We start from the raw sequence: 115562 nt of genomic DNA on the forward strand, positions 1-115562 counted from the left end.
CCAGCTCTGCCTCCCAAAGTGCTGGGATTTCAGGCATTAGCCACCATGCCCGGCCTACTCAGCATCACTTCGGCCACATCCTATTGGTCACAGCAAGTCACAAGGCCAACTCAGATTCAAGGGGAGGTGAAATAGATTCCACCTTGTGGTAGCGGAAGCAACAAAGTTACATTGCAAAACAGCATGGACACAGGGAACTTGATTCTGTTTGGGGCTATTATTGTTACAATTCTCCATGGGGACCCTTTGCAAAGCCCATATGTATCAGTCCCCATACTGAGTCAGCATGCCCCACACGTTCTCCCAGAGACTAGTGGAATTTGCCCTGCCCTTATTCTCTCTCTCTTTTTTTTTTTCTTGCTCTGTTGCCCAGGCTGGGGTGCAGGGATGCAGTCTCGGCTCCCTGCAACCTCCACCTCCCTGGTTCAAGCGATTCTTCTGCCTCAGCCTCCCAAGTAGCTGGGACTACAGGTGTGCACCACCATGCCCGGCTAATTTTTGTGTTTTGTTTTTTTTTTTTTTTCTGGAGACGGAGTCTCGCTCTGTCGCCCAGGCTGGAGTGCAATGGCTGGATCTCGGCTCACTGCAAGCTCCGTCTCCCGGGTTCACGCCATTCTCCTGCCTCAGCCTCCCGAGTAGCTGGGACTACAGGCGCCCGCCACCTCGCCCGGCTAGTTTTTTGTATTTTTTAGTAGAGACGGGGTTTCACTGTGTTAGCCAGGATGGTCTCGATCTCCTGACCTCGTGATCCGCCCGTCTCGGCCTCCCAAAGTGCTGGGATTACAGGCTTGAGCCACCGCGCCCGGCCATTTTTGTGTTTTTAGTAGGGATGAGGTTTCACCATATTGGCCAGGCTGGTCTCGAACTCCTGACCTCCTGATCCACCCGCCTCAGCCTCCCAAAGTGCTACGATTACAGGCGTGAGCCACCGCGCCCAGCCAGACTTTGCCCTTATTCTTGGCAATGATCCAGTGTCTCCCAATTTGCATCTAAGCCCATTCTCAGCCAGTCCAGCTCCAGAGCCCTGCCCACTGGCTGTGGCTCTGGTTGGGGGCTCTGTTTATACCCTCTGGCCTTGCTGATGTACCTGGGGATTTGAATTTGCATCACCTTGCTAGCCCTCCCACTCCTGACTAGCCCCTACTCTGTTTCCTGGAACTCAGCCCAGCCCAGCTCTCTCAGCTGCCTTCTGGCAGGGCCAGACCTGCTCTTCCCAAGAAGTTCATACACCACCAGTGGATTCTCTTGACCAATTTCCCAGGAAAACTGCTTAATACATCTAAAAGGGCAAAATAGTTCTTTCCACTTTGATTCACCTCAACCTAATAAGTTCCAATAATTCAGGCCTTTGAGAAATTCCACAATTTATGCTCCAAATTTCAGTCATATTTTTGTGTGTGTCTTACACATGTTCTTTAGAACTCATGAGTTATTGCTAATATAAATCTGTGTGGTTATTATTGATAAGAGCTATAAAGGAAGAGGTAATACCAAGATGGCAGCATCTCACAGCACAGTTTATTGGGAGGACTGCCGAAAAGTTAACATGAATCACGTTTTCCTAATTGAATTGCATTTTCTGATGTAGCAGCAGGGCTTGCTGCCTAAGGACCTTCAGAGGGCTGTAAAGCCAAGCATCATCGAAGTGTTTGGTAATGAAGGTTTCAATTTTTACAGACCAACTCTTTTGTAAGGGGCACTTTTTGGTAAATTTATTAATTCGCTAATTATTGAAATGATTCTAGCATTGTAAGTTGTATTGTTAAGTACACAATTGACTAGTTACATATCTTTTGTGTAAAAAGGTGAGAAAATTAATATAGTATAATATGATATGATATAATATAATATATAAAGTGTGTGAGGCCGGGCGCAGTGGCTCAAGCCTGTAATCCCAGCACTTTGGGAGGCCGAGACGGGCGGATCACGAGGTCAGGATATCGAGACCATCCTGGCTAACATGGTGAAACCCCGTCTCTACTAAAAAATACAAAAAAACTAGCCGGGCGAGGTGGCGGGCACCTATAGTCCCGGCTACTTGGGAGGCTGAGGCAGGAGAATGGCGTAAACCCGGGAGACGGAGCTTGCAGTGAGCTGAGATCCGTCCACTGCACTCCAGCCTGGGTGACAGAGCGAGACTCTGTCTCAAAAATAAAATAAAATAAAATAAAATAATAATAAAGTATGTGTATCTCCTTTCTTTGGAGGTGTCTGCAAGAAACCAGTAACATGTTCTCATGGAAGAAAAAATGAGGCTGGACGCAGTGGCTCATGCCTGTGATCTCAACACTTTGGGAGGCTGAGTTGGGCAGATGGGTTGAGCCCAGGAGTTTGAGACAAGCCTGGACAACATGGTGAGACTCTGTATCTACAAAAAATACAAACAATTCGCCAGGTAAGGCTGAGCTGTAGTCTCAGCTACTCAGGAGGTTGAGGTGGGAGGATCACTTAAGCCTGGGAAGTTAAGGCTATAGTGAGCCGTGATTGTGCCACTGCATTCCAGTTTGGGTGACACAGCAAGACTCTGTCTCTCCCCAACCACTCCAAAAAATGGGTGTCTGGCAGCAGGATGGGAGGGAGATTTTCTAGTTTACCTTTTGTACTTTTCGAATTGTACCATGTGAATGTATTGCCTATCCAAAATTAAATCGCTGCTGTGGGAGTGGGTACTGACTGGGAGGGGGCACAAGGGAGCCGTCCGGGGCCCTGCACATCTTCTGAGCCTTTGTCCTGGATCTTGATGGTTACGTGGGTGAACACATGTGAAAAGTCATCAATCCATACACTTCAGTTCTGTGCACTTTATTTTAAATTATGCTTCACAAAAAGTGATGTATTTTAATGAAATGATAAAATACAGCCAGCCCTCCATATCTGTGGGTTCCATATCCATGGATTTAACCAACCACGAATCAAAAATATTTTTTAAAATGGATGTTTGCATCTGTACTGAATACATACAGACTTTAAAAAGAATCATTATTCTCCCAGCCTGAGGAACATGATGAAACCCCATATCTACCAAAAATACAAAAAATTAGCCGAGTGTGGTGGCAGTGTCTGTAGTCCCAGCTATTCAGGAGACTGAGGTGGGAGGATTGCTTGAGCCTGGGAGATGGAGACTGCAGTAAGCCGAGATCATGCCATTGCACTCCAACCTGGGTGAGGGTGTGAGACCCTGTCTCAAAAAAAAAAAAAAAAAAAATTCTCTAAACAATATAACCTAACAACTATTTACATACAAACACACACACACACACACACACACACATATATATACACACTTTTTTTTTTTTGAAACAGAGTCTCACTCTTTGTCACCCTGGCTGGAGTGCAATGGTGTGATCTCGGCTCACTGCAACCTCTGCCTCCCAGGTTCAAGTGATTCTCCTGCCTCAGCCTCTTGAGTAGCTGTGATTACATGTGCCTGCCACCACACTCGGCTAATTTTTTTTTTTTTTTTTAAATGGAGTCTTGCTCTGTCACCCAGCCTGGAGTGCAGTGGCGTGATCTCAGCTCACTGCAACCTCCCCCTCTTGGGTTCAACCATCCTTCTGCCTCAGCTTCCCCAGTAGCTGGGATTACAGGAGGGCACCACCACACTGAGCTTATTTTTATATTTTTGGTAGAGATGGGGTTTCGCTATATTGGCCAGGCTGGTCTCGAACTCCTGACCTTAAGTGGTCCACCCACCTCGGCCTCCCAAAATGCTGGGATTACAGGCGTGAGCCACCATGCCCAGCCTATTTGCATATTTTTTACAGTATATTAGACATTATAAGTAATCTAGAGATGATTTAAAGCAGCAGTCCCCAAACTTTTTGACACCAGGGACTGGTTTTGTGGAAGACAATTTTTCCATGGACGGGGGCATAAAACTGTTCCACCTCAGATCATCAGGCGTTATAGTCTCAAAAAGAGTGCACAGCCGAGATCCCTCGAATGCTCAGTTTGCAGTAGGGTTTGCGCTCCTCTGAGAATCTAATGCCCCTACTGATCTGACAGGAGGGGGAGCTCATGCGGTCATGCTAGCTTGCCAGATGCTTGCCTCCTGCTATGTGGCTCCATTCCTAACAGGTACAGGCTGGTACCGGTCCACGATCTGGGATTTGGGGACCCTCCCGATTTAAAGTATATGGAAGGATAGGCATAGGTTACATGCAAATACGATACCGTTTTATATCAGGGACTTGAGCACCCGAAGATTTTGGTATCCGCGGTGGGGAGTGGGGGTCCCAGAACCAATCTCCCATGGATAGCAAGGGATTATTGTATATTACAAATAATTTTGTTTATTTATTTATTTATTTATGTGCCATGGTGGTTTGCTGCACCTATCACCCAGTCATCTAGGTTTTAAGCCCTGTATGCATTAGCTATTTGTCCTAATGCTCTCCCTTTCCTTACCTCCACCCCCCCAAAATAATTTTAAAAATAAAGTCAGACCAGTATATATTGCCTTGCTCCACAAAAATAAATGTGTTTCTAAAAAGTTTACTCAAGCCCGTTTCTAGAAAGCGAAGCATAACTTCCAACTGGCTTCCATTGTAATGTCTAAGATGTATTCATGTACTGACTTCATTCAAGGAGTGCCAGTACTGGTGTTGGTCTGAGCACTAGGAGCCTGCTGGAGTGAACCCACCCACTCTCTGAGTCTGGGTTTGGTGATGGAAAGGGAAAAGGAGAGGTGAATTGAGTCTCCTTGAAAGACTTGAGAAATTAGAGCCCAGCACCAGGCGCAGTGGCTCATGCTTGTAATCCCAGCACTTTGGGAGGCCAAGGCGGGAGGATCACCTGAGTTCAGGAGTTCGAGACCAGCCTGGCCAACATGGTGAGACCCTGTCTCTACAAAAATACAAACATTAGCTGGGCATGGTGGCATGTGCCTGTAATCCCAGCTACTTGGGAGGCTGAGGCGAAGAATCACTTGAACCCAGGAGGTGGAGGTTGCAGTGAGCCAAGATTGTGCCATTGCACTCCAGCCGGGGTGACAGCAAAACTCCATCTCAAAAAAAAAAAAAAAAAAAAAAAAGAGAAATTAGAGCCCAGCAGAGAACACAGGAAGAGAAGTCAGCACTGCCTGATCGCTTCCACATCTGGGAGCTTGCTGGGCACTGTGCATGCTGGTACAACAGAAGTGACAAAGAATTCTTCTGAGAGGCAAGAGAGGAATTCAAAATTGGAAAACAGAACCATATACTAATAATCCACTCATTTGCTGAGCACTTTACCATTTTCTTTTCCTTTTCTTTCTTTCTTTTTTTTTTTAAATTTTTAAGACGGAGTCTTGCTCTGTCGCCCAGGCTGGAGTGCAGTGGCATGATCTTGGCTCACTGCAACCTCTGCCTCCCCAGTTCAAGTGATTCTCCTGCCTCAGACTCCTAAATAGCTAGGATTACAGGCATGCACCAGCACACCTGGCTAATTTTTGTATTTTTTAGTAGAGACAAGGTTTCGCCATGTTGGCCAGGCTGGTCTCAAATTTCTGGCCTCAAGTGATCTGCCCACCTCAGCCTCCCAAAGTGCTGGGATTACAGGTGTGAGCCACCGTGTCCAGCCCACTTTACTATTTGCTATATCCTTTTACACCTGTTACATAATTTGACTTTGAGATCACCCTATGAATGGATGAGGTGCATGTTCATCATCCCACCTTGTGAATGAGGAAGGAAGCTGAGACCTAGAGAGCAAAGTCACAGGAGGTGACAGAGCCGGTATTCAAACCCATGTTTTACAATTCTAAGTCTGATGTGCTCATTGCTGCTTTCCAGAGAGGTCTCAGATCATCTACACTGAGTTCTGGCTTCCCTATTTACCAGCTGTGTGATTTTAGGCAAGTTGCTGAACCTCTCTGTGCCTCCCTGTTCTCATTCTGTACAATGGAGCTGGTATAAGGATTACATGAGCCAATAAAAAGAAAGCACATGGTAAATGTTCATCAAAAATTAGCTTTTGTTTTTATTCCTAGAAAAAAAGAAAGTGAGACATGATGAGAATGGCAAAGATAAGAAATCTGAGAATCATAGAAGAGGGTGAGAAGAACAGTTCTAGCATGTCAGTGCTCAGTTCCCCCAGGCGTAAGAGTAGGAATAGGGTGACCAGGCAGAGGCCAGGGCAGGCCAGCAGTACCAATAGGAAGATGCCCTCATTCCCACCTTGGCCTTCAACCTGAAGAAGCTTATTGTTTCCCTAGGCCCAAATCTAGCTGGCAGCCAGCCCAGGACAAAGATTGAGGACAGGAGTGGGGAAAAGAGATGGATAAGGCATCTTGGCCACCCTCGAGGGGCTCATGGTCTGGTTGTACGATCAAGACAAGGCTATGTGAGCAAAGATGGCTTCTCTCAGTCTCGCCTGAATGCCAGGTTCCCTGTCCAGTGAGGTGCTGGTAAAAATGGAACAACTAACTCTTTGTTGGGGGATGAGAGGTCAGAGGGGCTGATATGCCGATTTTCATGTTTGCCAATTTCCATGGTGTAAATACTCTTATTGTGGCCATCTTCAAAAAGAAACAGGTCCTGGCATCAAGCCATGAGGGCGGGACAGGCAGTAAGGTGAGGACAAAAGTGTGGGGTCACGGTGAGAAGTTGGAGACCCGCATCCTGGTCCCTAAGAGAGTACACAGAGATGCTACATGCCTTGGACACATCATTTTACCTCTTTGACCTCCAGTCACCTCAAGGAAGAAAATGAAAACATACCGTGTTGGAGGGTGGACAGAGCTGGTGTGAATCCAGGCCAGAGGGTATTTTTCAAGCACTTGCTATGTGCTAAGCCCTGGGATACAGAGATGAATAACAGACGGTAGTGCTGGGGAAGTGGGAAGATGTGAAAGTCCCATGACCTCATCGACACAGTGGTGGCAATGATTAGTAAGTACGAGGTGATGGGCTTGTCGTGTCTGAGTCACACAATTCATTCTGTCAGTCCCCAGATCTTTTGTTTTGTTTTGTTTGAGACAGAGTCTCACTCTGTCACTGAGGCTGGAGTGCAGTGGTGCCATCTTGGCTCACTGCAACCTCTGCCTCCCAGGTTCAAGGGATTCTCCTGCCTCAGCCTCCCAAGTAGCTGGTACTACAGGCATGCACCACCATGCCCGGCTAATTTTTATATTTTTTGGTAGTGACAGGGTTTCACCATGTTGCCCAGGATGGTCTCAAACTCCTTACCTCATGTGATCCTCCCGTCTTGGCCTCCCAAAATGCTGGGATTACAGATGTGAGCCTGTATGTATTTCTTTATATCAGAAACTTTTAAAAGGTCATGAGCCCTATACACTCACCAGAATGTCTAAAATTATTAATTAAAAAAAAACAAACTTCAAACCTGACTACACCAAATGCATGAGCAGGGGGAACTGTCAAACATTGCTGGTAGGAATGCAAAATGGTACAACTGATAATGGAAAAGAGCATGGTAGTTTCTGATAAAGTTAGACACTTACTCAGTGACCCAATATTAGGTATTTACCTGACAGAAAAGAAAATGTGTGCTCACACAAACACTGAACATGAATGTTTATAGTTCATAGAAGTATTATTCATAATTGTCCCAAACTGGAAATAACCCAAGTGTACTTCACCTGGTAAAGAGATGAACAACTGTGATATGCCCATGCAATGGAATACTACTCAGCAATGAAAAAGGAATGAACTACTGACACGGGGAACAAAGTGAATGAATCTCAAATATATAATGCTGAGTAAAGGAAGCCAGGCTCAAAAAGCTGTGGTTCCATTTAAAGGACATTTGGAAAAGGCAAAATTATCAGTCAGAAACAGATCAATGGTTACCAGAGGCAAGGAGTAGGGGTGTGTGTTGACTACAAAGGGTGGCATGGGGACACTTACAGGGGGATTGTGGTGGTGGCTGTATGACTGTACTCTTCTGCCAAAACTTAGAAAATATACCAACAAGGGTGGATTTTACAGTCTGTAAATTACACCTCAGTAAACCTAACAATGACAACACAAAGGTTGTGTGCCCCGCTTCCCTCTTCTGACAGCTACCTCATTTTGTTCCACGGTGAAGCCACTCCCTATACTCCCACTCAGACTAACCCCCTGGAAAAGCTTAGGTACCAGTGCCGCAGTTTGACTCTGCTGTCACTGAGCCAGCTGCCTTCAGCATCATTGGCGAGTTTTAAAATGCTGATGCAGGGGCCGGGCGCGGTGGCTCACGCCTGTAATCCCAGCACTTTGGGAGGCCAAGGCGGGCGGATCACGAAGTCAGGGATTGACACCATCCTGGCTAACACGGTGAAACCCTATCTCTACTAAAAATACAAAAAATTAACTGGGCGTGGTGGCGGGCGCCCGTAGTCCCAGCTATTCAGGAGGCTGAGGCAGGAGAATGGTGTGAATCCGGGAGGCGGAGCTTGCAGTGAGCTGAGGTCGCGCCACTGCACTCCAGCCTGGGCGACAGAGCGAGACTCCGTCTCAAAAAAAAAAAAAAAAAAGAAGAAGAAGATCCAAAACTTCAGTCAATTCAGTGCTTTCTAACAAATGGATACCAGGCCGAGCGCAGTGGCTCACGCCTGTAATCCCAGCATTTTGGGAGGCCGAGGCGGGCGGATCACGACGAGGTCAGGAGACGGAGACCATCCTGGCTAACACGGTGAAACCCTGTCTGTACTAAAAATACAAAAAAATTAGCCGGGCGTGGTGGGCGCCTGAAGTCCCAGCTACTCAGGAGGCTGAGGCAGGAGAATGGCGTGAACCGAGGAGGCGGAGCTTGCAGTGAGCCGAGATGGCGCCACCGCACTCCAGCCTGGGCGACAGAGCGAGACTCCTTCTCAAAAAAAAAAAAGAAAGAAAAAAAAGAAAAAAAAATGCTGATGCAGGCTGTGCGCAGTGGCTCATGCCTGTAATCCCAGCACTTTGGGAGGCCGAGGCGGGTGGATCACCTGAGGTCAGGAATTTGAGACCAGCCTGGCCAACATGGTGAAATCCCGTCTCTACTAAAAATACAAAAATTAGCCAGCCATGGTAGTGCACGCCTGTAATCCCAGTTACTTGAACCTAGGAGGCAGAGGTTGCAGTGAGCCGAGATGGAGCCAGCCTGGGCGACAGAGCAAGAGACTCCATCTCAAAAAATAAAAATGAAAATAAAAAAGAAAATAAATAAAATGCTGACGCTGTCCGGGAGCGGTGGCTCATGTCTATAATCCCAATATTTAGGAGGCCATGGCAGGAGGATGCTTGAGCCCAGGAGCTTGAGGTCAGTCTGGGCAACATAGTGAGACCCCATCTCTACAAAAATTTCAAAAATTAGCTGGGCGTGGTGGCGTGTGCCTGTGGTTCCAGACATTCAGGAGGCTGAGGAAGGAGGATGGCTTAAATCCAGGAGGTCAAGGTTCTGGTGGGCTCTGATCACACCACTGCACTCCAGCCTGGGTGACAGAGCAAAACCCTGTCTCAAATAAACAAACACTCTACAAGAGGGAAGTGGCCTCAGGTTGGAGGCAGGCAAGCTGTTGAGCCTGTGATGGGACAAAAACCTGTGACTCATCCATGCTTCCTCCTTTCAGGGCAGAGCCCAGAAATGGCTGGACCTGCTGAGAGCAGCTGAGGGTGTTCTGGCCACTGCTGGGGCCACTCCATGTGACCTGCTGACCACTGCCACCCCCTGGTGGTCTCTTATGAAAAAGCATCCTCACCCACCAGCGAGGTGGGGATGAGGGAACAGGGATGCTCCTCCCATCCCCCTTCCTCCCACCATTCACCTTTCCCTCTTGTCTTCCCAGCTTTCTTCACTCTCTTTCCCTCTCCTTTCCTTCTCACTCTCCTCCCCTCTCTGCTTGTCTTATTGTTCTGCTACATAATGGAAAGAGCTTTGACCTTAGTTCACTGGGTTAAAACCTGGCTCTCGCATCTATGAGTTACATGACCAATTGAACCAATTACTAAACGTCTCTGAGTCGGTGTTCTCATCTGGAAATGGGGATAACTATGGATGGTAAAATGACATAATCCACATAAAACACGTTGCACAGAGCCTGGCCAATAGATGTTTATTATTTTTATTATTATTACTACTATCATGACTGGCACTTGATAGGGGCTCAACCATCGGTTGTGGTAGTTTGCTTTCTTTATTCTTCATCCCAGGTAACCCAGGCTGTATATTAGACTCCAGTGTGTACTCTTAAAAAGTACACATGCGTCTGCACACGTATGTTTATTGCGGCACTATTCACAATAGCAAAGACTTGGAATCAACCCAAATGTCCATCAGTGACAGACTGGATTAAGAAAATGTGGCACATACACACCATGGAATACTATGCAGCAGTAAAAAAGGATGAGTTTGTGTCCTTTGTAGGGACATGGATGCAGCTGGAAACCATCATTCTCAGCAAACTATCGCAAGAACAGAAAACCAAACACCGCATGTTCTCACTCATAGGTGGGAACTGAACAATGAGATCACCTGGACTCGGGAAGGGGAACATCACACACCGGGGCCTATCATGGGGAGCAGGGAGTGGGGAGGGATTGCATTGGGAGTTATACCTGATGTAAATGACGAGTTGATGGGTGCTGGCGAGTTGATGGGTGCAGCACACCAACATGGCACAAGTATACATATGTAACAAACCTGCACGTTATGCACATGTACCCTAGAACTTAAAGTATAATAAAAAAAAAAAGTACGCATGCGTCAGGTACAGTGGCTCACACCTGTAATCCCAACACTTTGGGAAGTGGAGGTGGGAGCATCACTTGAGGCCAGGAGTTTGAGACCAGCCTGGGTAACATGGTGAAATCCCATCTCTACAAAAAATAAAAAAATTAGCTAGGCACAGTGGCACACACCTATAGTCCCAGCTACGTGGGAGGCTGAGGTGGGAGGATCGCCTGAGCCTGGGAGATGGAGACTGTAGTGAGCCATGTTTGTGCACTCCAGCCTAGGCAACAGAGTAAGACTCTATCTCAAAAAAAAAAAAAAAAAAAAAAAAAAAAGACCCCGTGCCTCCCCCATCGCAGACCAATTAACTGGTTGGTGGTGCTTCAGTACAGGCATTGTTTTCTACATTTTAAAATTAATTTACTATGTGTTTTTCACCAGTACTCTTTAAAAGCTCCCCGGGAGACACAAATGAGCAGCCCCGGTTGAAAACCACACTCTGGTACCACCAGTCCGGGGTTACCTGGGGCTTTCCCAGTTTCAGCACTGGAAGTCCCATGGCCCAGGAGCCCCCTCCCCGCAAGGCAAACTGAGACACTTGGTTGTCCCCTTTCTAGAAAGGAATGGACCCATATTTTCTGCCTCCCAGATCGGGACACATGGCCTGAGCGCAGATGGCTGAATCAATTCTGTGAAAGCACCCCTTGGGGCAGTGGGTCCTGAGGCCACAGGGTCAGTCTGTGGCAGGAGCTGGGTTCAGGGTGGGGAGAGGTGGGCAGGAGAGTGGCTGGCAGTGGCTCAGTCGGACAGGTCCCCATCGTTGGGCCAGCTGGGACTCCATCCACTGGCCGCCCGCTCCATGGCCTTCACCCAGCGGCCCTTCAGCTCCTCCGTCTCGGCCTTGAAAGTGTAGAGTTGGCCTGACTGCTGTAGCTGGAAGACCCGAGGGTCCCCCTGGGGCCCAACGGTCACCTGGTAGCCCAGCAGGGGGATGGAGGTGTGAGCCCTCATGTCCTGGGGGGAGGAGAGAGCAGTGGGCCACTATCCTCTCTCAGTCCTACTGCCCCAGATAGCCATTGTGAAGGTAACAGCCACTCACGCACAGCTCACACCTCAAACCCCCATGGGTTGGGGGTGGGCTGGTGAAGGCCATTGAGGAAGAGGAGAGAAGAAATGGCTGCCTCTGAGGGCAAAGCAGTGGTGACCTAGAGTCAGGGCCCAATTCTGAAACTTACTAACCTTGAGACTCCAGGATACCACATCCTCATTGGGCCTCAGTTTCCCTATCTGACATATGGAGCTAGCAATATTCACCGCTGACCCCCACCATACACATGCTGTGGGAAGGCCAGGGCCTGGTGGGGGATGGGTAGGTGGTGGCCTTACCTGAGGGGCAGCGTAGACATAGAGCACAAGGGGGTCATCTCGAGGGATCACACACCAGCCCCGGGGGCCACTCTTGCCCCACTTGTCCCCGATGAGCTGCAGGAAGCTGCACATCAGGCTCTGGTCAGGCGTGGCTGAGGACCCTTTCTAAAACCAGAAGGAGGGACTGTCAGGGAACAGAGCAGCCGCAAGTGCCAGATGTTGGTCTGGGGGCTTGACAATTACTATCTCCAATCCTTACAGCAGTACTGAATGGAGAGGTCCTTGGTCCTTGAGACTCAGAAAGTCCCATCAAGTGCCTGTGGTCACACAGCTAGCTGGCCAGTGGCAGAGCTGCGGCCAAACGCCAGCCTGCCTGAACCTGTCGTGTGTGTGCCCACAAGGGGCAGGTGCCGGGAGGGTGCCTGGAGCTGCTCCAGGAAACAGAATTGGGCCTCGAGAAGGGGCTGAGCATCTCCAGCAGCAGGCTGTGTTGCCTATCGGTCAGGGGGGTCCTGGGCCTGGAAGAATGAGGAGGATTGGAAAGGGGGCAGATGCTCATGGAAAGAGGCCAACTTTTTTTTTTTGAGATGGAGTTCCGCTCTTGTTGCTCAGGCTGGAGTGCAATCGTGCAATCTCGACTCATTGCAACCTCCACCTCCCGGGTTCAAGAGATTCTCCTGCCTCAGCCTCCTGAGTAGCTGGGATTACATGCATGCACCACCATGCCCGGATGATTTTTTTTTTTTTTTTTTTTTGTATTTTTAGTAGAGACGGGGCTTCACCATGTTGGCCAGGCTGGTCTTGAACTCCCGATCTCAGGTGATCCATCCACCTTGGCCTCCCAAAGTGCTGGGATTACAGGTATGAGCCATCCCACCTGGCCAAAAGAGGCCAACTTGAACCTGGGAGTGAATCTCAGCTGGCACAGGCTGGACCTTCTCCCACCTCCCAGGGACAGTAGGATATCAACCTGGCCTTCATGAGGGAGGGGCAGTGGATGGTGGTACCGATGCTGGGCTGGGTGACATTGTATATGTTGTGCTTAGCTGAGCACAGTTGTACCCCCACAAGGGAGCACCTGTGGGGGCAAGTGTGGCTCAGTGAGGCCCCCAGGGCAACAGAAAGAACATCTGTGGCTGAGATCAGAGAGCTGGCTCCTAACTTGCTGTGTGATCTTGGGCAAGTCACTTCTCCAGCCCTGGGTCTCCATGGGATAAGACTGACTGGCTCCTGGAGTCCCTTCCAGTTAGAATGGAGTCTCCAATCTGTCTGACCTGGAGCCTCAGTGTTCCCATCTGTAAAATGGAATTAGTGACCAGCTCTTGTCACCCTGGGACTGTTGGGGCAGGACGTGGGGATGTGAACAGGAGCTGTCCAGAGGGGGCGTACTATTGGATGAGGACATAGAGGAAGCGCAGAAGAATGTGGATGACAGCCTGCAGCCAAAGGGTACCTCCATTTGGTGACAGGCTCCGCACTGCCTGGGCTGTGGGGAGAGACCCGGGTCTGTGGGCAGAGAGAGGAGGAGGGATTGGAGGGAGGGTGTGACCACAGCTGGCTTATTCCTCAGCACTGGACAGTGTCAGCCCAGGGTGGTTACTGGGCACACATTCCCTGAAAAGAGGACGGATGGTGAGCATGGGGACAGTGGCCCTCACCTCCAGGATGCCCCGCCTCTTGTCCTCCTTGGCCTCAGGGAGCACGTTTCCAGTGAGGAACGTGTAGCAGTGGAGGCAGACTCGGTTTTGCCTATTGTCGTTATATTTCAGCTCGGCCCGGTAGTCGGAGCACCTGGCACACACCACCTGAGGAGGACACACACACGGGGGCGTGGGGCTGAGACCAGGCACCGGAGGGCTGGGCTCCTGCCTTGGCGGGCAGGTGGGGGCATGAGAGCAACCAGGAACTGGGGGAGGAAAAGAAAGCTTCGAGAGTGGAATGGAGGCAGAGCGGGAATGGTGCCCGATGCTGGTGAGGCCCAACTGCCTGGAGGCTGCAGTGCATGGGGGAGCTCAGACTCGGGGCTCTTAGGCTGAGAGTTCAAGACCCGGCCTCCATCACAAGGGCCATAACTTCTCTCTCCTCCAGGTTCCCTCCGAGTGAGGGTAACCGTGAACCCAAGGGCTTGCCCCAGACAGACCTCTGCATCTGATTCACTTTTCCAAGTGCTGTCCTCTCTGCCATCTCACCTGACTCTCCCAAAGACCCCCCCAGGTAAGCAGGGCCCAGCTTTTGTCCTCTCCTGACCCTGAGAGCCACACTGTTAACTGGCAGACAGGCCCTCCACAAACAGGGTGTGTCTTTCAAGACCCACAGTTTAGCTTTAAGACTCAGGTGGACTTTGTATTCTGCGCCATCATGGAGTCAAGTGTATGTTCATCTAAAAATGATAGGCTGGTTGTTTTTACATGGGTACTCTGTGGAGCGGGGCCCACCCTCAGTTCACCACGAAGACATCCCCCCAAGGCTGACATGGATCATGTTGGGAGACCAGGTAAAAGGGGCCTGGGAAGACTCAGAGAGGAACTCTGGGTGCCTCAAGGCATGACTGCAAGGAAGACTTGGCACCACGGGGAGCCCAGATGTGGGCTTGGAGATGGAGCGCAGGAGAAAGGGGCAGAGCGGGGAGTGTTGTTCGTCAGGCAGCCCCAGCCCTCAGGGAGCTCCTCTGTGTGCCTAGCACAGAGCATGGCCTGGCAGGGATGTGGAGAAGAAGGCCTGGCCCTGCCCCACCCTGACAAGGATTCCCGTCTGGCAGGCAGGGGAGACAGAAACTGGCACCCGAACCACCGAAAGGATGACTCACTGGCTCAGCAGGCACGAAGGTCTGCACAGGCACGAGAAACCCACGGTCAGGGCACAGCCCCACACGGGGCTTTGGTTACCTTAGGAGCATTTTATTTTTTTATTGAGAGATTTCAATGTTTAAATATAATTAGTAAATTGTTTTCCTCTAACAACTTTTAATTTTGAAAAACTTCAAACCGACAAATTGAACAAATAATACAATGATACCACCCACTGAATTCACTAATTATTAACATTTGTGCCACATTTGCTCTCTGTCTGTCTCTATGTGTGTGTATTTTATTTTTTTCTGATCCGTTTGAGGATAAATGACAGTCATCATGACACCTCACCCTTATATATGTAGCTGGTGTCTCCTAAGAACAAGCCATTCTTCTACCTATCACAGTGTCATGGTCACACTCAGGAAATTTCACATTGATACAGTATTATTATTTTTATTTTTTTGAGATGGAGTTTTGCTCTTGTTGCCCAGGCTGGAGTACAGTGGCGCGATCTGGGTTCACTGCAACCTCCACCTCCTGGGTTCAAGCGATTCTCCTGCCTCAACCTCCCGAGTTGCTGGGATTACAAGTGTACACCACCACACCCGGCTAATTTTTGTATTTTTAGTAGAGATGGGGCTGTTGGCCAGGCTGTTCTTGAACTCCTGGCCTCAGGTGATCCGCTCACCTTGGTCTCCCAAAGTGCTGGGATTACCGGTGTGAGCCACTGCACCCAGCTGATATAATATTATTATCTAGATATGTTACAAAATCAAATATCTCCCAATGGTCCCAAGAGCGACCTTGATGGCTTTATTTTACCCCAGAAAGAATCCAAGCAAGGATCATACATTTAGTTTAGTTGTGAGAATATTTTCTATCTTAAGCTGGAAGGCAGCTACATGGGTGTTGTTATTCTTTGTGCCTCTTTGTAGTTCACTATTTTAAGTAATTTTTAAAGAACTACTTTCAGTCACACGTGTGAATCAGTTCAACTCTTATTTACAGATGTGAATCACCAGGAACAGTAGCCAATCCCCACATCCTTTCTATTTGGCTTCGGGATGTTAACTCATCACTGACATCTGAATGCAGGTGTGTTCCCAGTCCTAGAAATGGACTGTGTCCTGATTGCAGTTTAACACGTTTTGGGGACACCTCCCTGACTGGCCCCAACCTGTCCAGCTAGACTCCTCCTGTCCTCTAGAGGTCATCAAAGACTGAGGTTGCAAAGGGCTTCTCTGTTTGCAGAGTAAACAGAGGGGGTTGTGATGTCAACAGAGTACAGCTCAAGTACAGCAGATGCTTAAAAAGCAAAGCGAGATCTGCCTCTGATAACGGGGCCTGGGTTGATAAGAGGAGGAACTGGAGGGACACAGTTCCTTCCTCAAGAAGCTGGTAGCTCACCTGCACTGGATGCCCTACCTGAGCTATGGAGGAGGGGGAAAGAGAAAGAGGAGAGAGAAGGGAGAGAATGTTTTTTGGTTGAATCCTCACTGCCACACTGGAGGTGGGTTTCATGATCCCCATGGTGGAGGTAAGGAAACTGAGGCCTGAACCAGTAGGCAGAGTTGGCAACAGAATCCATCAGGTGCCAGGGTGCTGAGGGCTTGCAGAGAAGAGAGGACAGTTAGCCAAAGCAGGTAGAGAAGAGAGGATGACAGGGGTGTGTGGGTGCACAGTGGGCATGGGCCTGGGGTGGTGGTGGGGCAAGGCCTGAGGGGGTACGGGGCTGGATGACCCACCACTGGAACTGGAGACCATTTCCTAGCTCTGGGTCTCAGGGTGATGGAAAATGATGATAAGAAGGCAGATAAATTCATAGGATCAGCTTCAGAGGTGCCTTGAACAAGTAATTAAATCCTCAATGGGTCTCATTTTCCCATTTATAAAACGGGAGCATAGCAGCCCCCTGAGGTGTGCTGTGAGGGCCAGATGAGCTAGTGCCCAACGCCACTGGGCTGCACTGGTTGAAGCCAGCAGATTTGGCCAGGATGGGGACAGCAGGGCCTGAGCTGGGAGGGTAGAGGCCCAGGTGGGGCAGGTAGAGGCCTAAATGGGATAGGTGGAGGCCTGGGTGACACAGGTAAAAGCCTAAGTGGGACAGGTGGAGGCCTGGGTGACACAGGTGGAGGCCTAGGTGGGACAGGTGGAGGCCTAGGTGGGGCAGGTGGAGGCCTGGGTGACACAGGTAGAGGTCTAGGTGGGACAGGTAGAGGCCTAGGTGGGACAGGTAGAGGCCTAGGTAGGGCAGGTGGAGGCCTAGGTGGGGCAGGTGGAGGCTGAGGTGGGGCAGGTGGAGGCTGAGGTGGGGCAGGTGGAGGCCTAGGTGGGACAGGTGGAGGCCTAGGTGGGACAGGTGGAAGCTGAGGTGGGACAGGTGGAGGCCTAGGTGGGACAGGTGGAGGCCTGGGTGGGGCAGGTGGAGGCTCAGGTGGGAAAGGTGGAGGCCTGGGTGGGACAGGTGGAGGCCAAGGTGGGGCAGGTGGAGGCCTGGGTGACACAGGTGGAGTCCTGGGTGGTGCAGGTGGAGGCTGAGGTGGGACAGGTGGAGGCCAAGGTGGGGCAGGTGGAGTCCTAGGTGGGACAGGTGAGGCCTAAGTGGATCAAGGGGAGGCCTAGGTAGGAAAGATGGAGGCCTGGGTGGGGCAGGTGGAGGCAGGAGTGCTGGCAGGAGTACTCACATAGCCGCAGGCCCGGCAGTGGTGGCGACGGCGCGTCAGAGCGTTGAAGGGCTCCTGGCAGCGCATGCACATGGTCACCATTTTGTCCCGGACCCACTGTGGTGCTCGGAGGCCCAGCTCCTCAGACTGCAGCTGTGGGTTAAGGGGAGTTGGGCAGGAATGGGCCTTTGGTGACCCTCTTCTGCCCATCCTCCGAGGACCGGAGGCCTTGTGTCCACCTGCTGTGGCAGGGATTCTGTGTGTTGGGCTTCCCTGGGGCTTTCACAGGAGGCTGACTGACCTGATCAAGGCCTTATGATAGATTAGTTACCATTATTCCCATTGTATAAGTGAGGAAACTGAGACCCAGAGAGGTCAAATGACTCAGCAGTCACCCAGCAAGCCAGAGTTGAGCTCAAATCTGAACTCAAACCACAGATATCCTCCCCAGCCCCTACCCCACTCACCTTCCATCTTCCCTGAGACTTTACATTTGTCAGATACCTTCAAACCCAAAACCCTGCTGCCCCCTGCGGCTACAGAGACATGAAACCCTTCCCCATGACAGCTGTACAGAGAGGCTCCCAAAGGAAGCGTTGCTAACGGGGAATGCTCAGGCACTGAGTCGGGGGATGCGCTGTGAGGGCTTCCCCTGGTCCCTTCAGTCTCTCCTGGCAGGTGACACTCCCTGTCCCTCCAAGCTGGTACAAGTAGAACAGAGAGGGAACAAGCTCTGTTTGGGTTGGTGGCTCCAGCAACGGATGAAAAAGCTTTCATTTACCTCCTGCTCCTGGGTGTCTCCCTCAGGCCCCTGGGCCGCCGCCTTGAAGGTTTCATTCCGCTTCTCAATTTGGTCAACAGCTGCTTGGAAGGCCTGGGGTGCAGGGAGAGGGAGGGTTGGGGCTTGAGTTGTGGGAGGGAGGGGTTGCTCCTCGGTCCATCCAGCCACACATGCAACAGACAGGGCTGAAAGCCCACTGGGTGCCAGACGCTGGATTCTACACACACACAGGCCACCTTATCAGAGGAGAAACTACCAACCCCAGGTTACAAATGTACAAACTGAGGCTCAGAGAGGGTAAGTGACTGGCCCTGGACTGCCCAGCTGGGCAATGAGAAGCAGCAAGATAGGAACCCAGATCTGTCTCCAAACTACCACAGAGCAGCTCCTTAGGAAGAGCAGGGAGCAGCTGGGCACACGCAGGTGTGGGAGCGTGCACACGCAGGTGTGGGAGCGTGCACACACACACGCACACACACACAAACACAGACACACAAACATATACACACAAAGACACATACACACATGCACGTACACACACATACACACAAACACATGCACACACATGCATGCACAGAAACACACATATACATAAACACACACATACACACATGCATGCACACACACAAACACACACAGACATGCACACACGGATGCACAAACATGCATACACACATGCACACACACACATGCATACACACACCACTCCCTGCCCCTCAGCCCGAATAGGTTAGGGAGAATCCCAGGAGCTTCATCAAGATAACCCATTACTGCGAAAGAAAAAAAAAAAAAAAGAGAAAGGAAAAAGACTCCCGGAAGGCCTGGAGCGTTCCCATACCTGCATCCAGGAAATCTTTTCCTCCTGGGACCTGCTCGGAAAGTGAACACAGGTGTTGAGGAGATCAGCCCCTCCCAGTTTTCCCGCCTGGCCCTGGGCTGCCACCCAGCTGCTTTACCGGGCTTGCAGCTCCAGAGTGCGCTGCTTCCCAGACACCAGGAAGGAGTGGGGGAACTCAGCGTCCATCAGCTCCCGCACCTGCCAAGAGGAGGGAGGCAACCAGCTCAGACTCGCCATCCCCCGGGTCCCAGGCGCAGCACTGGAGAGGGGAGGGAGGTGGATTGTGTCCAAGGGACAATTCATATTCGAGAGACAGGGATGCAGAGCTTGTTCGCCACCTCCCTAATCCTGTTGAGCCAAGCAAATGCTCCTACAACTGGGCCTCCCTCCAAGCAAATGGACCTATGGCTCCTGGAATTTTAGCAGCAGCTAAGTTGACCCAGTGTGAGGTGGAGATGACAATTTCTGACAATAGATTCAACAAAAAAGGGGCAAAAGAAGGATTCCACCCCAGGTTTTCAGCCCCCAAAGGTAAGATGGAAGAACATCTATTTCCATCCTACCCCCAGAGTCCTGTAAGCGCACTTCCTCCAGACAGCATGGAGAGAGATTTGCAAAGAGAACCGAAGACACAGGCCGAGAGCACAAGAGCCTCTGTGCGGGGGAACTTCGTTGCCATTCAATTCCTCGAACACTTGAACTCCTCTGCTGCCTCCCATGCGGTGGCCAGGTCTTTGCACACTTCCAGGGCGGCTCACCATAACCCAGACAGCACTGAGTACAAGCACATCCTTCCCCAGCTTAGTCCTAGTCTGCAGCCTCACTCCCCAGTCTTTGCCTTAGAGGGGGCTGATGTGATTTGGATTCGATGCCCTTGGCACTGGGGAGGTGGTCATGTGGAAAGAGGTATTTGGGAAAGAGCCAAATACCTCTTTGTGTGCAAGGGATGAGGGGCTGGATCTGGCCAAAATGGGACAGACCTGTGGCTCACAGGCCAGTTAGGAAGCGACATCATAGACGGCCCCGGCCTGCCCAGGCGCACTGGAGAGACAAAAGAGGTTTCTAATTGAGTCAGGGAGAGGGGAAAGGGAAAAGAAGGGAGAAATCCCAGGTTTGCAGTCCAGAAATAGGAAGAAATATCATGCTTTTGACAGAAAAAAGGGAACTGGGAGCTCCTGACCTGAGGGTCTAGGCTGCCCCAGGGATGTTCATACAGAGGCTTCCAGCTCCCCAGCAGGTTTCGAGAGGAGTTTCCCAAGCTCTGCTAAGCTGAGCCTCAACCACTCTCCCCAGGGCTGGGTCAATTCAATCCCCTGCTAGTCCATACTGTACCTTTGTAATAATTAGAAAAGGACAGCCTTCCTCAAAACACTTTACTGACATCTGTTGGCAAACTGGCATAATACCTAGATATTGTTGGAACAAGACATTTGACTGCCATCTGCCGGACAATTCTCACCATAAATATACCATCTATGATATTGTATCAAAATCTGCTAATCTGCAGTTGGCTGCAGAAGACAACCTCTTAGATGAGGTATCCTTGTGCAGTGTACAACCTGCACAACTGTACATGGAGCCTCTGGATATGTGTGCCCACACCCCTTCCTTCTTCCCAGGCTGGTCCTGTGTGGGATGGCAAAACTGCTAAGACCAAGTCAGACCTTGGGGAGAATCAGCTGCTGTGAACTAGGCCTCCCTGACACCTAGGAAGGAGGAGGCCAGGGAGTCATGGGCCAATAGGAACCATCATGATGGTCAAAGGCGAGATTTGCCTCCAAATCTTAGACTCAGAAAATAGTTCCTGCACAGAAGTAGGGTGAGTGGACAGCTCTGCGCTTGCCAAGCCCATGCCATCCAGGAGAGGGTGCTCTGCGGCTGCTGGAGTATCAGACATGCTAGCCAAGACTAGCAGACTCCAGAAACCCAGCACACACAGGGCCGGTGAGCTCTCAACACACACCCAAAGCATCTGATGCTCTCAGGCTCGGCTCTCTCTGTTTTCTCTCTATGACTCTGTTTTGGTTTCTATATTTCTTAGCCTTCCTATCTGTCGATCTCTATTTTTCTATGCCTGGGCCTCTGACAGTCCTTTGGCAGGGCCACCTGTCTCCATTTCTCTGTCTGTAGCTCTCCATAAACCTGCCTTTCTCAGCCTCATTCACCAAGGACTCCAGACATACAAGCCTGCACACGCCCTGGTCTATGGGACATTCTGGTCCCTTTAGGATGGAAAGCTAGATGCCAGGGCCAGGGCTGCACTGGTAAAAGACTTCAGTCAGCTCAGGTGTAGGGGTGAGCTGTGAACCCATGTTCCCTCATCAGCCTTCATCATTCCCAGGCTGCACGCCACCCCCAGGCCCTGGATTGCTCCAAATGCCAAGCAACCCCAGTCAGGAGCAGGGAACGGGCTCTTTTGCTGGGGTCTCTGGAGGCCCCAGGGGCTCTAGAGGGTAGAGCATTCTGGTTCAACTCCTGCCTGCAGCTCCCTTCTGGGGCTGAAGCAGGTAGGGGTGATGGTGGATGAGAGAGTGCCAAAATGGGCCACACCAGACCTCTGCTTCTTCCAGCCCCAGCCCTCAGGACACACCAGGACTCAGGAGCCAGCAGAGACGGGTGGTTAGGAAGCTTCTCTGACCATGTCCTCCATGATGCCAGAAATCCCATCAGAGGCTTTAACCCTCTGGATTGAAGCCTTAATAGGCGACAGCAGAGCGTGGTGATTAGATGCAGAAGCGCCAGCCTTTGTTACACCTGCATCTAAATCCTGGCTTGGTCACTCAAACTAGCATTTGCGATATGACCTTGAAGCAAGTTACTTAAGTTAGAAAGGTTTTCTAGGGCCTTGGTTTTCTCATGTTTAAAAATGGGATTAACTACAGATACACTCACACACAGGCAGGCTGTACCAGGCTATTCACTGCAGCCTCATTTGCAGCTGCTGACAACTGAAAACAATCTAAGTGTCTCTCAGCAGAAGACTGAAGAAATTCCGGTGCATCCGCACAGTGGGACGCAATGCAGCTGGGCAGAAGGATGAGGAAGCTCTCAAGTACAGGGACACCTCAGTCTCCAGCATTTGCAGTTAGTTAAAACAAGCAAAGTGCAGAAAAATGTGTAGAGTATACCACTGCTTCTGGTATAAATGAGGAAACAAGCCTATTATATATTATTTGTTTGCTAGGCGAAGGCCACCTCTGGAGGGCCTCACAAGAAGCAAGGGTTGCCTTCAGGAAGGGGACCTAAGGATAGAGTGGGAGGAGACTTTCTTTTTTTTTTTTTTTTTTTTTGAGACGGAGTCTCGCTCTGTCACCCAGGCTGGAGTGCAGTGGCACGATATCGGCTCACTGCAAGCTCCACCTCCCGGGTTCACGCCATTCTCCCACCTCAGCCTCTGAGTAGCTGGGACTACAGGCGCCCGCCACCACGCCCGGCTAGTTTTTTGTATTTTTAGTAGAGACGGGGTTTCATCATGTTAGCCAGGATGGTCTCGATCTCCTGACCTCGTGATCCACCCACCTCGGCCTCCCAAAGTGCTGGGATTATAGGCTTGAGCCACCGCGCCCGGCCGAGACTTTCATTGTATATATTTTTTATATTATTTGACTTTAGAATGTGTATAATCTGTATTTTTTAAGTAGTAAAATTAAAATATTTTTAAAAGATAAAAAACAGGCTGGGTGTGGTGACTCACACCTGTAATCCCAGCACTTTGGCTAAGGCAGGTGGATCACTTGAGGTCAGGAATTTGAGACCAGCCTGGGCAATGTGGTGAAACCCCATCTCTCCTACCAAAAATACCAAAATTGGCCGGGCATGGTGGCTTGCACCTGTAGTCCCAGCTACTTGGGAGGCTGAGGCAGGAGAATCACTTGAACCCAGGAGGCGGAGGTCGCAGTGAGCCCAGATTGTGCCATTGCACTCCAGCCTGGGCAATAGAGTGAGACTCCATCTAAAAAAAAAAAAAAATCCAAAAGATTCTAACAGCCCCTGCATCATGAGGCTGCTAGGAGGATCTGGTGGTCCCCCATGGGGACACCCAGTCAATGGGCTCCATGACGAACTACTGGCCCTGCTCATTTGCCATTATCTCTGGATGAAGTAGATGGGGACACACATAAGCCAGCCGCTGAGCTGACACTGGAGACCTTTCCTACTGAAAACGTGGTCTGTGCTCCTACAGTATCAGCGTACACTGCCCAGGACAAGTCTCATTTCACTTAATTCCCACAATCCTGCAGGTGGGGTCAGTTGTCTGTCCATCTTAACTGGGAGCTGGTTAGAAATGCAGGATCTCAGGCCCCCCACCACCTAGACCTCCTGACTCAGAACCTGCATTTTCACAAGATGCCCAGAGCATTCTCACATACATGAAAGTTTTCGAAGCAGTGGTATAAACAGTAGGGAAAGCAGAGAAAGGCCCAGCTGGCTCATGCAGTGCCCCAAAGGGAGGGCCAGGCCTGTGGGAAGCTGGGAAGGACGGCGCAGGAGGGCTAGGAGCCCAGAGGGGAGAGCTCTAGCCCCACACTCTTCCATCTCCACATTTGTCCAGGCCCTGCAGGGGTTCGGTTCTCTGATTGAGAACCTGGTTGGCCCCTCCTATTACTCCCTGTACTCAGTCCCACCTTTGAGGTGGAGCCTCTTACCTTCATCCCGGCCACGTCGATGCGGGTCCTCACCTGGAACTGGGCACCCACCTGGATCACCCTGGGCACGCAGTAGAGCAGCATGTTGTTGAACTGCAGGAGACACAGGTGTGAGTGGCCCGTGGCAGGGGCAGGGAGGACGGCTAGGTAGGGTCTCTCTGAGGGTGGGCTGAGCACCACTGGACCCCCTCCCCTTTGACCACACTCTGGCCAGCTCACAGGACGTCACAGGTGATGATGCGGGTGATGAGGAAGGGGCTGTCAAGCTCCCAGTTCCCCTAGGATGGTTACTGGAGGGTCACCCTACAAGGGACCCTAGCAGACCTTCAGAAACCTACAAGGCCTTTCTCAACAGGGGCTCAGGCTGGTAGGGGTTTACAAGAGGTTTTAGCTCCATTCCCCAGACCTCCAGGCAGGACCACCTTTCCAGATCTCAGGAGATCCCCCCAGCTTCTTCCATGCAAACCCAGGGCAGTTCTTCCTAGTAGCTAACCTTACTCCCTCCTGCTGTACACTCTCTAGAGCACAGATTAATACCACAGGCTTTGGAGCCAGACCAGGTTCAAACTCTGACTCTGTTGCTTCCTAGGACATGTCTGGGAAACCTGTAGGTTGGAAATCTCTGAGGCTTGGAGGCAGCAGGTGACCTGTCCAAAGTCATCTGGGTGCCAAAGCAAAAAAGGACAGAGAAGCGGTGTCTTCCCTGTCCCCCTGCAGTGCCAGGTAGAGGCCAGGCAGCATGACTCAGGCCAGAGTGGCTCCACTTCCCTCCCTGGTGTGGAGAGGAGCTCCCAGCACCCTCCTACCAAGAAAAGGTAGCGCTCCATGGGATCGTTGCGGCGGAAGGAGATCTTGAAGACCGGGCCCTCACGGAGCAGGGTGTTAGAAGGGTCTACTATGTCGTCCTCGAGGCCCAGGCGCTGGTACACCTCCCACAGGTCCTGCAGCCGCTCCTGGGGGGTTGGGGTGCATCCTCAGTCAAGTCTGGGCAGGGCTCACCTGCTTCTGGAAGGCTTGCCTTGTGGGGACGGGGATTGGGGTGTGAGAGCAAGGGCAGCAGTGGGATAGGTGTCATGGGTGGGACCAGGCTGAGACTTGCAGGGAGGGGGACAGGGCTCCAGGGGAGGGCGGGCTGCTCACCATCTCAGTGATGGCTGCATTGGAGTGCTGGGCAGCTGAGAAGATCATGTCCAGGGCTTCTGAAAGGGGCATGGCCAGAGTTTATTCCCTGAAAATCGGGGCTGGTGGCTGGGGCAGGAGGTCCTTGAAGTTCCACAAAGGGCCCTCAGGACCTGCCATGACAGCCCCCAGGAGCAGCCCTGCCTGTGCAGCCCAGCCATGGGGTGTCTGAATGGTGGCAGCCCCCCAGGACTGAGAGACTAGAAGCCACTGAACGTTAGTCATTAGGTGTTTGGCTTTGGTGACTCTCACTGCTCCCCAAAACAAGCCAGACCTAGAGGGTATAATGGAAGGAATATGGGCTTTGGCATCATATAGGCATGGGTTCAAATTCCAGTTCTGCTACTTTCTGGCTGTGTGACCTTGAGCAAGTCACTAAACCTCTCTGGGTCTTAGTGTCCTCATCTGTGAAAAATGGCTAATGCTATGGATAATGTGTATGAAGTGCCAGCACTTGATGTTGATGACTGATGGTTGTCGTAACTATTTTAGCAGGAGCTCAATAAGTATATGGGAATGACTTAGGCCTCCCCAGCCCTCTGGAACCCCTGGGGGTGTCCTCACTCTGAGCATCGGCCCGGTCTGGGGCCTGGGCTGGCAGCTTCTGGACGTACTCCTTGAGCAGCAGCTCGTAGCGTGGAATTCTCTGCACTGGTTCCAGCATGTGGTGCTGCAGGGTCAGGCTGCCCGAAGCCTCACCGCTCTTGGGGAGGGATGTGGGGAACAACAGGGAGAGGGTGAGAGAAGGGAGGTGGGTCAGGCTGCCCCTGAGGGCCAGACAAGTGGGCAGGGACCTGTGGAAGCACCTGAGCCTGGGAGAGGCCCTAAATCACTCAAGGCAACCTGAGCCACTGCACGCTGGGAGTGGCAATGCTGACTCCAGCCCTCCTGCAGCCTCACCTGGATGCGAGTGAGAACCTCCTGGAAGAGTGGAGACTTCTCGGTCCAGGTGGCCAGCAGCTCAGCCGCTCGCTCAAAGTTCTTGACATACTCACCGTACATCTTCAGGAAGGGGGCCAGCTTCTGTATCACGTCGCCGATGCGGGGGTTGGCTGTCCTGCAGGAGGGGCACAGGGATTGCCCTCAGGCTAGAGACCTCCTCTCGACTCTAGGTAGGGCCAGGCGAGGCCAGGTTCCCTGAATCCCCCAAAGCAAGCTTTTCATGGCAATTCTGGGTGTGGGCGGGGCACAGGGGTGTCATCCTCACAAGCATGTGCCCCTCTACTCCTTAGACTATAAGCCTCCTGAGGCCAAAGGCTGTTCTGGTCCCAGGTTGGCCTCATCCACAAGGCCCAGCACAGTGTTGGGCCCACAGCAGGTGTTCAGTAATTGCTCAATGCTTCCTTATGTAACAATAACAAGGGCCACCTGCCAAGCACTACCCAGAACATGCTGCATATCTCATTCCATGTAATTCTCAAAACCCTGCAGGTGGGGACGGCCACTAGCCCATCTTAGAAGTGAGGAAGTGGAGGCTCAGAGGCGCAAGAACTTCTCCAGGATTGGCCGGCCACAGTGGCTTACACCTGTACTCCCAGCACTCTGGGAGACCTGAGGCAGGCAGATAGCTTGAGCCCAGGAGTTCAAGACCAGCCTGGGCAGCGTGGTGAAATCTCATTCCTTGCCCCCGACGCTAAAAAAAAAATATATATATATATATAATATATGTATTAAAAATAATATATATATAAAATATACAAAAAACATAAAATAAAATAAAATATATAAATGTAAAATGTTTTTATAAAACATTTATTTTATAAAAATAAATATAAAAAAATATAAAAATATATTGAAATATATAAAATATAAATATATATCAAAATATCAAAATATATAAATATATAATACATAAAAAATAAATATATAAAAATGTATTATATACAAATATATACATATAAAATATATAATATATAAATACATTAAATATATAAAAATATATAAATATGTATATATGTAAACATGTGTATTTAATATATAAATATATAAATATGTATATATTTACATATACATGTGTAAATATAAATAAGTAAATATGTATATTTATATGTTTATATATAAGTATATATAAATACGCATATATAAAAAGATATATAATATATTATATATTAAGTATATATTATATTATATATTTATACATATAAATATATTATATATAACATATAATATACTATATGTATATAATATACTATATGTTATATATAATATAAATATATAATATATATTTATACATATTATAGATGTATATATAAAATATATATTATATATTAAATATATTTATATGTATAAATATATAAATATGTATTATATATTAAATATATTTATACATATAAATATATAAATATGTATTATATATTAAATATATTTATACGTATAAATATATAAATATGTATTATATATTAAATATATTTATACATATAAATATATAAATATGTATTTTATATTAAATATATTTATACATATAAATATATATTTTATACAACATTATATAATATATTTATATATTAAATATATTGTATGTAGTATATAATGTATATATTTATTTACTTATATATAAATAAGTAGATATACATATTTATATATACATGTTTATATATTTATATATATAATGCATTTATATAATGTATATTATATATAATATATATTTTATATATAATATATTATATATAATGTATTATATATAATACATGTATTATATATATATTATACACACACACACACACACACACACACACACACAGAGAACTTTTCCAGGATCATCCCATGGCAGGACTTGCTAGAGCAGAGCAGCAAGGAGCCATGGCCTGGGAGTGAGGCTTCCTGAGCCTGATTCCTGAGATGCACAAATCATGCTAGCTGTGTTCCCGGGCAAGTCACTTAACCTCTTTGTACCCTAATTTTCTCATTGAAAAAAATTGGAATGATGACAGGCGATCTTATAGGGTTTTTCTTTTCTTTTCTCTTTTCATGTCTTTTTCTTTTCTTTTTTTGTTTTTTAAAGACAGGTCTCATTCTGTCTCACAGGCTGGAGTACAGTGACGCGATTTTGGCTCACTGCAACCTCTGCCTCCTGGGTTCAAGTGATTCTCCTGCCTCAGCCTCCCCAGCAGCTAGGATTACAGGCACATGCCAAAGTGCCCGGCTAATTTTTTTGTATTTTTAGTAGAGACAGGGTTTCACCATGTTGACCAGACTAGTCTCGAACTCCTGACCTCAAGTGATCCACTCACCTCGGCCACCCAAAGTGCTGGGATTACAGGCGTGAGCCACCACGCCCGGCCTTTTCTTTTCTTTCTTTTCTTTTTCTTTTTCTTTTTTTTTTTTTTTTTTAAGACGGAGTCTTGCTCTGTCGCCCAGCCTGGAGTGCAGTGGCCGGTTCTCAGCTCACTGCAAGCTCTGCCTCCCGGGTTCACGCCATTCTCCTGCCTCAGCCTCCCGAGTAGCTGGGACTACAGGCACCCGCCACCTTGCCCGGCTAGTTTTTTGTATTTTTAGTAGAGACTGGGTTTCACCGTGTTAGCCAGGATGGTCTCGATCTCCTGACCTCGTGATCTGCCCGTCTCGGCCTCCCAAAGTGCTGGGATTACAGGCCTGAGCCACCGTGCCCGGCCTTCTTTTTTTTTTTTGAAACGGAGTCTCGCTCTGTCGCCCAGGCTGGAGTGCAGTGGTGCGATCTCGACTCACTGCAAGCTCCGCCTCCTGGGTTCACGCCATTCTCCTGCCTCAGCCTCCTGAGGAGCTGGGACTACAGGCGCCCGCCACCTCGCCCAGCTAGTTTTTTTTGTATTTTTTTTTTTTTAGTAGAGACGGGGGGGTTTCACCATGTTAGCCAGGATGGTCTCGATCTCCTGACCTCGTGATCCACCCGCCTCAGTCTCCCGAGCTGGGATTACAGGCTTGAGCCACCGCGCCCGGCCTTCTTTCTTTTCTTTTCTTTTCTTTTTTTTTTGAGTCAGGGTCTCTCTTTGTCACCCAGACTGGAGTGCAGTGGGACGATCATGGCTCACTGCAGCCTCGACTTTCTGGGCTCTAGCAATCCTCCAACCTCAGCCTCCTGAGCAGCTGGGACTACAGGTGTCTGCTACCACGCCTGGTTAAGTTTTGTATTTTTGGTAGAGATGGGGTTTTACCATGTTGCCCAGACTGGTCTCAAACTCTTGAGCCCAAGTGATCCACCCTCCTTGGCCTCCCAAAGTGTTGGGATTACAGGCGTGAGCCACTAAACCCGGCTATTCTTTTCTTAAAAAAAAAGAAAAAAAAGAGTTTATTATAAATGTTTTAAGCAATCAATATATCACTAGGTTTAACCATTACTAACATTCTTCTTTGCCAAAGATCTTAAAGGACATCCTAGACTCCGTGGCAAACTATATAATGCAAGTAACTTCACTGCTAAATGCTTTAGTAGCCGTCTCTGAAAACAAGACGGTTTCTTGCACAACCATGATGCCATCATCACACAGCAGGCTGATATGAAGATTGAGTGAGTTAATAGGTGGAAAGCCCAAGGTCAGGCCTGTAGGAAGCCCTCAGTTAGCACTGGCTATTTTCACTGTTCCCAAAGTCACTTGGTCACTTGACTTGGCCAGGTCCTGATCCACCCCTTTCCCCAGGAAGCAGTCTGTACACATACAGCCTCTCAGGGCGCGTTCACCCAAGCCCCTCACTGTGCAGACAGACCAAGCCCCGCGGAGGAGACTGTCACGGCCACACAACAAGGGCCTGGCCCTAGGAGCTGAACCCAGTGCCCTGGGGGCTCTCCCCACCTCCACCTGGCCAGGGCTTGGTCTGAGACCTCAGGGGCTCCCAGAGGACCTCACCAGTCATCCAGGCGCCGCTGCAGCTCTGGGAGGAAGAACTGAGAATGGAACTGATAGATGGAGGAGATGTTGGAGAAGATGACCCTGACCACGTCCTCGGGGAAGGCCTTGCTCCTGCGGGCCGCCCTCAGCAGCTCCTGGAAAAACACCTGTAGCCGCCACCACTGGTCACTCACTGCAGTGACAGGGAGCCACCCACACACCAGCTTGGGGGAACTAGGGTCCCACCCAGCCTACTGCATGCTTCCACCTTCCTGATCTCCTGGCATCCTCACAGCAACCGCAGGAAGAGAAGGCAGGGGAGGCTGTGTTCTGGCCACTTTACAGAGGGGCAAGGCAAAGCCTAGAGATGCAGGGACTTGGCCAAAGACTGGAAGCTGATGAATGCCATAAACAGGCCCAACCTGGGTCTATGGAGGTCTTGGACTTCATCAGAATAGAGCTCCCTGAGACGATGAATAACCCTCTAGCCTTAGGGGTCCTTAAAAACTATGAAAGGTAAGGTCGTTGTGAAGTTGTGGGCATTGAGATGACAGATGAGGATACTGTGCAGGCCTGCAAGGGCCAGATGGTGTGTTCTCTGCTATACAGGGGCCAGCCTGGGCACCACGGGCAGAATAGGGAGTGCTGTTAACAAGACCTCCTGATTCTACCCCAACCCCAGTCGTTGAGGTTAAAGGGCTAAGGCTTCCTGGAAGCCTTAGCCAGGGGTCCTGACTCAGCTCTGGTGAGTGGGGTGGGAAGGCTGAGAAGGGGTCGGGTGAGGAGACCCAGGGCTGGGGCTCTGGAGGGGGGTGTCCTGGCCACTGGCCTGGTCTAGCAGGTGGAGGCGTGCCACGTAGGCCTGCTCTGTCTCCAGCAGCTCCTGGACGATCTTCTTCTCTGGCTCCTGCGGATGATTGGAGGGGAGAAAAGAAGAAAAAGGGGAAAGACAGCTTTGGTCTCCTCTGATGGGGACCTCAGTTCAGTCTCCAAAGTTGCTGCAGTGAAGCACACCTCCCGGGATTCATGCCCTCCCGCAGCGCATCTGGGCCGGCCCTGGGATGGCTTTCACAGAGAATGCAGCTGAGTAAGGCTGTGCCAGTTCTCAGCCTTAGCCTTAAGAGGCCCGGAAGCTTCCACCTGTGCTGTCTTAGGAGCTGTGAACACTACATCAAGGGGTCTGGCACCTCTGATAGGGAGACCTCATGGACAGGCCACGTGGAGAGGAGAGGCCTGGAGAATATACGGAGAAAGAGCCCAGCCCTGCCAGCATCCCAGCTGAGCCCAGTCTTCTGGCTGTCCCTGCCCAGATGCCAGACTTGCGAGCTGAGCTGTCTTGGGCATTCGAGCCTCAGCCGCCCTCTGACTGCAGCTACTTGAGAGACCCTGTTAGGAACTAAACTGTGTCCCCCAACCAAATCCCTGTGTTGAAGCCCTAACCCCCAATGTAAGTGTATTTGGAGATGAGGCCTTGAATGAGGTAATTGAGGTTAAATGGGATGATAAGAGTAGGGAACTAAACTGGTAGGATTAATGTCAGAAGAGGAAGGCACACCAGGGATGACAAAGAAATGGCCATGTAAAGACACACTGAAAAAGTGGCAGTCTTCAAGCCAAGAACAGAGACCTGCCCAGAAATCAAACCTGCTAGCACCTTGAACTTGGCCTTCCAGCCTCTAGAACTGTGAGAAAATAAATGTCTGGTGTTGAAGTCTGGGGTATTTTGTTACGGCAGCCCAAGCAGAATCATACAGACCCCCAAGTGAGGCCAGTAGAGAAACCTCCCGGCAGCATCCCAGGCAACTCACAAAATGTGAGAAATAATAAACAGTTACACTCAGCCCCTACATTTTTTCTGTTTTTTTTGTTTTGTTTTGTTTTGTTTTTTTTTTTTTTTTTTTTTTGAGACAGAATCTTGCTCTGTCACCCAGGCTGGAGTGTAGTGGCATGATCTCAGCTCACTGCAACCTCCACCTCCTGGATTCAAGTGATTCTCCTGTCTCAGCCTCCTGAGTAGCTGGGATTACAGGTGCCCGCCATCATGCCCAACTAATTTTTGTATTTTTAGTAGAGACAGGGTTTCCCTGTATTGGCCAGGCTGGTCTTGAACTACTGACCTCAGGTGATCCACCCACCTCGGCCTTCCAAAGTGCTGGCATTACAGGCATGAGCTACTGTGCCCGGCCAGCTGCTACATTTTTGAGAGGTTTGTTCAGCAGTGATTGAAAACCAGGACACATCACTACAACCACCATCCCCATTTTACAAATGAGGAAACGGGCACAAAGAGACTCAAGTGACTTGACCCAGGACACACAGTTAGTAAGCAGAAGTGCTGGGATGTGACTCCAGGGAATTTGGGTGCACAGTATTTGCATGTCAACCCTTGAACTCTACAGATGAGAAAACTGCAAGCCACAGAAGAAATCAGACCGGGCTTTAGTCTAAGGGCAGGACAATTCACACTCAGACCTCTATTTCTAGGTTGAGATTGTTGTCTCCTCCAGTGGGTAAACTGAGGTCCCACCTGAGAAGAGTATCAGGTTCACAAGCTGGAGACTGTTCCAAGCTGTGTGGCCTTGAATAAGTTCCTTAAAACTGTCTGTGTTTCAACTTCCTTGTCCAAAAACCTCCTACACGAGGGACTCGCGAAGTGATCCAGCACAGTCCGTAGCAGGCAGTCAGTGAATCAAAGACCATTAAGCATGGGGAAATCTAGCTCCCAGCTGACCTCTGGTCACACAAGATCCCCACCTGGGGAACAGCTGGCTCTGGCTAGGGAAGAATGTGTGGAGGAGAGGTCAGGGAGAGCTCCCCACCACAGCACCCCACACCTCTACCTCAGCCCTCAGGCACCTGCATCCCCGATCCTGAGAGGGTCACAGGCTGGCAAGATTTCCTCCAGGCTCCACTGGACAGCTTGTTCTTCAGGGAGCTCAGGTACCTCCCGCTGACTGTCCTGGGCTCAGACCCCATGGCCTCCCCAACATTCAGCTTCTCCCACGGTCCTGGGGACCTGGGAGGCCTGCACTCAGGGTGGTGATGCGCGTCCTCTAGCCTGTGGCCTCTGGGTGCTGCTTCTGGAGTCCTGAGGAGAAGAGACAGACCTGAGGGTTTCCTCCCTGGAGAACAGGGAAAACATGAGCAAGTCCCTGGTGTGGATGTGGTTGCCTGGTGCAAATCTCCAGTGCAGGGAACCCTGGGTGCCTGGCTTTCTTTGGAAACATGCTAAGTAAGACTTTCACTTCTCTCCCAACACATTCTTGGGAGGAACTCAGTGTTCAAAATGAGTCAGGGTGGACTGTATTTTATTTTCTGGGGAACTACATACTTCCTTGTTTAAAATGAAACCACAGTGTCCAGGAATCCTTTCTGTATATAGGGGTTTTTAAGCGGTACCCCCTGGATCATCCTCACTTTTGGACCTCACCTCTGTTTTCAGTTTCCACATCGGTAACCTATACATCAAGGGAAGGTGGGAGCCACAGAACAATCTAAAGTGAGAGAAGGCCTGCAAAAGCTGGGGCTTTTCAATGGGATCAACACTCTCCACATGTACAGAAGCAGGAAGACCCAGCCCAGCAGCAGATTCTCTGTTCTCCCAGGGATGGGCCTTCATAGGGCACCTTTATTGCCCTGTGTACTGGGTTCTGCAAGCCAGTCAAATTCTTTAGGTAACAGAGCCCACCCTTGCTGAATATACCCAGCGTTGCCCTCAGTGTGGAAAGGCTCATGATGACAGCACAGGGCGGGCATCCTTATGAGAAAGACAGGCCAGGAAATGGAAGGCCAAACAAATGCGAAATCTCCAAAACTCCACGAGAAAGGTTTTCATTACCCATGTTTTGCAGTCAAGGAAACTGAGGTCTTGACAGGATAAGTAACATGCGGCTCGGAAGTGGCAGAGGTGGGATTCAAATCAGGCAACTGCTTCCTGAGCCTTCACCCTAACCTGCCCCTCCCCATTTGAGTAAAGGAGAAACAGGTCCGCAGAGTCAAAGTAACTTGCCCCAACTGACACATTTGGGTTTGTGGCAGTGAGAGCATTGGGACCTAGTGCTGTGTGGCTACTCCAAGGCTCTACCACCCCTCCCTGGCACCCCAGTCCCTGGTTCCTCAGCCTATGGGTCTGCAGCTCATGGGCGTTGCTGGTTCTCAGGCTTTCTGTTCTACATGTGGTTTCAGGTTCTGCATTTCTGTTCTAGTGCCCCTGGCCAGCTTCTGTTTCCTCTTAGACCCCTCAGTTTCAGATCAGCTGAGGTGCTGGAGACCTCATAAAGAAGCCCAGGCCAAGGCAGTTGGCATGGGTCCCCTCACTCAGTAAGGAGTGGCTCTCACCCTCTGGGACCTAACTCCCGTCTAAGGGCTGCCTGCTCCTGCAGGGGTGTCGCCTGGGCAGAGCAGAGCATGCTGAGGGGCTCCACCCAAGTGTGCCTAGTCCACATCAAGCATGTTGAGTGAGGTGGTGCCATCCACTCACACCCAAGGGGGTGGTGGGCAAGGTGGCTCCCAAGAGCTGTCCTTGGTGCTGAACAGGACGAGCTTGGCAAAGACCCCGGGAAAAGCAGGGGAGAATCACCCACCTCAGGAAGTTGAAGACTTCTAGGTCTACATCTATGCCACCTCCACCCTGAAGCCTACAGGAAACATTGCCTGCTATGAGTGCCCTCAGTACAGCATCCGGGTCATTCCTAGGACATCTATTGTCTTGCATCGATTGACCTTGCATCATGGTTATTGGATGAGTTCAGCATCCAAATATACAGAAACGCTTCTTCATCCTCTACAGTTCCTGTAGGATGCTGTCCTGTGCCTCCCATGTCCCTCCTTCAGGAGTGAGGGCTCCCCACACCATCCCCACCAGCTGCTGGTAGTACTGGGGGCTGACGGGTAATTTATTGGCTGAGTCCCTCTCTGGTAATCACTCTCTGGAAGAAAGAGCTGCCTCACCCAGAGTCTCTTGTCCAGTTCACATGGAGATACAAATATGCAGCCCTCTGCCTCAGTTGGAACAACCAAGAGGCGTCCCAGCTCCAGAGCTCCCTGGGACAGGCTGAGGCCTCTGTGGCAGGTGCACTGCAGTTCAGAATCTCCCCCTGCCCAGCCCTGCTTCCCTCACACCCACAGCTGTTGTTCCCAAAGCTCTCCCTGATAAACCACCTGTGGCAAACCTCCGTCTGAGTCTATATCCAGAAAACCCTACCTGGGATAGCCCCTAACACAGTCCTGAGCTTAAGAAATGCCTGCAGAATGGATCGATGCCGCGTATAACATAAAACACACACACACACACGCGCACACACACAAACACACATGCTCCCAGGGCTACCAATGACTCCACACATTTGGCCCAGCCTTTTCCCTCCAGACAGACAGCCCAGCATTGCCCCAGATACTTAACTTAAAGCACTTGGCATCCTCACCTCTCTGTGTCTCCATTTCCTCATCTACAAGATGGGAACAGACATAGAATCTACCCCTGTTAGGCTCAATGATTAAATTAAATGAGTAGGGACATGAGCCTAGAGTAGGGAGTACCCTATCAGTAGGCTGCCCATACATTCTGGTTTGCCTCATATGGTCCCAGCTTTGCCTGTAATGCCTCCCCTGCAACCACCACATTTTATTGGCATTTACTTTCAGTTTCAATTGTGTGCTGAGTGACAAATTATATGGCTATCCTAATCATAGGGAGTGAATGCTTGGTGAATAGCCACTTTTTCTGCGAGGTGCTGGCAGGCATTGGGTGAGGTCCTGTGCCCACACACAGGCTTTGATCTGCCCGTGCTTGCTCGTAACCACGCCTGTCTGGACTCTCCCAACACATACTGGCACTCTCACACCTGCCTGGCTCCTGGTGTCCCACCAACACTCTCCCATGCTCCAAGGAATCTGTGACCGAGGAACGTGGGGCTGCCCCAGCAGGAGGAGGGTCCAGGGCACGGCCCAGGGAGAGAGCTGCCAGAAAGGTTGGAGGGTGGCTGCCAGCCCACCATGGTGACCCTCCCAGCCCAGCCGCCCATACCTGCTATTCTCAAACACAGTGACCAGGTTGGACACAGACGCCAGCTTCTCCTCACTTGCCTCCTTCATCCTGCCGGTTTCCGGGGTGGATCTCAGCTACCCTTGAAGCAGAGAGAGAGGCCTCCAGCTAGCACATGCAGCCACCTTGGCCTGGGACAGATAGGCTAAATCACCTGTGAATCTGTTCTCATCTTTCTTGAGGCTCAGCAGGTCTGCTCTTGGCTTCAGAGTGAAGAAAGAGGAAGTGGTCCCAGAGCCACAGCCCTGCAGGGGAAAGGCCAGCGCTCCTGCAGTGGGAGGAGCCTACTCGGGCCCCACCTCTCCCTCATGGGGGCTGACCTTTCACGCCTGTAGACCCCAGTTCCAGAAGCCACCTAAGAGGTGGCAACAGGGCCCAGAGGTAGTTTCTGGAGCCCAGTCTGGGCTGGTGCAGTGGCTCGCACCTGTAATTCCAGTGCTTTGGAAGGCCGAAGCAGGAGAATTGCTTGAGCCTAGGAGTTCAAGACCAACCTGGGCAACATAGTGAGACACCGTCTCTAAAAAAAAAAAAAAAAGTCCACCTGGAGCCAGACCCTTGGCTGGTTTCTTGGCCTAGTGGTTCCAGCCAACCACACTTTCTCCCTCGGGGGTCCAGTGGCTTTTACTTGATCTCTTTCTCAACACCTTTTCTGCATCTGCGTCTTTTTTATTCTTTAGAGACGAAGTGCAGTGGTGGGATCTCAGCTCACTGCAGCTTTTGCCTCCCAGGTTCAAGCTATTCTCCTGCCTCAACCTCCCAAGTAGCTGGGATCATAGGCGCCCACCACCATGTCTGGCTAATTTTTTGTATTTTTAGTAGAGATGGGGTTTCACCATGTTGGTCAGGCTGGTCTTGAACTCCTGACCTCAGGTGATCCTTCTGCCTCGGCCTCCCAAAGTGCTGGGATTACAGACGTGAGCCACCGTGCCTGGCCAGGAAACAGCTTCTTTTATTTAAAATAATCGCAAACCTGGTAAGGGTGGCAGGGAGTACTGTGATGTTCCCACCTCCCCACCGGGGTTCTCTCGTTTTAGTTGTTGCTGTCATCACCTCGTTACCCCAAGGGAGGGCGGTTTCCTCCCTGAAACTCAGAGGATAATAACAGCTAACATACACTCTTTTTTGTGCTTTATGAGTATTTTCTTATTTAATCCTATAATGACCTCATGAGGTAGGTACTACTCCTATCCCTGTAGCAGGACGAGCCGTAGACAAAACTCCTCAGACACCGGATTAAAGAAGGAAGTGATTTATTCGGCCGGGAGCATCGGCAGATTCGCATCTTATGAGTCGAGTTCCCTGGAAAAGAAATTCTTGGCCTTTTTAAAGGCTTACAACTTTAAGGGGTCCACGTGAAAGGGTCGTGATAAATCGAGCAAGCATGGGAAACGTGACTAGGGGCTACATGCATCAGCTAACAGAACAAAAAGTTTTACAATGCTTTTTTCATACAGTGTCTGGAATTTACAGATAACACAAGTAGTTTAGGTCAGGGGTTGATGTTATTATTATTACTTTTTTTTAACTCCTAGGGCTGGGTGGTGGTGCTAAGGTTGTCTGGCTATTTATCTTACTTTTGTTTTTTTCCAACTTTTTGCTTTCTCTCTCCTCCTGTCTTGTGAACTAGGCAAGGTGGGGGAAGGAGGGCAGCAGTAGTAGTAATGGTCTCCTTTCTTATCCCCACTTTACATAGGAAGAAACAGAATCAGAGAGGTTAAGTAACTTGTCCAAGGTCACCCAGGAAGAACAGAGAAGCTGGATTTCCAAAGCAAAGGTGGGTGTCCTACAGTTCCAGCAAAGGTTCACCGGAAGCCTGGATGACCATGTTCTTGCTGCTCCATCCCCAGGCCTCCCTGCTCCTAGGACATTGGGTTGTCTTTGCCTGAGGCCTCCTGTACCACCTGGTCTCCCGGCCTTTGCAGAACAAATGGCCGCTGCCTCTGTTCCCCTCCTTCAAGCCCCACAGTCCATTCAGGGCCCTCCCACTGGGCTCTGGTCCAGCCAGGGCTCTCCATTGAGCCTGGTATTTGTCCTGAAATGCAGGGCCTGAGCCTCGGTGTTCTTGGTACGTGAAGCTCTGGCACAGCTTCGCGCTCCAGCAACTGTGAACCCCTGGGGCTTCACATGCCCAACAGCTGCCCTCACCCCGAGCTTTGCCTGAGTGGTTTCTCTCACCAGATGCCGGGCTCCTGCCCCAAACCCTAAGTCTCACTAATCCTCTGTTTTTATTTTTTACTTTTTATTATGGAGAATTTAGAACATATGCAAAACTAGACAGAATTGTATAATGCATCCCATGAACCCCTAATCCAGACCATACAAACCTCAACTCACAGCCAGTCCCCTGTCCCTGCTGCAGTCACATCAACTCTGCCTTCTCATGTCATTGTGAAGAAAATCCCAGATGTCAGATGACATTACCCATAAACATTTTAGTGTGTTTCTAAAAGATAAGAACTCTTTTTTTTTTTTTTTTGAAACTGAGTCTTGCTCTGTTGCCAGGCTGGAGTGCAGCGGCGCGATCTTGGCTCACCGCAACCTTCACCCCCCTGGGTTCAAGCGATTCTCCTGCCTCAGCCTCCTGAGTAGCTGGGACTACAGGCGTGAGCCACTACACCCAGCTAATTTTTGTATTTTTAGTAGAGAAGGAGTTTCACTGTGTTGGCCAGGCTGGTCTCGAACTCCCAACCTCAGGTGATCCACCCACCTTGGCCTCCCAAAGTAGTGGGATTACAGGCGTGAGCCACCGCGCCCAGCCAAGAACCCTTTAAATAACTAAATATACACACACACAAATGTATATGCATATATACACCTGTATAATAGTAATATTGTTTTATACAGACATACATGTTTTACATGATATAGCCATGTGTATATACATATGAAATAATATTACCATTATCATACCCCAAGAAATATTTAGCAGTAATTCCTCAATATAATTAAATATCCAGGAAACATTCCAAGTGCCAATTCCTCATAAATGTTAAATTAAAAAAAAAAAAAATCAGAATCCAAATAAGGTCCACACATTCCCTGAGCTGTTACATGGATGAATTCACTTTTCATCCACAGGTTTCCCTGGTTCTCTCTGTTTTCCCACACAGTATAGTGGAGGGGACACTGGGTTGTTTGTCCTATAGATCCCACAGCCAGGACTTTGCCCACTGCAGCGCCATAGCCTGGATTTCCTGTCGATGGTAGTTAGGTCTAGAGGCTCGGTCAGAATCACCCTTAAATGCCACTTCCCTGGCTGGGGGTGCCTCCCTCCCTGGTGTTCCTCTCCCGGGTTTCCTCCTCTGCCTCCCACCAGTCTGTCTGCTCACTGCCTGGCTTGCTCCCTCCAAGCAGGCATACCTTAGCATGTGCACTTCCTGGTGGGTCCCCAACCCCAGCGCCCTTCCTGCATACAGGGGCGCCTCAGAAGGCATGTGGAATGGACAGACATCACCCCCCAAGCCTCAGAGGATTGTCTTACCCCTCAGCTGCCAGTGCTTTGAGCCTGAACAATGGGCCCTGCCCCTCCCATGGGGGCTGGAGGGTGGGTAGGTGGGTCTTCAAGAGGCCTCCAATACCCCAACCCTGAAGATGGCACAGGCACCATCAGAGCTGCTTCCATCCAGGAGAAAGAGGCCAAGATGTCTACACCCCCAAAACAACCTTCCCTCATCATCCAGGGCTCTGCCTCCCCTGTCCCCTGCCACTCTGACTTGGGCCCCTTACAGTCTGCCAGCCTTTCTGCCTGTGCCTGCAGGCATCACCTGAAGCTCAGCTGCGGCCTTCTGGTCTCCTCATTCACACACACCTCCCATCCAATTCAGAATTTACCCTGGAGGTCCCACTGGTACCTTTTCCTGCCCTTCTACCCAGCAGATATGCCCAACACCTTCAGGATATCACCAGGTAGATGCCTACCTTTGCTTCCAACTCAACACACAACTCTCTAAAGCCGGCACCATTATTGCACTGAAGTCATCCCAAACTCACTGGGCAGCCATCAAGATCCTACTGGTTGACACTCTCAGCTACTTCTTTCCTACACACACCCAATCTGGGTTGGGATCCAGACCTGCCAGGTACTGTGACTGAACTAAGCTGAGCCACAGCCCCAGAATCCCCTTCCCTGCATGGTGTGGACTACTGTTAGCCATGGATGCAAGAGGGGATATAGCAGCCCTGTTCGGTTCCTGAGTTGGTGCAGGGCTCCAGCCCTGTTGCAGCTCACGCATGTTGATGTGGGTCTGTTTCTTCTCCACTGATCTTCTTCCTTTTCAGCTGTCCAGCTCCTGGGCCAGGTGCATGCTTAGCTACAGGACAAAGATAACCTGTGTCATCAAAGTTGATGGCTTGCAGGTGGCCGCCTGTCCATCCTCCACAGTCCCAGCTCTTCCTCACTAGTTTACTTCCTCTTTGCTCCCCCTGCCTCACTGCCAGCTTCTCCTCCCCACTGCCTGCCCTGCTTACTTTAGACTCAGAAGCATTAACTCTTTAAGCAGCTCCCACACTGTATAAGGTCAAATTCTGTATCCTGTATTGGATCCCTGCAGTTCTGGCTTGGGTATCCCTCCATCACACTCTTTCCCTTCCACCTTTCCCCATCTGAGCTGCAGGGAACTGAGCTCTTCCATCTTCTGTATTGTGTCACTCCCGGTCCTTCTGCTTCTCTGTAACACCTGGGACCAGTAACAGAACGTCCCTTTCCTCTTCTGCCACATGGGATTAATTATACTGCCAACCTCCTGTGGCTGTTATGAAGATTAAATGGGATAATAATATGTAGAAGAGCTTAGAGTAAGGCCTGGTACTGAGTAGGCACTCGGTGACTGTTGGCTACAAGCATTCTTACTCTTACTCTTGAGAGAAGCCTTTGCTATAGCTCCGCTCTGCCTTGACCAATCAGTTCCCTTTGCCTGCAGCACTGGTCCTCAACCTTTTTGGCAGGAGGGACTGGTTTCTGGGGTTGCGGGGGCGGTGGGGGGGAGACGGTTTTGGGATGAAATTGTTCCACTCAGATAATCAGGAATTAGTTAGATTCTCATAAAGATGGAGCAACCTAGATCCCTCACATGCACAGTTCACAACAGGATTCGGGCTCTTATGAGAATCTAATGCCACTGCTGATGGGACATGAGGCAGAGCTTAGGCAGTAATGCTCACCTGCCACTCACCTCCTGCAGTACGGCCCAGTTCCTAACAGGCTACGGGGCCCCTGGCTAGAATGTCTTCAGTCTGTCAACAGCCTGTTCACTTCCTCCAGGGAGCCTTCCTTGATACCTACTGCTGGAATTTCCTTTTCCTCCTCAGAGACTTCGTGTTCGTCTCTTTAATTTTGTCTTTTCTGCCCTATTCATTAAGTCGCGCATTCAGTAGATAACTGTTTCTTGAGCACCTACTATGTGTCAATACTATAGTAGAGGTTGTAGATTAAACACATTCCCTGGCCCTTTAGCTCAAACTCTAATAAGGAAGATGGGCCTGTTAACCACTAAAATAGGATGTGATGAAAGCTTTGAACAAGGGAGTTATGAACATTCAAAGAAGGGTCATCAGAAGGCTTTGTGGCAGAGGTGACCTTGAATGATGAAAGATGAAGGATGGGCTGTGTGCGGTGGCTTACACCTGTAATCTCAGCACTTTGGGAGGCTGAGGCGGGCGGATCACGAGGTTAGGAGTTTGAGACCAGCCAGGCCAATATGGTGAAACCCCATCTCTATTAAAAAAAAAAAAGAAAGAAAAAGCCAGGCATGGTGGCAGGTGCCTGTAGTCCCAACTACTCAGGAGGCTGAGGCAGGAGAATTGCTTGAACCTGTGAAGCGGAGGTTGCAGTAAGCCGAGATCGCGCCACTGCACTCCAGCCTGGGTGACAGAGTCTCAAAAAAAAAAAAAAAAAAAAAAAAGATGAAGGATGAAGAATGAGTTAACTCTGTGTGGACAAGACAGGAAGGGGCATTCAAAGCAGAAGGAACAGCGTGTGCAAAGGGATATAGGCTTGAGAGACCATGGCTAGACTGGGAAGAACACAGGGCCTCACACACATGGGTGTCCAGGGCCTGGGAAATGGTGGAACCTGTGGCTGAAGGGGTCCTGGAAGCCGGGCCTACTAGGCTTTGTCTGCCAAACGGAGGTGCTTATAAGGTTAGGGGGTGAGTATAGCGTTTTCAGCAGAGTAGCCCCTGATCCAGTCTACAGACCTCCCTCTGGGCAGGGGCAACGTCTCCATTTCAGGGATCTTGGGGTCTTTGGCATGAATAAACTTCTTGCTTTTTTCTCTTCTTCTCTGCTGCTTTCAAGCCCAAGGGAAGATGGAAGAGCTCAGTTCCCTATAGCTCAGATGGGGGCAGGTGGCAGGGAGGGTGAGGGAGGGATGCCCAAGCAGAACGGCAGGGCTGGGCGGGGCCACAGCTGGCAGAGCTCTACCCTGGGGCGCAGAGTGGCTTTGTGTGCAGATTGGAGGCGCCCAAACGACTTCTTGGGGCAACTTTGGGAAAGCAGAAGGGGCATTTGGAGGCTACCAGGGAGGAAGTGTCACAACTTAGGATCAGGAAGCTATGAGTATATACGTGTGTATTTGTGGGGTGTGTGACACATGTGTGTATCTGGTGTGTGTGTAGGTTGTGTGTGTGCATGTGCATGTATGTATGTGTGCATTGTGTATATGAACGGTGTGTGTGTAGCAAATCTCCAGGGGTTCACAAGGTGTAGCCTTTTCAGGAGACAGTGAGGACTTCCCAGAGGAGCATTTATCCTCAGGCTGACAAGGCCTGGGAGGGGACAGGCTGGCGTGTTCCCAGGCTCCCCCTTGCCCACCATCCCACCTCCAGCCTCGGTCAAGCACAGAGCACCTGCCGAGGGCTTAATGGCCCGTGACAGACAGGCCTGTGAGCTGGATGATGTGGCTCCAGGGACCTGTGCCAGAGGCTGCTGCAGCCCTTGCCACCCCTCCCAGTCTCCGCCTCACCTCCTCCTCCTGCCCACTCCCGCCCCTGCTTTTGGGAGGCCCTGGTGAGGGCGCTGTCTGGGTAGTCACATGGTGGGCGGAGGCCACACCGCCAATAGGAGGGATGGACACCAAGGGCCTCTGATGCCTGGCTTGGAGGGAGGCAGGTGAACAAAGCTGGGCTCCCTTGGAGACTCGTCTCATCTGTCCCCTCCCCCAAGCAGCCAGAATTGTTCCACTCTGTCCCTCTGCCGGAAATTCCACCCTTTGACGAGGCTTTCTTCTGGGAGGGTGCTGGCCCCTTCTGTGGAAAGCCGGCCGGCCTTCCTGCTTTCACTTTTTCCAGGAACCTCGCTATATTTTGCCTGCTATATGCCCCTGACCCTCTGTGGCCTGGGTGCTCCTAAATGTTATTGTCAACCTGAGGAGTGGAATTATTCCGAGTTGGTTCAGTCCTGTGAGGAATACAGGGAGGCAAAACCCGCCTCTGTCAATACAGGCTCCTTGCGGCTCACTGCCCAGGAGGATCTGCTCTGAGAGCACAGCCCAGATAGCAAAGGGGTGTCAGGCCTGACGTGGGTGGCAGATGGGTGTCAGGCCTGACGTGGGTGGCCAGAGGATGTCAGTGACGAACATAAACAGCTCTTTCTTCTTCAGCGTGTGAACTATCTAGTTTCAAAGTTGGCATTCTCAAGGATTGGGCAGGGCTTGTGCCAGGCCCTGGCACCCACCCTGCTATTCAGGAAGGACTCAAGGTCACCAGCAGCAGAGATCAGGTGGGGCCCAGGGAGGGAAACCAAGAGTGAAATCGCAGGCGGGCTGAACCCACAGCGAATGTGCAGGCTGGCAGGAGATACGCCCCCGGGACACTGGGAGATGTCAGAGGCAAGGATTGTGTTTCTAGGGGAGGAGAGGGGGCCTGGCAGAGCCCCCTCTGCCAGGGGGTCTGGGCATGAGGCGCCAGAAGGGAGCCAGTAAAGCAAGGCCAGAGCCCAGCAGTGGTGCCAGGCTGTGCCCGAGAAGGCACCCGGAGTACAAGCACTCGGCCGCCACACAGGGGCCTCACACCCGGCGACAGCCTCCTTCTCTATCCAAATAGGTGTGGGCCTTTCTCGGGGCCCTGACTGCTTGGTTCTTCACAGCAGCTCACAAAGAAACATGAGTGGCTTGGAGAGAACTGACAGGTTTCCAAGTGGAGAAAGGGAACAAATTGTTCCTGCACAGCCAGCCCGCTGCCCTCCCCACTCACAACCTTTCTCCCACGACCCATTTCCCCACCTGCACTACCTCTCTGCTATCTTCCCACACAATAGCATGACTTATTCTCTGCCTGTGATTCCAGCGTGAATGCATCTTGTTACTAGGCTCCTCTTGTACCTTCTTCCAGGGAGCTGTTATGTAACAACCACACAGAAGCCCACTAACAGACCATCGCTCCCATCAAAGAGCTGCCGAGTTCCCGCCCCTCCTCCCACCAGGTCCCTTCCTTCTTTGCTCTCAGCAAATAGCCCCTGTGCTGGGACCTTGGGAAACAAGGAGAAATGAAACCTAAATCCCATCCGAGGCCTCAGTCCTCACAAGACCCAGAAGAGGCAGGACCTTGGCTCATTTGTCTCTGGGTCCCCAGAAGTCAGCACAGTGCGTGCCACACAGGAGGCCCTCCACACCTCTTTTCTTGGGGGGAGCAGGATGTTCCAGCATGCGGGACGGGGTTGCAGAAGGTTCTCTTTCCTCCACCTCTTGCCTTCCCTGAGTTTGGCTTTTGGTCTTTCCTTGGACCAGCTCCCATCAAGCCAAGCCCCGGACCTGTCCCCCACCCCCACCCAGGGCCTGGGCCTCTGGCTTGACAAATGCATCTCAGTTTCCCACCAGCTCTGGCCTCAGGGCTCCAACGTGAGTGAGCCACCTTTCCTTCTGTCACGCTCCTATTCCCTCTGTCTGATTCCTAGGAAACAGAAGAAAAAACAAAACAAAAAACCCCCAAACATTCCCAGTCCTCTGCAAGGCAACTCAGGAAGAAAGCTGGCTGGATGGCCCTACTCTAGCCTCAGTTTCCCCACTCTTTTCAAGGGTCCCTTCCTCTGGTCTACATTAGTGATATATCTTTTTTTTTTTTTTGAGACAGAGTCTCGCTCTGTCGCCCAGGCTGGAGTGCAGTGGCACAATCTCTGCTCACTGCAACCTCCGCCTCCCAGGTTCAGCCTCAAAAGTGGCAGTCGCCTGTAATCCTAAGTTTTGTATTTTTAGTAGAGGCAGGGTTTCACCACGTTGGCCAGGCTGGTCTTGAACTCCTGACCTCAGGTGATCCACCTGCCTCGGCCTCCCAAAGTGCTGGGATTACAGGACATTAGGGATAGTCTGAATCAGGATAGTCTGATTGCTGTCTCACTGGGTGTGACTGCCATGTCCACAGCCAATGGCCTGCAAAGTCCAACTCCCTGACCTCAACTAGGTCACTCTCCCCTTTCTCTTGGCTCCAGGACCTTGGCTTTCTCTCTGCCCTCCACCCTGCCAAACTCCCACCTCAGGGCCTTTGCTCTTGTCCTTCCTCCTATCTAGAACTGTCTTCCTGCAGGCACAGTGGCTCACACCTGTAATTCCAGCACCTTGAGAAGCCAAGGCAGGAAGATCACTTGAGACCAAGAGTTCGAGACCAGCCTGGGCAACATAGTGAGACATCTTTACACAAAATTTAAAAATTAGCTGGGTGTGGTGGTCAGCACCTGGAGTCCAAGCTACTTAGCCAGGTAGGAGATCGCTTGAGCTCAGGAGTTTGAGGCTGCAGTGAGCTACGATAGTGCCGTTGCATTTCAGCCTCGGTAACAGAGTGAGATTCTATCTCAAAACACCCCAAAACAAGGAACTCTCTTCCACCAGATATCTGCATGGCTCACCCTCTGGTCACCTTCAAATCTTTACTTAAATGTCACCATCTCACTGGCCTTTCCTTTCCTCTGGAGACTCCCTGAGCTGCAGCAGCACCGCACCTTCCCAGTGTCCCTCCTGCTTAATTTTTCTGATGTATCACTTTCTGAGATACTGATTTATTTATTATATTTGTTGTCTGTCTCCCCACTAGAATATCAGCTCCATGAGGGCAGGCACTTTTGTCTATTTCGTTCTCTGCTGTTTCCCCAGCATCTACAACAGTGCTTGGCACGTGGTAGGTGCACAGTGAATATGGGTCAAAGAACTGTGGGAGAATTCTTGCTTTCTATCTCTCCTGAGCTCTCACAGGACAGAGGCTCCAGGACACCCAGCTTCACTGCGAGTCAAAGCTCATGCTGCCTCTGGCCTCTGCTGGAACCGCAGGCCCAAGTCTCCCATACAGGATGCAGCTTCCACCTGGCACCCAGTAGGGGCTGAGGTGTGGCAAGCCACACTTCCCTTCCTGCCCTGCCCCTTTATTAGAGGTAGGAATGACAACCTAGCTAGGGAAATTAACTTAAAACTGGATGCTACATGTGACTTTTCCCTTAATCTAAAGGAAAAAGCGCCTTAAATGGTGCCTTCCTAAAACGGGGAGGGCCTTCCTTGGTCTCTCTTTGAAAGTGTCATCTTCTGTGCATCTATGACTCCTCCAACCTGGGAGGCATCACTCTCAGGTTGCAAGATGCCAGCCAGATGCAAGCCAACATCCTGGCCACTGTAGCCCTTGCCTCTGAGCACGCCATTGTTTTTCGTCTGGAACAGCGGGTCCCAACCCTCCAGCACATTGGAATCATCCAGAGAGTCTTACTCAAATATTTTAGTTTCAGACCTCATCCCCAGAGATTCTTAGTCACCTCTGGGCTGAGGAGTGGGCTTATTTAATATTAAAAACAATAACAACAACAACCAACCACCCAACTCCTTTGGTGATTCTAATGCTCAGCCAGGATTGGGAATCCGGTGTCCAGGCAATTCCTTGGCTGGATGGTGGCGACCTTTTGTGTACCAAGTCCCACGGAGCACCCAGAGTGAGCATGAGTACCCCAAGATGCCAAGTCTGGTTCCTCCAACTGGGGAAATTGTGGCTGTGCATGGGTATTCTTCAGCTCACCCAAAAGTTAACTGTTGACACAGACACACCCAGCCAGGATTTACAAACTCAAATGATGACTAGAATCACACAGATAATGTATCAGGTTGCAGCAGGTGCATTGTTAAGACGCGGATATTATGGGTGGAGAATCCACGCCCTTCTCACGGGGCAGGTTTTTACCCTGTTATAACCTGTTGTTACCAAGAGGGGATGCAGACACTGTGGTGCCTGATTTTGCTCTTTGCTCTCCCCAAGAGAAATCAGGATTCAGGAATTTTAAATGAAATAACCCATATTTTTTTCTTAAAAATCCTGATCTTACGAATGGGTTGCTAACTTCATCCAAACTGCCACACCTTGCAAGGCTGACCCCACAGTGGGGTATTTCATATTATCACTTTATTTCTTTATTCTTTTTTTAGATGGAGTCTCGCTCTGTCGTCCAGGCTGGAGTGCAGTGGTGTGATCTCAGCTCACTGAAACCTCCACCTCCCAGGCTCAAGTGATTCTCCTGCCTCAGCCTCCCAAGTAGCTAGGATTACAGGCATGCACCATCATGCCCAGCTAAGTTTTGTATTTTTAGCAGAGGCAGGGTTTCACCATGTTGGCCAGGCTGGTCTCAAACTCCTGACCTCAAGTGATCTGCCCACCTCAGCCTCCCAAAGTACTGGGATTACAGGCGTGAGCCACCACGCCCGGCCTCATATTATCACTTGAGGACAATGTCAGTTCCTTTACATCATCCTTAGCATTCAGACTAATAGGAAATGGTTATTTGCTCCAGAGTAAGACGCTGTTTAATGTATTCTCAGCTCCACCAAGAATCCCTGAACCTTCAAAATAAAGGGTTGTTGCAGTGATGTGCCACAGCTGGCTCACACTGGCTTGCGAAATTCATTTGTGCCCAGCTCTTCCTAACTTCATGCTCAGTGACATCACATCGGCAGCTTGAAATCAGCCACGGCCAGAGTATTTATATCAGATGAATTGGTAAGTGCTATAAACCAGAACTTTTTTCCCCCCTAGATAGCCAGTTGTTAAATGCTTGCCAGCACAGCACTGCTTATAAGGATCCAGACTCTTTGCCAAAGAGTTGTGGAGAAGCAGTAAAGAGAGTCGTCCATTTTTCTGATTACATTAGGATTTACATGAGTGTGTGCAGTCCCTTCCCTTTAAAATCTCCAGATGCCCACTAAAATGTGAAAATGTATTCTTAAACTTTAACAATTTTAAGAATACATTAAAATATATTCTTCCTTAATTAAAGAATAATGTTTGCACAATAAGATGCCCAGATTTGGCTGGGCGTGGTGGCTCAAGCCTGTAATCCCAGCACTTGGGGAGGCCGAGGCAGGCAGATCATGAGGTCAGGAGATCAAGACCATCATCCTGGCCAACATGGTGAAACTTCGTCTCTACTAAAAATACAAAAATTAGCTGGGTGTGGTGGCGCATGCCCATAATCCCAGCTACTCAGGAGTCTGAGGCAGGAGAATCAGTTGAACCAGGTAATCAGAAGTTCCAGTGAAGGCCGGGCGCGGTGGCTCAAGCCTGTAATCCCAGCACTTTGGGAGGCCGAGACGGGCGGATCACGAGGTCAGGAGATCAAGACCATCCTGGCTAACATGGTGAAACCCCGTCTCTACTAAAAAATACAAAAAACTAGCCAGGCGAGGTGGCGGGTGCCTGTAGTCCCAGCTACTCGGGAGGCTGAGGCAGGAGAATGGCGTGAACCCGGGAGGCGGAGCTTGCAATGAGCTGAGATCCGGCCACTGCACTCCAGCCTGGGCCACAGAGCGAGACTCTGTCTCAAAAAAAAAAGAAGTTCCAGTGAGCACAGATTGCACCATTGCACTCCAGCCTGGTGACAGAGAGAGACTCCATTTCAAAACAAAAAAGCCCGGATTTTAAGAGTACTGTCTAACGGACTTCCACTATTACATATACCATGTAACCACCACGCTGATAAAGATGAAGAACATTTCCATTCTTCCAGAAAGTTGTTCATGGTCCTCTCCAGTCAGTCCTCCACCATGGGCAAGCACTGTTCTGATTTTATCCTGATAGATTCATTTTGCCTGTTTTAGAATTTTATATAAATGGAATCACACAGCAAGTCCTCTTTTGTGTCTAGATTTTTTTTGCTCAGAATAATGTTGTTGCCTATATCAATAGTTCATTCCTTTTTATTGCTGAATAGTCTCCCTTTGAATTAACGGTCCTGATAAAATCTTAATCCTGAAACTCACCCAAATGCTACGCAAGAGCCCATTAAAATTTGATTTTTACTGATTGCCGCAAAAGAAGAAAACTTCTTTCCACCTCTTAGGATAAATAGACTGGGTCACAGATGATTTAGGTGAACTTGCCTTTTTCCACCAAGAGAATGACAGAGCAAAACACAAACCAGGGATTTGATCCTTTCTGACATGGGGACAGTATTGGACTCATTGCAATGTACCACATCTCCCTGGAGTTTAAAGGCCCTCACTTCCTTTCTTTGCTTTTGTAAGTTTCATCCCAAAGTCTCTGGGCCTCTCAGTACCAAGTTGTCTTCTGTGTTTCCTCATTAAAACTTGGCAAGCCAAGCGCGGTGGCTCATGCCTGTAATCCCAGCACTCTGGGAGGCTGAGGCGGGTGGATCACCTAAAGTCAGGAGTTCAAGACCAGCCTGGCCAACATGGTGAAACCTGTCTCTACTAAAAATACAAAAATTAGGCAGATGTGGTGGTGGGCACCTATAATCCCATCTACTCAGGAGGCTGAGGCAGGATAATCACTTAAACCCGGCGGGTGGAAGTTGCAGTGAGCCAAGATTGCGCCACTGCATTCCAGCCTGGGCGACCGAGGGAAACTCCATCTCAAAAATAAGTAAATAAATAAATAAATAAAAACTCTGCAATTATTTGGCTTAGCAATTCCTCATGCCAATACACTTCTGGTGACCTGCATGGTATGCCAGAATTCCTGAGATGACTGCAATTCTAATGTATCTTCTTTTAGCGTAATAAGGATAAGAGGTATTTTTTTAATTGAATGGCTCGATCTCATAATAATTTTCTCCTTCTTTATTTCAGAGTGTCCCCTTAGAACTCCCGGGGCTGGGCCAGGTGCAGTGGCTCACGCTTGTTATCCCAGCATTTTGGGAGGCTGAGGTAGGCAGATTATGAGGTCAGGAGTTTGAGACCAACCCATCCAACATGGTGAATCTCCGTCTGTACTAAAAAATTAGCCAGGTGTGGTGGTGGGCACCTGTAATCCCAGCTACTTGGGAGGCTGAGGCAGGAGAATTGCTTGAACCTGGGAGGTGGAGGTTGCAGTGAGCCGAGATTGCGCCACTGCACTCCAGCCTGGGTGACAAAGCAAGACTTTGTCTCCGTGGCAGCGGAGGGGGAGGAGCTGCCAGGGCTGTCACCAGCTAGTAAGAAGCCCCCTATTACTCTTTGGGTAGAAGTGGTCCCACACCACCAAGTTAACCAACCTGCTTTGTGCAGAAAAGGGCTGTGTTGTACAAATAAAGAACCATCCACAAACAAGGGAGTGATGGGAGGCTGGGGAAATATTTAAAACAATTTACAGAGAAAATTCTTAAATCCAAAGACGAGGCATTCCCCCTGGATGTTTTTGCAGCATTTTAGACGCATGTATTGAGTGGTGGCTTTGCCACTCTGTAGCATCCCTTATCCCCACTGCTTACAGCACATCTGAGGAAAGAGAGGCTCAGAGAGGCTCTCAGGGCCACACAGCTGTGAGCAGCAATGCCAGGATTCAGAGCAAGCTGCCATTGACTCCCATTCCCATGTTTCCTTCACCAGGTCGGTTGTTTCTAGAGAAGTGAGCAACTGCAGAGCTCCCAAGGCCAGACATGGATGCAGAGTATAATTTCAGAGGGAAAGTAATTACCCTTTAAGAAGGGGCTGTCTCAGGCCAGGTGCGGTGGCTCATGCCTGTGACCCCAGCACTTTGGGAGACTGAGGCAGCCAGATCACCTGAGGTCAAGAGTTTGAGACCAGCCTGGCCAACATGGTGAAACCCTGTCTCTATTAAAAATACAAAAATTAGCCAGTCGTGGCAGTGTGAGCCTGTAAACCCAGCTACTCGGGAGGCTGAGGCAAGAGAATCACTTGAACCCGGGAGGTGGAGATTTCAGTGAGCTGAGACCACACCATTGCACTCCAGCCAGGGCAACAAGACTGAAATTCCATTCCCTCCCCCGACCCCCCCCCAAAAAAAACAAACAAAAAAAGAAGGTGCTGTCTCCACAGGTGGTATGATGACATGAATGAGCAAGATCAGAGTGAGGCTGTCCTCTGGCTCGCATATACATGGTACCCACTTTGAGTGTCGTTAGTACATGTGAGCCACCAGGGTGTGTGTCTCAAATGCCGAAATCTTGCTCTCTTCACAGCCTGTACATCCAAAAGACCTTTGTGTCAGCAACACCCTTGAAGTCACTGGACTGCCTGGCAGCAGCAGCTGGAGGTCCAGGGTCATCACTCTGCATGCTTGTCCATTTTCTGTCTTTGCCCTCCATTCAAGAGCGTAGGGCATCAGATTCAGGCAGAGCTGGACTCAAACCCTGGCTCCACCTCTTATTAGCTGTGTGATCCTGAGGAAGTTACTTAACCTCTCTGGATCTCAGTTTCCTCATCTGTGGAATGAGGATAATCATCATAGCCCTGGCCCCATACTGTAATAGTAAGAGGAGTTAATACTTGAAAAGCAAACAACAGTGTCAGGCACAGAGTTGAACACCTGTGCAGGCTGCCTCACTTCATTTAGTAGAAGAATCCTTGACTATAAGATAATTACTTGAATTTATGTATTAAAATTTTTCAGGCTGGGCACGGTGGCTCTTGCCTATAATCACAGCACTTTGGGAGGCCAAGGCGGGTGGATCACTTGAGCTCAGGAGTTTGAGATCACCCTGGCCAACAGGATGAAACCTTGTCTCTACTAAAAATACAAAAATCAGCCAGGCGTGCTGGTAGCCACTTGTAATCCCAGCTACTCGAGAGGCTGACGCACAAAAATTGCTTGAACTGGGAGGCGGAGGTTGCAGTGCACCGAGATCTTGCCACTGCACTCCAGCCTGGGCAACAGAGTAAGACTCTCTCATAAACACATAAATACATACATAGTTGTTCAGTATAATCCTATGTTGTTGTTGTTTTCTTTTTAAGAGGGTGGGGAGAGGCAGAGGCAAGTGGAATTGGAACCAGGACCTAAAGTTGGCTCCTTTTGCAGCTTGGCTTCTGGGGGGAGGTTGATGTCTGAGTGTGGGACTCCAGGGATCCAAAGGCAGAAGAAAAGCCAGTGTTCCCACTCCCAACTTGCCCTCACCCCAGACAAGCAAGATCAGAGGCAGCAACCAGAACTAGTTCTCACCCAGAACTAGTAAACAGGAATCCTACATCGAAATGAGCCCATCTTCTTTACACCAAGGTGGATTCTCCTCACACCTTGTGCACCTTCCCAGGAGCTATGGTTTAAATATTCCTGCCAAAACTCTTGTTGAAATTTAACTGTCAATATAATGGTATTAACGATGGGAACTTTAAGAGGAGATTAATGCTCCTATCTCAGGAGTGGATTAGTTATCTCAAGAATGGGCTTCAGAAAAAAGGACAAGTTCAGCCCCCATTTGATCTCTCTGTCTAGTGTGCTCACTCCGCCTTCCACCTTCTGCCATGGGATGACCCTCACCAGACAGTGGTGCCACGTTTTTGGACTTCTCCACCTCCAGAACTGTGAGAAATAAGTTTCTTTTTTTTTAATAACTTACCCAGTCTGTAGTATTCCGTTAACAGCAGAAAACATCAGGTGAGGCCAGAACACTCATGCTGCCCTTGACATCACCTCAGTTCCCTCCTGACTGGATCAGTATGATGTCAAATTAATTGCAATGGTGGGTACTTACTATTTTGCATTTACTTTTCATTACAACATATCCCACAGGATTCCAGGGACCTGGGATGGTCTATATTGGCAATTCTCAAGATTTACAAGAGTCTTATTTCTTGTTGACTTTTTTTCTTTTGCTTGATCCTATTGGGCACATGGATCTTCCTAAAGTTTTGATTCTGTAATTAGTGCTACCATAAAAAACTGTACAATTTTGGAGAGTGTCTCTGCTTAGTCATTCATTTTCTAGTAATATTTGTTGTGTTCCTATCATGTGCCCGGCATTGAGCCAGACTTGGGGTTCACCATGAATAGAACAGTCCTGGCTGTCAAAGAGCTTACAGTCTAACAAGGAAGACTGACAAGAAAACAGGCAGTCACAGTGCAGTGTGGTCAGCACTGTCAGGTGGCATATGCAGAGGGTGGTGGCACCAAAGTGGGGGGCATTACCCAAGCCCAGAGCTAACAACTTTTTTGTTGTTCTTGAGATGGAGTTTCACTCTTACCGTCCAGGCTGGAGTGCAGTGGCGCGATCTCGGCTCACTGCAACCTCTGCCTCCCAGGTTCAACTGATTCTACTGCCTCAGCCTCCCGAGTAGCTGGGACTGCAGGCATGCGCCACCATGCCCAGCTAATTTTTGTATTTTTAGGGGTTTCACCATGTTGGCCAGGCTGGTCTTGACCTCAGGTGATCCACCCACCTCAGCCTCCCAAAGTGCTGAGATTACAGGTGTGAGCCACCGTGCCTGGCAGAGCTAACTCCTTTATAGCTCTAAAGATTTACTGCCAGACTGCTCACTAGCTTGATTGCTGAGGAAGATTTTCTTTCATTAAATCATTTCAGTGAGTATACTTTTCATTTCTAGACGTTCTGTTTGGCTCTTTTTCAAATACACCTGTTTTGTTGTTGTTGTTGTTGTTTCCTTTACAATTCCTATTCTTTTTACTAGTACTTCCTATTATCTTCGCCTTCATTTGAAACCTGCTTTTTTCCTTTTAATGTTGAGATGGTACCGTTACCTCAAGTTCTTCCTGTTTTGTCCATTCTGTCCCATGATGGCATGTTTCTTTGAGTGGCTCATACTTTTATTGTGAGGATTCTTTTTTTCTTCTATAGAATGAGACCACCACTTCTCCTGTTGTCTTTCCGGGCTTTTCCCCGTCTCCCCTTTTCCCTAGTTTATAAAACAGGAGAAGGGGAAGAAAGCAAAAAGTTGGAAAGAAACAGAAGTAAGATAAATAGCTAGACGACCTTGGCACCACCACCTGGCCCTGGTGGTTAAAATAATAATGATAATATTAACCCCTGACCAAAACTACTAGTGTTATCTGTAAATTCCAGACGTTGTATGAGAAAGCACTGTAAAACTTTTTGTTCTGTTAGCTGATGCATGTAGCCCCCCGTCACGTTTTCCACGCTTGCTTGATTTATCATGACCCTTTTACACGGATCCCTTAAAGTTGTAAGCCTTTAAAAAGGCCAAGGGAGCTCGGCTCTTAAGACGCGAGTCTGCCGATGCTCCCGGCCGAATAAAAAACGTCTTCCTTCTTTAATCCAGTGTCTGAGGAGTTTTATCTGCGGCTTATCCTGCTACACTTTCTCTTGGAGTCTCTGTGAGCCCTGAGTTGTAGAAATACAGTCATCGTGCAGTTTAACATTTGCTTCTGCTTGGTACCCTGTGGGTCTAACTGGTTTAGCTGATCTATTTTCCTTCAGTTTCTTCACTTGGAGAAATTGTTCGATCATTTAGAAATACTTTACTGAACTTGTACTATGTGTATAGTCCTATATCTGGTGCTGTGGAAGATACAAAACAATGCAAGACAACACACAAGTTGCTGCTTCACATGAAACTACAGTCTGAAAGGGCCAAATACAGTATAGGCCCAAAGTTAGGTGACCATGTAAGGCACAGTAAAAGGCTCAACGGTGAACAGCCAAGTTCAGAAGGAAAAACAGACAGCTGGAGAAAAACCGGGACGAAAAGCCCAAAGAAGGAAAAGGTTCCTGTGAGGAAGTTTCAGAAGGATGGGGAAGTAAATCATCCTCCCCTACTCCCACCCCCAAACTAAAACCTATCGCCTCTTCTTGGTAGAGAGTTAGTGTGGCACTAGGAATTTGACTTTCAGGTCCTTATTGAGAAAGCTAAATCAGAACCTAGGCAAAAGGAAGTCATTTAAGGTGCTCCTGGGGGATGTTCGATGAAAATTGTGTTTGATGGAGAAAACACAGCAAGTTGAAAGGGCAGGCTTTGCAAGTGATTTCACTAGGACAAGCCTGGGTTAGGGAGGCCAAGGCGAGGGAGACAGGGAGTGTGGCATGCTTTGAACGTGGAAAGTGCATAGTGTTCATTATCAAGAGTGGGAAAAGGGGAGGTAGCTTTTTAGGAGGTAAGGCAGGGAGTCAGAAAGGACAGACTGGGAAACCTGGACTAACAGTAAAAGTGGCCAGAAGGCAGGTGTCTCACAATAAACTGGCTATAGGGTAAGTACAGACAAAGGGACCAGGTCTTCCATTGCTGTGTCCCTGCACACTCTAGGATTCATTCAAACAGAAACTTTTATTGCGAACCCCCACAACTAGCAAGGTTCTGTTGTAGGTATTGTTGCAGGGTGTAATGCACGTTTACAAACAGGAACAGGGCACTTGCTGTCCTATCTTCCTCGCAGGGTTCTTGTGAGGATTACACTTGAATCAACACGTGTAAAGCATTTTAAAAAGTGCCTGTCACACAGTTCCTGCAAATTAAGGTCTAGTTATGATTATTCACTTGTATTAACTAAGAATCAACTACAGGCGCCCAGCAGTGCCTGCGTGTGCTCACACCGAGGGACTCACTAAAACCCTCAGGATCTAGTGAGGGAGACACTCAAATACTTTAGAGAAAAACAAATTTTACAACCACGGACTCTGAGGAAGGCGTGCGAAGGCTCCACAGTTGGGGAGGGTGCCCACAGTCGCCGAGGGGACATCTGGATTTGCTCTGGTGGGGAGAGCATTCCTGGCAGGGGAGATGGGAAAGGGGTCGGACAAAGAGGCTGGGGCCGCGGAGGGGCTCGGGTTCGGGCTCGGGGTCGTTCTGCAGCAGGAGATTCAGCTCGCGCAGAGTTCCACGCAGGCCGCGGCGACTGGGATCTGGGCCGCAAAGGGGCGGGCAGAGAACTACAGAGAAAAATCCCGAAGCCAGGGAGGGGGCTTGGAAGCGCCTCAGACCATATTGGGGACGTCTGGCAGCCGGAGGCACCGAACCCCGCCCCCGCGTGCTCTGGGCCTCCCGGGGGAGCGCCCCGGCCTGCGACAGCCGCCACAGCTCCCGAGCCCGGGGACCCGGCTGCCCGCCACCATTGATCCCCGGCCCGCAACCCAGTGTCCTGCTAGGCTCCCACCGGCCCGGGGGCCACATCCGGCGTGTCCCACCCGCCGCGCCACGCTCCCGAGCTCCCCCGCGGCCGAGAGTGGTGCGCCCCGGCCCTGCCCCCTGACGCCAGCGAGGGGCGCGGCCTCCGTCACGTGACAGGGAGTGACCTCGCCGCCGGGTGCCATGGGAGCTTTGGACCCGGAAGTGGCGCCCTGGGCTCGCGGCGGTGCCGCGGGGATGGCGGGAGCCGGAGCTGGAGCCGGAGCTCGCGGCGGAGCGGCGGCGGGGGTCGAGGCCCGAGCTCGCGATCCACCGCCCGCGCACCGCGCACATCCTCGCCACCCTCGGCCTGCGGCTCAGCCCTCGGCCCGCAGGATGGACGGCGGGTCAGGGGGCCTGGGGTCTGGGGACAACGCCCCGACCACTGAGGCTCTTTTCGTGGCACTGGGCGCGGGCGTGACGGCGCTCAGTCATCCCCTGCTCTACGTGAAGCTGCTCATCCAGGTGGGGGACCAGAGGCGCCGTAGGGAGATGAGAGACTGATGTGAAGGTGACAGGCCAGGATTTGGAGGATTGGGGCGGGGAGTCAATGGCGACGGATTTGGGGAGAGGGGTGGGGACGGCGGGTTTGGGGGGCCGAAGTGGGTGGGAGGGGAGGGAAGCCGTGTGGGAACGCAGAGGTCACGGGTTTTAGAATGCAGAAAGGGTTAGAGTAATAGCGGATTTGGGAGAGGGTGGAAGGAACAAGCGATTTGGGGGGTGCCAAGGAGGGGGCGATGGTCTGGAAAAACATATTTGGGAAGTAAAGGAGTGGGGACGATGGACTTGGGATAGGGAAGGGAACGAATTTGGGATGAGGGAAGAAGCAACATAATTGGGGGAGGGGCGAGAAGTTTGGGTGAAGAGATGGGGAGGAAGGTTGGGGGCCCGGGCGAAGTGTTTAGAGGCTGAGGAGCACATATTTGGGGTAGAGGGGAACGGGGGCTCTGGATTTGGTAGAGATGGATGTAAAACGTCGTGGGGTGGGGACAAAGTGGGCACCAGGGCCAGAAATTTAGGAGGGAAAGAAGGACACCAGACTGGGGGTGGACAGAGAAGACAGGTCTTGGGTTTCATTGTGATTTAATTTGGTGGGAGAGTGCGAAGGCAAAGAATTTTGCAGGGGAATGCTATCGGTTTACCGGAGATGGGGGCTCTGGATTTGATGGCGACGACAGATTTGGTAGGAGGAGGGGACAGGGTGACGCGTATGGGGGGAGGGGAACAGATAGGGCCAGCATTGGGGGAGGGGCGTGGCAGCGATTTGTCTAGAGAGGGAAGCTAGGAGCAGGCTTTAAGCGGGGAAGGGGATGACGCATTTGGAGGAGGAAATGGAAGTCAATAGTTGGGGTCAGAGAGGAATCACAGTGCTTGTATCTGGGCAGATGAGGAGAAGGAGGACGGGAGTATTGAAATTGGGCAGAAGGGACAGTGGAGACATAGGTGGCAGGATAGGTAGGGATTACCAGAAATTGAGACCGAGGTAGGGATGTCTCTAGAACGGAGGGATGCATGGGCACTTGGCAGATTTGGTGGTGGCCAGCAATGCGGAACAGATGAAGTGTGCTGCTTGAGAGGAGTGAGCTGGAATGAAGGGCGTGTGGAGGTGTGAGAATTAGGTGGGTGTGGCTGGGATGGGTACAGTTTTGATGGGGGTCATTAGGCCAGAATGTTCCAGTTAAGAAGAGTGGGAGGAGGAAGGTTAAAAATTGAAGTGGAGACCCATCCAAGATTTCAGTTGAGGCAGGTGGGTGTCAGATTTTACCATCTCTATAATTGAACTGAGAGAATGCAAAATACAACTGGAATGAGAAGGCCTTGAGAATGAGAGTAGTTGAAATCTGGGATCTGAGGAATGGTAATAGATTTGTGGGTGTGACCAGGAATATGACAAGGAATGAGGAGATTCAGTCAGGGGCATCAAGGTGCCTGACTAGACCCTAATTGTGACAGATTTGAAAACTGTTGATGGCGGAAGGTGTAGACCAAGACTGGCATTTGGTTGTGATTTGGAAATGAGGGCTGTCTTACAGGGGTAAGATTGTATTTACAGCAGTTGAACTCGAAGTTTGGGAGATAAATTGGTGCTTTGGAACTGGTGGGACCTGAGAAGTGAGGGTTCTGGAAACTGATGGAATGAGGCTAGGAGTTTAGGGTACAGGTGGGAGAGTCTGTGGAGTGAAGGATGCTAGAGCACAAGGGCTCAATGTGAGGGAAATGAAGAAGTGTCTTCATCATTTGGACAACGGCGGATCTGGTTTGAAGGAACATTGAAATAAGGGTGGTTTGGGAAGGGAATGGGGTAATGAAGGACTCTAAAGCATGAGAAGAACTAGATGGTGGGCAGGTAAGGATGGATGAGCCCCATTGAAGGACCAGAGAGGTGCCTGTCTGATTTGGACCCCGTTGGTGTTGAGTGTAACATATATTAAGGTAAGATCTTCAATGGGTATAGCTTGGGAATCAGAGTAATATCTTGCAGAAAGGCAAATTACTGGGAGTGGAGGTGTCAGGAGTGGAGTGACAGATTGGGGATTAGGTACATAAGAATGCAGTGCCTTACATCAGGGCATGTGGCTGTCAGTTGGGAGCTGAAGATTTTAAGATGACAGACTGTCCCTGCTGGTATCTGATACAGGGCCACAGCATTTGCCATAGTTAGGACTGGGTTAACAGATTTGAGGATGGAATTGGGTTTAATGACTTGGGAACAAATAATTAAAACTTGAAGGCGAGAGGAATGCGGATGAGATACAGCCAGCGTGCCTATGATAACCCAATAGAAGTGAAGAAAGTAGATTCAACAGATTTGGGAGCCATGGGGATATGGGATAATGTTACAGATTTAAGGATGAAATTGAGGTCAGTGGGATTCCCAAATAGTGTTGACTAAACTGGGTAAGGACGGCAAAAGAGCAGTGATGGCGATTTGGAGTGGAGGTATAAAGGAGTACCATCTGTATTTAAGAGAACACAGATCAAGACAGAACTTAACTCAGAACTACCGTGGAGCTTTTAACCTAGAAGGGAAAAGGTCTAGAAGGAAAGTACTCACTGCCTGGGTCAGCTGACTCACCCCTTTCCTCCTTTAGCTCCACTAGGTCAAAATTTTTTTCTTTTAAAGACAGTCCCCATCATAGAGGAGTTTTTAAATTTACAATCATTGATCTGTTAGGCATCTCAGAATCACATCCATAGGAGATAGCCTGAACTTTCAAAAGCACTTGCTTGATAAAGGCAAAAGGGGACAGGGGTGATCCCAGAAAGCGTTGGAAGCATACCTAATCCAGTTTACAAGGTAGCACTTTCAAACCTGCCACTTCTAGCGCCTCCCACAGCTGCAGGTCAAATCCCCTCCCACATCTCAGAGGAATCACTCTGGTCCATGGGCCCAGCTGGCCTGCTTAGATGGCACAGGGCTGGTATCCTGGCCCCTTGCCAAGGGAGGAAGGGGCCTTCTCACTCCCCACCTAGGTGCTGGTCTCCTTGGCACCTTGCCTCCTCCCTGGCATCAGGGGCTCTCACCCCTCGACAGGAACTTCCTCCTCCTCCTCACATGGATATGGATGGTCCTTCACCCACCCATGGGTTTAATAAATATTGCAGGCCAGGCACAGTGGCTCACACCTGTAATCCCAGCACTTAGGGAGGCCAAGGCAAGTGGATCACCTGAGGTCGGGAGTTCGAGACCAGCCTGACCAACATGGAGAAACCCCGTCTGTACTAAAAATATAAAAAATTAGCCGGATATGGTGGCGGGTGCCTGTAATCCCAGCTACTCGGGAGGCTGAGGTAGGAGAATCATTTGAAACCGGGAGGCGGAGGTTGTGGTGAGGCGAGAGCATGCCATTGCACTCCAGCCTAGGCAACAAGAGCTAAACTCTGTCTCAAAAATAAATAAACAAATACATAAATAAACATTTCAGATATAAGAAGCATCTGTACAGCAAGAACTGTCATAGCCCTTCAGAAATGAGGGGGTCATTTTTTCACAGGGATGTAGGGTGATTGAGGAGAGAACGCAGCTGAGGATGTGTTTGAGGAGCACCTGGAATTTGAGGTAATAGTTTGCTAAGCCTGGGAATGGGAGGAATAGACGTGGAGGTGTCTGCAGTAGATTTGGTAAGAAATTTGAGTTTGGCGTGCACTTTGGAATGGACGACTTAATGGCTGACCTGTCTGAGGTTTGGGTATGATGTGTTTTCTTATTGCCACATTTGGAATTGAGGTTGGGGTGAAGTTTTTCATTGGGAGATGAGAATAACTGAGATTTGTTCTGAGATGGGAGTAGCGTTTGAAGTACATACAGATGTTTCTACTGGGAATATCTGGGATTTGAATATAAGAATGTTGGGGTGTGGGTGTGACTTGGACTGTGGTTGGGCAGTGTCTGGGACCAGGCATTTCTGTTCATTGGGAGATTACGTGCTGCCTGTGGTTAGAGACACTGACGAGCTTTCTGGTGTTTTGATGGGGAAAACACGAACAAGAGCCACATTAGAATTTGTGGGAGAAGAGGGCAAAGGGGACAGGAGGTGTGAGGAGAGGTGGTGAGGCTGAACGTCCCTTTGTCTTTGTTCATTCTGAAGGTGGGTCATGAGCCGATGCCCCCCACCCTTGGGACCAATGTGCTGGGGAGGAAGGTCCTCTATCTGCCGAGCTTCTTCACCTACGGTGAGTGTGCCTCCCGAGCAGGAAAGCCCATGCCAACAGAAAAGAGGCCTCAAGTGGGGAGCAGGACCAGCTGGCCCTGGGGAACCCACCGCGCAGCACGGCATGCAGAGTTGAGCTGGCACAGAGGAGGGGATCTAAGCATGTCCAGAGAGGGCATGGTGTCGGGGTGGGAGCAGGTGAACCATACAGCTTTCGTCCAGCTCCTCTGCCGGTACTGCCAGCTGCCAGCCCAGACAGTAGGAGGGGACAGACACAGGTGCCTGAGAGAGGACACTGGTCCCTGTTATTTCTGTTGCCCCGGGTTGTGCCTGGAACAGGCGTGGGGGTGATTTCCTTTTGCCCTGTGAGCAGCCTGGCCCTGCTACTCCAGTAGAAGGCCTGTGGGGCTCCTCCTGCGTTCTTTTCTTTCATCCCACCTGGGTGTCTTGTTTCCCCTGCATTCCTCAGGCAGTGAGTGGTGCTCACTCGCTCTGGTGTCTCCATCTGTTGGTTACAGAATGGTGTGCAGTGAATTGCAGCTTCACTTCTGTGTGCTGCGTGAGCTTGGGCGGGCCACTTACCTGCTGTGGCCCGGCTGCACCCCTTGTCTGCAAAGTAAGGTCAGCTTCTCCTGCCCAGGCCTTCCTGCAGGCTCCCCATCTGTCATCAAGAAGCCCACCTTGCTGCCTCTGCTGCCCATCCCCTGGCCCACAGGTGCCGGCTGGCCAGGGCCTTGTCATGTTCCTCTCCCAGTCCCCACCCTCACCAGATGACCATGATGAGGACCTTCTTTAAACGTGCCCTTTCTCTCCATGTTCACAGCTGGAGTTCCATTCCAGGCGAGTCCCCTCAAGTTTCCTGCACCTCTGCTCTTACCTGAGAATGTTCTCCAGAATCTATCTTTCTGTTGAGTAACTTGGGGCTTGGCCTCTGTGTTACCTTTTCCACTTCACATGCTGTTGGCAGAATTGGGTGTCATATTTCTCTTCCAGTTTTGTCCCTGTGTTGTTGAGTGCAGAGTCTAGGGCCAGGTGGAATGTGTCATCTTGTGAGGAAATGTGTTTGTGTTGTTTTTTACTTAAAACTTGTCAGCGTAGTGGAGTGGGGAATGACAGAAGTAGGAAGGCACCCCACCATTGCATAGTGAGGCAGTATACAGAGAGGTAAGGCAGCCCAGGTGGAGGGCTGCGGCCCTGCACGGGGCCTTCTCTGGATCTGGTTGCACCTGCTATGTTCTGAGAGGTGAGATTAGAGCCCAGATCATCTCTATTCATGTGACACAGCCATTCCCAAAAGGACACAGAGCAGAGGGAACTTGACCCTCATCTTACTGCCTCTTGTGAGGATGAGCAGAGTTCTGAGGTGTGCCCCCAGCCTTGTTTATATAAGTGTAGCTTTAATCTAGGGGTGAGCAGATGTCCGTTGGGGATCTCCGGACACTAGGCCTACTTTGGAGTCAGGGAGGGGACCCGCCATTTGGCTCTCTGGTACAGCGTGGACAGTGTCTGCTCCTCTACTTGTCATGGCTGAAAGTACTGCAGCTGTCGTGACATTCTCTGGTATAGAAGAAAGAACTTCCCAGAGGGTTTCCAGGCACTGCAGAAAGACCCGGAATGAGGGGGGCCCTGGCCAGCCTGAGGCCTTAGGACCCACAGAGGCCCCTGCAGGCGTTTCAGCACGCCTCTCTCCGCTCTCCCTTGTTCCCCAGGCCCCTCGGAAATGGAGAGAAATGAAGGTCCTTATTCCATTTTTTTACAGGTGGCCAGATGGAAGAGGGTAGATGTTTTGCTCAGGATCACACACAGAGGTCCTGAGGCTCCCTCTCCTCTCTAGGATCCACCCTCCCCCAAAGCAAATTTTCCTCTGTCTGTTCAGTCTGTGAAGTAGGGCACCTTGCCAAGTCACCCAGCATCCCCTCCCTTCCTCCTCCTCTCTTTCCAGCCCACCCCCATCTCAGGAAATCACATATACAGGTAACAGGTGTTCTCAGCCTCGTGAAAAACCCATGCTAGCTGTGACATTGAATTGCTGGGCTGGCAGACATCTGGGAGGAGCAAAAGGCAGATTTGCTTCTTCCTGCCTCTGCGCGGTGCCAGAGAGCTAAAGTCATGGTCTAAAAGAGGGAGCATGCTGTCTGAGAGAATGTTCTGCTAGCTTCCAGATGCACAGGTTTATAAAAATACCACCCTGCCATTTAAAACATGTTTAAAGTGTTGATAGAAAACAATGAATCGTATCCTTAGAAAGAGAGACCCTAGTGAAAGAAACACTAACTCACACAGGTAGGGTCTAGCTTCCATAACATTTAAGTTTATTCTGTGGAATTGTTCATTGGTACTTCTGTTTTAGTTACTTCTCCATAGACTTGTTTTTCCCTTGACTAATAAATGCCAACAGGTGCCAGGTGGTATCCTGGGTGTAGCACAGTAACAGGGTGGAGACTACCCGGGCCGTCGCGTGTGCAGGGGGCGTTCTTGAGCCTGCCTTCCGGGAGCCCTTCCTTTTCCTTTTTCCCTCCTTTAGGTTGCAGACTTCATCATTCCCTGTGGGCAGTTTCTCTGTGTTTCCTATTTTCTTTTCGTCAAGAAAAACATAACTTTTAAGCAACAGAATTGTTTTCTGTGTTGCAGCATTTAAGTTGCTGAGTTGAGAAATCACGACTGAGTTTGCCAAGTAGAGTTTTTAAAGCAAAAAGAGAAAGAAAGAAAAGAGAGAGAGAGAGGGAGAGAGGAAGGGGGAGGGAGAGAAAATGGAAGGAAGGAAAGGAAAGGAAAGGGAAAAGAAAGGGAAGGGAAAGGGAAGGGAAGGAAGGAAAATGTATGAACTTGTTTGTTAGAAATAGATTTTGAGGCTTTTACTAAAAGAAATGGGCTAGAAGACATTTGGGGGTTAGGGCCTGACCGCTTCCAGGTCCTGGACAGATGCTCCCTTCTGTGCCTGTAGTCAGCAGTTACCTGAGGGACAAGCCGAGCCTGGTCTGGGTGTGTGTGACCCAGGAGTGGGTGCCCCTGAACTGGGTGTAACTCCTCTACCACCTCTGTTTTCTTACAGCCAAGTACATTGTGCAAGTGGATGGTAAGATAGGGCTGTTCCGAGGCCTGAGTCCCCGGCTGATGTCCAACGCCCTTTCCACTGTGACTCGGGGTAGCATGAAGAAGGTGAGCCCACACAAAACCAGGAACAGTGGCCCGAGGTTTCCTCATACTCCCAACCACTCCTGCAGCAGCCAGTTACCCTGGTCCTGCCTCCTTCTTCCCAGACCGTTGGAAGCCCCATGGGAGAGCTCCCACCCCACAGGTCTGCTTTCCCACAGCTGTGACACCAGATGGTGGCTTTCTTTTTCCCCCACGCTCCAGACCTGACCTGGAGGTCACCTGAGGTGGGCCTAGCCAATAGACACTGCAGAGGAAATATTTGGAGCTGGTTCCTGCCGCCCGAGTCCCCGAAGAGTTCCATGGAAGAGGCGTAGCTGAACTTGGTTCTTTCCCTTCCCTGTTTCAGGTTTTCCCTCCAGATGAGATTGAGCAGGTTTCCAACAAGGATGATATGAAGACTTCCCTGAAGAAAGTTGTGAAGGAGGTGGGTGTTGAGAGTTGGAGAGGGAGAGGCGTGTGGCGGGGAGCCTAATGATTTCTCACCCCCAAGTTGGGCAGGTCATTGACAAGTGGAAGAGTTGGGTCCTCGTGCATGCATGGGTGGGATGGTAAGGGAAAGAGCCCTGGCCTGGGTGCGCAGGGAACCCCGGAAAGCCTTCTCAGCCATTGTTGGGCCTAGCCTGGGACCCGCCAGCACTCCTGGGTGGGGGACTGGGGAGTGGGGCAACAGGTGGAGCCATCCTTGGCAGACCGACCCCACGTGCAGTCCCTGGGACGGGTTTCTCCCTCCCAAGCACTTGTAGCTCCCCTCGAGGGCCAGTTCCAGAGACAGGCCGCGGGTGGCGAGTCCCCACCCCATGCTCTCTTCCAGACCTCCTACGAGATGATGATGCAGTGTGTGTCCCGCATGTTGGCCCACCCCCTGCATGGTAAGCCCCCCCTTCCCCGAGACTCTCTAAGCCGGGGTGGGGACGTGGGGTGGGGGCGCCCCCTCGTGGACTGTAGATAGACAGTCTTAGACCGGTTGGGAAGTGGTAGTGGGGTGGGAGGTATTCTACTGGAACCCACCCCACTGAGGAGAGATTGGAATTCTTTCCAAAGGGAGGTGGGGCTCTTCCCAGGCAGAAGAAATGGGGCGCTGTGGTCATGGGATGTGACAGGGAACCCCAAAGTCCCTCTTCCTCTCCTGCTGTCTGAACAGGCCATGTTGTTCAGTGGCCACTCTGCACCCGGCACCCGGCGGCTGGGGCATCATGAGGTTTGGCCCACCACATCACCTGTGTGTGTTTTGTTTTTCCTCAGTCATCTCAATGCGCTGCATGGTCCAGTTTGTGGGACGGGAGGCCAAGTACAGGTGGGTAACTCTTGGGACAGGCAGAGTGGCCCTGTTACCTTTTCAGAGTCTGCCAGGGCAGGCTGTGCTGGGGTTGGTTGCTGCACCTTTTCTGCTCTAGTCCTGTGTGAGTTCAGCCTGCTGCCTGGCTTCTGAGGAATGCTGCAGTGGCTTCCATAGTCTGTCCAGGGGCATTTGCTCTTCTCCATCTCTTATCAAGGGCAGCCCTGGATGAGCCTAGATGCCTTTGCAGAGGGGTGAGTGGGATTGTAGTCAGCTTGGATTAGGATTTCTGGCACCAGAGCTGATTCTGCCACTTAGGACTGAGCTGGGGTCTCCTCTTGGACTCCCAAGGTAATGCTGTAATGATTTTTCCAGCCGTCATAGGCTGATAGCTCTTTTTATCCCCTGTGAAGAAGCCATCCACCCCATGGGCTTGGGGCTCATTCCTTCAACTGTGTACCAGACCTTCACCTAGATCTGCTGTGTGCAGCCCTGGGCAGGTGCCAGGGGCATATGTGTTGACAGAGGTGGGTCCTGGAGGCATGTGGCAGAAGGACACACCTGGGTTGCCCTTCCTCGCTTAAGATTCTCATTTCCTGGGGTCAGCGTTTTTTGCAGCCGTCCTTTGGGGCCACCACCCCAGGAAGCTCAGCTGCCATGGTGCCTCATTTTGGGGTCATTAATGGGAAATTGGCCCATTCCCCTAGACTGAAGTATGAGGTCAGTAGTTGGGACCAGGCGGGTATAATCTGGCAACCACTGTTTTGAGAGGTGGGGCCGGGCCTGACAGGGCTGGGATAATCTGGGTCCAGGGCTACCCAGGGCTTTGCCTTCCACTGGCTTCCTCTGTTAGGTTGCCCCTTCCACCTGGGCTTTGTGCAGCCTCCATTCAGGACAAGCCAATTGTCATTTCCAGCCATAGGTCACAAAGGTTGTTATTGAGCTTCCTTGGCATTTCACGCCTAAGAACCCGCAGCCTGTCCTCTCATCTCTAACAGGGTGCAGTGGCCAGGGCATGAATCCCCGGCTCCCTGCTCAGGAGTGCCAGATGTCTTCTCCTAGGCTGGTTCCAGTGCCTCCTCCTGCAGGGCCCTGTATTCTTTCTCTGCCCTCTGGGAAAGTAATTCTCTCGGCTCACTACCGCCTTCTACTCTTACTCTCTTGGGCAGGCCTGTGGGCTCCTCTGGTGGAGTGTTGTTTAACCAGAGATAAGTGTGAGGGCCAGGTAAGAGAAGGGCCTGCCATCTCTGCAGCAGTGGCCGAAGTCGGGAGATGCATTCCTAAACTCCGATCTCACAGAAAACGCCAGTATAGGACTGCTAGTGGGCTGCTCTCGTGGGTGGTTGGGCTTCCCCAGTCTCCGTGAACTGTGTAAACTCCTCCTCACCCCGACCAAGCGCTCTCTGTGCCTTTCTACTTGGTTCTTCCTGGTAATAATCCTCCCCACCCCACCAGGACTGGCTGGATCTGAGCAGAGCTCGGGGGCTCAGCCCCACACCAAGGGGTGGGCTTCCGGTAGGTGACTGCATGACCCTGTATCTCTGTCTTGTCTTCTTCACAGTGGTGTGCTGAGCTCCATTGGGAAAATTTTCAAAGAGGAAGGGCTGCTGGGATTCTTTGTGTACGTGAGTCTATATACCCCATAACTGGCTACGGGTCTGGCTCTGTTAACACATGTGTCCTCAACCTCTCAGACCACAGCTGCTGGCCTGGGACTAACCACGTGGCCCTGCCCTAGCCCAAGTGCTGTGGCCAGCTCTCTAGAGCTCCATGGCGTGTCCAGACTGCTTAGCCCTTTTCAGGCCACGGCTCATGTAAAAGTGGAACTGTGTGTCTAGTACATGGGGGAGATGAACTGATCAGCCCCACTGGGCCTCATCCAGCTGCGGTGGGTGTGGGGCTGGTCTTCGTGAGCTAAGTCACTGCATAGTCCTTGGCCTCACTGCTAAAACATGACTGAATATCTGACTTGGACTGAGGGTGGAGCTCTGGAAGCTCACAGGCTGACCACAGCCAGTGGATTCTGTTTGACATTGCTTTTCTGATAAATTAGTTGTTGACGTTGACATTTAAGGTATGTTGCACAAAATTCCACATTTCTAGCATCTCTTTGAAAAGTCAGAAAATCTTGTCCTGCTGGGTAGTTCTTTCTGTAGAGCAGCCATTGGCCAGGACCCAGGACCTGGTCCTTTGGCAGGGCACATGGTCTCCAAGGGCCACAGACACCCTGCACTTCGTCACCTCACGTCCAGTTTATTTCACCTCTAAATAAAGCGCATACTGAAAAGACTATGTTCAGAAAGAATAAAGCACAGACAGAACCCAGAAGCCAGGCTTGATGGCTGTTTTTTGATTTGCTGTTCTAAGGTCTAGGCAGTGACGTATATGCTGACAGGTACGTCACAAATGTGGTAGACACATGGTATACAGCAGTGTCCGCTGTACTAGACACAGGGCTCCATATTATTCGTAAGAAGTCTTTATATCATGGTTTTCCAGTTTGTCAGATGTTTTTTATTTATGGCCCCTTGTTTAACCAAGAAATGAGTACTTGTAGGTGCATGTGCATGTATGTGTATATAATACAGAAATATATATACAGTTCTCAGCAGGAGATGATTTTGCTCCCCAGGGAACACTGGCAGTGTCCGGAGACATCTTGTAGTTGTCACAACTGGCATCTAGTGGGTAGAGGCCAGAGACGCTGCTAAACATCCTACAGTACACAGGACAACCCCGCAACAAAGACTGATTCAGCCTGGTGTGGTTGCTTGCATCTGTGATCCCAGTTACTCAGGATTAGTCTCAGTGGTTTCTGCAGCTGTCCGGAGGCCAAGGCAGGAGGATTACTTGAGGCCAGAAGTTCAAGACCAGCCTGAGCAACATAGCAAGACTTCTGTCTCTATAAAAATGTTTTTAAAAGTTAGCTGGGCGTGGAAGCACTCACCTGTAGTCCTAGCTACCTGGGAGGCTGAGATGGGAGGATGGCTTGAGCCCCGGAGTTGGAGACTGCAGTGAGCTATGATTGCACCACTGCACTCCAGCCTGGGTGACAGAGTGAGACCCTGTCTCTTGGGGAGAAAAAAAAATTATTCAGCCCAAAATGTCAATAGTGCCAAGGTTGAGAAACTCTGATTTATATTCATGCACACATATATGTATGTATAAATATTTATACATATATATATTTGCGCATGTACCTGGTAACAAACCAACATTCGTGACATGCCTATCAGCATGTATGTCACTACCTAGACCTTAAAACGGCAAATCAAAAAACGACTCACCAAGCCTGGCTTCTGGGTTCTGTCTGTGCTTTATTCTTTCTGAACATAGTCTTTTCAGTATGCGCTTTCTTTAGAGGTGAAGTAAGTTGGATGTGAGGTGACAAAGTGCAGGGCATCTGTGGCCCTCAGAGACTGTGTGCCCTGCCAAAGGGGTAGCCCCTGGGCCCCGGCCAATGGCTGCTTTACAGAAACAGCCACCCATCTTGAAACACTGCACATGACCACCTCTGGCATTTTTCACACTGCGTAGTTCTCTTCTGGTGTGTGAATAGGATTCCCACACAACAGATGCCTACTCTTTGGGTTCTTTTTCGCCATGTGATTTTGGAACAGGTGATATGCATACATGTTACAGTGCATAGAAAGCACCAAAGGGTATATAGCACATAGTCAATCTGAGCACAAGCAGGAACGACAAGATTAGAAATTGCATTCACAGAGGTTCATTTTATTAATACTCCTTATGGATGTATTACATATATTCTTTTGAGTTTTTCATATATTTTATAAGATTTTTTTTTTTTAATTCAAAAATAATAATTCTGCTTTTCCTCCCAGGAGACAGCCATCCTTCTCCTGGAGAGCCTCCCAGGGCACTCCGTACCTAAACAAGCAAATACACTGAAAAACACACAAGAGGCATGTGGGACCCACTGACCTCAAACTGGCCTTTTACCCTCAGCACTGCATCTTGGGGAACCTTCCTTAGCAGTTTAAAGGCCATCACTTAAAAAGTTAGCCCTCATTGTAAATGCTTGCATAGAATCTTTTTGATAGAATATTTTCAGGGGCGAAGAGAACAGATGCATTGAGCAATGTGTCTTCTGGGAGTTGGTTAGGTAAAGAGGCCAGGAAAAAATTACCAACACGTCGACACTGTTGTTATCTGCATTTGGAAATTGCAAATTTGGCAGTATTCACATCTTGATCCCTGGCTTCTGTGGTTTGAAAACTGCTTGAGACTGTTAACTAATTTGTGGCATCCAAAGTGCCATAGAACACCTCCCCATGGGAAAGGAGCACTACCTTCCCAGTGTGCGAAGCTGCTGGCCCCTGCAGGCTTCCTTTCTAAGGCTGTGCCATTGGATATGCTAAGATTTTGAACTTGGAACATCCCTGCCTGCTTCCTGGGTGTGGAGCCCCCAGAGACTGCTCCTCTCCCTCTCCTGCTCATCTCTGCTTACCTTGTTTTTTAGTGGATTAATCCCTCACCTCCTGGGCGATGTGGTTTTCTTGTGGGGCTGTAACCTGCTGGCCCACTTCATCAATGCCTACCTGGTGGATGACAGCGTGAGTGACACCCCAGGGGGGCTGGGAAACGACCAGAATCCAGGTTCCCAGGTTGGTTGGAACAAGGACTTGTCCTTCTTTCCGTGTACTGCTGATGCCCAGGGTCTGGGACAAAGTCGAGGATTCTGGGGTTCTGAGCATCAGGCCCGGAGGGTGAGAGAGGACCTCTCATTGTCCCTGGGGTCATCTTTGCCTAAGGGGAGTATGGCCATGAGAGGCGAGATTCCAGATTAGTACCCAGACCTGGGAGGAATTAATGGAATGCTTGTCCCTGGGAAGCCTTAGAAACCAACCCCAGCTTATCTAAGGCTGCTCCGAGGCAGTGACCCAACTAGGGCTCAGGAAGTCAGAAGATAGACCAGCTAATAGTGAGCACCCTTTGACCATTGCATCACGTCTTTTGCTTTTCAAAACCCTTTTGTGAACATTGTGGCCTTTGATCTGACGGCATCCTAGTTGTGAAGGGAACAGGGCAGGTATAATGTTCCGTTTACCAACACAGAAATTGAGACCCAGAGATCACAAATTCTGGAGAACTCTGGGCTCTCCAGAGTCACTCAGCTAGAACTGACAGGGCTGGAATTAGATCCCTGGCCAGGCTAAGGGTACATTCCTCTGAGTTTTTTCAGATCGGCTAGGGAGTATACAGCCCAGGCTCACCCTCCTATTTTGTTAGCTGTGGTCTACACAGCCTAGTATACATAGACCTTTCAGCAGGTCAGGTCAGGCATAGGAAGGCCTGGTCCTTCTACACAGCACTAGTTGAAGAAGGCTGTCCAGGTACCTGAGGGGTGGACTGGTTCTGCCTGAACCAAGATAAGAGGTGGGGAGCAGCGATGGCTGGGGATCGCAGTGTCCAGACATTCTCACAGTGGGGATCGCCAGGCCCAGGAGGCTAGGAGGGCCTGGGGACCTGTCCGCCAGAATCGCCTGGGTGGGAAGGGGTTCATGTTCCACGTGTGTGTGTCTGGCACCTGTCTGTTCTGTGTGGTGAGGAGTGCCCCATCCCAGATGGGAGCCTCTGCTTGCAGGGAGACTGGCCACTTGACCTGGGCAGGTGAGTCTTAACTGGCCTTTCAGTGTAAGCAAATTAAAGTGGCTCCATAGAGACCCACCCCATCTACAATCACAGTGGCACATTCCTGCAGTTCTGCCTTTCTTGGGGGCCTTGTGGGTGGGTAAGCTGTGCTGTCACATACAGAGCAAGGGTGGCCGGGAGTGCACAGCTCAATGTTTCTCATCTAGGTGGGCAGCTGTCTGACCAGAGGCTGCTGTGCTTACATCAGCAATAACAGCAGTCAACAGATTTGTTTAAAGTGTGTTTAGAGTGCTTTTCTGTGTGTGGCTTAAAGGCTGAGATGAGGCTGCCGGGCTATCAAAGCCACTCAAGCAGACCTCTGAGCAAATCTCTGCCCAAGGCCCCAGGGCATCGATCTGGTGGGATGGCCGCTCCACAGGAAGCTGAGGCTGGGGGAGCCACCTTTCCTCACTAGGAGCTGTTTGCTTCAGCAAAGCAGGATTTGAGGAGTTGGGGTCTGAAGGGGGAAAAGCTTGCTGAGGTGGAGGTGGCAGTAAGCCTGGAGTTGCCCTCACCTCACCCCACAGGCCAGGATTTGCCTTTGGGTGTCAGGGTGCATGTGTGTCTTAGCGCCGACTGCGTGCCAAGCCCTGGATGTTGATCAGGCAGACACAGGTTCAGCCCTTGAGGCTCACAGTCTGGTGGGGTTGCACAGGCAGCGGCAGCTGCTCCCTCTTACCGGGTGTCCTTCTCAGGACTCCCTTCAGTCCACTTAGCCTGCTTCTGCCCCCAGGCCTTCTCTGGGCAGTGACTGTGAGGCCCGACAGGAAAGGCATGTGTGGTGTGCTTGCGAGGAGCTGAGCACAGAGGGTGGGGTGAGGGCATGTGGATCTGAAGTCTGCGTCCTGAGGTGCCTGTGGCAAACCGCTCCTCCTTTCTGTCTCCTCAGTTCAGCCAGGCCCTGGCCATCCGGAGCTATACCAAGTTCGTGATGGGGGTAAGTCAAGCCAGCTGCCCTTCCTTCCCACTGCCTTGCGGACCCAAGTGGGGTCTAGGAGGCCAACCCTGGTAATGGCTGGAGGCAAGTCTTGGTACAGAGTGTTGGCGTGGTGTGTCTCTGCTCGCCAGGCTGGGGTGGGTTACTGGCACTCAGGCCTCTCTGGGTTTCAGATTGCAGTGAGCATGCTGACCTACCCCTTCCTGCTAGTCGGCGACCTCATGGCTGTGAACAACTGCGGGTAGGTGTGCGCCCTTCTACTTGTCACTCTACCTACCAAGGCTGTGGGGTGGGGGAGACCCAGCAAGCCCTTGCAGCACTCTGCCCCCTCCCACCTGCTCTGTGTATAGGCTCAGCCTGCCAGGCACCCTGGCTTCCGCTGGGATTTCCCAGCACTCCCTGGGGTGAACTATGGTGTCAGGGTGTGGACGGGTGGTAGCCCGAAGGCGTTCCTTCTTGAAGTGGCTTTCCCATGGCTGGCTGTCTCCCACTGTTCTCTGCATCTACACTCTCCTTCCTGGGCAGGCTGCAGGCTGGGCTTCCCCCTTACTCCCCGGTGTTCAAATCCTGGATTCACTGCTGGAAGTACCTGAGTGTGCAGGTGAGCAGGCACTGGACGGAGGAGGCCTTTCCTGTTCTTTGCCACATCCTTCAGCTGAAATGATTTTGTGGATGCTTCATTGCATGCAAAGATAAGTGGTTTCATGGAATCTAATATTGTGAGGAGACACTTGGTGTCTATAAGGCATTTAAGTTTTCATCTTACCTAATTTCAGAAAGGATTTGAGGTGGCTAAGTGTGGGTTTATTTTAAGATTAAACATCATACAAGACCTTTTCTTCTTTGAGTCTTAAAGACTCTTAGGATAAGGATAAGAGAACTCTGGCCCAGGTGGCAGGTGGCAAAGCCCAAGAACTGCTTCTCCTTCAAGTAACATGGGCTGAAAATTTGAGGGCTGTAACCAGTTGAGCTGAGTTCCTGGGTTGTTAGGGCAGCTGGCATTGGAGACCAACTCCTCCCTCCTGCAGGACATTCCTGGGCCCAGGAAAGCCTGTGGGTGGAGCTGGGCCACGGGGGGACCTGGCAGCAGTACCAGCCTTGGGTTCTCATGTTCTGTGCCGAAGCTACCTCTCCCTGGCTGGAGATCTTGGGCCCAGCAGTCAGGTCCAGGCTCTGGTCAAGGGCAGAACCTTGCCTTTTCCTGGCCTTGGTTTGCCTCGCAGTGAAATGGGGCAGTGGCCTGGAGGGAGCCAGAGCGCTGACTGGCCTCAAGGCTGAGAAGAGGACAGATGGGAGGGAAGCAGGGAGGAGAGCCACAGTTCTTCCCAGCGGCCCTGGTCAGTGTCAGTGTGTCTCGTCCTCCCTGTGAGCATTGAAAGAGTCCCAGACCACTTGGGCTCTGAAGCAAGAGGGGCAATGAGCCTCGTCTCTGGGCTCTCCTACAGAGTAGCCCCAAAGACACCCCTGGGCAGGACATGAACCGCTCCCGTCTGCTTCAACACAGGCAGATTCTGCCCTCCAGGGATGTAGGCCGAGGCTGTCCACCCCGGAGCTAGGTCTTTGAGCTCCTGGACCCTTCTTTGCCTGACACTGGCCTTCCTCTCGGAGGGACAAGGAAGCGTGGCCTCCCTTTCACTCACCCTCTTTTTCCTTCTGGTCCAGGGCCAGCTCTTCCGAGGCTCCAGCCTGCTTTTCCGCCGGGTTTCATCAGGATCATGCTTTGCCCTGGAGTAACCTGAATCATCTAAAAAACACGGTCTCAACCTGGCCACCGTGGGTGAGGCCTGACCACCTTGGGACACCTGCAAGACGACTCCAAACCAACAACAACCAGATGTGCTCCAGCCCAGCCGGGCTTCAGTTTCCATATTTGCCATGTGTCTGTCCAGATGTGGGGTTGGGCGGGGATGGGGCTGTACCCAGTGGATTGGGTCACCTGGCAGACCTGGGGAAGATGAGGCGAGGTGGGGAGTTGGGAGAATCCCCATACCTCCCAGATTTGCTGAGTCTGTCTTGTGCAAAGGGCCAGAGAATGGCTTATGGGGGCCCAGGTTGGATGGGGAAAGGCTAATGGGGTCAGACCCCACCCCCTCTACCCCTCCAGTCAGCCCAGCGCCCATCCTGCAGCTCAGCTGGGAGCATCATTCTCCTGCTTTGTACATAGGGCGTGATCCCCTGGCACATGGCCACCATCATGTCTAGGCCTATGCTAGGAGGCAAATGCCAGGCTCTGCCTGCGTTTTTCTCAACACTACTTTTCTGATATGAGGGCAGCACCTGCCTCTGAATGGGAAATCATGCGACGACTCGGAATGTGTCCTCCTCATCGAATGCTCACATGTTTAATGGTGATGCCTCGCGTACAGGATCTGGTTCCCTGTGCAGTTGTGAATACCCAGAGGTTGGGCAGATCAGTGTCTCCAGTCCCACCCAGTTTTAAAGTTCATGGTAAGATTTGACCCCATCTCCCGCAAATAAATGTATTGGTGATTTGGAGTTTTGTGGGGAGTCTCTTATTTTTGTAAGCTTAAAAATCTATCTGTAGAGTCTGTCTTTCCAAGTCCTTCCTGTTGGTGTGAGAAGGGGCTGTAAAGAGGCAGGGCAGGGGGCTGCCCGATTGGAGATGTAGGTACCAGAGCTTGGTGTAGCTCAGTCTCCGGGGAGACACTGGATGATGAGGCTGGGGTGTCAGTTTCCACAGCAGCAACCAGTGCGCAGGTCTGTTGCCAGGGAGACAGGCCTTTCAGAAAGTGTTCCACCCACACCCCTGACTGTCATATCTTAGCACTGTTCAAGGATGACGTATCTTCAGGTTTTACGAAGTGTCACTTGGTATAGTGGCCACGGTTACATTAGAACGGGCAGACCTCCCTTCCATCGAATGGTTTTTGCCCAGCACTGGGGTCTGTAAGCAGACAAAGCTTACACATATTTTGAGGCCCAGCTAGGTTCCCCCAGGTATTTCTCTGCCCTTGCTCAAGGTATCCTGGCTTTTGAGAGCTGGGTTCTGGTAGCTTTTAACAGTGGACTCACGGACAGTTTCACTTCACATGTCCTCGTTTCCCAGGAACACAGAAGTGTGCCTGTGTGGGTGTTATGTAAATGTACACTGATTGAGGCCACCAAGGTCTCATAACTTTGTCACCCATATTAACTTTTCTAGGGAAACACCCCAGAGGGCTAAGGTAGTGGGAGGAACACATGTGGGGGTGGGCAGGGCAAGCCTGTAGAGGAGGACCTTGGGTTCCCAGGTCCTTCAGAGGGGAGTCTGCCCCGTGGCCTTTCTCCAGCCCAGTGTGCTTTTCCAGAGACAGACCACTGTTCTGGGGTGTCTTTTCTTCCTGTTGCTCCACCCTCAGATCCTGTTTTTGCATGGATTAATTCCTAAGGCCCCCCCTAGATTGAGGGGCACCTGTATCTCTGGAGCCTGAGCTAAGCTGGATCTGAAGAGCTCCTCCCAGAAGTTCAGAGAGGCTGCCCGGAGTACAGAGCAAGGTTTTGATGGCCTTGGCCAGTCACCTCAGGGAGGGCTGCTGTTGTCTCCCAAGTAATTTCCTGAATTTGGGGGTTTCAACTTCATTTCCCAAGCCATCTTCCACACCCAGAAATGGCATGAAAATGTCTTTTGATACTGTGTCCCAGTTACTGGTTGAGCAAAGTACAGATTTTTAATAAAACAGGAAGTTTGCAGTTCATTCAAATTCTTGTGTGTGTGAAATGCTTCTAGACCCTTTGATGTTTGGGGGCTGAGGCCCTGTTCATCTGCCTTCCTAGCACTTGGCATGTTTCCTGTTGACTAGTCCTAGAAACTAGGATGCTGGGTCCTCATCTGAGAAAGGAGATTGGGTGGGATTGGGCAGGAGGAGAGCTCAGCTGCTGGCAAAGGGAGGGGTGACGGGAGGAGGAGTGTCCTGTGGAGAGCTGATGACCTCCACTCCTGGGAAATCTCATCCAATGGGCAAAGCTAAAAGGCCCCTGACAGGCCTTTGGGGACTTCCTTATCTATACCCCTAGGTATATACCCAAGATAATTGGAAACTTACGTTCACACAAAAGCTGGTACATGAATGCTTAGAGTAGCATTATTCATAGTAGCTCAGGAGTGGAAACAGCCTGAGTGTCCGATGACAAATAAAATGGAAATGTTCTATAGAATGTAACAAATATTCCATAGAATGGAATATGACTTGGCAATAAAAATGAAGAAGTTCCGATTCATGCTACGACATGGATGAACCTTGAAAGTATGTTGGCTGAGAGCAGCGACTCACAACCATAATCTCAGTCCTTTGGGAGGATTGCTTGAAGCCAGGAGTTCAAGACCAGCCTGGGCAACATAGTGAGAACTTGTCTCTACAAAAAATTTAAAAATTAGCTGGACATGGTGGCATGCACCTATAGTCCCAGCTGCTCAAGAGGCTGAAATGGGAGAATCACTTGAGCCCAGGAGTTGGAGGCTGCAGTGAGCTATAATCCTGGGTGTCAGAGCAAGACCTGGTCTAAAACAAATTATATGTATTTATGTGGTAAGTGAAAGAAGCAGTTACAAAAGACCATAACATATATGATATGTCAAGAATTTATATGGGATGTTAAGAACAGACAAATCCATGTAGACAGATTAGTGGTTGATGGGGGCTGGGGAGGTTGGAGGGAAATAGGGAGTGACTGCTAATGGGTATGGGTTTTTTTTGGGGGGGTGATGAAAGTGTTCTAAAATTGTGATGGTTACACAACCTTGTGAATATAGTAAAAACCATTGAGTTGCATACTTTAAATGGGTGAATTTTATGTTATGAGTTATATCTGAATAGAACTGGAAAAAACATACTAAGTAGGCTAGGTGTGGTGGCTCACGCCTGTAATCCTAGCACTTTGGGAAGCTGAGGTGGGTGGATCACCTGAGGTCAGGAGTTCAAGACCAGCTGTTGACCAAACTCTGTCTCTACTAAAAATACAAAAATTAGCCAGGTGTGTTGGCAGGCGCCTATAATCCCAGCTACTTGGGAGGCTGAGGCAGGAGAATCACTTGAACCTGGGGGGCGGCGGTTGCAGTGAGCCCAGATCGCGCCACTTCACCCTAGCCTGGGTGACAGAGCAAAACTCTATCTCAAAAAAAAAAAAAAAAAGTAAAAGAGGGAAGTGTCCTCCTTGGTTACAGGTTGGTTCCCAGCCCTGCCCTGACTTGGGTGGTGTCCTGTTTGACTGCTCACCCTCCAGTGGTGGTCTGGAGACTTGCCCTGCCCCTCCCTACCATCCAAGCCACCCTCAGTCACCCACCACTGCTACTCCAACATATGTGTGCCTTTCTGATCCTCAGCACCTCTGGACGGTCCTCCTGTGCTCCCCTGGGGAGGGTCTGGGACTCCAGATCCCTTTCTTAGGACTCTTCCAAGCACCTGGGGCTAGCAGAGCCTTGCCTGACGTACATTTCTGACCTTGTGTCCCAGACAGGCCTGGGCAGCAGCACCCTTGTGAAGAGGCCGCATGCCATGCTTTGATCCCGGGCTCCAAACCCGTCTAGGCCCCGCTGGTGACTCCTGAAGCTGGGAGAGTCAGTCCAGCACCCTTGGCCTTCCTTTGGCTCTTCCCCTTCCTGGCGGCCGCCTGTGATTAGGGGGAGGGGAGAGTTATAGGAAGGAAAAGAAGGGTGCGTCCCAAAGAGGAGACACTAAATGGAGTGTTTTAGAGGAGGGGGATGTGAAAGAGAAAGAACAGTTGCCACAGGTTGGACTGGTTTTTATTGGAGAGTCAGGAGTTGCTTTCCTTCCCTTGTCCCTGCCTCCCCACCCACAGAACCCCACTCCAGTGGGGCTTGTCCTTCATCTGCCCCTTGCAATCCCCGTCCCCAGCTACACAGGCACTCAGGGAGAGCACTCATACCGTGTGGGCAAGACAGCCCCAGGCCAGGTAGGCAGTGAGCTCCCTCAAATCCTCCCACCCCCAGGACTCAGGAGGGAGGGGCAGGAGAGGTGTGGGCCCGGTGTGCAGTCCTCAGGCGGCCCCGTGCGCTCGCAGTCAGCCAGGCCTTGTGCCTCCAGGATGGTGTGATGAGGCACATGCCCCGTAGCCTTTCCCTTCCAGAGGGCCTTAACCAAGAAGCATCTTGTTTAGGGGCTGGGGACAGGGTGGGGAAGATGACAGGAGGACAGCTGACCTCTTCACCCTGAGAAGGCAAGAGGCACTTCTGGGGAACAGTCCTGGATTCAGATGGCTCAAGGAAGAGGCCAGGGGACTGGAAGGGGCCCAGGGGTTCCTGGGAAGCCTGAGATCCTCTGTCTAGGAGAGAAGCTAATAGCCACAGGACAACCTGAGAGTGGGTACGTGTGAATACCACTCAGAACAGTCTGCAGCCAGCTGAGGGATGGGCCTACCCAGATCCAAGGCACTCCTGGGGCAGTGCCAGGGGCTGCCCCTGTAGACGCCTCCCAGGAGGATAAGAGTGCTGGCCTGGAATCTGGCCAGAAGTTGGGGTGAAGGGGGGCTGCTGGGCCACAGAGCAGGACCTGCCCAGGAAGCTGTGGCCACTTACTTGGAGGAAGACAATCTAGGTGGACATGAGGCCAGGGCCCCCCGCACCAGGCCTTGCCTTTGAGTGGTATCCCCTTCAGAAGATTCCAGCCAACATCAGGGGAAGCAGGAGCAGTAGTCCCAGGAGAGGGCCCCACACATGACCAGGGCCTGGGTTCAGCCCTGACACAACGCTAGGCTTGTCAGGGCCCTCTGCACCTGTGGGAAGAAAGAGGCTTTGCCTCAGCCTAGAGACGGCTGTGCCTGCCGTCCCACCCACCCCACCATGCAAGGAGGTGGGGCAGCAGCCAGGGCGGAAGCTCCTCCTCACAGGGCGCATGCCCCACCGTGCTCATACCACCTACAGCTGGGGCAGGACACTGCCATTCCAGAGCCAGGAGGGGAGTGGGACCGATGCCACGGGCCTTACCTGGCAAGGATGACTGCAGAGCCAGGGCACGCCCACCCATGGCATTAGCGGTGGCAGAGGTATTGGGGAAATTGGGCAGGGACTTGGAGGAGGTGTGCCCCGTGTGGTCCAGTGTGGCCTGCAGCTCACCTGGCTTGTCCTGGGCTGGAAAAACTGAGGCCAAGACCTCACTGGAAGGAGGCAACTCAGCCTCAGCCTCTCCCTCAGCCTCAGCCTCAGCCTCCTCCTGGGCATGGGGTAGGAGCTCCCTTGCCCCTGTCAGGGACATCTTGGGGTCCAGAGAGTTCTCTGGGCTCCTGAAGGGCACTTTTGTTTTGTCTGTCACTTTGTCTGCTGATTTTGGGATAGGAACATGGGTCGATTCCGGGAAGGTAACTGGCTCCTCATCCAAGGAGGGCAGGCTGTGGGATGCCAAAATGGAAGGCACCTCAGTTGTTACAGAAGGTGGAGCCTCTGTTGCCATGGAGGGCGGGTCTTTTGTTGCTAAGGAAGTTGGGGCCTGGGTTTCCACAGCAGGCAGAGCCTTGGTTGCCAGGGAACCTGAGACCTCTGTTACCAAGAAAGCCGGAATCCCCGTTGCTAGGGAAGGAGTACCCATTTTCCTAGAGTCTGAGGCTTCAGTTGCCAGGAAGGATGGGGCCTCAGTTACCAGGTAAGGCAAATCCTGGGCGTCTTCTGGGCTTCCGATGGGTTCTGATAAGACAGAGGAGAACTGGCCTGAGTGCTGCAAGCAGGACCTCACATCTCTCACTACACCGCAAACCAAGCGACCCGATCAAATGTCCTACTAGGACACACAAACACACACACTTCTCCAGTGGATATGCCCCTCATTGAAAATAAAAGTTACAAGCCAGGCGCAGTGGCTCACGCCTGTAATCCCAGTACTTTGGGAGGCTGAGGCAGGCGGATCACCTGAGGTCAGGAGTTTGAGACCAGCCTGACCAATATGGAGAAACCCCATCTCTACTAAAAGTACAAAATTAGCCGGGTGTGGTGGCGGGCGCTTGTAATCCCAGCTACTTGGGAGGCTGAGGCAGGAGAATTGCTTGAACCCGGGAGGCAGAGGTTGCAGGTGAGCAGAGATCGAGCCATTGCACTCCAGTCTGGGCAACAAGAGCAAAACTCTGTTAAAAAGGAAAAAAAAAATAGAAAAGAAAAGAAAAGAAAAGAAAAGAAACGAAACGCTACTTCTGGTGATTGACACAGTTGCTCCTCTCTCCACCTCCTGGTCCAAGTCTCTCTACATTCGTACTTGCCCTTTTTCAGGGTACTTCTCCAGCGGGATCCCGGTCCCTCCCACGGCTCCGGCAAGGCCGGCCCCTCCCTCTTGAAGCCCTCTGACCATGCCCCCCGGCCTGGCCCCGCCCGCTCCTCAAGACCCTAACGATTGGCCACGTCCACCTCACGCGGGCCCCCCGAAGCCGCCAGACTTTCTAACATCCTCCCTTTGAAGGGTTGAAATCCGGCCACTTGGAACGACAGGGCGCCAAAGTGGCTGCGTGTGGAGGGCTAAGGGAGCTGCCAGGGACCCCCGGTGGTCGCATCCCGCCCGGCCCCTCCCCTGCCCACGTCCCGCTCAGTCCAGGGAGGCTCTTAGACCATCCAGTCTGCATCGCATCCCTTCCACACTCCCCGCCCCTACCCATCCACCCGTGGACTCACCACAGAGGGAGTTCTTGCAGCGATAGCCAGAGGGACATTGGGAGCACGGAGTCCCCTCCTGGTAGGGCCGTTTCCCCTTCACGTTCCCCCTACAGGAGGTCAGGAGGATGCTGAGGGGAGGGGGTCGACCTCTCCCAACCCTCTCCCCAACTCCTATACACACATCTACTCTGGACGTGCCCTTGGGTCTCCTGACTGCCAGCCACTGACTTGCTAGGCGATCTTGGGCTCCTCCTGGCCCTCTCTGGCCGATGAGAGCAGACCACCATCGGAGCCTTCACAGCTCCCTGGATGGTATAGCTGCAGACTGACCCCTCTTCTCCCACTCCCTCAGGCTGTGGCCAACTCTGCCTTCCCCTGGGCTCTGCCTGTGCCTTCCCCCTCTCCATCTCCAGGGTTCCCCCCAGCACTCACGGGGGCTCATAGTTGCACACCAGTAATTCGATGTTGGTTTCCTCAACACCCTGGAGCTTCTCACAGAAGTGGGAACCGCAGCCGATCCTCTCTGTCTTGGCCCAAACCACCTGAAGGAGGGCAAACCTAGCAGCTCAGCCCCATGCGAGGTGGCATGGTGCCTTCCTGGCATCCCACTACACCCCTTACAGGGGTGGGGAGAAGAGGCACCCTATAGCCTGTGACGTTCATGTTCCCAAAGCCATGCAGGTTCAGGACAAAACTCTGACCAGGGGGAGGGATGGGGGAGTTTGTCCCTAACGGTCTACTCTCCTCTGCTAACCACACATACCACTTTGCCAGGCCTCTTTTCCTCTCAAAACCTTCCCTCAGCTCCAGGACTATGATACACCCTCATTAATTTTTTCTGTGGGCTCTTCCTGGAGGCCCTTGCATTTTAAGTGAAGGGTATATGCAAAGGAAAGAATCTCAAATGGTAGAATTTTAGACCTCAGCAACAAGGAAAGTCCAAGGTGGGGAGCAGGAGGAGCCATTTTGAAAGTGGAACTTCCCCCAAATCACAGGTGAGCAGGACCTGTTCTGGTTGTTTCTCAGTGTGGGTCTCTTAGCTGCTAGAATGACTTCTGTCTTTATCAAACAAAAAATCCAACAACATTTGTGTGCTGCCATGGGGTGAGACCAGCAGCCTTTCCTTGCTGGTTCTAGGCCCAATCTGCCCAGGAATCTCTGCTGAAATCAGCTGAAGGTCTCCTCAGTGTTGAACACCTTCTGGGCAGAAACAACTCCAGAGTACATGCACCCTCAGCCCCAGAGAAAGCTGGGGTGGAGCTGCGCTGACTTACTCCCTGCTGGGTCCTGATAACAATCCCTGCACAAGCAAGTGGGTGAGGGTGGAGGGAGAGGGAGGGGTGGCAGGATCCAGAGGGAAAGGGCCAGGAAGGGTGCTGGGCCCTCACAACTTTCTGACCTGGGTGGGTGCTGCTGGGATTTCCTCCCTAAAGATGAAGACTAAAAAAAAAAAAAAAAAAAGATGAAGACTAAAAATACCATGAAAAAGAAATGGAATTGGTGGGTGTGGGTGGGAAGATGGTTGGTTCCTTTTCTTTTCTTTTAATTGTTTGTCATGTTACTATTTGTACAACACATAAGCACTGGGAGGAGAAAAAATAATTCAGTTACACTAATGTTAATTCCCCTACACACACACACACACACACACACACACACACACACACACACACACATCTTATCTGCAAGCCCAAACTTTCAAAATGCAGTGAGAATCCAGACAGGAGCAAAGTGTGATTGGGGAGCAGGAAATTCTATCAGAAATCTCCCTGAAGCCTTCATTCAGCCACAATTTGCTGTTCATCGTTACGTATAATTGTTAAATGCAAAAGAAAAACTAGACAAAATTGTCTATTTGCTTTATTAGTCCCTGGCAGATGACAAGTAGCAAATTAGACACCATAATAAATGCGAAGGAGCCACAGAGAGAAGTTAAGGGACTATCTGCTGCTGGGGCAAACAGCCCTGCACTATCTGGGGCAAGAGGGGCAGGACCACTTGGAGCACCGTACAGTATTGCCTAGGTCAATAACCACGATCCATAAAACTGGCTCTGTGACACCTAACATGTCCCACCGCCCCCACCCCTTTTTATTTATTTTATTTTTTTTGAGACAGGGCCTCCCTCTGTTGCCCTGGCTGGAGTGTAGGGGCGTGATCACGACTCACTGCAGCCTCAGTCTCCCGGGCTGAAGTGATCCTTCCACCTCAGCCTCCAGAGTAGCTGGTGCGCGCCACCGCGCCCAGCAAAGTTTTTTGTATTTTTTTGTAGGGACAGGGATCTCGCCATGTTGCCCAGGCTGGTCTCCAACTCCTGGCCTCAAGCGATCCTCCCAGCTCGGCCTCCCAAATTGCTGGGATTACAAGCGTGAGCTACCGCGCCTGGCCTAGCGGCCTAGGTTTTCAAAAGACTGTAGAGAAGCCGACTCCGTCAGAGGCTTAGACAGCGTATTAGCTGCAGTGAGAGGACAAGATTTGCAAAGTATCTGAGGGGACTTGGAGTGAGGCCCGCCTCTTGTAGCGAGGACGCTAAGGAACGGTGAAGGCAGAGGTGGCCCCGCCCACGGAGCACGTGGCCCCACCCCCACGCCGCGAGGCTCCGCCCTGCCCCGCCCGCCTTGCCCACACCTGCGTGTAGTGGCCGCACATCTGGCCCGGGCTGCAGGTGGCGGCGCTGAGGTTGTAGTGCTCGCGCTCGTGGTGCCACTCCTCCATGGCCAGCGGCACGTCCAGGCCCTCGTCGGTGATGGCGAACAGATTCTCGCCGCGCCGCCCGCGGTCCTTGTTGTGGCCCCACACGCACTGCCGTGCGTAGGCCTTGGCGAAGGCGGCCAGCTCCTCGTCCCATCTCTGCAGGGCAGGTGAGAGAAGGGAGGTGAGGATGCCCACAGATGCTGTGGGGACCAAGCAAAAGGTCGAGGAAGTCGTGGGGAAACCCTTCCGGCACCTCCTTAGCGGGGTGACTCTTGGGCATGGCCTGGAACAGGTCTCAGCTCTGGGTGGGCTTCTGTGGGGAGGTGGAGGCCGCCACCCCAGGCCGTGGAGCCGGACCGTTCACCAGCTGTGTGACTGCACGGATTGTCTAACCTTTCTGCACCCTCAGAGGGCTGAGAAGAGTGGATGAGGTGGTGTTGGTGACAGTGTCACATAAAAAGCCTCATGTGAAAAAAGTGGCCACACATGCCCCTGCCTACCTCCCAGGCCTCCTTGAACTTCTCTGAAGAGCACAGGATGTCTGGTGAGATCGATGTTGAGGGGCTGGGTTGTTTATTCAGCCCATTTCACCCCCACTCAACCAGGAACCTGACTTGAGGGCTGGCACCTTCCTCTCCCTCTAAGCCCCCACCCTCCCCTTGGGACACCCAGCCCCCATGCCTTTACCCTCTGCAGGCTCCCTCCCCAGTGCTGTTCCTAACTGCTCCCAACCCTTGTCAATGGCAACCCCCTTTCTCCAAGAAAATTAAGTGACTGTAGGTGACACTGAATGTCACAGGCCTCTCACCAAGGGGCCTACTTTCAGAGCCTTGGTAACCCACCGTCAACCCCATTGACAGTGTTCTCCAGTGGGGACCTCAGGTGAGATGGTGGGAGGGGAAATTTGAGGTTCAGGGCCTCTGATATTGTGTCCCTGGCTGAGAGGCAGGCCGAGTGTGGGTGGGAAGAGGGATTAACAAGGCATCCAACCCAAAGGATTGAGGAGGGGAAGCCTGGATCCCATTAAATGCTGTCCTTGGCTTCTCCTGGAAATCCATGGCCTGGAGGCAGCTTTTGCTCCACCCTATGGGGGCCCAGCCAGCTGTGGGAGCCAGACAGCCCATAAAGCGCCAAGAGCTTGGGTGACCCTGAGGGGAGGTGGCTGTGTGGCCACACCCACTCCCCACCCGCTCAAGGCTTTCAGGAGCCGCTGCCTGGCATGGGGATGGGTGCACCTGGCTGGGATGGCTCCACAGCTGTGACCTTGGGTGAGTATCTTTCCCTCTCTGGACATTTTTGTCCTGAATCACTGGTCCCTGAGATTCTCTCAACTCTGGCAACAGTGGGAGATTGGGAGTGGGAAAGGGGCAGGGTGCTGGCGACCAGAGTCAGGGTGTCTGAGATGACCTGTGAGGTGCCAGGCTGGACTGTAAGTGCCGTCAGGATAGGGTATGGATGGATTTCCAGTGTCTGGTGCAGTACTAGCACATAGTAGGTGCTCAACAGATACTTGTCAACTATTGATGACTGAGATAGGGCCCTGCTTAAAGCAGTCTCCCCCTACAGAGTCTGCCTGTAATTTCCATTCTGACAAAATACCTGGAGCCCCACCATTAGCGTCATTGGTTTGGTCTTAAGGATTCTCAGTCAGTCATCCAGAGCCCCCTGTGGAGTTGTAAGACTCTCAGCATCCACCCACATTGGCCACATGGTCACCATCTAGAAGCAAGCCCATTTATTCATTCATTCATTCATTCATTCATTCACTCGTTCATTCATTCATTCAACAGTCCTGGGCATTGTGTCAGCCCTGGTACAACAGCAGGAACCAAGAAGCCCAAGCTTCCATTGACAGAAAAATCATTTGGGCCACCACACGGTAAATGACAGATGTGCAACAAGTACTATAGGGGCACCAAAGAGGTCCATCTAGCCCAGCCAAAGGTGGAGAGGGAGACACCAAGCTAAGTGTTAAAAGATGAGGCATTAGCCAGCTGGGGGGAGAGGCGTCCTAATCAGAAGGCACACATCAGCAAAGGCATGAAGCTGGGAAACATTTTGGCTGGGAAAAGACAAGCTGTTCAGGTTACAGAAGAACAAAGGGCAAGCGGAAGAGGAGGATGGAGCGATAGGCAGGGGCCAGAACACACAGAGCCTTCTCAGTTAGGAGCCGGAGCTTTATCCTGAGGCAGTAGGGAGCTGTGGGAGCCACTGAAGGATTTTGAGCAGGGTCAGGCCCATGTGTTGGATTATTCATTCTGACAGCAGAGGCCAGAAGCTGGGGAACAGGTAGGGGCTATCCTAGGAGTCCTTGGGTTCAAGAATGAAAGAACCCTGAACCAGGGTTGTGCCAAAAAGAGAAGGGGGTAGGAGGAAGGGTTAGATTTCAAGGACAATTGAACCTTCAAGGGGGCAAAACTGGTACTGATTAGACCTGGAGGCTGAGAGAGAAGCGTTCATGATAACCCCCACCTGGCTCACCCTGGATCCATTCCCTCTTTTGTGTTAATCAGACACTTATTGAGCACTTACTGTGTGCCAGGCATTCTTCTGAGTGCTTTACACATATTCACTCATTTAACCCTACAACTACCATAGCTACAAGGGAATTATTCCACTGTTATCATCCCCATTTTACAGATGAGGAGACCAAGGCACCGAGAGTTTAGCCAAGGTCACAAAGCTAATAAGTAACAAAGGCAAGATTTGAACTCAGGCCATTTGGCTGCAGAGTCCCTGCCCTCGTCACTACTGAGGTTGAACCTGAGTCTTCTCCTGAATGTTTCCTGGCATCCCAGCCCCAGCCTCATCTCCTCCTCCTCAAAACACTCCCCATTAGGCAGCAGCATATCCCCTCAGTATCCCAACTGCCTCCCAGAATGTTGGCCCGCTCCAAGGTGCACCTCTGTCTGAGAAGTGGCTCCCAGCCTGTGTGGCCCCCATCTCAGCCAGCAAGACTGTAGGCATCAGGGATCTACAGGTGGGGAAACTGAAGCCCAACCATGAGTCACAGGCCTCAATCAGCGCGCTGTTGACAGAGCTGCGTCTGCGACTCCTGGTTTGTTGTCTACCTTTCCTGGATGCCCAGGCTGGCACAGCTGTGAACGGCAGTGCTGGGTGTGTGTGCAGAGCTCTTCCTAGATCTTTCTCACATGTCATCCTGTCTGACGCCCAGGACAGGGATCGCCAGCCCATGTTTCCATCCGGAAACAGAGGCCTTTGAAGGGAAAGGGGTCCACCCAGAGTTAATTCAGTCAGATCACATGGGACTGAGGTTAGAACTTAGGTTTGGGGCCCCAGGCTCACTGTTGTGTTCCCCAAGGAGCATCTGTTCTCTGAGGCACCAGCTCCAGGGGTCCCTGATCCCTAAACACTGCCCAGCAACCTCCCCAGCCATCTGAGGGTGGGTGGAGGGGACAGGCTAGTTCAGCCCTCAGGGAGGGCAGGAAGGGGGTGAATTTCTCACTTTATCTCCTTTAATCCTGCATATAGACAGCCCGCCTCTCACCCTGCCATAAATAGCTCTTCCTAAGAGAAGTAACCAGCCCTAAATCTGGCTCTGTCTCCTGTGTGCATGCACATGTATGTTTACTACATCTGCGTGTTTCACCGGACATAAATAGTATTTTTACATGTCTTCAGACTTCATGTAAAGAGACCCTACTGTGTATTTTTTAGAGATTTTATTTCCTCCCCATTCAGTATGATATCTGTGAGATTCAGTCCGCACTGGTATATACATAGCTCTAATTCTGACCGCCTTTTACAGATGAGACACGGGATCGGCAAGGTTACAGGACTTGCCTCGAATCACAGGTTTTGTAGGCGACCAAGACAGAATTCGGACTGTGTGATCCAGAGCCCTCTCTGCTTCTGGATCCTGCTGTCACCTACCTCCTTAGCACCTGCATCCTACCCCAGGTGCCCATGCCCATCCTGCTGCCCTGCTTCCTCTTGTCCTCTTCTTGGCAGGCATATGAAAGACCGTTTTCACAAAGGTGTTAAGAACTTCCCGGGTTCCCCCACCGAGGGCACATGCATTTGAGGAAGTGCTGGGGAAAGGTCATTGGAGTGGGAAGCCAGGGTTTTGGGTCTGGCTCTACCAGCTGTGTGACCCCAGCAAGTCCCTCTGAGCCTCACTTTCCTCATCTGTATTATGAGGTTGCTTATAGGGGCCTGTGAATTTTGTTAGGCGGGTGCAAAAGTAATTGTGGTTTTTGCCATTAAAAGTAATGTAACATAATGTCAGGGACTCAGGGACTCTGTCACTGACCAGAGAAAGGAGAAGAATTCTGAAATAGCTTCAGCATGTGGAGCAGGGTAAGAGGGCCTGGTGACAGACCCTGGCCAGCACCCCTTCTATCCCAGCCAGCAAGCGCCGTGGCCACACTTACCATGTGCAGCATGTCTGAGGCTGGTGGGGATACCTGGGCCCGGTAGAGGTTGTGCAGCTCCAGCATCAGACGTTTCTCCTCATCTGTGAGGGCTCCAGCGGGGCCTGTGGTGGCCACCAGCACTAGCAGCAGCGGCAGCAGAAGCATCAGGAAACTGCAGGAGCCGTGCATGGTGGCCAGCCGTCTCTCCTTCTCCCGTGCAGGGGTCTGGCAGCTGGATTTAAAGTCCTTCCCACACAAGCACCACCCTGGCTGGGGTGGGGCAGTGGGGGCTGTGTCTGAGGCCCAGCCCGACTCACACAATGTCTCAGGGAGGGCTGGGTGCCTTGGGTCCCGACCAGCATCAAGTGCACTCCCCTTGGAGTCCTTGGCAAAAAGCTCCTTTCTCTCGGTAACGGGGGCTCAGGCCAAAAGCTGTTAGAGTTCCTAAGTTGTGGACAGATCCTTCAGGGGCAAAATCATAGTAACCTCTGCAGAGCTGTGACTGGTTGCACCCAGGTCACACCCACTGTGTGTTGAGGATAGATAAGAGAAAGGAAACCACAGACCCTACCCGCAGAGGAGTGGACAAGATGAGGAAGCTATAGGCTTTTGAAAGGACAGAGGAAGACTACATGTATTTGATAAAAGGCTGAGCCAACCTGAATCAGAATCCTGGTTCTGCCCCTTGTTATCTGTGTTTTGGCAGCTTTCTCAAGTGAATCAGCGACAATAATAGTACCTACCTCATAGGACTGGAGGGAAGATTCAATGACATATAATGTATGTAAAGCACCTAGTATGGTATATGGCACAGAGTAGGCCCTCAGTAACAGTAGACAACCCACCCATGTGGCTTGGGCCTTAGCAGGCTACCAGCCCCATGGGGAGGCAACACTCTTGCCTGTGTGGGAAGGGGCCAAGGTCTTCCCCACTCTACCTGTATTCGGGAATAAGGCCTTTCACTATGGCAACATTTTGCCTTCCAGGTGTCTTCTCTGAATGCAGGTGCTTGACATGCTCATTTGGAAGTGGGATGCTGGGACTCCTGTGCTCTGAATACGTAGAAATATAATGTGTCTGTTTCTTAAATCAAGAGAGAGCAGAAAAGCAGGAGGTTGAACGAGCTGATGCACCAGGAGCTCTGAAGGGAGGGTATTGGAAGGGAAATAGGCTTAGCAGCCAGGTGCTGGCATTATAATGACCTTGACCTTGCAGGGGCCATGACCTAGGCCTTGGCCTTCATGAAGCAGGAAGCTGAAACCAGTACTCTTGAAGACAGCTGGGATCCTTGAAGCCTGCTTCCTCAATGAATAGGGAGCTAGAAAAAGCCTACCCACTGGCTTTGGAAGATGACAAGAAAACCTGTCCCTGCCTGAGTCTCCAGGTAAAAGTAAACATAAAACCAAGATGGATTACACACACACACACACACACACACACTTATTAGAATTAATAAAGTCAGCAAAGTTGCAGGATACAAAATTAACACATAGAAATTAGTTGTTTCTATACACTAATAATGAAAAATCCAAAAAGGAAACTAAGAAAACAATTTCATTTATAAAAGCAATTAAAAAGAATAAAAGTATTACCAATAAACTTTTTTTTTTTTTTTTGAGACGGGGTCTGGCTGTGTTGCCCAGGCTGGAGTGCAGTGGCGCGATCTCGGCTCACTGCAACCTCCACCTTCCGGGTTCAGGTGATTCTCCTGCTTCAGCCTCCCGAGCAGCTGGGACTACAGGTTCCTGCCAATATGCCCAGCTAATTTTTGTATTTTTAGTAGAGACGGGGTTTCACCATGTTGGCCAGATGGTCTTGATCTCTTGACCTCGTGATCCGTCTGCCTCGGCCTCCCAAAGTGCTGGGATTACAGGTGTAAGCCACTGCACCTGGCCCTTAGCAATAAACTTAACCAAGGAAGCAAAAGACTTGTACACTGAAAATCACAAAATGTTGCCAAAGTGAAAGAAGACACAAATAAATGGAAAGACATCCTATATTCATGGATTAGAAGACTTGATATTGCTAAGGTGTCAATGTTGCCTGATGCAATCTACAGATTCAATGCAATCCCTATTGAAATGCAAATCATAATATTTTTATAGAAACAGAAAAATCCATCCTAAAATTTATATGGAATCTCAAAGGACCCCAAATAGTCAAAACAATCTTGAAAAAGAACAAAATTGGAAGTCTTACAGTTTCTGATTTTAATATGTAACCACAAATCTACAATAATTAAAATAGTGTGGTATTAGTATAAAGACAGACATTTAGACTAATGGAATAGAATAGCCCAGAAATAAACTCTTACACATATGGTCAAATGATTTTAGACAAGGGTCCCAAGACCATTTAGTGAGGGAAAGGCAAGTCTTTTCAAGAAGACTTAGAAAACCGGACTTCCACACGCAAAATACTGAAGTAGAATCTTTACCTTAAGTATATATAAAAAAATATACTTTACCTTAAGTATATTAAAAAATTAACTCCAAAATGGATTAAAGACAGAAACATAAAAGCTAAAACTACAAAACTCTTAGAAGAAAATATAAGAGGGACTTCCTGGCATTGGATGTGGCAAGGATTTCTTGGACATGACACCAAAAGTATAGGCAACAAAACAAAAAATAAACTGGACTTCATTACAATTAAGAACTTTCGGGGGCCGAGCGTGGTGGCTCACGCCTGTAATCCCAGCACTTCGAGAGGCCAAGGTGGGTGAATCACTTGAGGTCAAGAGTTTGAGACCAGCTGGGCCAACATGGTGAAACCCCATCTCTACTAAGTATACAAAAATTAGCTGGGTGTGGTGGCGGGCACCTGTAAGCCCAGCTACTCGGGAGGCTGAGGCAGGAGAATTGCTTGAACCTGGGAGGCAGAGGTTGCAGTGAGCCGAGATCCAGCCACTGCATTCCAGCCTAGATGACAGAGTCTCAAAAAAAAAAAAAAAAAAAAAAAAAGGACACAATTTCCCAAGAAATGGGAAAAAATTTTTGAGACAGGGTCTCGCTCTGTCACCCAGGTTGGAGTGCAGTCACGTGATCTTGGCTACTGCAACCTCTGCCTCCCGGGTTCAAGTGGTTCTCCCACCTCAGCCTCCCAAGTAGCTGAGACTGCAGATGTGCGCCACCACAACTGGCTAAGTTTTGTATTTTTAGTAGAGACAGGGTTTTACCATGTTGGCAAGGCTGGTCTTGAACTCCTGACCTCAAGTGATCTGCCCGCCTCGGCCTCCCAAAGTGCTGGGATTATAGGCATGAACCACCACACCTGGCCAATATATAGGATATATTTTTAAAATATAAAATATATTTTAAAACAACAACAACAAAAACAATTTGAAGTTGATTCAGTGGCTCAGCACTTTGTAATCCCAGCAGTTTGGGAGGCTGAGGCGGGCCGATCGCTTGAGACCAGGAGTTCAAGATCAGCCTGGGCAACAAGGTGAAACCTCATCTCTACAAAAAATACAAAAATCAGCTGGGCATGGTGGCATGCACCTGTAGTCCCAGCTACTAGGGAGGCTGAGGTGGGAAAATTGCTTTGGCCCAGGAGGTCAAGTCTGCAGAGAGCCAAGATCGCACCACTGCACTCCATCCTGGGCAATAGCGGGAGAGCCTGTCTCAAGAAAAAAAAAAATTGATTAAATAGGCAAAGGACTTGAAAATTCACTGTTTACTTTTTCAATTATTCATGCAGTTATTCATTGTTGAAAGACATTTTTCCAAAGAAGATATACAAGTGGCCAATTAGCACATGAAAAGATGATCAACATCACTTACCATTAGGGAAATGCAAATCAAACCACAGTGAAATACCACTTCACACTCATTAGGATGGCTATCATTAAGAAACAAAACAAAACAGAAAATAGCAAGTGTTGACAAGGATATGGAGAAATTGAAACCCTTGTACATTGCTTCTGGGAATATAAAAGGTGCAGCCACTGTGGAAGACAGTGTGATGGTGTCTCAAAAAATTAAACACAGAATTACTATATGAGGTAGAAATTTCACTTCTGGGTATATACCCAAAGACTCAACCAGGCACGGTGGCTCACGCCTGTAATCCCAGCATTTTGGGAACCCGAGGCGGGCGGATCACCTGAGGTTGGGAGTTCGAGACCAGCCTGACCAACATGGATTTTACTAAAAACACAAAATTAGCTGGGCGTGGTGACACATGCCTGTAATCCCAGCTACTCGGGAGGCTGAGGCAGGAGAGTCGCTTGAACCCAGCAGGCGGAGGTTGCGGTGAGCCGAGATTGTGCCATTGCACTTCAGCCTGGGCAACAAGAGCGAAACTCCGTCTTAAAAAAAAAAAAAAAAAAAAAAAGCAGAGACTCAAACAAATATATTTCTACACCAGTGTTGATAGTAGCATTAGTCACAATAGCCAAAAGGTGGAAACAACCCAAATGTTCATCAATGAATGAATGAATAGAGTAGTATACACAAAATGTACGATCACATATACAATGGAATATTATTTTGTCTTAAAAAGGAAGGAAATTCTGACACATATTACAACATGGATGAACTTTGAAGACATTAGGCTAAGTGAACTAAGCCAGACACGAAAGAACAAATCTTACATGATCCCACTTATATGCAGTACCTAGAGTAGGCAAATTTATAGAGACAGAAAATAGAATGGTGATTGCCGGGGGCTGGAGGAAGGAGAGAATAGGGAGTTAGTGTTTAGTGGGTGTAGAGGTTTGGTTTCGGAAGAGGAACAAGTTCTGTTGATGGATGGTGGTGATGGTGACAACACTTTGAATATTCATACTTAATACCACTGAACTGGACACTTAAACATGGGTAAGATGGTAAATTTTATGTTCTATATTTTACCACAGTAACGACCATCACCACAAAAACAGGATTTCTTAAATTGGCCCGGAGTACAGTGACAAAGGAAAAATTGTGTCTGGAGGGAGGCTTCACAACCCAGGCCACTTGAGCCACCATGAGAAAAAAAAAAAAATCCGACTTTAGCTCACAATCAGAAAGTATCAAACGCATCAGGAACTGAGTCACCATGAGCAACAGACAGACAGCATACATCACAATAGGAGAATTTCTGTTCCCGAAACTTGAGATAATAGAACAATCTGGAAAAGACTTCGAATAACTGTATTTACAATGAATATGGAAATAAATGGGTAGCTGAAAAGGGGAGAAGAAAGACTTGGGGGTAGAGAGGAACAAGGTATGGAAGAGAATCAGAAGAATTCAGGAAAATGGATTAGTCTGGGGAGAAAGGGACGTTATTTGAGAAAAATCTGAGTGGAAGAAAGAAGACTGACCAGATTAGACTACAGCCCAGACCCCTGGGCAGCTGTCCCAGGGTGTTCAGGTGGCAGAACCATGAGATGGATCTCTTTCCTCCATAGATGGGAGAACTCAGTGAGTTCCTGACAACTTGGGCTTGAGATAGAAATAAGGGGACTTAGTGGCCGGGCGCGGTGGCTCATGCCTGTAATCCTAGCACTTTGGGAGGCCAAGGTGGGCGGATCACCTGAGGTCAGGAATTGGAAACCAGCCTGGCCAACATGACGAAACCCCGTCTTCACAAAAAATACAAAAATTAGCCAGGCGTGGTGGTGTGTGCCTGTGGGCCCAGTTACTCAGCAGGCTGAGGCAGGAGAATCACTTGAACCTGGGAGGCGGAGGTTGCAGAGATCACACCACTGCATTCCAGCCTGGGCAACAGAGCAAGACTCCAGTGAGAAGAAAGAAAGAAAGAGAGAGAGAGAGAAGAGAGAAGAGAGGAGAGAGAGAGAAAGAAAAGAAGGCCGAGCGTGGTGGCTCACACCTGTAATCCCAGTACTTTGGGGGAGGACACGAGCTCAAGAGATCGAGACCATCCTGGCCAACCAACATGGTGAAACCCTGTGTCTACTAAAAATACAAAAATTAGCTGGGCGTAGTGGCACACACCTGTAGTCCCAGCTACTCGGGAAGCTGAGGCAGGAGAATCGCTTGAATCCAGGAGGCGGAGGTTGCAGTGAGCCGAGATTGCACCACTGCACTCCAGCCTGGGCGACAGAGTGAGACTCTATCTCAAAAACAAAAAAAAGAAAGAAAGGAAGGAAGAAAGGGAGGGCGGGAAGGAAGGGGAGAGAGAGAGAGAGAAAGGGAGACAAGAAGGGAGGGAGGGAGAGAGGGAGGAAGGAAGGAGGGAAGGAAGGAGAGGGGAAGGAAGGGAGGAAGGGAGGAAGGGAGGAAGGGAAGAAAGAAAAAGAAACACAGGGCTGGGTGTGGTGGCTCAGGCTTGTAATCCCAGCACTTTGGAAGGTAGAGGTGGGCGATGGCTTGAGCCCAGAACTTCGAGACCAGCCTGGGCAACGAAGTGAGACCCTTTCTCTGTTTCTAAAAACTTTAAAAAATTACAATGAATAAAATAAAATAAACACAGACTTCCTAAGGAGTTAAAGTGCTGACCTGACCTGGGAAGTGCTGGACTCAGGAGTGGAAGGACACAGTTCTCAGATGCTCCCCGGGTGGAACCAGGCGCTGGTACTACAGGTTGCCCTGGTGTGGTCACCTCTGTGGCCTCTGCCTCCAGCCATGCCCCTTCAATAGCAGGGAAAGCAGCTCTGCAGGTGCAGGACAATGGGCAGCATTCGTTCACTCAACAAACACTTACAGAGCTTCTCACTGTGCCAAGTGCTGAGCTGGGTGAACAAGAGCAGGAAGCCCACCAGCAACCATGGGCAGTGTTGTGGACGAGAGTGTGGGGCTTACCGGCGGGTGGCCTGGGGCAGGTGATTTCTCTGTTCACTGGCCTGTTTCCACATCTGTACACTGGGGAACAGAACCTACCTCCTAGGATGGTTGTGAGCATTAAATGAGTTAGTACATGGGTAGGGCCTGTGATCACCCCCGGAACATAGTAAGTGCTCATTGAGTTAGCCAGTATTCACATACAGCAGGTCCTTGAATAATGTCATTTCGTTCCATGTCTTTTCGTCATGACATTGGTAAGAAAAAAATTCAATTCCTGCAGGGGCCACTGTCTGCGTGGTGTTTGCATTCTCCCCACATCTGCGTGGGCTTTGTCCCACGTCCCAAAGCTGTGCACGCTAGGCTCATTGGCGAGTCTGCATGGTCCCAGTGCGAGTGAGTATGGGTGTGTGAGCACCGTGACCTGTCCAGTGTAGGTTCCCACCTGGCGTCCTGAGCTGCCAGAATGGGCTCCAGCCACCCACGACCCTGAACTGGAATAATTGGGTAAATAATTACCTTACCTGCCTTTCTTTCTTCCTGTTTCTTTCTTTCTCTTCCTTCTTTCCTTCCTTTCTTTCTCTCTTTCTTCTTCTTTTTTTTTTTTTTTTTTTGAGATGGTGTCTTGCTCTGTCGCCCAGGCTGGAGTGCAGTGGCACGATCTCAGCTCACTGCAATCTCCACCTCCCGGGTTCTAGTGATTCTTGTGCCTCAGCCTCCTGAGTAGCTGGGATTACAAGTGCCTGCCACCACACCCAGCTAACTTCTGTATTTTTAGTAGAGATGAGGTTTCACCAAGATGGCCAGGCCGGTCTTGAACTCCTGACCTCAGTTGATCTTCCCTCCTGGGCCTCCCAAAGTGCTGGGATTATAGGCTTAAGTCAGTGCACCTGGCCTAATTATCTTGTTTTTCTTAATTTTTCTCAAATGTATATATAGCTCACATTCATTTCAGTGTTTAATATTAGAAGTGTTTGATCTTTAGAAGTCTGGTGATGTTTTTGTCACCAGAAATATATCACAGGAATTCTATTCATTTATATCAATTAGCCTAAGGTAAAATTGGTTTTCTCTTAAAGTTGCAGTTTCCAAGAATCTCTCAGCAACTTAAGTGAGAACTTACTGTATTCGTTACTACATAGCTTCCACCCACAGGTGGAAAAGTTTTCATAGCCTGAGGCTATAGCAAAGAAAAACAAATACAGCAACCTGACTTGGCCTTTCCCCTGGGGAGGAGCTGCCTTGGCCTGGGGGAGCTCCTAGGAAGGGAGGACACACCCCACTCTGAGGGGCAGGGGCACAGGTGTAAGTGGTGCCAAGATGTGGGCTGGGGAGGCCTCCTGGGAAGGGCATTTATGTGGAGGCAGAGACACCTGGCTTGCCTGAGATGGGAGGGTGAGATGGGAATGAAGACTGGGAGGCTGACCAGAGCCAGCCAACGCATGTGGGGACCCAGGTGTGCAGACAGAGTCCACTCTGCGTGTGCATACGTATACCTGGCTCACAGAGCTTCTCCCGCCTGAGTGACCTCACCCACTCCTCACAGGATGGCTCTCCGAGGTGGGTCTCACTGTCACCTGCATAAGGAAACTGATGCTCAGAAAGGTAAGGTGATTTCCCCAGTATAGGTCGGGGAGGGTCTGGAGCAGTGACAAAGTGGTGGGACCAGAGCCAGGGACCTGCCACTAGGAAAAGAGAGAGGTTAAGGCAAGCAGGTGGAGGAGAGAGAGGAATGGAGGAGGTGAAGTTAGGTGAGGGTGAGAGGGAGCAAGAGAAGACAGCATCAGGGTAGATGGTGTGTTTTATCCATAAATCCAGACTTGGGGAAAATAGATTTTCTTCTGTATTATTATTTCTGTATATTTTAAATCAAGTTTTATTTCAAACAGCAGTATAACTCCGTAATAAAAAAATAAGCCAAAGAGGAAAAAAAAATAATTCCACTTCTGGCATTTGCTTCTAGTCTTTGAGCAGGTGGTCCACAGCCACTCAAAGTGCGGTCCACGGCCCGGTGCTGGTCTGCCGGGGATTCACCACTGGTTTTCAGTACAACAGGCCCAGAAAATGGGAGTGAATGTTTAGAAATTCTTACAGTTTCTAATTGTAACATGGTTGTTTTCTGCCTGTTGAATCTATGATTTAAAAGTTGGGCTTGTATTTCATGTATCCACTTTTCATTTCATTTTTATTTTTTATTTATTTTATTTTATTATATTTTTTGAGACAGGGTCTCGCTCTGTCACCCAGGCTAGAGTGCAGTGGCACAATCTCTGCTCACTGCCACCTCCACCTCCCAGGTTCAAGTGATTCTCCTGCCTCAGCCTCCCAAGTAGCTAGGATTACAGGGATGTATCACCACACCCAGCTAATTTTTGTGTTTTTAGTAGAGACGGAGTTTCACCATGTTGGCCAGGCTGTTCTCGAACTCCTGACCTCAGGTGATCTGCACCTGCACTGTCTTGGCCTCCCAAAGTGCTGGGAATACAGGCGTGAGCCACTAAGCCTGGCCTGATAACTTTTTATTTTGAGATAATAATAGACTCACAGAAAATCATGAAAAAACTACCTAAAATCCCATGAGCCCTTTACCCAGATTCTTCCAATGGTGACATCTTATATAACAATAATACAGTACACAAACCAGGAAATGGACATTCATTTTCCTAATGGGTAATGATATTGAATATCTTTTCCTGTGTTTTCTGCAACCCACATATCTTCTTTGGTGGAGTATCTGTTCATGTCTTCTAGTTCTATTTGGATTTTTTTCTGTTGAGTTTTGAGAGTTCTTTACGTATTTTAGATACAAGTCCTTTGATGGATATGCATTTAATCATTTATTTTTATGATATTTTATAAAACTTTACATTTGAGATGGACTGGAAATTTTACGAAATCAAACTGGTCAATCAATCACCGCTGGTGGTTTGAGAAGCAGTCTTAGCGTCTTCTTACCTTAATGAAATAACCGCACCTGCACCATATTGGGTCCTGACTTTTTTCCCCAGATAATTTATTATAAATAATTTCTCCAACTTGCTCCATATCTTTATAACCACCACTTACAAGGTTTGCAAACCTTCCATAGAGCAGCTGTACTGGGATTTACTCAGCCAATTCCCAAGGTTAGACATGATGTTATCACCCATTTCAGGGTCTTACAGAAACTCTGAGTCACTCACCTTTGGTCACAAGGCTTTTTCAAACATTTTGGATAGAATGTTCTTAGTTTCCATTCTCACCATGGTAGTTCAACTTGCTCTTTCGTTAGAATTTAGGCATCAAGGTCAGACCACATTGCTGGTTGGCCACATTCTGTGTTCTCCCGGAAACCAAAGGTCAGCGGCACTGAATCCAAACCACCCGAGCAACCCGGCGTTTCCAGTCCCAGATGCTTGACCGCACGGCAACAGTGGAGTCACTAAGAGATTTTCCTTTGGTTCTATCACAGCAAACTCCAAACCAGGGGTAGCAGTCATTTGAAAAATGCAGAGACTATTTTAAAGGACAGACAAGTGCCTCAGATAGTATCAGAGAACAATGCCTAAGGGCCATGGATGGAAGCCAGTCTGCACAAAATGCTGAAAATAGGTCGTTCTGAGCAAGGGGGTCATGGAGAAGAAAGTGCCAGCCCTCCATTCCTTACACCCACTAGGCAGGTGCTTCTTCCCTTGCACCCAGGCTGACCCCTCACCTGGAAACTACCTCCCTCTCGGGTTTTCACACCTGTCTTGTCCTTTTGTCCTTCCCCTTCTCCTTCCCTCCCTTCCCTCCCTCACTCCTTTCTTTCTTTCTTTCCTTTCTTTCTTTTTCTTTCTTTCTTTCTTTTCCTTTCCTTTTTTCTTTCCTTTCTTTTTCTTTCTTTCTTTTTCTTTCTCTTTCTTTCTTTTTCTTTCTCTTTCTTTTCCTTCCTTCCTTTTCTTTCTTTCTTCTTTCTCTTTCTTTCTTTCTCTCTCTTTCTTTCTCTTTCTTCTTTTCCTTCCTTCCTCCCTTTCTCTTTCATTCTTTCCTTCTTTTTCTCCTCTTTCTCTCTCACTCTTTCTTTCTCTCTGGTTTCTCTTTTTTTCTTTCTCTCTCTTTCTTTCTTCGGTTTGTTCTTTTGACAGAATTTTGTGCTGTCACCTGGGCTGAAGTGCTTTCATGCAGTCTCAGCTCACTGCAGCCTTGTCCTCCCCGGCTCAAGCAATTCTCCTGCCTGAGCCTCCCAAATGGCTGGGACTACAGGTGTGTACCACACTCAACCAATTTTTGTATTTTTTGAAGAGATGGGGTTTTGCAGATTGATCTGGAACTCCTGGGCTTAAGTGATTCTCCCACCTCGGGCTCCCAAAGTGCTGGGATTACAGGTGTGAGCCACCATGCCTGGCCTCACACCTGTATTTCTGAGACAGCTGCGCCCACCCTGCCTCCTTTTCTTTTCCCTCTCTCCTGAATTGTGGTATTGCTCCTGCTCTGGTTTCTCTGCTCCTGCTTCTCTGCCCTTCTCCTTAGCCCTCACTTTGAGGCAAGCCCTAGATGTGAGGTCTGCAGCTTGTCGTGCACCAACCACCTGGGCAGGTCTGACCCTTCCCAAGACTCCTTTTGTCCAGCCTTGTTGGGAAGTAACCATGAGGGGAACAATTTGGGAATGGCCCCACCTAAAGGCTAGTCTTTGCTGTCATTACAGGGCTTATGTCTGGGATCCTTACAGAGACTAGAAGCGTCTCCCATCCCCCTCACGGTGGCACTTCCTGGATTGTTGAGCTGCCTCTGCCTTTTTGTATTCAGAGCTACAGCCTTGCCTCCCCTGTTCCCATCACCCTGACAACCCCTCAGCACCTCCCTCCTGTCAGCTCCACAGCCAACTGAGGTGACACCTGTTCATGGAAACTCTGTGAGCCTCTTCCATATCCATATACATTATGTAATGTTGCTTTGCATGTTTCAAAACATCAGTGCTGTCCAACAGAACTCTCTGTGATGCTGGAGATGTTCTCTGTCTGTGCCGTCCAGTGTAGCAGCCACAGACCCACAGACGGCACATGGCTTTTGAGCACTTGAAATGTAGCTAGTGTGACTGAAGAATTGCCTTTTGAATTTTGTTAAACTTTAAATAGCCACATGTAGCTAGTGGCTACCACACTGAACAGCACAGCCTAGATACTTCTAAACCTTGTTTTTTTTTCTTTCTTCATTTTTGAGATTTGTTGATGTCAAGGCATGCAGATGTACACCACTCATTCTCCTGCTGTGTGGTCCATCGTCTCAATATACGGCCGTCTATTTATCCATTTTCCTACTGATGGACATGGGGCTCTTTTCTTTGTTTCTGTTTTTTGTTTTTTTGTTTTTTTGTTTTTTTTTGCTGATACAAATGATGCTGCAGCGATCTTTTTGTATATGTCTCCATGCGCCTCTCCTAATATCTTCATTTCCCCCGACGGTGGTTGGTCCCATGACCCCATGCCCAGGTGACTCAGCAGCCTCCTAGGTGCCTACCCAGCCCAGGTCTCTTGTGCCACCACCCCCGACCCCACACCCACTCCTCCACTGGCACTCGTCAGCCCAGTCAGCTGGGGTGATGACTCTGGAATATCACTTTCATCCTGTGCCTTTCCTGATCAGGAACCCAGCACGGCTCCCATTGCCTGAAGCATCAGACCTCAGCCCTTTGCTTGGCCTCGGGCCCCCACCATCGGGTCCTACCTTATGACTCCCTGAGTTTCCCAGCATCCTCCCTCAGCCTCCACTGAGCCAACTTCCTTCTGGTCCTCTGCACACATCCTACTCTTCCTACCTCTGTGCCTTCATTTTTGACGGGAAGCCCCCATGCCCTCATTCTGGAATGTTTTGCTTCCTGCCCCTCCTCCACCTACTTCAATCCACTCAGATCCTTCAGGGCCCAGCTCAGGCCTGGCCTCCTCTGGGGTAGATTTTCATTCTGCAGCATTCATTCAGGAAGCACCCATGAAGAGCCTACCAGGTGCCGGCCCTGGTCTGGGGCTGGGACTAGAGCCGGGGCAGGATGGCCACAGCATCTGCTCCATGCAGCTCACAGCCCGGCCTTGGCTGGCAACTCCAGTCTGCCCCAGTTTCCAGCTCTCTGCATTCCCCTTGCAGCTCAGCATGGATTAAGCTTTGGAATCCAGAGAAGATCAGGGTTGGGATTATGGCTAGGGCTCAACAGGAGTGGGGGGCTGGGCGTGGCTGGTTTCCAGGAGACCTGAAAAGGGGGCCTGGAAGTGGGAAGATCAACCCCAGTGCAGGACCGGCCCTTACATCACAGGATCACTGCCGAGAGCCTGGAGGTGCGTGATCCTGTCAGCACCACCAAGCAAGAGACTGACTCCATGCGCAGGAATGTCAGGGTGCAGATGACACTTCTTTCCCAGAGGCACACTATGCGGGAAGCCAACTGCTATAGTCTAAATGTTTGCTTCCCTCCAGAATTCGTATGTTGAAACCCCATCTCCAAGGTGATGGTACTAAGACGAGGGGCCCCTGGGAGGTGATCAGGTCATGAGGGCAGAGCCCCTATAGACGAGATTTGTGCCCTTATAAAAGAGACCCCAGAGAGCTGCCCCTCCCCTTCTGCCATGTTGGGACACAGTGAGGACACTGCCATCTATGAACCAGAACGCAGGCCCTCACCAGACATTGCATCCGCTGGTGCCTGGATCTCTGGCCTCCAGAACTGTGAGAAATAAATTTATGTTGTTTATAAGTAATTAGTTTACGGAATTTTGTTATAGCAGCCCAAACAGACAAAATACCAATTTATTAGAAGGTTGCCTGGTGAGCAGGAAGGCAGAGGAAAGTGCTGCTTGCTATAGAATCTGAAGCTTGTTGAATCTGAGGCTTGCTATAGAATCTGAGGCATCGCCACCTGTGACACCATCCATGCAACAAGAGTAGGCCTGGCCAGGGCCAGGACACTGATGCCAGCCACCCAGGGGCACTGTGTCTCCTGATCAGATGGCCACTGCCAGCCTCTGTCCATGAGGTTTCCCCTTTCTGAGCTTCCATTGGTGGCCACCGTCCCCCTCTTCTGATGGGCACCGTCTTTTTTTTTTTTTTGAGACAGAGTCTCACTCTGTCACCCAGGCTGGAGTGCAGTGGCACGATCTCAGCTCACTGCAAGCTCCGCCTCCCAGTTTCACACCATTCTCCTGTCTCAGCCCTCTGAGTAGCTGGGACTACAGGTGCCCGCCACCACACCCGGCTAATTTTTTGTATTTTTAATACAGACGGGGTTTCACCGTGTTAGCCAGGATGGTCTCGATCTCCTGACCTTGTGATCTGCCTGCCTCGCCCTCCCAAAGTGCTGGGAGTACAGGCATGAGCCACCGCGCCCGGCCCTGATGGGCATCATCTTTAACATTCCTCTGTGCTGTAGCTCCATTCTGACCACTTGAATCTGGAAATCATATCTTAAGGTGACTTTGTATATCTCTGTTCTGATTCATTTTGTATTGTTTTATGGTTTAATTCTTAGACAGCATCTTACTTCCCAATGTGTAGTTCTTACAATGCACCTTACACTTGCCCCTGTGTCTCAACAAGATTATAAAACCTTAGGGGGCCAGGACCATCTTCCTTTCTGGCCCAAAGTTGGACATCTGGACAAGAGCCCAACACACACAGCCCTTGATGCTTTGCTCTGCTCTGGACTTGGGATGCCTAGAGACTGGCAAGCACAGAGGGTGTGGGGTGGCTGGGAGCTGAGCAGTATCTTCTGGGCCAGGATAGTTCTCCCCGAGGCCTCCTGAGCATGCAGTCAGGGCTGTACAGCCTCAGTTTTGTCCTCAGCCAAAAAGGGATCTGTGTTGGTGGAAGGCGAATGTGGCTGTCTCCACTCCTGTGAGCTGCCTGAGGGAACAAGAGGGCAGGAGGGAAACAGAGCACCTCCAAAGAGTACCTCAGGGCCCAGCCCCTAGAAGGAACTAGGCATGGGCGCAACCGAATGAATGAGCTTTGTCCTCACCCCTCAAACCTAGGCCAGACAGGTGAAGAAAAGCATTGAATGCTGGGAGTCATCAGCAAAGAGGATAAGAGTTAAGCTTGGGGCTATGGGGAGACTGGATATCCTCTGGGTGATATCCAGAGAGTATATCATCCTGAACAGAGGCTTCAGGATGGAATGGGGCAAGGAGAGAACTATGAGGGGGTCAGATAGCAGACACGGACGGTGTTTCTACACACTGAGGAGAACTGGGTGAGTTCTGCTCCTCATTCAGCCACCAGCTATGGGCCTCAGCTTCTTCCCTATTCATAAGGAAGGAAGGGGTGGTCAGAGAATCTTCTGGGTCTAGTCCAGCTCTGCCATTGGTGGCTTGGAGGAGGGCTGTCCACAGAGGAGGGCAGAAGCAAACACTGGGGGATATAGGCTGATAAGAGGGAAAGGGTATTTGTCTGGGCGCCGTGGTTCATGCCTGTAATCCTAGCATTTTGAGAGGCCGAGGTGGGCAGATCACGAGGTCAGGAGATCAAGACCATCCTGGCCAACACAGTGAAACCCTGTCTCTACTAAAAATACAAAAAATTAGCTGGGTGTGGTGGCGGGCACCTGTAGTCTCAGTTACTCGGGAGGCTGAGGCAGGAGAATGGCGTGAACCCGGAAGGTGGAGCTTGCAGTGAGCTGAGATTGCACCACTGCACTCCAGCCTGGGTGACAGAGCGAGACTCCATTTCAAAAAAAAAAAAGAGGGAAAGTGGACAGCAGCCTGGCGTCAAGTACCTGCTCTGTGCTGGGACACAGCTGGGCACTTTGCACACACCGTCTTGGGTATCTTTGTGCTGACCCCTTGAAAATGGCATTTATTTGCTGCATTGATTTAGGGGTGAGGAAACCAAGGAGCAGAGGGATTGGCAGAACCCTCCAAAGTCACTCTTCTGGTAAGCCAGAGCTAGGATTTGTACTGAGGCCTCTGGTCCCCAAGTCCCCAGGCCTCCACATTGGTGGGTGGGCTCCTGAAGGTAAGTGGCCCTGTGTCTGGGTATGTGCCTGAGTGGCTGAAAAGGAAGGGGTTATTGAGTTGGTTTTTAGATTAGTGCTTTGTTTCTTATATTTGCTAGGCTTTTTTTTTTTTTTTTTTTTGAGAAGGAGTTTCGCTCTTGTTACCCAGGCTGGAGTGCAATGGCACGATCTCGGCTCACCACAAACTCTGCCTCCCAGGTTCACACAATTCTCCTGCCTCAGCCTCCCGAGTATCTGGGATTACAGGCATGCACCATCACACCTGGCTAATTTTGTATTTTCAGTAGAGACGGGGTTTCTCCATGTTGGACAGGCTGGTCTCAAACTCCCAGCCTCAGGTGATCCGCCTGCCTCAGCCTCCCAAAGTGCTGGGATTACAGGCGTGAGCCACCGAGCCCAGCCTATTTGCTAGGTTTTTGCTAACTTGGTTCTCGGTAATTTTCCTTAGTGGGGGTGAAAAATAAGGATTTTTCTTTTTTTAATGAACAGATATGAGCCACCGTGGCTGGCCCTCAATCAAGAGTTTAAAAACCACAACTCAGAAATGAAGAAGTGATGGCAAAAACACTGGTGGTGAGCCACAAAATCATTTAAAAAACAAAAACAAAAACAAGTGAAGATAGAAAATGGTAGGCAGTGAAGAAAATCTTACCTCCTGATTAGGACAGAGTGAAGAAAGGGAAGGTCAACTGGAGGTCAGGAAGGGAAGTACAGTTTCAGTTGTTTACCTGCTGAGGAGGTGCCTCAGTTACAAAAGAGTAAAAACAGGGTGGGGTGGGGGATGGGGGTGGGCATTTCATGGCAAGTACTCAATGGGTTGCCTAAAGCAATACTTTTTTTTTTTTTTTTTTTTTTTTTGAGACAGAGTCTTGCGCTGTCGCTCAGGCTGGGGTGCAGTGGCCGGATCTCAGCTCACTGCAAGCTCCACCTCCCGGGTTTACGCTATTCTCCTGCCTCAGCCTCCTGAGTAGCTGGGACTACAGGCGCCCGCCACCTCGCCTGGCTAGTTTTTTGCATTTTTTAGTAGAGATGGGGTTTCACCATGTTAGCCAGGATGGTCTCGATCTCCTGACCTCGTGATCCGCCCGTCTCGGCCTCCCAAAGTGCTGGGATTACAGGCGTGAGCCACCGCGCCCGGTCGCAATACTTTTAAAATACAGTAAAATGTTAACATTTGTTAAATCTAAGTAGTGGCTACAGATACTTTTGTTGAATTAGGAATGTACCCATATTTTACAGAAGCAAACAAAACGTCTGGCCAGAGCCAGAAGCATGAGACATATAAAAGAAATGACATAGCAGATACACAAACATATGAAAGGAAAACAGTGAAAGGAAGGAACATGCATGTGATTGATGAGAGCCAAGTCCAGAAGAAAATGTAATCCAAGGAACAGGAAAAAAAAAATTCCCAGTAGTAGTCTGAGCTATAGAAAAATGTAAAAACAACATGAATTCAAGAAAGTAGGCACTCAAAGCTGAAACAGATGAAATAACAAGAAACTGATAGCACTTCTTCAAAACTCATACATGAGAAATAGCAAGAAAAGGAACAGATATGGCTAAAAATCAATCTGATACTGAGGAAAGGCCTCAGATAATCATGGTGAATGAAAAGAAAGAAGACATGCATTAAAAAGAGAGATAGCTGTGAAAGGTATAAAAAAGATCAAAACAATGAAAAAAAAGAATAAAAATAGAATTTAAAACAGAAAAACACACACATGGAAAAGAAAAGTATTCATAAAGAAAATACAAGACATCTTCCCTAGAATGAAGAATAGAATTGCAACTCTAAAAAGCACACTTTGTTCCAGGAAAAACTGATAAAGAACAAGAAAGAATTATTCAGACATATAGATTTAAAAAGAGAAAGAGAAAGGAAGAAAAGAAAGAAAAAGCCAAGGGAATATCTCATTAGAGGATATCCTCTTAGAGGGGATTCTTTGGCTGGCGTCAGTATTGTCCCTACCAACAGTCAATGCCAGATGACAATGGAGAAATGTATCCAAATTCTGAGCAAAAGAAGGTGTCATGCAAGAATATTTACTCAGCCAAGGTGTACGCAACTATAAAGACCACAGAAACATTCCCTAACGCAGAAAATACAGAATTCGTGAGCCATCACTGAGTCATTCTTAATGGTACAATTCAGTCAATCAAGAGTTTGTTTGATTGTTTGTTTATTGAGACGGAGTCTTGCTCTGTTGCCCAGGCTGGAGTGCAGTGGTGTGATCTCTGCTCTCTGCAACTTGTCTCCTAGGTTCAAGCTATTCTCCTGCCTCAGTCTCCCAAGTAGCTGGGATTACAGGCGCCCACCATCATGCCCAGCTATTTTTTGTATTTTTGTAGAGACAGGGTTTCGCCACGTTGGCCAGGTTCGTCTTGAACTCCTGAACTCAAATGATCTGCCCACCCAGACCTCCCAAAGTGCTGGGATTATAGGCATGAGCCACTGTGGCTGGCTCTCAATCAACAGTTTAAAAATGACAACTCAGAAATGAAGAAGCAATGGCAAAAATACTGGTGGTAAGCCACAAAATCAGTTTAAATATAAAATGAAGGCCGGGTGGGGTGACTCATGCCTATAATCCCAGCACTTTGGGAGGCTGATGGGGGCAGATTACTTGAGCTCAGGAGTTTGAGACCAGCCTGGCCAACAGGGTGAAACCCCAGCTCTACTAAAAATACAAAAATTAGCCAGGTGCGATGGTGTTTGCCTGTAATCCCAGCTACTAAGGAGACTGAGGCATGAGAATCACTCAACCCCAGGCGGCGGAAGCTGCAGTGAGTTGAGACTGCGTCACTGCACTCCAGCCTAGGCGACAAAGTGAGATTCTACCTCAACAAAATAAATAAAAATAAAATAAAATAAAATAAAATAAAATGAAGTCCCAGCTACTTGAGAAACTAAGGCTGGAGGATTCTTTGAGGCTGGCATGAACAACAGAGTGAGATCTTGTTTAAAAAAAAAAAAAAGACTAACTATGGTGAGAATTAAGGTTTCAGAGCAGAAGGAAATGCATAGACTTTAAAAACAATATCAATACAGGAATAAACAAATTGAGGAGAAAGAGCAAGCTATTTCCTCATCTTCAGAGCCTTGAATTATGCCATCTAAAAAGGAAACCTTATTAAGAACAAGTCTAGTTTCTTAATGTTTCTCATAATATTAACTTCAGGGAGATCTTTTAGGAACTATTAATTTTTGTGGGGAAGAAACACCTACTTCAGTTTCTTTTTCTCTTGTTAGATTCACATAAAATTAGATTCAGAACTTTTCTTTTTAAAATAGCATTTTAATATAAGCATTTCTATTTAGCCTTCTACCTAGAAATACCTTAGATATACCTAGAAGGCCGGGCGCGGTGGCTCACGCCTGTAATCCCAGCACTTTGGGAGGCCGAGGCGGGCGGATCACAAGGTCAGGAGATCGAGACCACGGTGAAACCCCGTCTCTACTAAAAATACAAAAAATTAGCCGGGCGCGGTTGTGGGCGCCTGTAGTCCCAGCTACTCGGGAGGCTGAGGCAGGAGAATGGCGTGAACCCGGGAGGCGGAGCTTGCAGTGAGCCGAGATCGCGCCACTGCACTCCAGCCTGGGCCACAGAGCGAGACTCCGTCTCAAAAAAAAAAAAAAAAAAAGATATACCTAGAATGCTGTTCACCTAATGTTAGTAGTTATCTCTGGGTGGTTTTTGGTTTTTTAAGAGACAAGGTCTCGCTCTGTTGCCTGGGCTGGAGTGCAGTGTTTCTATCATGGCTCACTGCCGTCTCAACCTCCTGAGTTCAAGCGATGAGGCTGAGGCTGGGACTTCAGGTGTGCATCACCACACCCGGCTAATTACATTTTCGTTTTTTCTGTTTTTTTGTACAGACAGGGTTTTACTATGTTGCCCAGGTGGGTCTTGAACTCTTGGTCTCTCACCTTGGCCTCCCAAAGCATTGGGATTACAGCTGTAAGCCACTGCGCCCGGCACTGAGTGGAGGTTTCCATAAGATCACCCAAATTGTCTTCAGTTCTTTATAATAAGAATGTATCATTTTTACAAAAATAATAGAGTCATTATTCTGAAAAAACAAGATTGGTGAAACGTCTGTCTTCAGCATGGTGTCTAGAGGCTTGTCAGTTGGATTTAGTAAGAAAGCCTAAAGGACGTGTGTCATGTCACAGGAATGTGCAGTAATAAGATGGAATTCAAACTAAGCAAAAAAAGGACATACTGAATTTCAAAAACATCATGGACTAGGAATTATAACTTCTAATTAAAACAGCCTGGGTGCAACTTGATCTATAGATTCAATGCAATGCCAATCAAAATCAAACACAAGCTATTTTGTGGATATCAACAAGCTGATTCTAACATTTAAATGAAGAAGCAAAAGACTCAGAATATCCAACTCAATATTGAAGAAGAAGAACAAGGTAGAAGACTGACACCACTCTGACTTCAAGACTCAAAGCTATAGTGATTGAGACAGCGTCCTATCAGCAAAAGAATAGACAAATATATCAAAAGACCACGAGAGAGAGAGAGAGCCTAGAAACAGATCCACATAAAGATACTGATTTTTTTTTTTTCTTTTTTGAGATGGAGTCTCGCCATGTTGCCCAGTCTGGAGTGCAATGGCTCGATCTCAGCTCACTGAAACCTCTGCCTCCTGAGTTCAAATGACTTTCCTGCCTCAGCCACCCAAGTAGCTGGGATTACAGGTGCCTGCCACCATGCCCAGCTAATTTTTGTATTTTTAGTAGAGACGGGATTTCACCATGTTGGCCAGGCTGGTCTCGAACTCCTGACCTCATGATCTGCCCGCTTCGGCCTCCCAAAGCACTAGGATTGCAGGCATGAGCCACCGCACCCGGCCAAAGATACTGATTTTTGACAGAGGAGCAAAGGCAATACGATGGAGCAAAGATGGTCTTTTCAACAATGATGCTAGAATAGTGGGACATTAACATGCAAAAAATGAATCTATACCTTCCACAAAAATTCACTCAGAATGAATCTAAATGTAAATATAAAATGTAAAAGTATAAAACTCTTAGAAGTTAACACAGGAGAAGGCCCTAGATGACCTTGGTCATAGAGGTGACCTTTTAGATACAACACCAGAGGCATCATCCATGAAGAAACCAATGATAAGCTGCACTTTGCTGAAATTAAAAACTTCTGCTCTGGAAAAGACAATGTCAAGAAATGAGAAGACAAGTCACAGAACTCTTGTAACTCAACAGTAAGAAAACAACCAACCAGATTATAATTTAAAATGAGCAAAAGATCTGGAATCCTCACCAAAATAGATACATAGATGGTAAATAAGAAAACATGTTCAACATCGTATATCATTAGGAAATTGCAAATTAAAGCAGTAAGGTGTTACAAACCTATTAGAATGGCCCAAACCCGAAACACTGACACATGCTTGTGAGGCTGCAGAGCAACAGGAACTCCTGTTGCTGGTAGGACTGCAAAATGGTACAGCCACTATGGAAGACAATTCAATGGTTTCATAGAAAGCTAAACATACTTAGGCCAGGCGCGGTGGCTCACACCTGTAATCCCAGCACTTTGGGAGGCCGAGGTGGGCAAATCACGAGGTCAGGAGATCGAGACCATCCTGGCTAACACGGTGAAACCCCGTCTCTACTAAAAATACAAAAAATTTGCTGGGCGTGGTGGCGGGCACCTGTAGTCCCAGCTACTCAGGAGGCTGAGGCAGGAGAATGGTGTGAACCTGGGAGGCGGAGGTTTCAGTGAGCCGAGATCGCACCACTGCACTCCAGCCTGGGGGACAGAGTGAGAGTCCATCTCAAAAAGGAAAAAAAAAAAAAAAGCTAAACATACTGTTACCATATGATCCAATTATTGTACTCCTTTGTATTTACCTATATGAACTGAAAACGTATGTCCACACAAAAGCCTGCAAGTGAATGTTTTTAGTAGCTTTATTTACAATTGCCAAAACTTGGGAAGCAAACAAGATGTCCTTCAGTAGATGGATACATAAATTCTGGTATATCCAGACCATGGACTATTATTTGGCACTAAAAAGAAATGAACTATTGAGCCAGAAAAGATGGTGAGGAAACGTATGTGCCTATTACTAAGTAGAAGAAGCCAGTCTAAAACAGCTATAGGCTGTATGATTCCGACTATTTGACATTCTGGAAAAGGCAAAACTATGGAGACAGTAAAAGATCTGTGGTTGCCAGGGGTTAGCAGGGACAGAGGGATGATCAGATAGAGCTTAGAGGATTTTTAGGGCAGTGAAACTACTCTGTATGATACTATAATGGCAGACATATTATTATACATTTGTCCAAACCCATATAGGATGTAAAACACCAAGAGTGAAGTGAACCTAATATAAACTATGGACTTTGGGTGGTAATGACCTGTCAACATAGGTTCATTGACTGTAACAAATGCACCACTCTGGGAGGGATGCTGATGGTGGGGGAGGCTGTGCAGATGTGGGAACAGGGGATATATGGGAACTTGCCATACTTTCCATTCAGTTTTGCTGTGAACCTAAAACTGCTCCAAAAATTAAAAAACAAACAATAAAAACCCCAGCCTGTACGTTTCCAGGAATTAGGATGGTCCAGTAGAGGAGGGGTACAGGAGATGAGAAGGGGAAGCAAAGGAGTGAGATGAGGGAGGAGTGGTGGCCAGGACTTCTCCTGTGGGCGACGGAGAGTCACTGAGGAGCAAGGAAGGGAGGTGACCAGACATCGGGGCAGCTACATGGACGGTGAACTGGGATAGGGAATGTGTGGCAAGAAACCAATGAGGTAATTACTGGCAGAGTCCAAAAGTGAAGCAAGCTCCTAGATGGAGACAGCAGCAGTGGAGCTCGATATGTGATAAGGTGGCAGGACTGTCCTGAGCTTGGTCCTGGTCAGAAGTAGAGGCTGAGAAAAAAGAGAAGAACCCCTTGCAGCTGCCACGGACGTTTTGGACATGGTGATATAGAGGTGATTTGGAGTTGGCAGAGATGACCTCCCGACACGTGGATGCACAGGGCTACTGCTCAGGTGAGAGGTGTGGGCCGAGCATAGACTGGAGGTGATCTGCCCATGGCTGGAAGATGAAGCATGGAGTTGAGATACCCCAGGAAGAAACCGCGGGCAGAACCGTAGGAGAGACCAAAGTTTCAGAGACAGGCAGAAGACGACGATCCTACAGAGGAGACAGAGTGGGAAGAAGAGGCCTACGAAGGGGAGTGAGCATCACAGAGGCCAAGGGAGGGAGGGAGGGGTTCTCTACAAGTCAGTGTCAAATGCTGCAGTCGGGTGGAGAAAGAAGGGGATTGAAAACAGGCTATCTCACCACGTTTTAACAGGGAATCCAGCCCTTACTCCCTGCCCCTTTTTTTAGGGAGGGCTGAATTCTGGTTTGCAAGCAGGTAAATGAACAGAATTGTGGAAAGGGATGATTCCTAAAGAAGATATATTAGGGTTGGAACAAACAAGAATGGACATTCTGTAAAAACAAGTATTTTAAAGTGGACTCCAGACTTCTTGACTTACAACCCGAATAATCATTTAACAGGATGTGACATACCATCAATAAGACAACAGCAGAATAAATGACAGCACAGCCACGCCACGGAGTATTAACCATTAAGAAGAAGGGACTGGAGCTCTACCAGCTGACCTGAAGAGAACTCTGTGAGGTGTTGAGTAAGAAAAGCAGGACACGGAAAGGGCCTGTAATATGATCCCATTTTCAGTACAGCAGTAACAAAACCTTGTTTATGATTAGACAGCATGGAGGAAATTATGGAAAAACACACAGCAGGGTATGGCTGTGTATATATCACAGTTACCCGACTAGGAAAAGGGGTGGGGTAACATGGGGAAGAGGTAGGGGCAGCAAGTAATAGAGAAAAATTAAACAGGAGGACACTTAACAGCATATAAGAAATGGTCGTATTTATGCATTTATATGAAACTGTATATGTATATACACACACACATAAACATATACACATATAAAATGGTAAAAAAATGCACACACACACACAGTCTTGACTCATATCCACCGAGTTAACTGAGTGCTGAGAGCAGCCTGTCATCTGGGGGCAGCTGGGGTGAGCCAGCAAGGAGCCTGGAGTCCTGTACATGTGCCTGGCTGTCCCGCAAGAACCAAGGACGCCGTGGGTGAGGCATCACTGGGAGGGCATCTGGGCTGTGTGCAGCAAGCTAGTGAAAAAGAAAAAGGTGTCCAGGGGCTCACCTGCATTCTGGGTGAAGTGCATGGACAGGGGAGCGGGAGGGTATTAACCCTCAGGGGAGGACTGAGATTTGAGAATTCATGGGAACAGCAGATGAGAAGCCGCTGTGGGTAAGGGCTGGGGTGGGGAGAAAGTGGAGGCTGTGAATGCAAGGACAGTGCTGGGTGCAAATGTTAGAGATCAAAGGCAGGCAGGCACAGAGGAGCCCCACAGGCCGGCCTCACGAGCAGGATATGGCTAGAAGTCTCTCATGTCATGGGAGAAGAGGAAACAAGAGAAAACTGGAAATTAAAGAATGACACCAACAAGAGGAAAGTTCTTATCAACCAACACTTTTAATGGCAAAAAGTAAAAACCTTCATTACATGAAACTTTAATTTACATACATTCTTCACACGGTGGACGTCTTTACCAGTTTGCACTATCCTGCACTAGAACACATAGTAAAAGCTCAAGCCATTTGGAGCCCCTGTGGCTGGGACGGCTGCCTGCTTCCCTCTGCTCCCTGGGACCATCCAGGCCCACCACACCCTGCTCCCTGAAGGAGCTGCAGCTGACCCTGGCACCTGCCCCTGATGATGGTGGGGAGCACTGTGCTGAGTCCCTAGCTTGCCTGTGCCTCCTCTGTCCCTGGCCCTCAGCATTGGTTACTGAGCCCCCACCTGGGGTGGGGGTGAAGGAAGGGAAGACTGCAGACAGCATTTTTTTTTTCTTTTTTTTTTTTTTTTTTTTGAGACGGAGTCTCGCTCTGTCACCCAGGGTGGAGTGCAGTGGCCGGATCTCAGCTCACTGCAAGCTCCTCCTCCCGGGTTTACGCCATTCTCCTGCCTCAGCCTCCCAAGTAGCTGGGACTACAGGCGCTTGCCACCTCGCCCGGCTAGTTTTTTGTATTTTTTTTTAGGAGAGACGGGGTTTCACCATGTTAGCCAGGATGGTCTCGATCTCCTGACCTCGTGATCCGCCCGTCTCGGCCTCCCAAAGTGCTGGGATTACAGGCTTGAGCCACCGCGCCCGGCCTGGACAGCATTTTTCTGAGGGTAAAACTGTGGAAACAAGTATGGAGGGAAGGCTGTCTATGATAAGATGGGGCTCTCTGGGAATGCCATGTGTCTGCTGGCTCCTGTCACCTTCCTGGAAGGGTCCACAGTGCTGAGGGGTTGCAGTGTGAAGAATGGAATGCTACTGTGAGTAACGGTGGCTGCACAGGTGACCACCCTGCCCCAAGGAGCTGCTGTGGGGAGTGATGGTGTCAATGAAGCCCGGCACAGAGATGTCCCAACTCCCCAGTTTCTGTCTGAAACTCATAACTCAGCTGGGTTCCCTTCTCCACACGGTGCTTGCCGCCGTGGCTCATTCTTGGACTGATGGCTGCTGCCTGCCTGACAGACACACTAGGTAGAGGCGGAAGGGTCTCTGGTCCAGCTCTATCAAGTCCTGACAGTTCCAGGCCTCCACTTAGTTACGTAACATTCCTTCCCTCCACTAGTCTGAAAAAGTCTGGACATTTCACGGTCTCCAGGGAGAGGAAAATGACAGATGTATTTAGCACTAATGCTCAAATTATGCAGGGCAGGGAAACCAGAGATACTGAGGGACCTGGACAACAGACAAGCTGGCTAGACGGTTTCTCTTCAAGGCCAGCATTTAGTCATACTGTGTCCACGGTGGGTGGACTTGGATGTGGTGCACGAGAGAGACAGCACCTGTCTGTCTCCCTGACATGCTTCTGGAAGAGGCCGCTCGGGATGTGGAGACTAGGGGTGGGGAGGACAGGGAAATGCCTGCTGCTGGTGACACAAGCACATTCCCGGAGGCTCCCGTGTTTCATTTGCTACAGGGCCGTCTCCATAAGCGCCTTCACCCTCCTAGCTTCCTGACCCTGACACGCGTCGGTTCTGTACACAACATCTGTAGGTCCAAACATGGAGAGAATGTCTGCCTAAAGTACAATTTTAAAGCACATCTCTGACACTCCCTTCCTTCAACGAATTCTAGTGGGTGATGGCTCACCACTGAAAGGTAATGAGTGTGGGACTTGTATACTCAAGAGAGCTTTTCCTTCATTGTTAGGAGAGCTCAAAATCCTAAGAGGTCCTTCTGTTTAATAACTGATTCTTGAAAGGTAGACAAAATTGCCTCTCTCTGTGCAAACAGACACGCACCTTTCCCTCTCTTTCTCCTATAACCCAGCTTTCTCCTTTATGGACAAGGAGATGCAAATATTTGCTTTGGGGTTTGAACATTCACTGTGAAAGTGATTGGGTAATGAGCAAACTCATTCCAGGCTGTATTAAAATGACTGAGGCCATCACCTGCAGCTAAGAAACGTGAGTTTTTGTTTTAACATAAGTGTACACCGAGGCCTATGCTGGGTTTTGGTAGACGGGAACAGAAAATCAAGAATTGAAAAACAAGTGATGTAAACTCCAAGGGGACCCACAACTGGAATGGGGCAGAATCCCTCCCCTGTCACACATCTGGAAGAATGTGGAGACAGGAAAATGGCTGGACACAGTGTGTTTCAGCTACATTTACTCTTAAAAAGAGTTTTCAAATGGGGAGGGGAAAAGTGAAAGGATTTTTATAAAAGTCATATGGTTAGATTCTTTCCTCCTCCACTTCTGCCCAGCAGAGTTTTAAAAACAAACCCTGCGGAGTTCCTGGCTTGCTGTTCCCCATCCCTGGGTTCTCCCACTCCAACGGGGACACATGTGAGTCAACGACATCCACCGCCCTCTTCCTGGGCACCATGCTGTGATGCAGCAGGAAAATGATGAGCTGTGGAACCAGCTACCCACCTGCCAGCAGTTGACTGCTCTCAGCCTCCACTTATTGCCTTGTAAACTGAGGATCTAACACCTACTTTACAGGATTGGGTGAAGATTAAAGGAGATCATGTATATCAGGCACTTTGTATACTGGAATGTACTAGACAAGTGTTATTACTCCTTTCTCTCAGAAAGCGAGCCCCCCAATCTTCCCATTTCATAGACTGTTTTGTATTTCACTGAATAGTGGATTTCTGTTTTCATAAACCACTATTATTATTTTTTGAAACAGGGTCTCACCCAGGCTGGAGTGCAGTGGTACAATCACAGCTCACTACAGCCTCCACCTCCCAGGGGGGTAAGTGATCCTCCCACCTCAGCCTCCTGAGTAACTAGAACCACAGGAGTGTGACACCACACCTGGCTAATTAAAAAAATTTTTTTTGTAGAGACGGGGTTTCGCTATGTTACCCAGGCTGGTCTTCAACTCCTGAGCTCAAGCAATCTGCCTGCCTCAGTCTCCCAAAGTGTTGGTGTTACGGGTGTGAGCCACCACACCTGGCACAACTACTATTTTTTTTTTTTTTTTGAGACAGAGTTTCGCTCTGTTGCCCAGGCTGGAGTACAGTGGCGCGATCTTGGCTCACTGCAATCTCCACCTCCCGGGTTCAAGCAATTTTCCTGCCTCAGCTTCCCGAGTAGCTGGGATTACAGGCGCCACCATCATGCCCGGGTAATTTTTGTATTTTTAAGAGAGACAGGTTTCACCCTGTTGGCTAGGCTGGTCTTGAACTCCTGACCTCAAGTGATCTGCCTGCCTCAGCCTCCTAAAGTGCTGGGCTCACAGGTGTGAGCCACCGTGCCCAGCTTGAATCACTTTTATTTTATTCCCTCTCTTCCCTAAAAAAACTGGAGGACAAGCTCTGCCTCCTTTCATCAACCATAGTAAGTATGGTATCCATTCACTACTTGACTGCTGGAGAGCTCAGGACATTTGGACAGAAATGCTTCAAACTGGGGCCACAGTAGCCTGTCTCCTCAGAGAGCTGACTTCTGGGCACAGGCGTCTCTATGGCGGGAGCCTACAAGAAAGTGAACCTAACTCATGCGCAGAGGTCATCGCCATGTCACCTCCTAGTAAATGCTCAATAAACTTATAAACCACCCCCTCTCTTTAGAGCCCTACAGTTTTGTTCTTATTGTGGTGGTGGAGGTGGGGAATTGGTGAGGTGGTCCTGTCGTCACCCTGCAAGCTTGCTTTCTCATCCTGACAACCCTCTTTCCCACACCAGTCATGCAGAGGGACTTCCGCTGCTTCCAGCTAGATGGCAGGGGCATCCTGGGGCATCCTGCTGCTCAGGGCCTTGATCATTAGAAAGGGACTGGCTGGCAACCCCTAGCTACTGCCGTCGCTCTGGCCACTAGTAGATTCTGTTTATCAAAATTAACTTGAGAAGCTGAACTGCCTCTGTCTATCTAGAAAACCCCCTTTGGAGAATTCTCTCCTAATACAAGTTTACATTCAA

At 49.8% G+C, this 115562-nt stretch overlaps 3 protein-coding genes across 21 annotated transcripts; 1 reads left to right on the plus strand and 2 right to left on the minus strand.

Annotated features, from left to right (window-relative positions):
* Positions 1-2786: 2786 nt before the first annotated feature.
* On the minus strand, positions 2787-35950 carry FGD2 (FYVE, RhoGEF and PH domain containing 2). Of its 7 annotated transcripts, none has more exons than XM_077999090.1 (16): positions 35721-35950; positions 32552-32783; positions 30525-30602; positions 29714-29862; positions 25794-25950; positions 25458-25596; positions 24855-24913; positions 24521-24667; positions 23715-23807; positions 19187-19266; positions 19069-19099; positions 18231-18323; positions 17471-17602; positions 13653-13799; positions 12013-12159; positions 2787-3178 (listed from the first exon to the last, which is right to left on the minus strand). In XM_077999090.1, the coding sequence occupies exons 1-16, from the start codon at positions 35786-35788 to the stop codon at positions 3077-3079; spliced, it is 1854 nt and encodes a 617-aa protein (XP_077855216.1). In that variant the 5' UTR covers positions 35789-35950; the 3' UTR covers positions 2787-3076.
* A 20162-nt stretch (positions 35951-56112) lies between these two features.
* Positions 56113-74176, plus strand: MTCH1 (mitochondrial carrier 1). Of its 7 annotated transcripts, none has more exons than XM_001116955.5 (12): positions 56113-56469; positions 60594-60678; positions 63709-63815; positions 64159-64236; positions 64624-64681; positions 65055-65106; positions 66650-66709; positions 69572-69716; positions 71633-71680; positions 71854-71921; positions 72206-72281; positions 73343-74176. In XM_001116955.5, exons 1-12 carry the CDS (start codon positions 56149-56151, stop codon positions 73412-73414), a joined length of 1170 nt encoding a protein of 389 aa, XP_001116955.1. In that variant the 5' UTR covers positions 56113-56148; the 3' UTR covers positions 73415-74176. The 7 variants fall into 7 exon arrangements, with proteins under 7 accessions (XP_001116955.1, XP_014991744.1, XP_077856187.1 ...); XM_015136258.3 differs by having other exon boundaries at positions 69572-69665; XM_078000061.1 differs by having other exon boundaries at positions 56175-56631; positions 60537-60678.
* A 3226-nt stretch (positions 74177-77402) lies between these two features.
* On the minus strand, positions 77403-87553 carry PI16 (peptidase inhibitor 16). 7 transcript variants are annotated; one of them, XR_013416118.1, is made up of 7 exons: positions 87356-87549; positions 82896-83117; positions 80700-80809; positions 80286-80374; positions 79215-79313; positions 78213-78409; positions 77403-77846 (listed from the first exon to the last, which is right to left on the minus strand). XR_013416118.1 is itself a non-coding variant. In XM_015136161.3 (7 exons), the coding sequence occupies exons 1-6, from the start codon at positions 87524-87526 to the stop codon at positions 78288-78290; spliced, it is 813 nt and encodes a 270-aa protein (XP_014991647.3). In that variant the 5' UTR covers positions 87527-87549; the 3' UTR covers positions 77403-77846; positions 78270-78287.
* Positions 87554-115562: the final 28009 nt, after the last annotated feature.

The sequence above is a fragment of the Macaca mulatta genome, chromosome 4 (assembly GCF_049350105.2).
Source record: "Macaca mulatta isolate MMU2019108-1 chromosome 4, T2T-MMU8v2.0, whole genome shotgun sequence".
Taxonomy (NCBI): Eukaryota; Metazoa; Chordata; class Mammalia; order Primates; family Cercopithecidae; genus Macaca; species Macaca mulatta.

What these genes read in the sequence shown, in the direction of transcription:
- FGD2 (XM_077999087.1), bottom strand. Translation starts at nt 35,788, where the DNA reads ATGAAGGAGGCAAGTGAGGAGAAGCTGGCGTCTGTGTCCAACCTGGTC. An exon ending in GAGACACCCAGGAGCAGGAG is followed by an intron (nt 17,603 to 18,230) that starts GTAAATGAAAGC and finishes CTTAACCCACAG; the next exon opens with CTGCAGTCTGAGGAGCTGGG. An exon ending in AGAGGCGGGGCATCCTGGAG is followed by an intron (nt 12,160 to 13,652) that starts GTGAGGGCCACT and finishes TTCTGGTTTTAG; the next exon opens with AAAGGGTCCTCAGCCACGCC.
- MTCH1 (XM_001116955.5), top strand. Translation starts at nt 56,149, where the DNA reads ATGGGAGCTTTGGACCCGGAAGTGGCGCCCTGGGCTCGCGGCGGTGCC. An exon ending in CTCGGGGTAGCATGAAGAAG is followed by an intron (nt 63,816 to 64,158) that starts GTGAGCCCACAC and finishes TCCCTGTTTCAG; the next exon opens with GTTTTCCCTCCAGATGAGAT. An exon ending in GTTGGCCCACCCCCTGCATG is followed by an intron (nt 64,682 to 65,054) that starts GTAAGCCCCCCC and finishes GTTTTTCCTCAG; the next exon opens with TCATCTCAATGCGCTGCATG.
- PI16 (XM_077999085.1), bottom strand. Translation starts at nt 87,526, where the DNA reads ATGCACGGCTCCTGCAGTTTCCTGATGCTTCTGCTGCCGCTGCTGCTA. An exon ending in CCTCAGACATGCTGCACATG is followed by an intron (nt 83,118 to 87,355) that starts GTAAGTGTGGCC and finishes CCTGCCCTGCAG; the next exon opens with AGATGGGACGAGGAGCTGGC. An exon ending in CTGCAAGAACTCCCTCTGTG is followed by an intron (nt 79,314 to 80,285) that starts GTGAGTCCACGG and finishes CTGTCTTATCAG; the next exon opens with AACCCATCGGAAGCCCAGAA.